The sequence below is a fragment of the Salmo salar genome, chromosome ssa06 (genome assembly GCF_905237065.1).
Source record: "Salmo salar chromosome ssa06, Ssal_v3.1, whole genome shotgun sequence".
NCBI lineage: Eukaryota > Metazoa > Chordata > Actinopteri > Salmoniformes > Salmonidae > Salmo > Salmo salar.
Genome location: NC_059447.1, coordinates 37,150,518 through 37,294,696, shown reverse-complemented (window position 1 = coordinate 37,294,696; position 144,179 = coordinate 37,150,518). Strand labels below are relative to the sequence as shown.

General features: G+C 44.3%; 5 protein-coding genes and 2 long non-coding RNA genes across 18 annotated transcripts; 2 read left to right on the top strand and 5 right to left on the bottom strand.

Moving 5' to 3' along the window:
- Nucleotides 1-3,441: 3,441 nt before the first annotated feature.
- icam3 (intercellular adhesion molecule 3) lies at nt 3,442-10,579 on the bottom strand. Its single transcript, XM_014203941.2, has 8 exons — nt 10,128-10,579; nt 9,315-9,590; nt 8,889-9,218; nt 8,433-8,783; nt 8,045-8,308; nt 7,618-7,947; nt 7,119-7,361; nt 3,442-6,370 (listed from the first exon to the last, which is right to left on the bottom strand). Exons 1-8 carry the CDS (start codon nt 10,189-10,191, stop codon nt 6,144-6,146), a joined length of 2,085 nt encoding a protein of 694 aa, XP_014059416.2. The 5' UTR covers nt 10,192-10,579; the 3' UTR covers nt 3,442-6,143.
- A 21,323-nt stretch (nt 10,580-31,902) lies between these two features.
- Nucleotides 31,903-37,839, bottom strand: LOC106607227 (uncharacterized). Its single transcript, XR_006770405.1, has 3 exons — nt 37,706-37,839; nt 34,628-34,723; nt 31,903-32,301 (listed from the first exon to the last, which is right to left on the bottom strand). It is a non-coding gene; the product is annotated as an uncharacterized lncRNA (long non-coding RNA).
- Nucleotides 37,840-56,685: 18,846 nt separating this feature from the next.
- Nucleotides 56,686-88,536, top strand: LOC106607212 (sphingosine 1-phosphate receptor 2). 9 transcript variants are annotated; one of them, XM_014203936.2, is made up of 4 exons: nt 56,686-57,384; nt 69,962-70,127; nt 75,474-75,517; nt 85,057-88,536. In XM_014203936.2, exon 4 carries the CDS (start codon nt 85,222-85,224, stop codon nt 86,341-86,343), a length of 1,122 nt encoding a protein of 373 aa, XP_014059411.1. In that variant the 5' UTR covers nt 56,686-57,384; nt 69,962-70,127; nt 75,474-75,517; nt 85,057-85,221; the 3' UTR covers nt 86,344-88,536. The 9 variants fall into 9 exon arrangements, with proteins under 9 accessions (XP_014059411.1, XP_045576436.1, XP_014059412.1 ...); XM_045720480.1 differs by having other exon boundaries at nt 75,474-75,538; XM_014203937.2 differs by lacking the exon at nt 69,962-70,127.
- Nucleotides 88,537-88,692: 156 nt separating this feature from the next.
- On the bottom strand, nt 88,693-97,762 carry LOC106607211 (uncharacterized). Of its 2 annotated transcripts, XR_006770227.1 has the most exons (3): nt 97,616-97,762; nt 89,269-89,382; nt 88,693-89,119 (listed from the first exon to the last, which is right to left on the bottom strand). It is a non-coding gene; the product is annotated as an uncharacterized lncRNA (long non-coding RNA). The 2 variants fall into 2 exon arrangements; XR_001329169.2 differs by having other exon boundaries at nt 88,693-89,382.
- Nucleotides 97,234-112,359, top strand: LOC106607210 (DNA (cytosine-5)-methyltransferase 1). 3 transcript variants are annotated; one of them, XM_045720479.1, is made up of 34 exons: nt 97,234-97,468; nt 98,221-98,263; nt 98,837-98,944; nt 99,082-99,331; nt 99,583-99,658; nt 99,746-99,845; nt 99,940-99,980; nt 100,076-100,139; nt 100,220-100,297; nt 100,508-100,617; nt 100,725-100,843; nt 100,993-101,085; nt 101,208-101,359; nt 101,574-101,761; nt 102,366-102,549; nt 105,469-105,566; nt 105,929-106,082; nt 106,248-106,363; nt 106,452-106,653; nt 106,811-106,947; nt 107,550-107,729; nt 108,162-108,386; nt 108,592-108,784; nt 108,910-109,000; nt 109,146-109,280; nt 109,441-109,723; nt 109,861-110,002; nt 110,148-110,314; nt 110,407-110,584; nt 110,860-111,055; nt 111,334-111,497; nt 111,693-111,809; nt 111,902-112,004; nt 112,140-112,359. In XM_045720479.1, exons 1-34 carry the CDS (start codon nt 97,422-97,424, stop codon nt 112,175-112,177), a joined length of 4,572 nt encoding a protein of 1,523 aa, XP_045576435.1. In that variant the 5' UTR covers nt 97,234-97,421; the 3' UTR covers nt 112,178-112,359. The 3 variants fall into 3 exon arrangements, with proteins under 3 accessions (XP_045576435.1, XP_014059408.2, XP_014059407.2); XM_014203933.2 differs by lacking the exons at nt 97,234-97,468; nt 98,221-98,263; nt 98,837-98,944; nt 99,082-99,331; nt 99,583-99,658 and adding an exon at nt 102,108-102,122 and having other exon boundaries at nt 100,076-100,130; nt 100,213-100,297; XM_014203932.2 differs by lacking the exons at nt 97,234-97,468; nt 98,221-98,263; nt 98,837-98,944; nt 99,082-99,331; nt 99,583-99,658 and having other exon boundaries at nt 100,076-100,130; nt 100,213-100,297.
- Nucleotides 112,360-112,843: 484 nt separating this feature from the next.
- On the bottom strand, nt 112,844-118,926 carry eif3g (eukaryotic translation initiation factor 3, subunit G). The gene is made up of 10 exons (XM_014203930.2): nt 118,815-118,926; nt 118,682-118,728; nt 118,220-118,308; nt 118,028-118,087; nt 114,451-114,555; nt 114,050-114,242; nt 113,826-113,945; nt 113,326-113,462; nt 113,083-113,189; nt 112,844-112,933 (listed from the first exon to the last, which is right to left on the bottom strand). The coding sequence occupies exons 1-10, from the start codon at nt 118,835-118,837 to the stop codon at nt 112,918-112,920; spliced, it is 897 nt and encodes a 298-aa protein (XP_014059405.1). The 5' UTR covers nt 118,838-118,926; the 3' UTR covers nt 112,844-112,917.
- Nucleotides 118,927-124,364: 5,438 nt separating this feature from the next.
- On the bottom strand, nt 124,365-126,203 carry p2ry11 (purinergic receptor P2Y11). Its single transcript, NM_001141051.1, is given in 2 exon segments — nt 124,365-125,532; nt 126,140-126,203. A coding segment is annotated over 1 exon segment (942 nt). The 5' UTR covers nt 125,442-125,532; nt 126,140-126,203; the 3' UTR covers nt 124,365-124,499.
- Between the last annotated feature and the right edge of the window lie 17,976 nt (nt 126,204-144,179).

Genomic DNA, 144,179 nt, shown 5'->3' with positions numbered 1-144,179 from the left:
CTGTGGTTTGTTGCTGTTATTACTTGGTGCACATCAGTTCTAGCGTGTGAATATTTTATAGAAAAAGGTTTGGAAATAGAACTCCATAATGACAATCTAAATAGCCTACCTACAATGGCTAGAAATTCAAATTCAATTCCATTTCCATTCAATTTCAATTTACGGTCTTTATTGGCATGGGAAACATATGTTAACATTGCCAAAGCAAGTGAAGTAGATAATAAACAAAAGTGAAATAAACAATACAAATTAACAGTAAACATTCCACTCACAGAAGTTCCAAAAGAATAAAGACATTTCAACTGTCATGTTATGTCTATATACAGTGTTGTAAAGATGTGCAAATAGTTAAAGTACAAAAGGGAAAATAAATAAACATAAATATGGGTTGTATTTACAATGGTGTTTGTTCTTCACTGGTTGCCCTTTTCCTGTGGCAACAGCTGTCCACTGAAGCACCCAGTCTCAACACACACACACACACACACACACACACACACACACACACACACACACACACACACACACACACACACACACACACACACACACACACAACCCTCTCTGGCCCTCTCCCTCCCTCACTCGCTCAGTAACAGCTGCCTCACTGCCTGATAGTCAGCAGGTCACAGTGAATTAGGCTACATTTTCACCCGCGACATCGTTTTCAAAGGAGCCCTATTGTACGAAAATCGCGGACATGGCAACCCTGAATCACCGCCCTCATGTTGGTGCTAGCAAGCCAGATACTGCTAAGTATCAACAGCCAATCCAGTAGGGGCTGGAAACCACGGTGAGCTTCGATTGGTCAATAGCAACGCGAATGTTCAATAGTTCAACTTTCCCAAAGACTATGGATATACAGACTTTCAACAATTTTGGTCCCGCCCTGTTCACGCTCCCTTGCCCATGCTCGCATTTCCCAATGGTCGCCTCGTCCACTTCTCTTCCTTCATTGAAAATTATGGACTTCCGTTGTTTAATCCATGACGTAGTTCCCAAAGCGCGCGTCGCAAAGGAACTGTTGTGCAAGATCGGAATGATAACCAGCAGTTTTGAAATCCTGTACATTCCTCATATGAGCAACGTACAATAAAAATAAATTTATGAAAATCACACACATCTTATGAGATAGATTCTTTGAAATTAGCAAATTAGTACGTGTTCAGGTCTCTTCTATAATTCATTAGGGCTAAGGCTATGATTGTTTTTCGAAACGAAAAGCCTATTTAAATATTTGATATCTTTTTCACAAGTTACATTTTAAATACTCAGAGCATCATAAATTGATCTGCAGGGGGCGCACAAAATTCAAAACAAATCCTGTAGTGTGTGGTATCCTTGGCCTATTGGGGCTAATAAAAAAAAGCCATAGGGTCCTAAAGTACATTTTGTGACCACAAATGTAGCACTAAACAAATATTTTTAAGTATAGAATTTACTACTGACAAGGACATTTTGACGTTTGTGTTAGATAAATCTATTTTTAGAGCAATCTTAACACATGATCAATTGTTTTTTCAGTCATTTTCACAATACAACCAGTGGCGATTTTATCATGTAAATCTTGGTGGGGCAACAACAACAAAAAATGTGGCATGCCAGCAAAGCCACTACACAACACAACACCAAACAATACATTAATTGCACTATAACTATAACAGTGACAAAAGGTGCCAACAAACTGTTAGGGCCTTCATAAAGCTGTCCCAACAGCAGAGTCCCAACAGCAGTCCCAACACCTTATCACTGCTACACCTGGCTATCAGCAGAGCCTTCTCTGGCAGCGAAACAGCTCATTCAGCCTCATTTACTGCCTTTTAAAAAAACATAGCTGATATGGCTGACTTGCTTAAACAAATGGGGTTTCTACTGTCAATTGAGATGTACAAACTATGGCATAAGGGGACGACAAGCGGATAAGAGGCAATCCGTAATTTCGATTAAGACATTAATGATTTCTTAGTGACAGTTTACATATCTCTCTGGCATCCTACATAATTTATGAAGCAGCATAAGACATTTTTGGACTCACAATGTTGTGATGTGCTTGAACAGGAAAGTGGCGCAGCGGTCCTTCATGGGCAAATTTTGTCATCAAAGAGAAAGATGCAATTCCAAGTTGAATGACCGTTCAAAAGGTATTCTCCCAGTTTGAGCTGTTTATTCCCGACTTCCCAGTTGCAATGCTTGCAGTTAGCCACTGTCACCGATTCCTTACAAACCACTCATTGTTGAATTTGCGATCTCCAAATTGTTGAGTAATGTTTATGTCGAATGGTCAATGAGCACTGGTACGTTTTATCTATATTTTCTATTCATATGACAAGGATTAAAAAGGATTTGCCAGTGGACTTGATTCATGATGATGACTACTAGCTAAAATTGTGAAAGTAAGATGTTAACATTATCAGTCCAGTCAAAGCTACTGTACATATAATGTGATTTGACATCATTTCTGTGGCCAATGACCTTGAGCCTTCTTGGAAGGGCACTTGTATAACTCAATGGCAGGACCCAAAGGGCTGAAATGTTGGATGTCTACCCTTACTAAGGACTAAAGCTTGGCGATTGCGTAAGGTCCCCATGAGTGACAGAACACTGAGCCAATCACAGCGCAATGCTCCTATTTTCCGCTGGCTGCCCCACCACCACAGAAAGCACTGAGCTAGGCTGAAACACCTGCATTTTGGAGCTGCCTTACTCAAGAAAGCAAAAAAGAGACTATGTTTGTATGTGGCTTTATTAATTAACTCAATTATATGTATTATTTTTTACATTGTTTGTAAACTGATATGTGACACGTATTAATGCCAAAATAACTGTCACGTCCTGGCCAGTATAAGGGTTAATTGTCATTGTAGTTTGGTCAGGACGTGGCAGAGGGTATTCGTTTTATGTGGTTCGGGGTGGTGTTTGTTGAAGGGGCATTTGATTTAAGTATTCCGGGGTGTTTGGGCACTGTTTGATATTCATGTATTCTATGTTTAGTCTAGTGAGTCTGTTTCTATGTTTGGTTAATTGGGGTTGGGACTCTCAGTTGAAGGCAGGTGTTGTCTATTTGCCTTTGATTGAGAGTCCCATATATTAGGGTGTGTTTGTCATTTGTGGGAGATTGTTCTGTGTTTAGCCTTGTGCCTTGCCAGACTGTTTTGTTGATCGTTCGTGCTTTTGTTATTTTGGTGTTCATTTTGAATTTATTAGAATGTCAAGATGAGCATACACATACCTGCTGCATTTTGGTCTCATCACTACGACAACTGTGACAATAACATGCAAAACAGGAAAGCCCCTCCCCCCAATTTATGTTAATAAATATATATATATATATATATATATATATATATATTTTTTTGTATTATTATTTTTTTGCTAAAAATGTGGGTCTCAAAAAAGCCCTACCTGCCCTGAATGGCGGGTCGCCACTGTATACAACAACAATTATCATAAAAAAACTCTATTTTAATGATAACTCAAAGCAATATTATACAAAAGATTTCTTAACACAGGAGTATTGACATGTGAAACTGTGAAACAAAAGAGAGGACTGTGAAACAAAAGATCTCCACAGAAGTTTGTGTACACTACATACAGTGGTGAAAGGGGATCAGGGGAGATACTTTATCTCCTAACAACCAGAGGACCAATATTGATAGAAAATCAATACTGACCATCCCTTTGTACAATAGTAATTGTTCTCTCCTTCCCTATAAGCCCCCCCCCCCCCCTTTGAAATCTATTCTCCAGGTACTCTATGGGCCCTTATAAATGTTGAGGCACTCATTTTTACAGACTTTAATAAATACAGTTCTATATTTTATATTACATACACAAAAGGTTTTGAGTTTACATGAAGTAGCCTAAAACATATGCATTTACATTGTAGTTACATAACTCATCGGCAAGTTTATTAGGTACACCCATCTAGTACCGGGTCAGACCCCTTTTGCCTCCAGAACAGCCTGAATTCTTCAGTACAGGGATTATAAAAGTCAGAAACGTTCCACAGGGATGTTTTTCCATGCTGAAGCGATGGCATCACACAGTTGCTGCAGATTGGACGGTGGTACATCACCGCTACCAGCCTGTAGCATTGACACCAGGCAGGATGGGTCGTGGGCACCCGTTTCTGAGATACTGGATCTTGTGTGCCACGCTCAAAGTCGTTTAGGTCACTCGTTTTGCCCATTCTAACATTCAATCCAACATGAATTGTGTGCTTTGATGCCTGTCTGCCTGCTTTATATAGCAAGCCACCGCCACGTGACTAACTGTCTGTAGGAGCGATCCATTGTACCTAATAAACTGACTAGTGAGTGTATATGGGCACCTTGTAATTAAAAAGTGTAACTACCATGTAATTACAATTACAAAAGTTTTAGGCCACTCAATGTGAAGTGGGACCTAAAAAGTATTGACATTACTCTTGAGCTCCAGGTTTTCTCTTGACTCCTGCATGTGATAATAATGGCTTGATTCAATCTGCTTACAGGAAGAGGCAACCACACACCAACTGCCCCTTCCACACATTCAGAACTCACATGCAGTCAGGCATTACAGTGATGCAGTTAAAACACTGAACACTCCAGATGCAGTGCTGGGTGAGTAGGAGCAGTGTAGAGTAGTAACAGAGTAGCGCTGACCCTCAAATGAGACATGAGCTCCCCTAAATGAGCTCCCCACTGGTTTAAACCTGTTCAGGTTCTTTCAATCGCATTCATTCTCCGCCTGTCTGATGTCTGTTTTGAGCTTTGCAATATTGTTTCAACTGAGCCCTCACATGAGCTTGGGACAGACAGCTGTAGTTGAATCCTGTATTTCAGCCCCTTTTCAGGTGTCCAGATTTTTATATATTTGTTTCTGTCAATTTGTCAGCAAGACGCATCAATTAATTCAGGCTACAAGAGTGTAGGCTTCCTGACAATCGCCGAACGTCATCACACTTTTTGGTGTTTTGTAACAGATGTCTCTTTCCCTTCATGAAATGGCGGGTGCACTGTTTGGAAGCTGGAATTATTTTGTGGACAAAAGTGCACAGGTAGCTTCATTTTTTAAGTGATTTGTTTGAGAATCAGATGAACGCATCATGACTGTTTGTGTTCATGCCACATTAAAAGGTAATAATGTTTACCATTACAATACATCTTTACTATTAGTCCTCAAAATTATTTTCAGGAAGTCGCGTAAAAAAAATGGAGACCCCCTTAATGTCACAATATAATTCGTAATCTGGGGAAATAATACTTTTCACATGAAGGCTACATTAATTGGTTTCAGTGATCATTGTGCTCACAACCTAAAGAGGTTGTGTGCATATACTGTAGCACAGGAGGTTGGTGGCACCTTAATTGGGGAGGACGGGCTCGTGGTAATGGCTGGAGTGGAATTAGTGGAATGGTATCAAATACATCAAACATTGTTTCCTTGTGTTTGATGCCATTCCATTCACTCCGTTCCAGCCATTATTATGAGCCGTCCTCCCCTCAGCAGCCTCCACTGTACTGCAGGTTTACACTCCAAGCTTCTTGTCACGAGCAAGACATCACATCCAGGCAAAGGGGACATTCTCACAATTTCAACCATGTGCTGCTCTTCAAGCAATTGTATAATGTGACAGCAATTACATTGTCATCAGACCAAACAAAAAAAAAAGACATTCAAAATGACATAACAATTCCCTTGTTGGTGCTTATGCAACACAAACCAGTTTTTTCAAAACCAGTCATATAAAACATTCATTTCAATTAAGCCAATTTCCAAAAAGGGATTTTACCTTGTCCATTTGCTGCCTCTTCTTGTCCTTCAGAGAAAACATCAGCTACACTTCGAATGTGTAGACTAGATCATATAGCTCACACTAAAAACAGGTTATTCTACCTCATCAGGTTCTTCAGTAGAAGGGGAAATAGAGGGACTGATCTGTACTTAAAATCTTAGTGCTAAAAAGGAAAGGGAGTGCATATGAAGCATAGGGAGGTTGGAGGAGAGTCAGGAGACACTCCCAACTATCACAATCCAGACCTGCGTCTGCCAGCTGAATGAGTTGTGACCAGCCCCTCAACCACTTGGTCTCTCACTTAGTCTCTCAGCGGGGAAACAGGGCTCTTCATTCAGAGTGGTCCATCCCAGTAAAACTCGTTCTCCTAGACGTAGATGTTTGGCTGAGACAGTTGAGTCATCGGGAGCGGAGTGTCCCGGCCGCCGTTCTGCGCCACGTTGCCATTGGGCGTGCTGCTGAGCTTGGCCTTCTTCAGGCTGTAGCGGCCCATCTTGTTGTTCTTGTAGTAGATGGAGTAGATGAAGACGAAGATGACCAAGATGACCACGACCATGAAGGCCACGAAGCCCGCTATGAGGGGCAGGTAGTCCTCTGTGACCAGAGAGACATAACAAACACCCATTAATCCATCACACTCTGTTAACGTTCTGGCGCCACCTCAGACTGAACCATATTCACCATCAAATAGAGAAGCATCAATACACTGATTTATCCTACTTCCTCCAACAGGAAAGAATAAGCACGTATCACTTAACATAATATTACATGATCCCACCAGTCAGAGTAGATCTACAACATACCGTAAGAGTGGGGACATTGCTCAACTTTACCCTTGAAATAGTCTTCTACAAGGCAACAGACAGTACTGAGCTAAACTGCCAAATATTCAACAACTTCACCCAAAACTCTTCAATGAATGATAGATGCTGCTCAGTTCTACCTAGCCTCACCAGGTGCCCTTCCCAAGGAGTTTGTTTCATGCCTGATCTTATATGTGCACAACAAAATACTGTCCCCTCATCATCTCCTCATGTTTTTCACATGTATCTGACTACAGAATGTGGCAGGAGGAGAGCAGTTCAGAAACCAGTAACTAAGAGGTATTGGATTGGTCAACGGGTAAAGGACATATGATAAAAACTGCATAGTTAAAAGTTAATATTAACATTTGTTCAGAGAACATGAATCAGTCAACCAAAGAATAGCAGACACAGAGAGAGGAGACCAGAGAGATGGGAGGAAGCAGACCAGCAAGAAGAAAACGTCCTGCAAGACTTTCATAAACAGTAAATAATGGGTTAATAAAGGGTTTAATACAGTTTAATAAAGGTCCCATTACCATTTAAAACCACCTCTACCACAATGAAGCTCGTCCCCACATCGTTGGTGGCGGTGCAGTTGTAGAACCCTTCCTCAAAGACAGTCAGGTTGCCTCCCGCCACACTGACAGGCTTCGATGGGTCATAGACCCACTGTATCCTGGGCTGTGGGTGACCCTCAGCCTCACACACTAACTCCTCAGGATAGCCCCTGAACACAGGTATCCTCACTGGCAGTCGAGATGCATTGATAAGTGGCTTATCTTAGAGAGAGAGAGGGAGGGAGGAAAAAGGCAGGTGGTGAAAATATGACAACACATTTCTCGAATGAATTACTGCAGTGAAGGAAACAAACACAATTGTAAGTTTGATTATTTTCTTCTAACGTTAAAAGGCAGTGGAGTGAGACTTCACCGTAGAACATTAGGCAATTATGGAAAGTGCTTCGAGACAATATATTAGCATACGTTATACAATGTTAGCGTGGTTTGTATATATGAACAGTTCTCAGCAACTCACAGTGCACAGTAATGCTGAGAGGTTCTGATGTTACTGTAGGATGGGGTTGTGGTCCCTCTGGTCCCAGGTCCAGTTCTGCTCTACATCTATACTGAGCTCCATCATCATGTCTACTGGGGCTGATCAACAGAGTAGCTGACACATCCACTGGTGTCTTACTGACGTTACTGTAAGTTAATTTATCTAAGGGTTCATTCCCTTTGTACCACTTCACAACCAGGTTCTGTTGAGGAGCCATGTTCTGGATGTCACACTGCAGCTGGTACTCTGTCCCCTCCAACATGGGACCAGAGTGTCTCAGAACAGAGATGGAGACGCTGTCTGGAGTCTCTGTGGAGAAGGTCAACAAGGTTAAAAAAAAAACTCAACCTGATATAGAGTTAAATAGAAACATACCTTTCACATTCACAAGGAGCAAAATACTCACTGTAGAGAATGACTGGAAGTACTTTTGAGGGTTGTTCGTCGTCAATGAGAGTCATGTAGCATATAGGTTCTATTGTCCAATCAGTAAGGTTATCCACAGTCCAGGTGACAATGTTGACATCTTGTTCAAAACCTGTACCTCCGAATGTGGCCTCCCAGCCCATCCCCTCATGGTCTGTGGATGATGTGCTGCAGTTAACTGAGACTGAGTCTCCATATCTCACCACCACTCTGGGAGGTTTGAGCTCAAGAGGAAAGGTAACTACTGTAAAAACATACAAGAATGAAGACATCAATGTGAAATCCACATCAAATATAAACTGTTCTGCCTTGTGAGATAAGTGAGGGTGAATTAAATAACGTGAGCAAAGACATGATCTGAAAAATACCTTTTGGCTTGGCTGTTGCTGGGAGGGTGGTCATAGTTCCTGGAGTTGAGGGTGCTGTGGAGAACATCGTTGGGTGTTGTTGTGGAGGTACATCTACTAGGACATGTATCTGCTTGGTGATGGAGCCCAGTCCATTTGTGACTGTGCAGTTGTAAGTTGCATTAGCTGTTACTCTGGAGATATAGAGAGTACGCAGGCGCCCCACAGTGGCCTCATTGGCATTTCCCTCTGCAGTGTTGTTGGTCCACCTCAGCTCAGGAGGAGGGTTCCCCTCAGCACTGCAGTCCAGAGACACATCACTGCCTGCACTCACCTCCACTGTGTCATTCCCTGGAAGGAACTCAGGAGCATCTAAGGAGAAAGGAGGTGCTTTTAGACCGTTTTAAACGTATACAGTTGTAGAACTTCCCTCCTGGTCAGGGGTACAGAGGCAAGATCGAGTATTGATAAACTCACAGTGCACAGTAATGCTGAGAGGTTCTGATGTTACTGTAGGATGGGGTTGTGGTCCCTCTGGTCCCAGGTCCAGTTCTGCTCTACATCTATACTGAGCTCCATCATCATGTCTACTGGGGCTGATCATCAGAGTATCAGACACATCCACTGGTGTCTTACTGACGTCACTGTAAGTTACATTATCTAAGGGTTCATTCCCTTTGTACCACTTCACAACCAGGTTCTGTTGAGGAGCCATGTTCTGGATGTCACACTGCAGCTGGTACTCTGTCCCCTCCACCATGGGACCAGAGTGTCTCAGAACAGAGATGGAGACGCTGTCTGGAGTCTCTGTGGAGGAGGTCAACAAGGTTAAAAAAAAACTCTACCTGATATACAGTTAAATAGAAACATACCTTTCACATTCACAAGGAGCAAAATACTCACTGTAGAGAATGACTGGAAGTACTTTTGAGGGTTGTTTGCCGTCAATGAGAGTCATGTAGCATATAGGTTCTATTGTCCAATCAGTAAGGTTATCCACAGTCCAGGTGACAATGCTGACATCTTGTTCAAAACCTGTACCTCCGAATGTGGCCTCCCAGCCCATCCCCTCATGGTCTGTGTATGATGTGCTGCAGTTAACTGAGACTGAGTCTCCATATCTCATCACCACTCTGGGAGGGTTGAGCTCAAGAGGAAAGGAGGCATGTGTAGGACCACCTACAGGTCAGACCACATGACAGAGACCATAATCAGCTAATTTGCATTCTCAAGCAGACATACTGTAGCTTTAAACAAAAATGATCCTATGTCTAGGCCTAGAATGCAGAATGGTAAACTATCAAGAGGTTAAAATTAGTTGCCTTTTTCAGAAGGCAGTTGCTAATCAGTAATTGAAATGTAGGAAATACATGTTATAACGTATTATATTGGACAAAGACATAACCATTAAGACACAACTAAAAAAAATAGACATTTTGTGTCATATGTCACATCATCTTCACTGCGAGCATACAGATTCTTTTCGCTACTACATTGCCCTCTCCTGGTTATTCCAAAACGTGTTATTGGTTTTAGTTTATCTCTCTGGCCACTATGAAATACGATCCAGTTATTGTGGATTTTAATGCGAACCAAGGCGGCTATTGTTCTTATCCCTCTTAACTGGAATGTGAAATATTTTTGCGTTATCTATGTTCCTATTCTGCTTGAAATTCGTAAGTCTTTCAATACCAAACATAACAAAACTAACTGTACCTGCCATCCAGAGGAGAAGTACGGGAAACCCAAGAAAAATCCGACTAAATATTATATCACACATTTGAAATTAAACTAATGTTTTATTCCCAGAAAGACGTAGAAAAATTGAGGTATTCCTTGTGATCAGTGGCTGATGTCCAAGTGTCCAGTCCCCACATGCACACTACAGCCCAACTCTTCAACAGGCGCAGCGGTCAGTTGTCTCACATTATATTTTGGCTCTGTATTGAATTACAAGAAAAGGACCGGGAAATAGTGAGAAGTCACGTGCTCTTTACTGGAAGACCCCTTCGAAAGATTTCAGCCATCAAGCGCAGGAAACCGATCAATATAAACTTTGGGAATTTCCATGGAACAGGACCCGGCACCTCGTTTGGACTGTAACATTCCGGAACCCATTTTCCATGATGCGGTAGCTCTCTTGGCATGAAAAATAATTTCCTCTGTAATTAAAAAATTATAAAAGCAATCAGAGTTCATTCAAGTTGCCTGCTCTGTATTTATCCTGCCCCCTAAAAAACGTAATGTTAAAACGTGCCTGATATTCTACAGTAAGAATTTATTCGAGTTGGGCCGGACCGGTTTATGGTTTGCGAAACATTGTAGCGTCTACAGACAGACGCGTGGCCATTGCTGTGGTCGGAGAGAGAAGCGCGCCTGTATCTCTCATATAACTAGATTTGACATTCACTTTGTGATCTCTCTCTGCACTGATAAATACGAGCCTCCAACTGTCATCTCTCCAGCGTTCTCTTAATCATTTATTTCACCGCTGATAAATTGAAATACATTTGCCAAAATAATAGAATTACTGTTGTCTGTTCAGAAAGAAATGAAACAATTCAGAAAACACCAGTAGTAGGCATATCATTTATCCAAAGAGGATCAATAGTTATTTTTATAGCCTAGTTGTGGATTGTGTGTAGCCCAATCACAAGACATGCCTATAGTCAGGGAACTAAAAAGATTGATGGAAAATGACAAGATAGTTACACGGAGTGGAATCCAAGAGCAGACTCAGACGAGGAGACTGGGATGAAGTGACCACGGTATTTATTGAAAAACGGGGAAGATGGTATGCAGGCCAGTGGAAACTCAGGTGGGTTGCAGGAAACCAGGTGCTGAGGCTGGAGCGAGAGGGGTTGGGACAGGGTAAGCAGGTCTGTAGGGGAATCCAAGGGAGTAGTAGAGTGGGGAATCCAGGACAGAGTAGCAGGATGACAAGACGTGGAACTGGAGACAAGGACCAGAGTCAGAGCGGCCAGTACTGTAGTGGAGAGGAAAACAGCGTCAGGAGAGGAAAACAGGCACAACAGGCTCTAACAGTAACAACCAGCGAGAAGCGTAGACTGACTGAGCAGAGATTACGATCTGGCAGCGTGGAAGTGGCAGGGCTGAGTATTTGTAGAGGTCTTGATTATGGAACAGATTGCAGCTGGTGGGGATCTGCTCTGACTCCAGCACACCTGTCTCCGCCCACACAATCACACACAGAGAGAGAGGGAGAGAGTACTGAGGGAGTGGCGGCAAGTCAAGGAGACACAGGATGAGCAGTAGAGGGCATGGCAGGAGCAGATGTAACAAAGACAGAGATTTAAATAGCAATATAATTTTTTGGCTGAAAGGCTATATGCCTAATCATCTCAGGTCACCAGCTCACAGATTGACACCCACTTACCAGAATTAGGCAATGTGATGCAGTGTTTGTGTTCTTCCATTTCAGACAACATTAACAGTTCCATCAAATTGACATAATAAGTAATTTGTCTTTTAATTTTATATTTTAGTCATTTAGCAAACGCTCTTATCCAGAGCAACTTACAGTAGTGAATGCATACATTTAATTTCATGCATTTGTATTTATTTTTTGTACTGGCCCCCCGTGGGAATCAAACCCACAACCCTGGCATTGCACACACCATGCTCTACCAACTGAGCCACAGGGAAGGCTATTTTGTTGTGTATATTATTTATTTCAGGGAAACAGTTGCTCAATTGATTGCATCTATTTAATTTCAGAATATTTATATTCATATTTTTATAATAATTTTTCATAGTGTTGACATTAGCACAGTAGGGCGGCATCTCTGTGCATTCTAGAATGACCTGTTATTTCCAGTTTCTCTCTACAGTTTCCTGTCTATTTATGAGACTGGTGGAAAGTACTAAATGTCTTGATCATGTGATGTCTGCTCTGGTAGAGTGGATGCAGAACTGAGTGGTTGTCACGCCCTGACCATAGAGAGCCTTTCTATTTCTCTATTTGGTCAGGTCAGGGTGTGATTTGGGTGGGCAATCTAGTTTTCTTATTTCTTTGTTTGGCCGGGTATGGTCCCCAATCAGAGGCAGCTGTCTATCGTTGTCTCTGATTGGGAATCATACTCAGGCAGCCCTTTTCCCATCTGTGATTGTGGGATCTTGTCTATGTGTAGTTGCCTGTGAGCACTACGATGCTTCATGTTTTGGTTTTTTGGTGCTTTATTGTTTTCTGTGTGTTTCACTTATCAAATAAAAGATGATGGAACCATACCACCCTCTGCCTTGGTCCGTTTCTACACACAAGCGTGACAGTGGTGAAGTGGTGATGATATAATAAGTCATCAGATGAGGGGGAGGTAGTGGGCGGTGGGATGGCTCCAACCACAAATAACATCTGTTGGCTTAGACTGATATTTAGTTAGAATAGAGATGTTGAGAACACAGAAATGCCTCACTATCTTATACACTATACAGGCTTTATAGCAACCCACAGGTGGACAAGTGCAGGTGGGAAGAAACTCAAGAGCTCCGTCCAATCAAAAGGCGGATCTGCTACTCGTCTGAATGGGACCGTCAGTCTAGTCACAGTAGCAGTCTGGACTAATACAATGGAATTATTTAGCTAAAGCTCTAGCCTTTTAGATTATTTTTTAGCCCTCCATTATCCATCAGCCCAGGTCTGGTCCGTGTTTATAAGATACGGTGATAAGTCATACCAGGGGATCAGAACAAGAGGAGTATTTACAAAATACCAGCTGCTGCTATTTCTAAGCAGACCTCTAGACTTGAGTTAGGGTCAGAGGCTGTTCTAACTAGTTGTCAGAGAAAGGGGAGGTGAAGGGAGAGGAGAGACAAAGTGATATACAGGGGAGGACTGGACTCCCCGTAAGAACAAACAGTGTGTTCTTGTTGCAAAAACAAGCATTGGAATTCCAGTCATGTCTCTGACACGCTCACTATTCGATAGTGCTCTCATACCGTAGCGCTCTCAAGACATTCTGAGTATGTGTTTTATGTCCTGCATCCACATGTAAAGTTTCTATTCAATGTCCAAAAACGCTATAGAAAGTTCATACACAGACACTCAATGTGTGTGTGTAAATGGATAGATCAAAGATGTTGTTATTGACCACCAGCCAAAAGGAAACTTTAATCTCCACTCAGGGGCTCCGTGTATCTAAGCAACAAGGACAAATACAAAGTAAATAGTTGCCAAATGGGACAGACATTTTCAGAACTGTAGCTGAGGAAACCAACACTCAACTTTCCTCTCGCTGCCCTTTGTCAGCCCTGTGTATGTTTTAATTCTTTACCACCAGAGATCCTGTAGCTCCCCTACTTAAAGCAGAGAGACCTGGAGGGAGTTGACACCTTGCATGTTGGGTTTCAGTTTCCTGTGGATAAAACATTTCACTTTCCTGTGGATCAAACATTTCACTTTCCTGTGGATCAAACATTTCACTTTCCTGTGGATCAAAGGTTCAGTTTCCTGTGGATCAAAGGTTCAGTTTGCACCTCAGTGTACTCAGATGTTTCAGAGAGCGACCTGTCAAACAAATGCAAATATACTAGAGGATTTGAAACACAGTAGCTGTTCATCCCACACATGACTTCCCCTTAAGATGACACTTTCATTCCTTTTTTTAGCAACTTTGACACCAGAACACGTGGCAACAGTGCAGCATTTGCAGGACAGTACATCCCTGCTGGCAACATAAGAAGAACAGAGAATGCACCAGACAAATGAACACACTACACAGAGGAACACAGTGCAGTGTGTTCCAGAAGGTAGAAATTGGGGAAAAGGAAAATGTTGGCACCCTCTTACACTGTTTCTGAAATGTAGAATGTGGCCCCTTGTCCCTTGTGTCCCTCTTACAGTGTATTCATCTATTCACCCTTCGGCAGGCCTCTCACATTCCATTTCTCTCTCCTCACTGTTTCATTGCTCTCTGTGCCCCTCAGTGTGTACGTGTGTGTGTGCGTGTGCGTGTGCGTACAGTCAGTGTGTGTCCCACTCCAAGGCCAGCCTCTGATAGCTTTGTAATGCCTTGATACTGGACACTGATGGCGTGACCTTGGTTTCTGTTGACAAACTAAAGACCACGTCAGCTTTGGTGACCAGACTGTATTTTCTCACACTTCTGAGTACAGCCAACAGTCTCGTTGTTAACACAGTTCAGTAAGCTGTTTGAAAGTGTGGAAGATAGCAAGTAAAAAATGGTTACATTTTGTGGAGCACATTAAAACAATCTGGTTGTTGTTCATTTAATTCCTGACGCAAACCTCTGAAATATGATTATGTAGAATACATGAGCTCAACAAATGCCCCTCTGTGTCTACACATTCTCCATGGGAATACTGGAATTTAGAAGCCATTTCCCATATCTTGCCAACTAGAATAAGGCCTGGTGAGTGGATGACTAAGTGGGTTGGGTACTCTCTGGGTAGGGGGTATTTTCCCAAAAAGTATTTAGAGCATTTCAAAGGGGGTTTCTAACTAAACACCCACAAGGATGAATCAGAGTATGTGAAACACATATTATTCTCAGAACACACACTCACAACCACGTCTGCACATGCTCTACGTTTAGTCCTGAGTTTTAGAAAGATAAAAAACAACCCTGACCTCTCAGCTGCCCCAGACTGGTCTCATAGACTAGACGTAACATAGTTAACGTCAAATCCAGGACACTGAAATGAGTATGATATGTAACGTTTGGTACGGTTACATAAGATTGTAGGTTACTTATGACAAAAACGAAAGGATGGTAGGTGGGCGTATAACGCGAACGTCTAGCAACTCAAAGGTTGTGCGTTCGAATCTCATCACGGAAAACTTTAGCTAATTAGCAACTTCGCATCAACTTACTACTTTTTAGCACGTTACCTAACCCTTCCCCTAACCCTAACCTTAACCCTTTAACCTAACTCCTAACCTTGACCCTAACCTTAAGCCCTAACCCGTCGAGCTAGCCAATGTTAGTGTTAGCTGTCTAGCCATCTAGCTAACATTGGATTGGAATTGGAATTCGTAACATATCATACATTTTGCAAATGTGTAACATATTGTACAAATTGCATTTCGTGCATATTCTATGAATTGCAATTCGTAACATATCAAACGAATTGTAACGTGTAACCTATCATACGAAATGGATTACATTTACATTTTAGTCATGATGGAAGGTCCACAAATGAATACTTACCATATGAAACATAACATAGCTTACTAAATGGAGTGTCTCGGATTTACATAGAGAATAATAGGAAATGCTCTGAGACCAGGTTGCTGAACGATGGCTGCCCAGAGGACTATAACTACTTCCATAATGATTCTTGCCTGAAGACTCAAACTGAATTATTCCGCTGCTCTATGTTTGCTACATATAGTACTACATACAGAATTTTAAAAACGCCGCATTGCCCACCTGTGTTACGACTCTGGCTCAACCCATTGGTTTCTGGAACCAATCAGAACGGTTAGAATGTGATAGCATTCTAGAAATGATTGGGGAGGAACTCAGATCCAGACTAATAACAGAGAAGAAACTAACGTCTGTGGGCGTATCATTTGACTGGAGCAAGGAGTTTGGGTAGCCAGGCAATAATGATTAATGCTGACAACAGAACTGCAGTCTTGATCATCTGCAATGGTGTGATCGATATCAGCTATTCCTAGCTCAAATCAGTCACATACATGAACGTCCTGTAGGCCTACATGATTCACATGGCCATATTCTTAATCAAAGTTAACATGATTGCCATGAACATTTAAAAAAATGATTTTGTTCAAAAAAAAGTTAACCTGTAAATGTCATTTGACATTGGTATGTCCTAGGGAGAGCACAAACGGCTGTTTTGGGCTTCTCTGACAGATTCGTCTTGGTAATAGTGAGGGGAGGCTGACATGAACCTGACATACCCCCAACCTGAGTCTTATGGACTAGACAGGTTTGTCTGCTCCAATAAGGCATTTTATTTTCATTGACCAGTTAAATTGTGAAGTTTGGAAATAAACTTTTTTTTTTATTGATTTGTAAATATTGTTATTTACAAAATACAATTGCACATCCGAACCACCATCCTCTTCTGTAAATAAAAGTCAACTTCTGCACCGAATTCTGTCTGACTCCTGAAACTCTTCTGCTCTTACGCTACAAGGTCCCTATTTTACAATTGATGTAAACGTTTTCTCCTGGTCAATCTTTCTCTATCACACGCCCCTCAGTGCTCATGTAAGTTAACAAACTTTCCTGGCCAAAACCAGTCACTTGTTTTCCCTGATTGGGTCCAATCTGGACTACGTAGTGTATGTGCTCTGAGGGAAGGTATACTCTAATTCCATACGAACTGTTCTGGGAAGGATTCAACTATCCAGATGTTGCCGTTCTTTGTTTGCCAATCATCATGAGGAGTAATTCAGGGAAAAATCACTCACAGAGAGCACAATGTTAGCCAGCACAATGTTTGAGTATTATAAATTAAAGATTGTTTGGCTGCGTTAACACAGGCAGACCAATTCTGTTTTTTTTCCCACTAGTGGGTCTTTTGAGCAATCAGATCAGCTCTTTTGACAGTAATCAGAATTGGGCTGCCTGTGTAAATGCAGCCATAGAGCATAAACTTGGTTCTGTCTGAACTTTTAAGAATACTCGTATCACATGCTGATAACTAGATGTGTTTTTTATCATACAGTATACTAGAGTCATACTCCAGAAGGGTTTAGCCATTACTCCCCATATCCACTGTAAATGTGGGGGGCCGTGGTTGTTAATTGCTCAATCATAGACTTCCCAGTCAGGATACTTAGAAGTCGTTATCAACGTTACTTCCACTTTTCCAGTCATCTCAAAAGAAAAACCATTCAACATATTAAGAAACAGTGTACAGCAAATAGATGGGTGGGGAACTTTCTACACTCTAATGGACAATAGTTGAGGTACTTAAGGAAATACAAGCAAAAGAACTGTCAGGAACCAGATAACAGACAGGAAATGTCTACTTTACAAGGATATTGTAAGGACAGGGAAGATAGGAGCCATGGAGCACGAAGAGTCTCCTCCAACCAGAGTCAAATCAGGAGTAGGGGCAAGAGCAGCAGAAATAGTCTAGTGATATTGATGACACTGACGGAGGATACAGCTCTCTTCCTGCTCTTATTTGTATCAGGGTCACTTAAGCCAAATTGCTCTGGATAAGAGCGTCTAAAAAATCTTTTTTTAAAGTAGTCAACAGGATACAGAATTTGAATGAAATCCAAATACCTCTTCTATTAAGGTTAGGGTTAGATCTTCGACATCAACATCAAACATGTTGTTATATACATATGTAACAGATGTCATCACACTTCATAACTCTCTTGCATTGTGTTTAAAAAAGGCCTGTCCAGCCAGCAATCCCAGTTGATTGAGGCAACTCAGGTGTGCAGCAACAACAGTATGTTGATGGCTGTAGATTCGTGATTTGCCACTTGCATGTCAATATCAGACTGGGTATTTTGTAATCAAACGTCATAACAATAACAAAAATAGTACAAAATACAATAAATGTAAGTACCTCACGATAGACACAAGGAAGCACATTAGATGTGCAGGACAACAGTATGTTGATGGCTGTAGATTTGTGATTTGTCTGTTAGCATGGAAATAACTGTGAATTAGCAGGGAGCTAATGCGACCATTACAATTAGAGCATGCTAGCTAACTTGCTCTTACAGCAACAACATACAAAAGCACATCCAAGGAAGCCCCCAACATTTAACAGGTACCGTACACACAAAATGCTTTATTTCAGAATGTGACCAACCGCTTGCATGTCAATATCAGACTGGGAAAAAATTGAAGTTTGTGATCTCCCCCTTCCTTATTTCACTCTGTCATGCAGGTTAGTATTGTGGATTAACTATGTTGTTGATCCATCCTCAGTTTTCTCCTATCACAGCCATTAAACTCCGTAACTGTTTTAAAATCACCATTGACCTGATGGTGAAATCCTTGTGCGGTTTCGCTCCTCTCCGGCAACTGAGTTAGGAAGAACGCCTGTATCTTTGTAGTGACGATTAACCTGTACCCCTCAGTACCGGTACCCCCTGTATATAGCCTCGTTATTGTTATGTACATTTATTGTGTTACCTATTGATTGATTCGATTTTTATTTAGTAAATATTTTATTAACTCTATTTCTTGAAACATGGTGAAGCCCCAAAATTGCCCTCCCTGGAGGCCTGTGTTTCAGACATAAAGAGGTGGATGGCTGCAAACTTTCTACTTTTAAACTCGGACAAAACAGAGATGCTTGTTCTAGGTCCCAAGAAACAAAGAGATCTTCTGTTTAATCTGACAATTAATCTGGATGGTTGTACAGTCGTCTCAAATAAAACTGTGAAGGACCTCGGCGTTACTCTGGACCCTGATCTCTCTTTTGAAGAACATATCAAGACTGTTTCAAGGACAGCTTTTTTCCATCTACGTAACATTGCAAAAATCAGAAACTTTCTGTCCAAAAATGACGCAGAAAAATTAATCCATGCTTTTGTTACTTCTAGGCTGGACTACTGCAATGCTCTACTTTCCGGCTACCCGGATAAAGCACTAAATAAACTTCAGTTAGTGCTAAATACGGCTGCTAGAATCCTGACTAGAACCAAAAAATTTGATCATATTACTCCAGTGCTAGCCTCCCTACACTGGCTTCCTGTTAAGGCAAGGGCTGATTTCAAGGTTTTACTGCTAACCTACAAAGCATTACATGGGCTTGCTCCTACCTATCTTTCCGATTTGGTCCTGCCGTACATACCTACACGTACGCTACGGTCACAAGACGCAGGCCTCCTAATTGTCCCTAGAATTTCTAAGCAAACGGCTGGAGGTAGGGCTTTCTCCTATAGAGCTCCATTTTTATGGAATGGTCTGCCTACCAATGTGAGAGACGCAGACTCAGTCTCAACCTTTAAGTCTTTACTGAAGACTTATCTCTTCAGTAGGTCCTATGATTAAGTATAGTCTGGCCCAGGAGTGTGAAGGTGAACGGAAAGGCTGGAGCAACGAACCGCCCTTGCTGTCTCTGCCTTGCCGGTTCCCCTCTTTCCACTGGGATTCTCTGCCTCTAACCCTTTTACAGGGGCTGAGTCACTGGCTTACTGGTGTTCTTCCATGCCGTCCATGGGAGGGGTGCGTCACTTGAGTGGGTTGAGTCACTGACGTGGTCTTCCTGTCTGGGTTGGCGCCCCCCCCTTGGGTTGTGCCATGGTGGAGATCGTTGTGGGCTATACTCGGCCTTGTCTTAGGACGGTAAGTTGGTGGTTGGAGACATCCCTCTAGTGGTGTGGGGGCTGTGCTTTGGCAAAGTGGGTGGGGTTATATCCTGCCTGTTTGGCCCTGTCCGGGGGTATCATCGGATGGGGCCACAGTGTCTTCTGATCCCTCCTGTCTCAGCCTCCAGTATTTATGCTGCAGTAGTTTATGTGTCGGGGGGCTAGGGTCAGTCTGTTACATCTGGAGTATTTCTCTTGTCTTATCCGGTGTCCTGTGTGAATTTAAATATGCTCTCTCTAATTCTCTCTTTCTCTCTTTCTGTCTTTCTCTCGGAGGACCTGAGCCCTAGGACCATGCCTCAGGACTACCTGGTATGATGACTCCTTGCTGTCCCCAGTCCACCTGGCCGTGCTGCTGCTCCAGTTTCAACTGTTCTGCCTGCGGCTATGGAACCCTGACCTGTTCACCGGACGTGCTTGTTGCACCCTCGACAACTACTATGATTATTATTATTTGACCATGCTGGTCATTTATGAAAATTTTAACATCTTGACCATGTTCTGTTATAATATCCACCCTGCACAGCCAGAAGAGGACTGGCCACCCCTCATAGCCTGGTTCCTCTCTAGGTTTCTTCCTAGGTTTTTGGCCTTTCTAGGGAGTTTTTCCTAGGGAGTTTTTCCTAGCCACCGTGCTTCTTTCAGATGCATTGCTTGCTGTTTGGGGTTTTAGGCTGGGTTTCTGTACAGCACTTTGAGATATCAGCTGATGTACGAAGGGCTATATAAAAATAAATTTGATTTGATTTGATTTGATTTGAACTGCATTGTTGGTTAAGGGCTTGTAAGTAAGCATTTTACGGTAAGGTCTACACCTGTTGTATTCGGCGCATGTGACAAATAACATTTGACTGGGTGTATTGAAAAACCATCCTAAACGTAATTGATAACTTCGCCATGCTCAAAGGAATATTCAGTGTCTGCTTCTTTTTTTTTACACATCTATCACTAGGTGTCGTTCTTTGCAAGGCATTGGAAAACTACTCGACTGAGGGAACTTACAGATAACCATATGTGTAAATTCATGCTGTAACACAACAAACGTGGAAAAAGTCAAGGGGTGTGAATACTTTCTAAAAGCACTGTATAAGGTATGGTCTAATATAGAGTAACTGCATTTGTTGTCGAGAAAATAGAATTGGCTATTCTAAGCACTAAGGAGTAAATTAACATTGTTTTCAGAGGAAGTGAGTGATATATTCTTTCGTATGAGGAAGTGTGACCTGTTAGATTCAACAGAACTCTCTCATTGTCACGCCCTGGCCATAGAGAGGGTTTTATTCTCTATTTTGGTTAGGCCAGGGTGTGACTAGGGTGGGCATTCTATGTTCCTTTTTCTATGTTCTTTGTTTTCTATGTTTTGGCCGGGTATGGTTCTCAAATCAGAGACAGCTGTCTATCGTTGTCTCTGATTGGGAACCATACTTAGGTAGCCCTTTTTCCCACCTTGTGTTGTGGGAGGTTGACTTTGTTTAGGGCACATAGCCTTTAGCTTCACGGTATGTTGGATAGTGTTTATTGTTTTGTTCGGCGTCTTTTCAAATAAAAATAATATGTACGCTCACCACGCTGCACCTTGGTCCTCTCCTTCCAACCGTCGTGACACTCATGTTCTATGACAGTGGAATTTCTTTGAATTGCACTGAATTAAATACTACTCCCTGTCACTCAAACTCTAATTCTACATCCTGTGGGTTGTGGCTAATTTAATTCGAATTTCAATTTATATGTTGAATGGGAGTCAATTCCAAAATTCTGAATTGAGCCCCACCCTGAATCCTACATATCCTCCTGTATGTCCATCTTTCTGGATCCATCCTGAATGTGCCCCTTTCCCCTTCCTTTTTGTGTTTGTCTTTTGGTATGTTCAGTTAGTTTCTATATTGTCTGAGCCTGTTTCCCTCTTTCTCCTTCACCTTCACCATGTATGTGGTAAACCATTAAGGACCTGAGTTTCACAGGGAGAAAATATTTCTTAATGTTACACTTCAGCCCCTGTTCCCCAATTCAGATTAGGCTGCCCTGAATATGAACAGGGCCGGAATTATGGGTGAGAACTAGAGGGGCTGGCCCGCCCTACCGTACGTCCTTGTCGTCCAAATAAAATATTGAAATTTGACCGAGACACGCGCAGACAGAAAGACGCATCAATCTCAGATAAAGCATCCGAATGAGCAAAACAGCTCCCCTCTGTCGCGGTATGTGTAGACCATGTATCTGATGCTGTCTGGACAAAATTAGTATGGCACGACATCATTTTTCTGTCCAGACAGCATCAGATAGAGTCGAAGCGAGAGGGCTCACTCTCGCCAAAATCTTTGCTCAATAAGCACAATACATTTCTATGGGCATAATATGCAGACCTAAGCTTGTTGCCTGCATTCCCGCCTTTGGGAAAACGACTAGCATTGTTAGGGCGGAGACATGAGCATCTCGTCATTATATACAGATCTCTGGTTTCAGCCACTTGCAAATTAGAAAGGAAAATTGGCGGGTTCACGTTGCACTGTTTGGATACTGGCTTCCCCTAAAGTAAATTGATGTTTTGCCAACATTATATAATGACTCCTGTCTAAATAAAATAACTCAAATTACTTTACCTTTTCAGATGGGATTTTAAAGGGGTGTCCTGACTCTCTGTGGTCACTAAAGATCCCATGGCACTTATTGTAAGAGTAGGTGAGTTAACACCGGTGTCCTGGCTAAATTCCCAATATGGCCCTCATACAATCACTGCCACCTAATCATCCCCAGTTTCCTATTGGCTCATTCATCTCCCCTGTAACTATTCCCCAGGTCGTTGCTGTAAATGAGAATGTGTTCTTAGTCAATTTACTGAGTAAAATAAAAAAAAACAATTGTTAAAACTACATTTTGTCCTATGCCGAATTGTAGTTTAGAACACCTTTAATTTAACTGCTACAGAACTAAAGAAATATGGAACCCGATGAGAAGTATTGATTTTGATGTATGTTTAAATCCTTTCACAGTGTTTTTGATACTCACATGGATGAAAATCCTGAAGATCTATGGTGGACAATAATATGCATTGTGAGCAATAAGATTGGGAAGAGAAGATGTATTATGACTATAAAACTACTTTTTGTCACCTCAAACATTATTTTAAATAAATCAAAATGGAATTAAAAAGAAGAAAAAAGCTGGACTCCAAAAAACAAGTTGACGTACAAAAACCTCCTATTAAATATGTAGATCATGTTAAGTATGTAACGCCCTGGCCATAGAGAGGGTTTTTTTGTTCTCTATTTTGGTTCGGCCAGGGTGTTACATGGGTGGGCGTTCTGTGTTGGTTTGTTTCTTTGGTTTGGCCGTGTGTGGCTCTCAATCAGGAACAGCTGTAGATCATTGTTGCTGATTGAGAGTCGTACAGAGGCAGCCTGTTTTTCCTTTGGGGTTTGTGGGTGATTATTTTCTGTCTAGGTTTGTGTTAATCCTGACAGGACTGTTTGGCTGTCGTTTCTTTTCGTGTTTTGTTTGTAGTGTTCATTCGGTCATTAAAACCTTTTATGATGAACACATCCTCCGCTGCACCTTGGTCTCATTGCGACGACGGTCGTTACAAAGTAGCCTAATAATGAACGTATTGATGTGAAAAAAGATTTGTATTTATATTAATTAATCTGTTATGTTTGTAAAATGTGAGATCAAACTTCAATAAAGATTATTTGAAAAAAAAGCAAAGGCTAGTGCTCTTGTTTAGTTGAATATTAACTTTTCAATTTTTATCATTTAAATTACGTTTTTTATAATTAAACACATTATTATTGAAGTGAAACTCTTCCACGAAAATGTGCATATCAAAATAATCATACACATGTGTAACACGCTGGTAAAACCTGACAAGACAAGACGAACTGGCAACAGACAAACAGAGAACACAGGTATAAATACACTGGGGAAACAGGAGACAAAGGGCTGTGATACATAGGTTTAATTCTGGACACATGAAAAGTGGGATTTATATTGAGGGAAAGGGGCAACAGAAGACAAACAGCAGAGGGGCTAAGGACTTTAGAGATGGGTAAAGGACCAATAAAATGGGGGGAAAGTTTGCGGGACTCCACCCGGAGGGGCAGATCCCAAGTGGATAGCCATACCCCCTGCCCAAGACGGTAGCGGGGAGCAGGGGTCCGGTGGCGGTCCGTCTGTTGTCGGTACCTGGAGGTGGTCTTGAGAAGAGTGGCCCAGGTTCTCTTCCAGGTACGGTGACAGTGGAAGGTGTGCTGACCTCTGCTTCTTGCTCCAGGAAGAGTGGGCCTGATAACCTAGGGAACATTCAAAAGGCGTGAGGCCCATAGCAGAACAGGGAAGGGTGTCGCGAGCATATTCCAACCATACGAGTTGCTGGCTCCAGGTGGTGGGATTAGTGGAGACGAGGCAGCGAGGAGTCTTCTCCAGGTCCTGATTGGCTCTCTCTGACTGGCCATTGGACTGGTGATGAAAACCAGAGGACAGGCTGGGCGACAACCCAATAAGGGTGCAGAACAACTTCCAGAACGAGGACGAGAACTGGGGACAGCGGAAGACGTGCTGCACCATGAGCTGGGTCGTCTCCTTAGCTGAGGGCAACTTAGGAAGGGCAATAAATGGCCGGCTTTGGAAAACCGGTCCACCACCATAAGGATGGTGGTGTTGCCATCAGACGGCGGAAGGCCCGCGACGAAGTCCAAGGATATATGGGACCAGGGGCGGTGAGGGACAGGAAGTGGTTGAAGGAGGCCAGCCGGAGCTTGACGCTGAGTCTTGTTCTGCGCACACATAGTACAGGCGGCAACAAATGCAGAGACATCAGGAACTATGGTGTGCCACCAAAAACGTTGTCGGACAAAATCTGAGGTTCGACGGGATCCAGGATGATATTTGAGTCTCGGGAATATGCCAATTCTAGAACAGGAGCACGGGCAGAGTCCGGGACAAACATCTGGTTAGCTGCCCCCCCCCCCCCGAGGTCCGGCTGGGAAGACTGTGCCTTGCGGACCAGACTCTCAATTTTCCAGACAATAGCAGCCACTAGACAGGAAGTAGGGAGGATGCTCTCGGGGTACGAGGGTGTAGTAGTGGGGCTCTACAGGTGTGATAGTGCGTCAAGCTTCACATTCTTGGACCCCGTGCGGTAGGAAATAGTGAAATGGAAGCGAGAGAATAGCAGGTCCCATCTCGCCTGCCTGGAGTTGAGGCGCTTCGCGGTGCGGAGATATTCCAGGTTCTTTTGGTCCGTCCACACCAGAAATGGCTGTTCCGCCCATTCTAACAAGTGCCTCCATTCCTCCAAAGCCATCTTGACAATGAGTAATTCTCGATTTCCCACGTTGTAGTTCCTCTCGGCGGGGTTAAGGCGATGGGAAAGGAAGGCGCAGGGATGCAGCTTCTGGTCCTGGGCAGAGCGTTGGGACAGGACAGTCCCCACTCCGAAGTCTGAGGCGTCGACCTCCACCACGAACTGACGGGACAGGTACGGATGGATTAAGATGGGGGCGGTAGTGAATCACTGCTTGAGGTCAGGGAACACCCAGTCAGCTGCTGGAGACCATATAAGCGGCACCTTGGGAGAGGTGAGTGCAGAGAGGGGGGATGCAAGGGTGCTGTAACCCCGGATGAAATGACGATAGAAATTGGAAAACCCCAGGAAATGCTGCAGCTGCACTCTGGGTGTAGGTTGAGGCCAATTCATCACCGCTCTCACCTTGTCAGGGTCCATCTGAAGACTCCCTGCAGCAATGACGTATCCTAGGTAGGAGATGGTGGTGCGATGGAACTCACACTTCCTTCACGAACAGGTGGTTCTCCAGGAGACGCTGGAGGACATGTTGGACATGGAGGACGTGAATGAGCCTGTGCCGGTGGGGGAGGAAGAAGGACACGTAAACCCAGCAGTAAGAGAGTCCTCAATATACCCTTCCATCGCTTTGGTCTTCGGACCCGACAGGGAATAAAGCCGCGCCTGAGAAGGTTTAGTGCCTGGGAAAAGGTCGATGGCACAGTCATAGGGCCGATGCGGAGGAAGCGAGTCTTGCTGAAAGCCTCCCGGAAGTCCTGATATTCCGCAGGAACGGTGGAGAGGTTCGGGGCTTTTCTCCCAAGCCCACAGGAAGATGTCCCGGGACAGGCAGCGCCGACTTCAGGCATTGCACATGGAAAAATGGGCTCGAACCCAGGATAGAACCAGTAGCCCAGTCGATCAGAGGATTGTTCCTCTGGAGGCAGGAGAACCCCAAAACCACAGGTGCATGAGGGGATTCGATGGGAAGGAACTGCATACTCTCACTGTGATTGCCCGACACTCTCAGGTAATTGGAAAACGTAGTGTGGGTGACTCTGCCAATAGAGCGCCCATCCAACACTCTGACATCCATGGGAATGGAGAGGTGTTGTGTGGGAATTCCCAGCTCCGACACAAGGGTAGCGTCCATAAAACTCTTGTCGGTCACCCCACAACAGGGTAGCATGGAGAGGGGTACGAGCAATGGAGGACGGGAAACTCCCCGTACGGCTCACCAGCGTACTCATACCTACTTGATGAGCCTGGGTTTTTAATGGGCAGGTAACTAAGAAATGTCCCATAGGTCCACAATATAGACAGCTCTGGGTGTTAAGTCTGCGTTCGCGCTCAGCCGGAGACAATCTATCCCTGCCCAGTTGCATGGGCTCCGAAGGAGGTGAGTTGGCAGCCCTCTGTGATTCCAGAGAGAACTCGGGTGACATCGGGTTCACTTGAACATGTAGACTTCGGGGGTCTCCGGGATTCCTCGGAGGCGAGGTGGGAATCGAGGGCGAGCAAGGGTGACAGGGCTCAGATTCCCTCTCCCTCCTACGTTCTCGTAGCCTCCCATCAATCCGGATGGTCAAGGCTATGAGGGAGACAAGGTCCATGGGCAGCTCCCGGGCTGCGAGCCACAAACTCCTCCAGACTGAGGCAGACGGCGGACTGCTGCTCCCACATCGCCTTAGCCCAGGCGAGTGCCCTCCCGGACATCAGCATTATGAGGTCCGCTATCTTTGAGTGGTCCAAGGGGAACGAAGACGGATGCAGCTCAAAGATGAGGGAGCACTGGGAGAGAAAGGCCCGGCAGGTTCCAGAGTCTCCAGCGTAGCGCTCCGGAGGAGGTAAGCGGGGTTCTCGGGAAACTGGGGTAGGCTGGGAAGAAACGCCACTGGTGGCAGGGTTTCTGAGAGTCTGGGGGATTACAGGTGTGGCCCACTGCCTAGTAGGGAATCTGAGGTATTGCTCCAGCAATGTCTTGAATGCCTGGTCATCGCATTCTGCCAGGGTATGGAGTCCCTCCATAACTCCTCGTGTCATCCAATGGTGGCTCCTTGCTGGGAGACATCATTGTGGAGCTGGTCTGAGTCTGCTGGTTCAGTCATGGCTAGTTCGTACTATCACAACTCAGGATATGACCCAGATGCAGACACAGGAGGCGGATAGCCCAGTTCTCAGATTATTTATTGTAAAAACAGGGCAGGCAAAGGGCAGGCAAAGGGCAGGTTGAGGACAGGCAGGGGTTCATGATCAGGTCAGAGTCAGGCAGGTACAGGACGGCAGGCAGGCTCGGGGTCAGAGCAGGCAGAGGTTCGTAATCAGGTCAGAGTCAGGGAGGTACAGGATGGCAGGCAGGCTTGGGGTCAGGGCAGGCAGAATGGTCAGAACCGGGAAAACTAGGAAACAAGAAAAAGGAAGACTGGAAAACACGCTGGTAGACCTGACAAGACAAGATGAACTGGCAACAGACAAACAGAGAACACAGATATAAAAACACCAGGGATACATTGAGGAGACAGAGGAGACATTGAAAATTCTAGCCCTTCGGCTGCTGCCATAGAAGCGCCCATTCAAGAAGGCTCAAGGTCATTGGCCACAGATAAAATGATGTCAAATCATGTTATATGTACAGTAGCTTTGATTGGACTGATCATGTCAACATCATACTTCCACAATCTTAGCTAGCAGTCATCATCATGAATCAAGTCGACAATCTACTGGCAAATCCTTTTTTTAATCCTTGTCATATGAAGAGAAATAATGAAGAGAAATTATAGACAAAACATATCGGTGCTCATCGGCCGTTGGACATAAACATTACACAATCAAGTTTGGAAGGAATCAGTGACAGTGGCTGTGTGGTCCCAAATCTAGGATTAAGGGACTCTTTTCCAAATTTAAAATGAAAAACATTCAACATTGGCCATGCTGTCAAAGAAGCGTGATTTGTGCTGCGATCTAAACAACTGTTAACTTGGAGGACTGCTGTGCCACCTTCCTGTTCAAGTGAGCCGAGCACAACAATGTGAGTCCAAAAATGTATTGTATGCTGCTTCATAAATGATGTAACATGCCAGGGAGATATGTATACTGTAGCTAAGAAAGTAATACTAAGTGTATGTTGTGTAGTAAGATGTTTGTAGCCCATGTGCCTCACCCTAATAATTTGGTCTATTTACCCCTCTTAATTTTGCCTACTGTTCTGACTGTTCTACTGTAGCCTATAACCTGTTTTAGAGAAATGTAATCATTGAATATTGTAAGAGCTTTCATTGTCTGCTTATATGCCCCCTTTATTTATCTTACGGTTCTAACTTGGTGTACAGGGAGAGCACTGTAAGAATGACCCATGTTCTGAATTCTGTCGCTGTACATTTCAAAGGTGCTAAAGAAATAGTTATATTGACTAACATTACGTCCGTCCTAGCTCGCTCATTGTCTTAATCGAAATTACGGATTGCTGCTTATCCGCTTGTCGTCCCCATAGTTTGTACATCTCAATTGTCATTAGAAACCACATTTGTTTAAGCAAGTCAGCCATATCAGCTATGTTTTTTTAAAAGGCAGTAAATGAGGTTGAATGAACTGTTTCGCTGCCAGACAAGGCTCTGCTGATAGCCAGGTGTAGCAGTGTTAAGGTGTTGGGACTGCTGTTGGGATAGCTTTATGTAGGCCTTAACAGTTTGTGGACACCGTTTGTCACCGTTAGAGTGCAATTAATGTATTGTTTAGTGTTTTCCCCACCAAGATTTACATGCTAAAATCGCCTCTCATAACACCCATTAGCAAGCGCATGCACACAGGAAGTCCCGTGAAAAAAACAGGCCGGCCTATAGAAATCAAATTCCCTTCCAACTGATTCGTTCTGGAGCCAGCCCTGAATGTGAATACATGTCTGGCACATCAGCATGAGGTAAACATTGGCTTGATGAATCAGAGGCTCATTCACACTTTCCCCTTTTCTCTTTGCTTCTAGTCTTCCCCTCTATTATCTTATTATGTCCTCTCCCCCCCTCCTTTGTCCTTTACTCTCTATTATCTATCTGTTCTTTCCTACCAGTTATATTGAATCCTGGACTGGATCTCCAGCTTTACATGAGGAAGGGTTGGGGAGGGGGGTAGTGATGGCTGTTGAGGGACAGGATATTACAGTCCCCCCCCCCCATTCCCCTTCAGATTAATCACATGGTTTCAGGAAAGGGACCTCTCTCTCTCTGCTGAGTCATGGGAAAATGAACACTCCTGCATGAAGAATCTGCTCTCTCTTTCCCATGTAGGAGTTAGCCCTCATCCTTTCCTCCTCCCTCCTCTCCTCCTCACTGACAACAAGCAGATCCAGCCAGCACCTCCTGTGTGGTAGAGGAAGCGCTCCATCATAAACTGCAGCTGCTGCCTGACAGGCTGACTGGCTCTTATCATGTTATCATGTGACTGAATAAAGATAGACCCTGTAACTATGTGTGTGGGGGTGATATGTACGGCTGTGCCCAGAACAAAAATAGCCTGGGCTTTATCGCCCCCATCAAGCCAAGGCAACTTCTAACAGGAGTCAAACTGCCTGACATCATACTGTAGTCATCTGGGAATGGTTCTGTAGAAAGGTTGAATGGGAGGGTTCTGAATGATGGCAGCTCCAGCATGCAACTGTTGCTTGGAACTGATTAATTAAACACAGAAGTCTGATGTGTTATGTTTTATGAAAGTATGGACCTGGCTGTGCTGGGTGGTTTATGTTTAGTTTTTTTAGGGTGGGGGGGGTGGGGAGAGATTGTGGAGATTGTGGAGGAATTATAACAGATTGTGTAATGCGTTAGGGGATAATAAAGTGTAAATATTTTCAGTCAAGAGACCTTTCAATATCATCTGATGATGCTGCTCCTAGGAGAAATTCCAGCCCTGTTGCATGAAATAATATATGCTTACATTCACTACACTTCACTCACAGGCACACAAGCACCCAGGTGCACAAACAAGCACGCACACACCAGAGCCAGTGCCCGAATGAATCAGTTGGATGGGCATTAGATTTTTATAGGCGTCCCGTTTTTCTGTGTAATATACCCATAGCAACTCATTGGGTTTATTCAGGACAGATTTTGGTGAAGGGCTTCGCCTCGTCCTCTCTGCTGAAACTTGCGAGCAAAACAGCGCCCCTCTGTATTACTATATCTAGCCCATGTATCTGAGGCTGTCTGGCCAGAAAATGTATGACATGCCATGCTCATTTTGTCCAGACAGCATCAGATACATGGTCTACACATACGGAGACAGAGGGGCGCTGTTTCGCTAGCTCTGAAATGTTATCTGAGATTGATGCGTCTTTCTGTCGGCATGCATCACGGTCAAATAAATGATAATTATTTCAATATTTTATTTGGACGGGCAAGGGGGTATGGTAGGGTGGGCCAGGCCCCCTAGTGGCAGCCCACAACTCCAACCCTGGCACACACACTTGTACACGCAATGTACATATTGTACAGTATACTGCTGTAGACGAACAAATCAATAGTTCTCCTGGTTCAGAGTCATGTCCTCAGTCATTGTAGTAGTGTGTCTATAACCACTAGATGGCAGTCTCTTATCATATCAAAGACCACAGCTAACTAGAAGCTAAAAACCTTTGCCATTAGGGTGTTTATTTACCCTGGAGAATGATTCATGTTGTTTCTTATTTTCTGTCAGCAAGCTGTTCTACTACTTGAGAAAGGGGTGTGGTGGTGGGTATGGGGAAGAGGGAAGGTGGTTCTCACAGCTAACAGTCTCATGTATCTCATGGATTTGGAAAAACTCAACAGTGGTGACCACATGGGGATACAATTAGGTCAGAGCGCACGCAGACAGACACACACACACACACACACACACACACACACACACACACACACACACACACACACACACACACACACACACACACACACACACACACACACACACACACACACACACACACACACACTAACATGATGTTTCTGTTTCTCACATTCACCTTGCATTCATCACTATTAGCAGAGGAATAGGAGAATGAGAAGGAGTCTCTGTTGTGGTCATTAAGTTCTCCCTCTAACTGAAACCATTAGGTAATACACAATTCTTCTCCTTGTCATCAAACACTGCACTGATATAAACAAATATCTGAATAATGGTTCAACAGGACACAGGACAGGAAACATGATTGATAGGCACATTTCCTGTGACATATTTCACCTGAAAGAGAGATAGAGATGTAAACAGTTGTTAGAAAGCTGATGGACGGTTTGTACATATGGTGCTGCTGGGTGGTTTGTACATATGGTGCTGCTGGGTGGTTTGTACATATGGTGCTGCTGGGTGGTTTGTACATATGGTGCCGCTGGGTGGTTTGTACATATGGTGCTGCTGGGTGGTTTGAACATATGGTGCTGCTGGGTGGTTTGTACATATGGTGCCGCTGGGTGGTTTGTACATATGGTGCTGCTGGGTGGTTTGAACATATGGTGCTGCTGGGTGGTTTGTACATATGGTGCTGCTGGGTGGTTTGTACATATGGTGCTGCTGGGTGGTTTGTACATATGGTGCCGCTGGGTGGTTTGTACATATGGTGCTGCTGGGTGGTTTGTACATATGGTGCTGCTGGGTGGTTTGTACATATGGTGCCGCTGGGTGGTTTGTACATATGGTGCTGCTGGGTGGTTGAAGAGAAACAGCATTATCTTGCAAATGAAACCACCCCCTGTCAGAGTAAATGTAACCCCCCCCCCAAGTCCTAGAGATCAAGATCAATAGTATGAGCTGAAATGCAATCTACATTATGTCCAGACCAGAAACAACCTACATAATCACATTTTTGCTCTATGATAGATACTCAACAATAGTGTATTATTACAGTACATGACAACAGACTGTTTAGCAAGACCATTGGCTGTATTGTGGTAGGATTTAGACAGCATTATTGGCCCTTTCTCAGAGCTTTACAGATGGTATAACACAGTAATCCTCTGTTTGTGAGTACTTTAAACACGGAGCTTGGCTGTCTTGCTGTGGTTTAATTTTAGTCTGTTTCTTTTGGGCGGGCTCCAGCGTATGCTGCAGATGGACACATTCTCACAGAACAGCTCCTCGGTCTGGAGGCTGGAGTTTGTTCCCGCTCTCTGCTCTCAGCTCTCCACCCTCCGGCCGGTCTCGTCTGGTTTGTGGCCCCAGCCATGCTCATGCCCCCTGGAGCCGCTGGACCCGCTGGACTACCAAGATGTTGTGTTATCTAGTATCATGTCTCCGTGCCCCAGTTGTATACCGTCTTATTTCTGTGTCGTCACTTTTTCTCCACCTCAGTGTGCCTGAGACATACAGAGACATTTGTCATTTTTCCCATGTGTGTATATGCATGCATGTGTGCGTGTGTGTGTGTGTGTGTGTGTGTGTGTGTGTGTGTGTGTGTGTGTGTGTGTGTGTGTGTGTGTGTGTGTGTGTGTGTGTGTGTGTGTGTGCGTGTGTGCCACAGCCATCCTTGATTTCAGTTATGTACCATTCATATTCATATTTCCTCTTCCAACCACCCTAAGGTTGTCTAGCACAACAACATGAATAAAACACTCATTATAGTGGAGTCTGGCAGCCGAATGAGATGTCTCATCCTTGTTTTAAAGAAGGGGATTACAATTATAAACATGGGCTGGCAGGAGGGACTGGGGCTCTGGGGCTGGAGGGACTGGGGCTCTGGGACTGGGGGAACTGGGGCTGGGGGGACTGGGGCTCTGGGACTGGGGGAACTGGGGCTGGGGGACTGGGGCTCTGGGACTGGAGGGACTGGGGCTCTGGGACTGGAGGGTCTGGGGCTCTTGGGCAGGAGGGACTGGGGTGGGGGGAACTGGGGCTGGGGGACTGGGGCTCTGGGACTGGAGGGTCTGGGGCTCTGGGGCAGGAGGGACTGGGGCTGGGGGACTGGAGGGAATGGGGTGGGGGGAACTGGGGCTGGGGGGACTGGGGCTCTGGGACTGGAGGGACTGGGGCTCTGGGACTGGAGGGACTGGGGCTCTGGGACCGGAGTGTCTGGGGCTCTGGGGCAGGAGGGTCTGGGGCTCTGGGACTGGAGGGACTGGGGCTTTGGGGCAGGAGGGACTGGGACTGGAGAGACTGGGGCTCTGGGACTGGATCCCTTGTGGCCCATATGAGGTTTCATACTGAGGAGCAGAAAGAGCCTAATGATGGAGCTATTCACACTAACGATTACAGCATGTATCCCTGTATGACACACAGAGATCTAAGATGGAGGTTTAATCATACTGCTTTAATGATCCTCTCCCATTAGCAGGGTGTGGGGAGGGAGGGAGGTAAACCAAGCCAGCGTTTGAGATTACACTCACTGGCCATTGATTTTCTACAGTGGATAGATGTTCATCATTCAGACTGGGCGATACAGTATGATGAACGAATACAGAGGGAGCGAGGCACCTCGCTGAACAGCAGACCACCGACACCAGATACCCCACCATGGTTACAGCCAACAACCTAAGCCCATCATCCAGTGGCTGCAGACAGTTGGTAACCCAACATGAACATCACTAACCATCTGGAGGAAGGACAGCAGTGGACCTTTCACATCTGCTTTAGAGATTATCTGTGTACTGAAATACTGTCAGAATGTCTTTCAACTCCGTCCCAGCCATGTATTGTATGTAACCCTGCAGATCAGGGCGAAGAGACGACAGGTCAACAATTACTTTGTGAAAGGGAAAGGAGGGAAGAGAACTGTTTTAGCGGCTCAGTGGGAGCATGAAAGGGCTGCTGACCCCTTCCCCCTCTCAGAGACCTCCTGGGCACCATTAACGCCTTGAGAGGGGGGCATTTCCAAAGTTGGGTAAGGGTGGATAATATACAGCATCTGGAAAGCATTATGCTGTTACTGCCCAGGGGTGAGGCATAGGAAGAATAAGAGCAGGGAGAATGTGTGTGTGTGTGTGTGTGTGTGTGTGTGTGTGTGTGTGTGTGTGTGTGTGTGTGTGTGTGTGTGTGTGTGTGTGTGTGTGTGTGTGTGTGTGTGTGTGTGTGTGTGTGTGTGTGTGTGTGTGTGTGTGTGTGTGGTTTGGTTTTTGCTATCCTTGTGGGGACTGCTTTTTTAGGCTTAGGGTTAGGTTTAGAGTTAGGTTTAGTTTTAGGGTTAGGGTTAGGGTTAGGGTTAGGATTTTGGGGTTGGGTTAAAGTTAAGAGTTAGGGTGAGGGAAAATAGGATTTTGAATGGGAATCAATTGTTTTGTCCCCATAAGGATAGTAAAACGTGTGTGCGTGTGCATGCGTGTGTGTGTGTGTGTGTAGCCAATTGCATTTGTGGGTCAGAGAATGTATGAGCAATTTTCAAAAGACAGAGAGAGAGAGGGTGATGGAGAAGGCTGAGAAGGAGAAAGGGAGGGGAGATAAGGATCAAGGGACAGAGCGATAGTGTGTACATAGGCAGTGGGAATGTGTGAGTGTGTGACCTAACGCCATGCAGTTTGCTGTATGAGTCTTTGTTCCTGCTAGTCGTTTGAAGACTGGACCTTTTCACTGGGAGGCAGGATGTAGAGATCAGGAACCTTGGCAACAGAACAGTTCCATCTGGGCCTGGGCTAGAAACAAAATGGCTTTGTGTGAGTGTGTTAGAGAGAGACACCCTTATCCCATCCTCACCCCCAGCCGGCCCGGCTCAGCCTCAGACAGGGTACACGAGGTGTTCCCCCCTCATCAGTCGTCCCAGCAGCCCAGGCCCAGCCAGCTGCCCTGGGCCTGTGGAGAGGGAACAGAGTAGCTAATGGCTCACACACAGCACATGACCTTCACTGAGACACATGCAGGTCCCACTCCAATCATCAGCACACACTTATATCATCTAGAATTTCAGGGAGTCGGGGAAGCCAGCTGATTCAGAACAGATTGTGATACAACAGGTTACGTAGGGGTTACACGGGACAGGGAGGGACATGTGACGTAATACTCATAGTTCCTTTTATCCAAAGGAGCTATTGTGGGGATTTGGGGGTTGTCAGGAAGATATTCTAGGTTGGTGAAAGGTTCAACATTGTCAGATACGAATGAAGCAGGCCCCAGGGAGAAGTAGAGCATGCTGGGTATTGGAGTATACTGATCCATATCTCTCCCCATAGGTCATAAGACTGATCACAAAGCAAATACTCCCCTTGTCTCCACTCACAGAGCAATTTACTGTTCTAGGGCCATCTGGGATAAATGAAAAGAAGAGGGTTTCTCGGCCAACTCTGGAACTCGCTCCCCCATTTAGTGAGATTTTCCTGGCTGTGGAGCGTTCACACCCCCACCCCCTTGGAGTAATTTTTTAAGAGCTAGTCGAGCCTTCTCCATAACATGAGTACATGCTGTACTCATGTACTCATGTACTCATGGCCAAGTGCCCGCGGCACGCTAGAGACAATCGCTGGACGTTTAAGCTACCTCCCCCCTACCCCAGCACCCCAGCTCATTCCCCAGCCACCCTCCACTACCACCTCACAACCCCTATAGTACTCTAGTCCTCTACCTCTCTCTGTCCATCTCTCTCCTCCACTCCCTCACTCTCTGCCCCCCCCTGGCCTCACTCTCCACCCCCTCCCTCTCTTCCACATACTTATTTTCTCAACCCCCCTCTCTCTCCTCCACCCCCTCCCTCTCTCCTCTCCTCCCTGCCATCCATCGCTTGGGCTGTTATTGAGCATACATTTCACAGACACTCCCTTAGAGACCGGTGACCTCATCAATGGGCAGGAAGTCAGGGATTCGTGTTCCTCCTTTTGTGAAAGTAATCCCACACTCAATATTTTATTCAGGAGTGGAGTGGAGGAGTGGAGAGAGGTCTGGCGGAGGGAAGGAGGGGGTGTGGAGGCCCCTAACTCAGTTGATTCTCAGTAGTGCTCACTGCTCATGCCACATCATCATGATCACTTGACTATACGTATAGACTAGAGCTTTAACTGCATTAGAACCATGGGAGGCTGGTGAGGGGAGGACGGCTGATCATAGTGTCTGGAATGGAGTGAATGGAATGGTATCAAACACTTGTGTTCCATTCCATCCATTACTAAGAGCCTGTCCTCCCCAATGAAGGTGCCACCAGGAACCAAAAGGAACCAAAAGGCCCTCTGTGAAAAGCATTTCTAGATCCAGGTCCAAGTGGCTGAACTTTCACAACTGGTCTAGACTGGACTGCAATGTGGCAGTGGAACAATGTGGAAGAGGAAGGACTGAAACAGAAAAGCAACAGAAAAGAAAAGAGAAGAACAATTCGACATAGAGAAGTTGTAAATAAAGCACAAAATATCAAAAGGAATGGAGAACAGATCCGTCTGATTGGTTAGACACATGCTGCTGTAGGCTACTGTATCTTTCTGTGAAAACCCAAGTCAATATGTCGTAAAATCATGGAGACAGAGAGACAAACTGACTGGAAACTTTTGTCCCTGATGTGAGTCAATGAATTTGACTGACGGTTTATTGCTGCCAGGGTGCTATTGCTGTATTCTGATGACATCAAGGAAACGCCTAGGCAAGAGGCTGTAGCAGAGCTGATTCAACTCTACAGCTGCTTCTCCTCAGGCAGCAGCAACAGGAAGAGACCTGACCTGCTGCCTTCTACACAGAGGAGGTGTGGGGGCAGGCATCAGCTCTTTCTCTCAGGGGGCCCTACTGTGGACTAGGAAGATCACACACATACGTGCACACGCACATGGACATATATGCACGTGCACATGGGCACATATATACATGAATGCACACACACAAACACACACACACACACACACACACAGACACACACACACACACACACACACACACACACACACACACACACACACACACACACACACACACACACACACACACACACACACACACACACACACACCTTTAACAATGTGAGTATTTTTACAGCATTCTGGAAAGATCCTCGGTCTTCTGGCCAAGAAAACCATTCCCCATTTACAGAAACGCCTGTGAAAAGAAAGATCCTTCCAATCCATTCCAATTTCTAAGTGATTCTAAAGAAGGAATGGAAAGTACCTGACTCCCTTTTTTGACTTCATTGTTGTCGTTGAAGTGGCAGCAGTGGGTCCGCACCAGTGTGCACATTAGATCAGAGTAGAATAGATCATTCGTCACATTACATTTACACTACCAAACTCTTAGATTTGAATAAACACTGTCTGTAAAGGCTATGAAAGTAATTGGTTATTATGATTTTGGCTGTGATTTACATTAGTGAGAGTGTTCATTTTTTATGTAAAGTATCAATATATTCATTGCAATGGTTAGGCCTATTTAAATACACGGAGCACGCCAAACATTAGGAACACCCTCCTAATATTGAGTTGCACCCCCCCCATCCCCCATCAATAAGGGATCATAGCTTTCACCTGGATTCACCTGGTCAGTCTATGTCATGGAAGGAGTGTTCTTAATGTTTTGTACAGTCAGTGCATGTTACCTTATCATCAGGTCAAGCCCTACAAGACGACCTTCCCTTTTCAATTTCTCACAAGAAGTTTTATCTAAGAAGGAAGATAAGAGAGTGAAAAAGAAAGAGAGAGAGAAATGGAGCGGGAGAGAGAGAGAGCAGCGAGAAAGCCCATTTTTGATCAATGCCTACTGCCCACAGCAGATCGATTCAGCACTGGGGGGCAAAAGCATCAGGATTTTGAGGCTAAACTTTGCACGCACAGTCACTCACAAGAACAAAGTCAAACTGACTCATACACTCACCTATCATTTATACCACTTTCACAGACACACCTGCATTCCCTCCTTCCCTCAGTCTCCAGGACAGTCATCCCCAGTAAGTCTGTACATGTCTGTTACCGCCAGGTCTGGCTTTCCGCTGACAGCGCAGAAATACACACTGTTGCTCCAGAGGGGTGTGTTGGGGCCTGGCCACTCCCGGCCCGCACGACACAAAGACAGCAGCGCTGCCAGAAAGCAACACACAGCAGCTCCACAGAAAAGGAGAAAAACAGACAGAGCAGGCCAGGGAAAGAGGGGGACAGAGAGGAGAGGGGTGGGGGTGAATTTACGGAGGAGGCTGTGGAGTCTGAGCACTCTGCCTGCAGGGACATTGGTGGGTCTGTGCCCAGATGTGAGGGAGGGGATGGAGGGATGGAGGGATGGAGGGGATGGAGGGATGGAGGGATGGAGGGATGGAGGGAATGGAGGGATGGAGGGATGGAGGGATGGAGGGGATGGAGGGATGGAGGGATGGAGGGATGGATGGACACAGAAGTGACAGTAAGATCCAGTGTGTCTGAATCCCTGCCAATCACTCCAGTCATTCTCATGGTGCTGCTCTGCTGCCTCTACAACAAATCTGTTACGTTTCCAGGACATTTCATTCCCCACCCGCTGCTGATTCTGGCACACACCACCTTCTCACATATTATAGTGTTGGACACACACTCTTAGTAGACACCGCACATGCACATACACACACACACGCAAGCACATGCACGCACACACACAGCGAGTCAGTGGAACAGAAGGCAGCAGCAACACATACTCTGTCATCCTCTATCTTCCAGAGATATGCTAATTAGCAGTGACACAGTCGTCCAGTGATAAGGAAGTACTATAAAAACAGTGCCTCATGTCTTAGGAAGTGAATGTCATCCGTTACGCTCTCAACCAGCCCTTTCTGCATTGTACTCAATGTGGAGTCTCTCTCTCTCTCTCTCTCTCTCTCTCTCTCTCTCTCTCTCTCTCTCTCTCTCTCTCTCTCTCTCTCTCTCTCTCTCTCTCTCTCTCTCTCTCTCTCTCTCTCTCTCTCTCTATGCTGTGGTGAAACAGAACACTCAGATAAAATAACAGCTAGGAGACTGGTAGGACATTCACAGATAAACTATGAACGTACTCCTTAAACAATAAGAACATTCAGACCTGCATTCAGAGATGACGTGCACTCACTCACTGACACTCAGTCCAAGATGGTGCCTCGTCCACTGTTGGCCAAGTGGAGAGTCTGTGATTAGTACGTGTTTACCTCATTGGTTAGAAATCTAATGATGCAGTTACTGCCATAAGATTGTCCAATTAGCATAGCCCCTCACTGTCTAATTATATATCAAACCTTTATTTAACTAGGCAAGTCAGTAAAGAACAAATTCTTATTTATAATGATGGCCTACCCCGGCCAAACCCGGACAATGCTGGGCCAATTGTGCGCCACCCTATGGGACTCTCAATCACGGCCAGTTGTGATACAGCCTGGATTCGAACCAGGGTTTCTGTAGTGACGCCTCTAGCACTGAGATGCAGTGCCTTAGACCGCTGTGCGCATTATCTCACAAGCTGAAAGCTTTACCTCAAAACTAGGTCAAGGAAAAATAGCACATAAGATGAAGTGCTTGCCAAGGGCCAGAGTGACACTAAAGTGTTACAGGGATTAAATAATCATCAAGAGAAAAGGGGGTGAGGGAGGGAGGGAGGGAGCATATAACTGTGAGGAGAGGAGCAGGGTCAAGGGGGAGATTGGGAGCGGGAGATAAGCAAAGGTTGGTGGGCGTCTGGTGGCTCCAAGGTCACAGAGGTCAGCCAGAGCGGAGGAAAGGTGAAACGTCATGACTCATTGCTATGTGGGAAAGAAGGAGGGAGAGAGAGAGGAAATAGTTTCAGGTCTGTTTGGGATAATTGAAGTGCATCCCTCAGCTGTAGTTACTTGTGAAGTGTGGGAGTGTAGGGAGAGAGGGAGAAAGAGAGAGAGAGAGAGAGGGAGAGAGAGAAAGGAAGGAGAAAGGGAGAGAAAAAGAGAGAAAGAGAGGGAGGGAGGGAGGGGTTCAGTGCCTGGGCAGGTCTGGTTCCCATTAGACAAGAGGCCCAGAGGGTGGGTTTGTTTGTACAGGCAGAATGTCCCATAGGAGCAGGGGAGGCAGAGGAAGGCTGATGATGTCACTCCGCCCTATTGGGCCCCTACAGAGGGAATATCAACTGCTCTGGTTCACTTTTTCACCCTCTCACCCCTCCAATCCCCTCATCCCTCCATCCCACCCGTTTGGAAAGAATTGAAACAAACGGCTGACTTCTAAACTGTTTATGGATGTTCTCTGTTTGTGTGTTATTCACGAGAGCTGAGCTGAGAGGTCCTGTCATGACTCCTCTTCTCCTTGGCCCGGCCCAGAACGGAGGATCATCTGCTGCTGCCCTTTGACAGATGTGTCATTCACCTGTAAACGAACCAATCTAGCACTGCAGACGAATCAGCCTACTGCCTCACTGCGGCCTAATGGGCATGTGCAGACAGGTCTATCACTCACATGGCCAATGGGCTGGGTTGTATCAGAGCCAGTTACACACACACACACACACACACACACACACACACACACACAGACTCCCTTTACACATTATAATTACAGGCAATTAATTACTGATGTGACTTTCTATCATTTCATGAATCATAACAAATGCCTCTTATGCCACCCATTACATGTGTGGGTGCTATTATTGACAGCTGTTATATTGCATGCTATCCCCAGCTCATTCATTATCTCCGTTGACCACCATCTCCATAGTTTGTGTTATTTTAACCATGACAACAATGGTTTCCTTGGTGTTTGTGACCTAACTGTTTCTCACTTTTCCCTCCTGGTAGATGGCTGTTAGAGATAGCAACAGCCTCAGGCACAGAAGGATGAATTGAAGGCACCGCCGTTGATTGCGGCCTATAAAGGTGTAACAAGGAAACTATGACTAACACGCTGCAGCATTAATAGGTTAATAAGGCCTGTAGGGTCTGATTGGAGCATGACTCTGACTCAACTATGGTGCAACAGACAGACAGGACTAGAAACAGTTGAGGTTAGAGCAGAGACAGAAGAGGAAGCAAGACATCCCACTCCCTCAATTTTTCCGTTTCAATGTGAATCAGTGAACTAGGCAGACCAGACCCAGCTGCTATCGCATTGGTGTCTATGGGAAAGCCAACCCTTAAGATCCTGAGTGGCGCAGCAGTCTAAGGCACTGCATCTCAGTGCAAGAGGCGTCACTAGAGTCCCTTGTTCGAATCCAGGCTTTATCACATCCGGCTGTGTCACGTCCTGACCAGTTTAGGGATTATTTGCTATTGTAGTTTGGTCAGGGCGTGGCAGAGGGTATTTTGTTTATGTGTTTCGGGGTGGTGGTGTATGTAGTAGGGTGTTTGATTTATTATTTCCGGGTTTTGGTCTATGTTCTTTCTGGTTTGTTGTATTTCTATGTTTAGGTTGATGGGGGGTTGGACTCTCAATTGGAGGCAGGTGCTTTCTCGTTGCCTCTGATTGTAGAGTCCTATATATGGGTAATGGTTAGGTGTTGTGGGAGATTGTTTTGTTGTTCGTGCGTTCTTTGTTTGTTATTTTGGTGTTCTCTTTATTTAAAAATAAATAACAAGATGAGCATCCACATTCCTGCTGCGTTTTGGTCCTCTATTCCCGACGACAGCCGTTACAGGCTGTGATTGGGAGTCCCATAGGGTGGTGCATAATTGGCCCAGCGTCGTCTGGGTTTGGCCGGGGTAGGTTGTCATCGTAAATACGAATTTGTTCTTTACTGACTTGCCTAGTTAAATAAAGGTTAACTAAAAAAAAGTAGACCAGTACTGACCATTTTTTTCCACTTCCCCCAGTCTATCCCTATAGGGTAGATCTCTTTCTCAAAGATGGAACCCTACAGTTCAACTGTGTTATTTGAGCTAAGGGGTCAACAGTGCACATGATTAGGTAACTAGCATTTCCCTGGCTCAAGTAGTCAGCTGAAGACTGTAGAGGATAAGTGGACTGGTTTGTAACAGGCCAACTGATTACAATAGTTCAGACTGAACAGTATGCACATTGAGACAATGAATCAGCCACACCGTTGTTCTGTTGGCTGTGGATGCACATGTACGTAGAGGCAAACATGTGTAACCTTATACGTATACAGAGTCTCTTGAGTAACTGCATATGAGTTTGTTTGTGTGTGTGCGTGTTTGTGCATGCACCTGTGTGTGTGTGTGTGTGTGTTAGTGTACTAATAAAAAGGACCAGAGTGTGTTAGTGTACTAATAAAAAGGACCAGAGTGTATCTCTATTAGTGTACTGTTCTGCCCTTTGAACCAGTTTCTCAATGAGTCACACCAGTGGCCTAGTAAGTTATTGTCAGCACCAATGCCTCTTACGCAACAGAAAGAAGACAAACCCTCCAGTAAGTTACCAACACCCACGCAGACCCACAGCGTATTAGCATTATAAGCCTGTTGCTGTTATAGTTTCACCATGGAGTCGTAAAACTATCACAACCATCTCAACCAATCTGCTTCAATTTAACATGATCACTGATAGCCCTGGAAGAGGGGTTCGTGTGAGCCTTTATTTAAGCCAGCTTTCTTTTGTGTTAGCTAGCAGCGATGTTCGTCACTTTATGGAGCATTCTTCAGGACTTGCACAGTTGCCAAACTCTGACTTTCCAGATAAACACTGGATGTTTTCCAGCATTACAGCTCGGTCCATGGTCACAAAACACTTCCATACCACCACAGTTTGTTAGTCTCACACACGCACACGCACACACCTCCCGCTCATGGGGTAGTGTAGCAGGAATCTGAGGCTGAACAGGCTTGGTTCTAACAGGGATCTAATGTGGCCCCTGTCTCTCACATTTCCCATAGGCCACACCAAATTCCTAGCGAGGGAAGTTTCCATAATTCCTTGGAGGGACGACTGCTCTGCTCAGCCTGCCCTCCTCACAATGAACTCTGTCCCATGTGTCAACTACTCTTTTCATGAACAAACCAGTCTTCCTGGTGTGTGTGTGTTGCAGTGACTATTCTATCTGCTGCCCTAGATTAGCTTTGACTTTTGTTTGCCGTGGATTTAATGGCATGACTCACATCATACTACCCAGAGGGTCCAGCTGGCAGGCCCGGAGGCTGAAAGTGGGTTCACAAATGAAACTACTTCCAATCTTCATCATGTGGAAACCTCAGTCACAGTCTCAGTGTACGCCAGGCAGACAGCTCTGTTTGACACCGTGACTCCCATCATATTATTTAATAAGAAATCCAATATATGGCGGCACACTCCGCTCATCTGTCATCATCTACTTAAGCTGGAAAAGTGTCGGCTCGGTCTGGGCTTCAGCCGGGGAAAAAAATCGACGTATTAATGCAATATGTCCAGAGTCAGGTTTCCTCATCAATGTTCAGTATGATGGTGAGACGGCGAGGGTGTTAGTTTTGATTATAAACTGGGTGGTTCGAGCCCTGAATGCTGATTGTCTGACAGCAGTGGTATATCAGACCGTATATCACAGGTACGGCAAAACATTTATTTTTACTGCTGGTTGATGCTTATTCATAAAACCCTCCTAGGCCTCACTCCCCCCTATCTGAGATATCTACTGCAGCCCTCATCCTCCACATACAACACCCGTTCTGCCAGTCACATTCTGTTAAAGGTCCCCAAAGTACACACATCCCTGGGTCGCTCGTCTTTTCAGTTCGCTGCAGCTAGCGACTGGAACGAACTGCAACAAACACTCAAACTGGACAGTTTTATCTCTATCTCTTCATTCAAAGACTCAATATGGACACTCTTACTGACAGTTGTGGCTGCTTTGCGTGATGTATTGTTGTCTCTAGCTTCTTGCCCTTTGTGCTGTTGTCTGTGCCCAATAATGTTTGTACCATGTTTTGTGCTGCTACCATGTGTTGCTACCATGTTGTTGTTATGTTGTGCTTCTACCATGCTGTGTTGTCATGTGTTGCTGCCGTGCTATGTTGTTGTCTTAGGTCTCTCTTTATGTAGTGTTGTGTTGTCTATCTTGTCATGATGTGTGTTTTGTCCTATATTTATATTATATTTATTTGAATCCCAGGCCCCTGTCCCCACAGGAGGCCTTTTGGTAGACCGTCATATTTAAATAAAGGTTAAATAAATACAAAAAATGTCTTGACTATATTTCCTATTAATTTTGCAACTCATTTCATGTGTGTTTTCATGGAAAACAAGGATCTAAGTGACCCCAAACTTTTGAACGGTAGTGTATATAATTACGTTGGTAACCAGTTTATAAAAACAATAAGGCACCTCTGGGGTTTGTGATATATGGTAAATTTACCATGGCTAAGGGCTGTGTCCAGGCACTACACGTTGCGTCGTTGTAACGGCTGTCTTCGTCGTCAGACGAAACAGAGAAGTCATCGTCTGAGAAAGTGGACCAATATGCAGCGGAGTTAGTGTTCATCATTGAAGTTTAATTTACTAAAGAACACTACACAAAGCAAAACAAGAAAACCGACAGCCAAACAGTCCTGTCAGGTGCAAAACACTAAACAGAAACAATTACCCATAAAACCCCAATGGAAAAACAGGCACTTATGTGTGACTCCCAATCAGCAACAACCAACAACAGCTGTGCCTGATTGGAAGCCACACGGCCAAAATCAATGAAACAGATAACATAGAAAATGAACATAGAACGCCCACCCAATGTAACACCCTGGCCAAACCAAAATAAAGAACAAAAAACCCCTCTCTATGGCCAGGGCGTTACAGTCGTGCGTAAGAACAGCCCTTAGCCATGGTATATTGACCATATACCACACCTCCTCGGGCCTTATTGATTAAGTAGACCATGTGTGGGTGGAATCTTAGCTTTGAGTATTTAGAGCACACTGTGTAATAGGTGAGTGTTTACAGTTAACATTGTGTTTATACATTAGTGTCTATAGTGTATGTAATAAGGGTGCTGGCGTTCAATTTCCTATTCTTTTTGGGCTCCTAGTCTTCCAATCCTTTTCTTTGAATTGCCAAATGTGTTTGCCGTTTTGATTGGCTGTGGCCGACGTGTTATTTCAGTTTTGATTGGATGTGACCGGTGAGGTCATAATGTAATTACGACACAGCTGTATCAACATCACCAAACTCTGACAAAACCCTCCTTCCCCTCCTCCATCCATCCCCCTCATCCATCCTCCACTCTGGTCTCCCCTACCCTGGCCTGGCCTGTTCTGGTCTGCAGCCTTCCTGCTCCCTGCTCACTGTCTCAACACCCAGTTACCAGGTCATGGGAAGGAAAGAGGAGTGGAGGCAGCAGCTGCAGGAACCAGAAGGAGAATCAACACAACAGACCCAACCTGATGACGACTGTGGAGACAAGGTGGAGTGAGAGAGAGAGAGAGAGAGAGAGAGAGAGAGAGAGAGAGAGAGAGAGAGAGAGAGAGAGAGAAAGAAAGAGTGCAGGAGAGAGAGAGTGCAGAAGAGAAAGAGAGAGAGAGTGCCGGAGAGAGAGAGAGAGAAAGAGAGAGAGAGAGAGAGAGAGAGTACTGGAGAGAGAGTGCAGGAGAGAGAGAGGGGGGAGAGAGAGAGATTGCAGGAGAGAGAGAGAGAGAGAGGGAGACAGAGAGAGATGATCTCCCACCGTCCCATGCTATAAAAACCCCTGACCTTCGTGCAAAAAATAAACAGTGCCATTATTGACTATGAAAATAGCCACTATCTCATGTGAGAGCGAAAATGGGTGGCCATGAAACATTTACAATGCTGTGTGATGATTCCAATGTTGCACAATACGTTCCCTCCTTCCCTCCCTCCTGTGATTGCGTAAAGGAGTGAAATGAAAATGAGAGTCGGAAAAGATCATCACTTTTTTGGCCAACAGCAGCGGTGGTTTGTCAGGGTGACCGTTGTGGTGACCCTGGTGACCGTGAAGACAGAGGTCTGGGCGACTGGACCAGTGTTCAGTTCCTGTTTGCCAGCCCCTCATAAACATGGGAGAGGGAAGGGAAGTGACATGGAGAAGGGAAGAATGTGTAGAGTGTGTAGGAGATCAAAGCACCAGACCCCAGGGTGGTGTGTTGTGGTGAGCAGCAGGGGACCTACCGCTGCACAGTCAGTAAATCTCTGCTCAATTTCAAGTGTGTTTCAACTGTGATTTACAATAACAACACCACTCCCAGATCCCTGGTGGAGGCTAGCTAACACCATGGTCCCTTTCATGGCAAACTGCTGAGTGCCGAGACCTGCACATCAAAAGACCAATCTGCACTGAAAAGAAGGCAAAATTGTATTTTATATATCAACTGATCATGAACATGGATGGTACAACTGAAATAGCTGTGTCATGGACGGTCTCAGCTGGACAATTGGTGTCCTTTGTGGCCATTTTCTTGTCTAGGTGATTGTGAATGTCTGGTGCTGTGTCTGAGCTGTCTGTAGACTGCACTGCTCCAGGCTGTGTGGGTAGGGTGTCTGAGCTGTCTGTAGACTGCACTGCTCCAGGCTGTGTGGGTAGGGTGTCTGAGCTGTCTGTAGACTGCACTGCTCCAGGCTGTGTGGGTAGGGTGTCTGAGCTGTCTGTAGACTGCACTGCTCCAGGCTGTGTGGGTAGGGTGTCTGAGCTGTCTGTAGACCGCACTGCTCCAGGCTGTGTTGGTAGGGTGTCTGAGCTGTCTGTAGACTGCACTGCTCCAGGCTGTGTTGGTAGGGTGTCTGAGCTGTCTGTAGACTGCACTGCTCCAGGCTGTGTTGGTAGGGTGTCTGAGCTGTCTGTAGACTGCACTGCTTCAGGCTGTGTTGGTAGGGTGTCTGAGCTGTCTGTAGACTGCACTGCTCCAGGCTGTGTGGGTAGGGTGTGAGATCTAGACCCTCACTGTCTCCCTGTCATCTCCTCTCACAGCCTTTGTTATTTTACGATGCGCACATTCCACCACCCTGTCACTCTGTCTGTCACACAAGCAAACATAGACACACACTCACACACACACTCACAGATATCCCTTAGTCATCTTCACATTAGTTTTCCCTCTTAACTGAAGTACTCCTTTTAACCTACTGAGCTGAGCCGAGCTGTACTTCACTGGCCTGGTTACCATCCATCATAGTTGCTGGAACTGTGCTGGAGAGGACAAAGTGGAAAGAAAATATCCGAGCCAGCACAGTACGATTCAGGACGGCACAATAGTGTGAAAAGGACCAGGGTGTGAAGGGAAGTGCATGGGGGCCATAGAGGGGGTTTGTCTGGTCTGGGCAGCAGAGAGAGAGAGAGAGAGAGAGAGAGAGAGAGAGAGAGAGAGATTAAAGCTGTGCTCTTGTTATGGCCTGACCCTGATCCTTGTTATCTGATGACCCCAACATTGACCCCTGCAGTCAACCAGCCAATCCTGCCCGGAGAGAATAGAAGATAAGGAAGTGGAGACGTGTCGGGGCAAACACTCTTTTGTAAACACACTTATATAAACAAATCCTGCATGCAGTCATCCCTGTCACAAATACACGAAGTGAGAAAGACATGCACGCACACACACACACACACACACACACACACACACACACACACACACACACACACACACACACACACACACACACACACACACACACACACACACACTGATCCTCTGCTCTATCTCTCAGGTAAACAACCCGGCAGTGTGCGTGCAATCTTACCGAAAGCTTATTTTACCCTCTACTGACCCACTTCTTTCAACTCCTCTGCATCCATCCATCCATCCATCCATCCTTCCTCTATTTCCTTACCCTATTTTCACCTTTTTCACCCAACTCCCTCAGGTCCCCCATCCTCACACATCATTTACTATCCTCCAAAACACCACCCTCCACCCTCTCCTTCCCAAAATCTTCAGGGTAGCAACAGTCTGCATGAGTGCATTTGGGAGCCCAAGCGTTCCTTACTTCAGGGTGTCCTGCTGAGCTGTGCCAACGCTGTGAAACATCTGTGCTCCAATTTCTTTCTCTTTTATCTGAGTACGCATGTACAGTTGAAGTCGGAAGTTCACATACACTTAGGTTGGAGTAATTAAAACTCGTTTTTCAACCACTCCACACATTTCTTGTTAACAAACTATAGTTTTGGCAAGTCGGTCAGGACATCTACTTTGTGCATGACACAAGTCATTTTTCCAACAATTGTTTACAGACAGATTATTTTACTTATAATTCATTGTATCACAATTCCAGTGGGTCAGAAGTTTCCATACACTAAGTTGATTGTGCCTTTAAACAGCTTGGAAAATTGCAGAAAATGATGGCTTTAGAATCTTCTGATAGGCTAATTGACATAATTTGAGTCAATTGGAGGTGTACCTATGGAGGTATTTCATGGCCTACCTTCAAACTCAGTGCCTCTTTGCTTGACATCATGGGAAAATCAAAAGAAAGCAGCCAAGACCTCAGAAAAAAAATTGTAGACCTCCACAAGTCTGGCTCATCCTTGGGAGCAATTTCCAAACGCCTGAAGGTACCACGTTCCTCTGTACAAACAATAGTACGCAAGTATAAACACCATGGGACCACGCGGCCGTCATACCGCTCAGGAAGGAGACGCGTTCTGTCTCCTAGAGATGAACGTACTTTGGTGTGAAAAGTGCAAATCAATCCCAGAACAACAGCAAAGGACCTTGTGAAGATGCTGGAGGAAACAGGTACAAAAGTATCTATATCCACAGTAAAACGAGTCCTATATCGACATAACCTGAAAGGTCGCTCAGCAAGGAAGAAGCCACTGCTCCAAAACCACCATAAAAAAACTGACTACGGTTTGCAACTGCACATGGGGACAAAGATCGTACTTTTTGGTGAAATGTCCTCTGGTCTGATGAAACAAAAATAGAACTGTTTGGCCATAATGACCATCGTTATGTTTGGAGGAAAAATGGGGAGGCTTGCAAGCCGAAGAACACCATCCTAATCGTGAAACACGGAGGTGGCAGCATCATGTTGTGGGGGTGCTTTGCTGCAGGAGGGACTGGTGCACTTCACAAAATAGATGGCATCATGAGGTAGGAAAATTATGTGGATATATTGAAGCAACATCTCAAGACATCAGTCAGGAAGTTAAAGCTTGGTCGCAAATGGGTCTTCCAAATGGACAATGACCCCAAGCATACTTCCAAAGTTGTGGCAAAATGGCTTAAGGACAACAAAGTCAAGGTATTGGAGTGGCCATCACAAAGCCCTAACCTCAAAAAAAAAGAAAAAGTGTGTGCGAACAAGGAGGCATACTAACCTGACTCAGTTACACCAGCTCTGTCAGGAGGAATGGGCCAAAATTCACCCAACTTATTGTGGGAAGCTTGTGGAAGGCTACACAAAATGTTTGACCCAAGTTAAACAATTTAAAGGCAATGCTACCAAATACTAATTCAGTGTATGTAAACTTCTGACCCACTGGGAATGTGATGAAAGAAATAAAATCTGAAATAAATCATTCTCTCTACCATTATTCTGACATTTCACATTCTTAAAATAAAGTGGTGATCCTAACTGACCTAAGACAGGGCATTTTTACTTGGATTAAATGTCAGGAATTGTGAAAAACTGAGTTTAAATGTATTTGGCTAAGGTGTATGTAAACTTCCGACTTCAACTGTAGCTGTCTCTAAGACTGCCCATCCAGTTAGTAGGCTACATACTGCAGGTGAACCTATGGGTCCAGATGTTGCACAGCTGGAGCGGGAAAACATGCAAAACACTATTCAGTGACAATTTTACACATCAAACACACACACATACACACACCCATACGTGCACAAACACACACACACACACACACACACACGGGGGAGAGAAAGGCACACCGCCATAACCATTGATCTAAACCTGCGAGTATATTAAGCATTTGAACTCACACACAGGTCAAAGAATTATCTGGAAATGTCAGTGTTGGGTTTCTCCACCAATGACAAGGGGAGACACTGATGGCTGCCATGTGGTTTCAGATTTTGCCCTTGTCCTCTCTGATGCATTTTACATTTACATTTAAGTCATTGATGCTTCGGGAATATAATAGAGCCCATCCATGACTGTCACCTCTCACGCTTAACTGACTCCTAAACTCAGTCTGTTGTTCCTGTTTATCTGTGCTTGCTGCTCATGCCTGTTTTAGACTTGAGAAGTTGAGGAGGACGGGTGAAAATGACTGGGGAAATACATCTATTATTATTCCAGTTGTTAGGAATTATTTGTTTACATCTCGCACGTAAGTAACGCCCTGGACCAGAGCTGGCTAGTAGATAGCTGACAAGCTCATGTGTGCATAGCGGCACCCCAATTAAAAAATCACAAAGGCTTGCCTTTTGGTAGTTAATAACTCCAATGTGAAACATGCTTGCTATAGCATCCTTAGCTGGCCTTGAAAATGTTAATCAGTTCTTCATCAAAATCACCCGAATCGCACATGCCTACAGTATGAGAGTTTATTCAATCCTTTGATTGGATGGGAAAGATGTCAATTGCTACTGCAAGACATCTGATTGGTTATCTGTTCATTTGTCCTATGTGGTATGCCATACGTATAGGCTGTCTATTGACGTTGTTTATATATATATTTTTTAAACCGTGTGTTTCTAGAGGAGGACTAAAAATAGCCGTCCTCACATGATGGGGATGCTATTGAGATTAGACCATTTCAGAGCAGTGTTTTTAAACAGATATTTCTCATAGATGTATCTAAAAATGTTAAATGTTTCCAATGACCAGCCTCCTCCGCTATGTACATTTACTTGTGTTTCAGCCAGACACACACAGAGAAGGAGAATCTAAGCTGACTGACAAGAGTTGTATGACAGCACAAATGACAGGTCCTATTTTGGAAAACATTATCTCTGAGTTATCATGTTCATCGAGCCTAGTTTAATAATGAATGTGCGGAAGAGAATGTGTTTTCCTACTGGTACTTCAGCAAGGCTCTGTAAACACAGGTCCTAAGCTCCAGGAAGCCCCAAAACCCAAGCCCCCCAACCCCTACCTCGTGTCCCTCATCTCCCAATCCCTATGTCCATACCGTCCCTCACCATGGAGCTCTCTGGACCTCCCTGCCCTCCTCATTTCTTTCTCCACCCTGTCAGAGGGAGAGAGGTGATGGCAGAGTCACACACACTGAATGGAACATAATAGATATGGCCCAATAAACCAGTAGAGTAACCAACACACAGACCCACAACAACACATCCACACACTCACACATATGAATAAAGTGGAACATGGGAACAGTCTATTGAGTCCAGGGTATAATAATCGAGGTAACTCTATACTGTGAGAGATTCCTGGGCAGAAGGGGTGGAGCCCTTTAACATTGACTACACACTGAGATCCACTGCACCACGGAGACGTCTCACTCATACCCACAGAGAGCTCTGCTAGGAAAATAAATAGACAGATCATATAGATTCAGAGAGACTCCCCTCACACAGCCAGAGAAAACACAAAGACACACGGAGAAAACACTAACAAAGGACACACAGGAAGCAAACAGAAGATGGGTACAAGAAGGCCTGGTAGTTATAAAATATGTATAATAACAATGTGCCTGTAATGAAATCTGGTGTTATAAGTGGCTTCACATGGCTTCATGTACACATCATGTACATAACCAACAAAAGCACATACGGTTTCATTTGTGTGGGGGGAAACAAAGCGCCCTCCATGTGGTGTGGACAATGAGGTGAACCTCACCCCACAACGAAGAGATCAAATGTTTCTAACAACTACAAGTCTACTGTGTAGGTAAGAGAACACTAGGAGATCAGGTTAGAGATAAGAGGGGAAGGTAACACTTGAGGTATTTATAGAGGAGGGGGAGCAGGGGGACCTGTTTTACCACATAACCTGTGAACAACAGACAGACAGACAGAGACAGAGCGAGAGGGAGAGAGACATGTGGCATGACCAACACTTAAGCCACTAATGGGTGATTTGGAGAGAGGAGAAGACCAGCAGACGTCCAAGCTACAATGTTTACTCTGTCTGTTAAGGGGTATGGGGGGAACAAAAACACCCGGCAATGAAACACACACACACACACACACACCTCCTCTACAACCAGCAGCACACACAGCCTGCTGTCTTCATTTGTTTATTTAACCTTTATTTAACTAGGCAAGTCAGTTAACAACAAATTCTTATTTACAATGATGGCCTACCCTGGCCAAACCCTCCCCTAACACGGACGACGCTGGGCCAATTGTGTGCCGCGCTATGGGATTCCCGATCACGGCCGGTTGTGATACAGCCGGTATCAAACCCGGGTCTGTAGTGACGCCTCTAGCACTAGTGCCTTAGACTGCTGCGCCACTCGGTCCCATTGCTCCATTGATTGAATCACACAGCACCTCAGGATACTTACTGATGGTTAATGGCACAGGTTTAGTGATTTTTCAGAGTGGCTGGAAGCAGCTGTAGCTGAGGCCTCTGGCTGGGATGCCTGTTCATCTACAGTAACACTATTGATTTGAACATCCAGAACTCATATTGACAATTCTCAGAACATGCCCTATGCTGTATTCATAAAATAGGGTGCAGAATATGGTGCTGAACCACCACGGTCACATGCAAGCATGCAAAGCCCCTTCAGCTGTGTCCTGTTCTCTCATGTTCTGACTGTTTGCAGCACTACCCTAGTACCAAGATAGAACCAAAAATAGGAGTATTGTATGTAGTATAACTGCTTTGTGGTAAAGCATATTTGCGCTAGAAAAGTTACTGGTGAACCTAAACTAAAATGAGGCCATGAGCTAAGGCACAAATTACCCTGCACCCCTTCTGTATCAATCATCAGTTGAGAAATATGTCACTCTGGAGACTTACGGTGACAAAAGTGTTGCAGAACCAAAATCATTTCCACATCATTTGACCTGAATGTGAATACTCAGAGTATCATTATGCATGTCATTGTGACCATCAGGTCTCATTGTATCACAAGAACGGGTTACAGATGCACATGACTTAAGAAAAATTCACAGTGCTAAAAATATAAAGTCTAACTTTGGGTACTTTGAAGCATCTGTGGCGGAAAGAGGAAGGCTTTTGTCCTGGCTTTGTGGAGCTGCTCTCTGACTTCAGAAGAGGAAGTGATGTAAGAGATCCTTCCCCTGCATTTCTCTTTACATCTCTATTTCAAATCAAAACAAGGTAATATTAACAGGAATATACAGTGGATTTCACCCAGCAATCCTCATGCAGAATAGAACAGTAACAGAATATTTTCTTAGTATTGTCTCGCCTGCTCTTTGTGCAGACCAGTTTAACCCTAATTGACATTCCCATACACGATGTTGACAACATCCTTGCATCTGTAAACACCGTAGAAAATAGGTTAAATGTATACCATTTGGCCATGGAAATTCCCCTTTCACTGAAATAGAGCATGAGAACAGTTACGCTTGACTGCTGTGATGACTTCCCTAGTGAAGGCTGGCCAGCATCTAAAAGTAGAAACAAAGGAAATTCAGATCCTCAGATCCTCTAATACCACTCTGCCTTGTTGGGTCTGAGAGGAGGTATGGAGATGAGTTGAGGAGTCACAATATCTGCTCTTACTCAATGGGACATTTTGCTTGCTAGTTTTAAATATGCTAAATCCAATAATTAAGGCCTAATGAATTTATTTCAATTGACTGATTTCCTTATATAAACTGTAACTCAGTAAAATCGTTGGATGTTGCGTTTATATTTTTGTTCAGTATACAGTTGAAGTCGGAAGTTTACATACACCTTAGACAAATACATTTAAACTCAGTTTTCACAATTCCTGACATTTAATCCTAGTAAAAATGCCCTGTCTTAGGTCAGTTAGGATCACCACTTTATTTTAAGAATGTGAAATGTCAGAATAATAGTAGAGAGAACAATTTATTTCAGATTTTATTTATTTCATCACATTCCCAGTGGGTCAGAAGTTTACATACACTCAATTAGTATTTGGTAGCGTTGCCTTTAAATTGTTTAACTTGGGTCAAACGTTTCGCATAGCCTTCCACAAGCTTCCCACAATAAGTTGGGTGAATTTTGGCCCATTCCTCCGTACAGAGCTGGTGTAACTGAGTCAGGTTTGTAGGCCTCCTTGCTCGCACATGCTTTTTCAGTTCTGCCCACAAATGTTCTATAGGATTGAGGTCAGGGCTTTGTGATGGCCACTCCAACCAATACCTTGACTTTGTTGTCATTGTCCATTTGGAAGACCCATTTGCGACCAAGCTTTAAACTTCCTGACTGATGTCTTGAGATGTTGCTTCAATATATCCACATAATTTTCCTTCCTCATGATGCCATCTATTTTGTGAAGTGCACCAGTCCCTACTGCAGCAAAGCACCCCCACAACATGATGCTGCCACCATCGTGCTTTACGGTTGGAATGGTGTTCCTCGGCTTGCAAGCCTCCCCATTTTTCCTCCAAACATAATGATGGTCATTATGGCCAAACAGTTCTATTTTTGTTTCATCAGACCAGAGGACATTTCACCAAAAAGTACGATCTTTGTCCCCATGTGCAGTTGCAAACCGTAGTCAGTTTTTTTATGGTGGTTTTGGAGCAGTGGCTTCTTCCTTGCTGAGCGACCTTTCAGGTTATGTCGATATAGGACTCGTTTTACTGTGGATATAGATACTTTTGTACCTGTTTCCTCCAGCATCTTCACAAGGTTGATTTGCACTTTTCGCACCAAAGTACATTCGTCTCTAGGAGACAGAACGCGTCTCCTTCCTGAGTGGTATGATGGCTGCGTGGTCCCATGATGTTTATACTTGTGTACTATTGTTTGTATAGAGGAATGTGGTACCTTCAGGTGTTTGGAAATTGCTCCCAAGGATGAACCAAACTTGTGGAGGTCTACAATTTCTTTTCTGAGGTCTTGGCTGATTTCTTTTGATTTTCCCATGAGGTCAAGCAAAGAGGCACTGAGTTTGAAGGTAGGCCTTGAAATACATCCACAGGTACACCTCCAATTGACTCAAATTATGTCAATTAGCCTATCAGAAGCTTCTAAAGCCATGACATCATTTTCTGGAATTTTCCAAGCTGTTTAAAGGCACAGTCAACTTAGTGTGTATGTCAACTTCTGACCACTGTAATTGTGATACAATTACAGTGGGAATTATAAGTGAAATAATCTGTCTGTTAACAATTGTTGGAAAAATGACTTGCGTCATGCACAAAGTAGATGTCCTAACCGACTTGCCAAAACTATAGTTTGTTAACAAGAAATTTGTGGAGTGGTTGAAAAACGAGTTTGAATGACTCCAACCTAAGTTTATGTAAACTTCTCACTTCAACTGTATGTATTTTAATAACTTGCACATAAAATACCTTAAAATATGATGTGTTTTTCTGAGAGGTATTCAAAATACTTTCAAAAGTGATTTGTTTTTCTGAGACCTATATTTGAATATCAAAGGAAATAATTGCCTGTAGTTGATTTTCTACATCTGACTACTGTTGGACTACCTCGAGTATTTGAAAAGTTGGTATTTTCTAGTAACTACAAAATACAACTTTTTCTGCCACAGGTCTGCTTGCTAGACATTACAAGAAATGGTTTTGTTTCTCTGAATGTCTGTCTGTTTTTCGCTCTCTCTCACTCTCACATAACTACATAGGTCTAGAAACAAGTCAGGTAACCACAGACTGCGTCACAACAATCCATGTTCACTTACAAGAAAGACACTTTATATTTACATTTGTTTTGTCATTTAGCAGACATTCTTATCCAAAGTGACTTACAGGAGAAATTAGGGTTGAGCTTTGCTCAAGGGCACATCAACAGATGTTTCACCATGCAGGGGCCGTAATAACAGCTGCCAGATGTGGGGAGTCTCAAGAGCCCAGTCACATTCTCACAGACAATGGAATGCTTGTGAGTGGCCCCAACAGGAAGTAAGGTCAGGGCTCTTGACCACTCCCTTGAGCAAAGTGGGAGCTGCAAGGTTGGGGGTTCCTCTCTCCTCTGTGAGGCTCTGCAGTGCACTCTCTCTCAAATGTCTTGTCCCATCATAAACTCCCTGACAATGTGCAGTCAGTCCATAATGAGTGCTTGCTAGACATCCAGATTACTCACTGTCCATTCAAACTGCCAACGCTTAAGTGGATGACGTCATTGACATGGAGGTACGAAAAGTATTGGCATCTTAGAGGGTAGGTACGCCAACATGTTGAATAGCCTCTCTCAGTTTCCAGAGAAACAGAACGTTTCCTTTGCGTCTCTTTTTGATTTCTCCCAAATATACAGTGTGTTTCTATTCAAGATAATTTCACAATTTCCCCGCTTCTGAGAGAACTCCTCCCACGCAGCTGGTGGAGGAGGAGAGGTGGAAGGAAGAGGTAGGAAGGATGACTACAGTTGGTGGGTGGGGGGTTGCCCAATCACTGCTTGTCTCTCTTACTATGCAGCTCTATTCACTCTCAACTCACTCACCAACACAGGGGGAGAAAGCAGACAGTTTATGGACTTTATGTTTCATCTGTGTGCGTTTCATTTCCTAGTTTCATTTGCCACCAAGATGTGTGTTATGTGTCATGTGGTCTCTGGTCTGCCATATACAACACCATTACATTGATGTCACTCTTCATCACCATAGACTTCTGGCTTGATAATGACTGACAGAACATCCCCATACTTACCTCTGCCCTACCTTCATGACTGACAGCAGACCAAATGTCATGATGCATAGATTAAAAACAAAAACAAGAATGAGTCAACATGAACAACTGACTCAACGCTTATTTACATGTTTAGCTATGAGACATATCAAAGTGGAAATGCAAAAAAATGTAAAATCTAATTAAAAATAATGAATGGGAAACACTGACATTCTTCAGTATATTTATAGCCTGTATGCCAGAGACAGTATTTCTAGTACTGTAGTCAGTCGGAAGACTCCTCGGATCTCAGGCGTTTAGATTTGGAGAAGCACTGGACTCACGTTCATCCAGGGAGCGTGAGGGCTCCGGAAGTGAGGTGGTGGAAGATTAAAGACTAAAACATCTGGACTTCATTTGTACACTGGACAGAGAAAAACTCACAATGAAAATGCTATCTGTTATCCTGTAAGTCTAATTAGTGACTATGAATAAAGGTAGAGGGTTTTATCTGAATATTATAAGTGAAAACCATTAGCCGAAAAACGGGACTGGTCCTACTACTATTCTGTAGTAGGACGTTTCGACAGTTGGTTTGAGGAAATATGTGTGTGACCGGCGCGTAATGTGCGCGCGCCTCCCTGTTGTTCCATAGCCTGTGGAGCTGTTGTTCTCAGAGTTAGAGAAGGAACAACCACACGGACACTGGGAATAGAGCAACAAAGGAGAAAGTATGAGCCTAACGAAAAGTCTCAGGCATTGTCTTTAAAATATTTTGTATTGGGATTAATTCAGTCTTCGCAGTATTTCATTTTTTTGGAGGCAGAGTAGTTCCAGCTATGGATTTACCTATGACCAGACGAGCAACACTGTCCAGTCGTCATCGGAACTTTTGATTGTCATAATTTTACCCTCGACCCAGAAGAAGACAGCGCTCACAAATCAAGTGAACTTTTGAAAATGCATTTGATTTGGAGATAGGTAGCCACATGATACAACTTTGTCGACAACAACCACAACTACATCGGCCTACTTTGGTTTTGCTGCACCCGCCGACTTCGCACATGGGGTAAGTGGTTTCATGTGTAGATCTACCAGCCAAATTGTACAATTGTGGCGAGTGTACACTCTACACGTGCCGTCGTTGAAAAACAAAGAAACTATCAATCAATGAACAATGTGCAGCGAGTCTGCAACACACGAGGGAGGGCGGTTATGAACTTCGCCCACTTTGGGAAGATATAGTTTATTATTTTATATTAACCTACCCAAAGACCAATTGCACGGTATTTAGTGGCAACCACTGACGTCTAATCACACGGGATTGTTTAACTAACCTTAGTGATATTAGAATTGGGCAGCATGAATGATTACCAGGATGCAGTCAAACGTGTAGAGAGGTTATCTAATATATACAAAGTATATAACGTAAAAGGAAACCACACACAAATTCTAAGAGAAGCTTATGGGTGTCTTGGGTGATGCCTTGTTCAGTGTTCCTCAAGGTTGTAAACTATATGGTTAATCAAACAACCAGAAAATGATCCCTCAATAAATGTATTGTTTTTATTCTCCGAGAATAACAGATGTTTTGGAACGTTGTGTTTAATGAGGAACATGATCCATTAAATATTAACAAGCCACGGTGCCCGCTGCTGGCGGATTCACTGCTGCTCTATGTGTATTGTACTTTGTCGAGGGGGGTGTGCTGTGGTCCCCTGGCTTTAGCTTCGCAGGGGGCTCCTATACGTCTTGTAGTGGTTCGAAGACCCGCTGTTCCCCCCTCGGGTGTTGTCGAGGTCCGCTCATCCGTCACTGTAAAGGGCGCATTGTCCTGAAAGGATGTTTTAATAAAACAAAAGGTTCCATTAAACCATCTCACCGGAGTGGAGCTGCGTGGTGGGCATTCGCGGGATCCGGGTCCCCAGCGCCTGGTGGATTAAACCTGATTTCCATTCTAACATGTTTTCAAGTGTTCCAAAATCAATAAAGGCAAATATATATATTTTTAGCAACACTGTTCAGTTTTATCTTAAAAGAAAGATAAACTGTTCATAAATAGATTGTAAAAGCCCTGACCTACTTGCTGCACACTTTCACAAACCATTACATTAGGCTAACCTATCTGTACGTGTATTATATGCTGAGGTCTTAACTGACTACAAAATCAAATCAAAGTTTATTTGTCCCATGCTTTGTAAACTACAGGTGTAGTCTACGGGCCCTTTCCAACAATGAAGAGAGAAACATTTACAAATTATAGAAAAAAAATGATAACAAGGAAAAAATAGACAATGAGTAACAATAACTTGGCTATATACACTGGGTACCAGTACTGAGTCGAGGTGCAGGGGTACGAGGTCATTGAGCTGGATATGTATTATAGGTATGGATAAAGTTACTAGGCAACAGGATAGATAATAAACAGTAGCAGCAGCGTATGTGATGAGTCAAAAGAGCGTGCAAAAGGTTCAATGTAGATATTTGGTTAAATATTTAGCAGTCTTATGGCTTGGGCGTGAAAGCTGTTTTGTTTCCGGACCTGGTGCATCGGTACTGCTTGCCGGGCGGTAGCAGAGAGAACAGTCTATGACCTGGGTGGCTGGACTCTTCCTCTGACACGGCTTCACATTACAGTTCAGCGTGTTGAATATGTGGATTAAGATGTGTGGAACAAGATATGTCATAATTGTCTGGGTTGTATGGATTTAGGTGACTGTTGTGTGTTTATGACCCATTCTGCTCCTTGGACAAGATGAATGAAATAGTGTTTGTTAGGAGCACAGTTTTGGGTCACACTGACCATGAAAAGCATAACGCAACCTGCACGTTAATGCTCTTTGAAAGAATCGCATTATGCAAAAACACCTTGCACACCCACACAGAATGAGGGTGTCGGTAATCTATTCATGGGTAAGAGAAACACCGAGATAAGCTGATAAGGAGGAGGGACTAGTGTTTTATTACCCTGATAAAAACACCCATCCATCATTCTCTCTCTCTCAGCTCTCTCTCTCTCTCTCAGCTCTCTCTCTCTCAGCTCTCTCTCTCTCTCTCAGCTCTCTCTCTCTCAGCTCTCTCTCAGCTCTCTCTCAGCTCTCTCTCAGCTCTCTCTCAGCTCTCTCTCTCTCTCAGCTCTCTCTCTTTCTCTCAGCTCTCTCAGCTCGCGCTCTCTCAGCTCGCGCTCTCTCAGCTCTCTCAGCTCGCGCTCTCTCAGCTCTCTCAGCTCGCGCTCTCTCAGCTCTCTCAGCTCGCGCTCTCAGCTCGCTCTCTCTCAGCTCTCTCTATCTCTCAGCTCTCTCTTAGCTCTCGCTCTCTCTCAGCTCTCTCTTTCTCTCAGCGCTCTCAGCTCGCTCACTCTCAGCGCTCTCAGCTCGCTCTCTCTCAGCGCTCTCAGCTCGCTCTCTCTCAGCGCTCTCAGCTCGCTCTCTCTCAGCGCTCTCAGCTCGCTCTCTCTCAGCGCTCTCAGCTCGCTCTCTCTCAGCGCTCTCAGCTCGCTCTCTCTCAGCGCTCTCAGCTCGCTCTCTCTCAGCGCTCTCAGCTCGCTCTCTCTCAGCGCTCTCAGCTCGCTCTCTCTCAGCGCTCTCTCTCTCTCTCTCAGCGCTCTCTCTCTCTCTCTCAGCGCTCTCTCTCTCTCTCAGCGCTCTCTCTCTCTCTCTCTCAGCGCTCTCTCTCTCTCAGCGCTCTCTCTCTCTCTCTCAGCGCTCTCTCTCTCTCTCTCTCTCTCTCAGCTCTCTCTCTCTCTCAGCTCTCTCTCTCTCTCTCTCTCTCTCTCAGCTCTCTCTCTCTCTCTCTCAGCTCTCTCTCTCTCTCTCAGCTCTCTCTCTCAGCTCTCGCTCTCTCTCTCGCTCTCTCTCAGCTCGCTCTCTCTCGCTCTCTCTCGCTCTCGCTCTCTCTCTCTCGCTCTCTCTCGCTCTCCTCAGCTCAGCTCTCTCTCTCTCTCTCCTCAGCTCGCTCTCTCTCAGCTCTCTCTCTCTCGCTCTCTCTCGCTCTCTCTCTCCTCAGCTCAGCTCTCTCTCTTTCCTCAGCGCTCTCCTCAGCTCACTCTCTCTCAGCTCTCTCTCTCAGCTCTCTCTCTCTCTCTCTCTCTCTCTCAGATCACTCTCTTCAGTGTGCTGGTCATTAAGCCTCTCTAAAATGTTAAAAGCTCCTGATGGTTAAGCATGAGCTAATGTCAATGGCAACAGAGTGCTAAACTAACTGAATGCTCAGATGCACATGGGAGCCACTACAGACAAGAAGCACCAAATAAAGACAAGCAAACATTTCTCCATGATAACATCATTTGAGAGGGGTGATGGGTGGGAGAGGGACATACACAAAACACCTACTCCTTCCATGACATAGACTGACCAGGTGAATCCAGGTGAAAGCTACGATCCCTTATTGACGTCACTGGTTAAATCCACATAAATCAGTGTAGATGAAGGGGAGGAGACAGGTTAAAGAAGGATTTTTAAGCCTTGAGATAGTTGAGACATGGATTGTGCATGTGTGCCATTCAGAGGGTGAATGGGAAAGACACAAGATTGAAGTGCTTTTGAACAGGGTATGGTAGTAGGGGCCAGGCACACTGGTTTGTGTCGAGAACTACAACACTGCTGGGTTTTTCACGCTCAACAGTTTCCTGTGTGTATCAAGAATGGTCCACCACCCAAAGGACAACCAGCCAACTTGACACAACTGTGGGAAGCATTGGAGTCAACATGGGCCAGCATCCCTGTGGAATGCTTTGGACACCTTGTAGAGTCCATGCCCTGATGAACTGAGTCTGTTCTGAGGGTAAAGGGGGGAGGTGTTCTTAATGTTTGGTGTACTCTGTGTATGTAGGTGGAGAACAATATCCGGTGTGAGATGGGCATGTTGTGGGGGTGTGGATGGGACGCCTGTGCTACGGGGGGGAGGGGGGGCTGGCCGACAGGCTGGAGAGAGACACAACCTGATCCAGGCGACTGGCCGTCTGCTTTGGGATCATGTGACCTCACGGCTCATTACACTAGAACAAAACCCGCCACGCCGCCACTGACCTCTGCCAACCCTCTTCACACATGTTCACTTCACACACTCATCTCTGGCCCAAATGACAGAGTCCTGGAGTGCTGCTGTTAGCAGCTCCAACACACCAGCAGTCAACCATCCACACAGTGTAACCAGGCAGACATGACAGCAGCATCCACACAGTGTAACCAGGCAGACATGACAGCAGCATCCACACAGTGTAACCAGGCAGACATGACAGCAGCATCCACACAGTGTAACCAGGCAGACATGACAGCAGCATCCACACAGTGTGGAGGAAGACTGCGAGGAGCAGAAGCGCGTGAGAAATGCAAGTCAAATCAATGGACAAATAAATAAACCAATGTAGAAAGTAAACAGATGGATAAATAAATGGATGATAATTCAGCGGTGGGAACTGGATGTGTGGGATTATTTCTTGGCCAGGTCGGAAGCCGGGTCACATGGGGGGTTGAAGTCGGAGGGAGATGTGGGTGGGGTCGTCCCTAAAGGATGCTCATGTTTCAGCTCCAGTCCTGGGAGAGCGAGGCCGCTAATACGAAGCAGTGAGAAGACTATATCCTTAGGGACGCTGAAGGCTCTTGTTGTCTACTACACACAACCACTTTACTTTAGTCAGCCATTTCTAAAGGGGTACGAACATCAGAAAGATCAGAGAAGGGAACAACGTTCTGGCTTGAACAGGCAGGGTTAAAAGGAAACCGTCACGAGTCAATCCACTACTTACATTTTTAGTCAGTGCTGCAGCTCTTATCTGTATCACAATCAGTGTGTGTAATGGCTTTACAGGGGTGGATCCCCAAATTAAATGTATAAAGTGATCAAAACAAATGTAGTTAGTGCAATACATTTTCTAGATAAAAGGATAAGTAGCATTGTTTTTAAGTGTGTGCATGCTCTTCTCCTTCGGGAAAACATCAGCTGACTCAAAGGGGGTGTGGCGGGTATTTTAACACTTCTGCGCTACCTGCCGTGAGGATCAGTGGAGGCTGCTGATTGGAGGACGGCTCATAATAATGGCTGAAACAGAGCGAATGGAATGGCATCAAACACATGGAAACCATGTGTTCGATGTATTTGTGACCATACCCCTCCAGCCAATACTACAATTCCATCCTTCCCAATGAAGGTGCCACCAACCTCCTGTGGTGTGGATACTCTTGTGCATCCTCTGTTGAAGTTGGTAATCGAGGAGGGGAGCAGCCTCCTTCGTTCGCCTACTAACGAATTGACGCTCGACTACGTATCGGTTTTACCGGGTCACGGAGGAGAGAGGAAGGAGAAGTCAATGAGAGGACGGTCTTTTGCCCAAATGAGAATCTCCGCTAGCCTGAAAAACACTTTTCCTGGGTGTGGCAGCTGTAGCAAAATAAGTGCCTTCTGTTCACAGGCTGCAGAGGTACAAGCTGCAACAAACAGCTGACAACATGTAGCTTTCTGATACACAGCCAAGAACTGGGAGTGTCTCCGATCAGGAAGTATATGGCCTGCTCTGCTTTTTTCCCCCATTCCCAACATCTTTCACAGACACATGGAACTATATCAAAACAACATCTGTCTAACACAGACGTGCCCTCAGGAATACTTTTATAAATATTTAGTTGAGCAGATATTTGGAGGAGGGAAAACGTTTGGTGTATTTCAGGTCAGAATGATGTTTGAACTCCTTATCCAAATCCAACAGCTTTAAAAGGTCCTGTTACATCTCCCGTCTTCTCTAGTCACTTAACCATAAAAGTATCCATGGCTACGCACCCTAATACCCTCACCAACACACCAACATGCCTGACATATCATTAAAGGGATTTGGTTCAAATCATCCTGCACAGTTGTGATAAAGGCATGTCTATATCATACAGTATTTTTAACTTCACTGTGGACCACCCATATACTTAGAGAAGCTTTCTGGAAGCTTACTGCTTACTGAGACTTAGAACTCTGAAAGAAGGTCTGTTCCATTAACAACATATTGGAGATGCATCTCTGTGTGATTATGAGTAAAGATGGATGTGGCAGGCTGACAGACTGTATTGGCTGGCCTACTTCCTGACTGACACACTGAAATGGGATTTTAAGTGAACTGCACAAATTTAAAACGCACACCACGAGTAACTAAACTGGAGTGAGGTCATACAACAGTTCAGGATGCTTTATAGGAGTTGGCAGATCAATTGGAAATGGACGATGTTTGTCTCAACCAAACGTGACAACAGGTCAAATGTTGTAACTCTTGTGAGATCATCTCTCTGCTCCCGGTCAAAGTCAAGTAGCCGTTCTCTCACTGCCCTCGAAACCATACCCCCACAGCATGACAGAGTACTTTCAGACCTGCTCACAATATTATACCATACATACACACATGTATACACATACAACGGTTCCATCAAGGGACTTTTGGAGAGGTTGCAAGGCAGTGAAATAGTTGTAGCATGGCCCAAAATCCCCCAAACTCCCAAATCATTTCAGCTGTTATTGTTAAGGCCCGCTATGACTTCCGCAGAGTCAAACGAGCAAAAGGACAATATAGGAATTAGGTGGAATCATATTACACAGGCTCCGACGCCCGCCGCATGTGGCAGGGGCTACAGTCTATTACAAATTACAAAGGAAGACCCAACAGTGATCTGCCCAACGATGCCTCTCTACCAGATGAACTCAATGCATGTTATGCACGCTTTGACAACAACAACATTGACCCGGATGTGAGGGCTGTCACCGACCCAGAGGACTGGGTGATCTCACTCTCTGAGGCCGACGTGAGAAGGGTTTTTAATCAGGTCAACACCCTCAAGTCCGCGGGCCCTGACGGTATTCCAGGGTCCATTCTCAGAGCATGCGCAGAAGAGCTGGCAGGCATATTCACAGTAATTTTCAACCTCTCCTTGTCCCAGTCTGTAATTCCCCACATGTTTTAAGATGACCACAACCATCCCTGTTCCTAAGAACTCTAATGCTTCATACCACAATGATTACCGCCCTGTAGAGCTCACTTCTGGAATCATTTGAGAGGCTGGTTATGGCACACACTAACTCTACCATCCCAGCCATCCTAGACCCACTCCAATTGGCATCCTGCCCCAACAGATCCATAGATGACTCAATCTCAATTGCTCTCCACACTGCCCTCACCCCCCTACATAAGAGGAATACCTATGTGAGAATGCGGTTCATTGACTACAGCTCAGCGTTCAACACTATCATCCTCTACAAACTCGTCACCAAGCTTAGGACTCTGGGTCTGAACACCTCCCTCTGCAACTGGATCCTGGACTTTCTGATGGGCCTACCCCAGGTGGTGAGGGCAGGCAACATCACCTCCATCACGCTGACCCTTCACGCAGGGGCCCCACAGGGGTGTATGCTTAGCCCCCCCCCGGTTCAACCACGACTGTGCGGTCACGCATGACTCCAACACCATTATCAGTTCGCTGATGACACGATGGTGGTAGGTCTAATGACCGGTGATGATGAGTCAGCCTACAGGGAGGAGGTCAGTGACTTGACAGTGTGGTGCTTGAGCAACAACCTCTCCCTCAATGTCAGCAAGACCAAGGAGCTTATCGTGGACTACAGGAAACGGGGCGGGGTCGACCATGCCCCCATCCACATCGACAGGCCGGCAGTGGAGCAGGTAGACAGCTTTAAGTTCCTCGTTGTCCAAATCACTAAAGACTTAAAATGGTCCAAACGCACAGCCGTGAAGAAGGCGCAACATCGCCTTTGCCCCCTCAGGAGGTTGAAAATTTGGCATGGGCTCTCATCCTCAAAACGTTCTACAGGTGTACCGGTGAGAGCATATTGAATGGCTGCATCACCGCTTGGTATAGCAATAGCACCATCCTTGATCGCATGGCGCTACAGAGGGTTGTGCGGACAACCTAGTACATCACTGGGGCCGAGCTCCCTGCCATCCAGGACCTCTATATTAGGCAGTGTAAAAAGAAGGCCCGGAAAATCATCAAAGACCCCAACCACCGAAGCCATAGACAATTTTCTCAGCTGCCGCGCAGCTTCTATGCCAAAGCAATACGACTGATAAATAGCTAACAAAATAGCTACGTGGACCGAGTTTAACTTGTATCTTTATTTACCTTTTATTTCTGTATTTGCACTGTCTATGCACACTCACAGGGCCCTACACACTCACACCCACTGTCACTCCAACACACACATGAACACTCACTCTATCATTCGCTCACTCACACATAATATGCACATACATTATACTGACTCTACACACCTGCACACCCACTCACATACAAGCTGTTTATCTTATATCCTGTTAACTAGTCACCTTATTCCTATACATATCTCCCTCCATCACGCCAGTATCCCTGCACATATAAACAGACTTTTTAAATATTTGCTGTATATAGTATGCTTACTTACTTACTTTATTGTGTATTTCATATTTATTCTTCTTCTAGTAATAAATGATTGATTATTGCATTGTTGGGCTTTGAGTTAGCAAGAAAGGCATTTCACTGTACTTGTGCATGTGACTTGAAACTTAACCTCCTGGGTTGTTTCCGTACAGCTCACTCTGCCTCTGTATGTGGTCTGCTTTTACCATGTACTGTAACTGTATGTTACATGAGTACTTCAGTTCGTGTCCAGTCTCAGGGGGGATTGGCGCTCTTATGTCAGTGCTTCGGGAGGTCTCTGGATGTCCAAATACCCGTGTTGTTTTTCAGGAGACACATTGGCTAGCTCTTGTCAGTATTTTTAAGAAAATGTCATCCTGTCTGAAACTTTGTTGAATGTTTGCAAAGAGTGTTCTCTCACTAGGCAACCATGTATTTTTCTGACGTCAAAGCTCTGAATACAGGTCGGTGTTAATAAAATATGGAAGGCTTCAATGCAGCGTCTAAATAGAGGCTGAAAGCAATCAGAAGTGCGTTGTCCCCCTCTGTTCACCCCTATAGATGATATCATATTTTTTATACATTTCTCATCTCTTTCATTGGCACCATCCCCCTCCTCTATTGTGGCCTCCCAGCTCTCTGTCCTGTGACAGTCTGCTGTTATTGATGCATAGAAAGACCACAGGAACATCAGAGGAACAAGCATGCAGTTTGTATTGTCACAGTCACTGCTTGCACCCTCACCACCAATTTGTGTACACACACACACACACACACACACACAAACACAACTAATATTGCACACACATACAGAGATCCCTCAAAGCATTTGGAATCCGCTTCTATAGTGCTTCCGTTCATCAACATGATGCATACACACACATACAAGATCACATGCATGCTGATGCTGTGCGCGATCCCAAACCCTCATTACACACAGTATCCTAGCCAGGCAGTAGAACAGAACCGGAGTAGGGTTGGAGTCCAAGTCCTAGCATCAGGTCAGAATAGGAGCAGGGAGCCGGGACAAAGGAAATGTGAATGTGCATTCAAAGCCTATTCATTTAGGAGTACCTGACTGTGTTAAACAACAACACAGAGATGTGTGAGAATAGCAGCACTGCTGAAACCTGAAACTAGCACAGCTCATCCTCCCTTGAGCTCAGCTGTTATTTCCATATCTGACCCATAATGGAACACATTGTTCCAAACTAAAGGGTTCTGATCCAGACCAACCGGTTATGTTCAGGTCCAACAGCAGAACAGAGCTCCTTGCCCCCCCCCCCCCCACTGTTCTGAGCGAGCCAGGATGCTGGTTCAAGACTGACTTGTCCTGCTCCAACTCTACAGAGCCTTGCGCTCGCATGCATTTCAGTTTCAGAGCTGGATGGAGACAAGCAGACTTCCCTGCTGAGTGTAAATATTTCGAGCCTTGCCTCTGTGGTTTACCAGTAATGTGACTAGTGTGTACGTGTCTTATTGCCGTGAGAACATTAACATGCTGTTAGCTTTTCCCACCACACTTCCTTTGTGACACTAACCACGTTTCCATACAGTTTTTATGCAAGTAAGTTCATACTGTATAAAAATAAATCACGACAGCTATGATGGAAACAAAGTGGAGGTACAACTCTTTTAAATGCAGACAGATCATTTGTTCCTTTTGACATGGTGGGATCTTTTTGTGTCTGTAAAATGTATTATGCGGTGGAAACACCTTTTTTATGCGCAAATATTGATATAATAACCTTCATATCAAAGTAAACTCTTGAGTCACGCAATGATATGGTGTGTGTGTGTGGTCCTCCCATTACGACTCGGGAAACCATTTCGTTTATTAGGCTACAGATGGAATAAGTTATGGTGAACTTCACAGGGCGGTGAAAGTGCAAGGTGAGCTTGATGCTCCTTTCCAATAAATATCGAGGGTCTTGTTCTGGTGACATGATCGATGATAGATGCTTGACTGCCGTTTGACAAATACAAATATTCTCGCTCTTATCCATAATCTCATGATGTAGGCCACCCAACCCTCACTGTATCTGTGAGATGTTGGCTAGAGTGCACGGACCAAGACTAGAGTAGGGACATTTGCTATTTAACTAAACATTTTACGTGACAAAACTATCGGTTCAGTTGAAAAATGTAACGGAAACCCATTGAACTTTTTTTTTAGAATGTTTTTTTGCTTGTACCAAATACAAATGTCATCGCACTGATTTTTATCCGCAGCAAGTCCATTTGGTTGAAACGCGCTACTGGTCTGAAAATTCACATGTTTTCTTTATGCTGACGTTCGACTGTTCGCATGAAAATCTGTCGCCAATTGGATGGAAGCCTAGTTACTGTGATCTCTTGAGCAACGTAGAACTGCTCAGGTTGTTGCGAACTGCTCATGGGAAATGAGTGTTGGTAAGATGTGGGGTTAAGACAGCTCGGGGTGTCCAACTGAAACCGTTTCTGCATGGTGTTGCTGATGAGACTCATGAACAGCCTCACACCAGAGAGTGGTTCCTTTAAATAGAATATGGAGTAATGAGGCCTTAATACGGAGCTATAAGAACATGTCCGCTCCAGATGTGTTCGAAATCAGTCCTTCCTGATGGGGTTTTAATCACCTCTTCGTGCTCCTGTGCTTTGATCTCTGTGGTAAGGGTAAAGTATACCAGAGGAGGAGGAACATGGACAGAGGGAAATGTGGTCCCTTTAAATCAGGACGCCGGATGAAAGAGAAATATGCAGAATTGTGCGACGTAAGAATATGAATAATTTTGGCAGTGTGCCCCGTGGGACAGGGGTTGACCAGAATGGTCTGAGGGTGAATGTATTACAGTAATTGCCTCAAAGGCGCCATCCCCTCTGATGCCTTGCCCCTCCCGTCGGGTAGATTGGGGGGGCTGTCGATCATGTGGGTTACCAATCGCTGCCGGGGGGCTCCGCTGCACGATGACCCTCTTCACTGAGAGAGAGAGAGAGAGAGAGACTCAGTGAAAGTAAACATTGCTTCATGACCGAACTGTGCAGACAGAAATTAGACCCCCAAAAGAGGCTGTGCTCAAACTGTCATCTGCTGATGAGGGGAAGGTTAATCCCTAATTACAAGATTACCCATCATTCAGTGTTTAAAAAAAATAAAATAAAAATACACTTCCTAAATAATCTGCCAGCTTCAGCAAGATTTTAACAAGCATCCCAGAATGATGAAATCCCCACACCATACGACAAAGGGGGAGAGGAAGACACATTCTGTCTTTGAAGCTAAAAAACGTGTGCTTTTCCGGGGAAGTAGTCAGCATCTCTGCAAATTTTAGAATTCTGTAACAAAAAAACAGAAGTGGATGTCTAGTCACAGTATGTAACAACATGTATTTCTGCATCAGTATTAATTATGCCTATCTGACTCTGTACTACTATAGCTACGCAGTAATGTAAATATTCATTCAATGATCATTACTGGACTAATATTTCACTATAACTAATCTAAACAATACATCTCAGTGAAGAGCCAGAGGAATGTGAATGTGTATGTCTGGGTCATGGTTTGGCAAGTTTACACAAAGCAAGCAGCAATGACATTTTTCCAGCATGTTTTTTTTAATCTTTCTCCGAATGTGCATAAAGTTCCCCTGTGGAATTCCTCTTAAAGCTTAAAACTGAGATATTGCAGGCTTCCATCTCATATCTCTGGTCCGTCAGGCCTCTCTACAATACAAGTCACAGAGCGACACAGAAACAGCCTCTCTTCCTCTCACACCGCCCCCCGCCCCCCCAAAACCACCCCCTCTTTCTCCCCTCTGTTTTTTCTTCCATTTAGCTGCCTGCTGGTCATATGAACAGTGCAAGTCTCTCAACGACAGAGCCTCTTCTCTCTTGAGCCTGAGTTTCACTCCCCCACAATGTCAGCCCACGCTGTAGCCAGCTCCACGAAGCCCAGTGCTACAGAACTGTATGTCAAAGGTCAAATCACAGACAGACCAAGTGATTCACTCTCACTCTACTGTCAAAGTCCAGAGACTGCTCGTGGAGATTTCGCCATAGCCATTTCCTTTGTTTAGGAAATTGAGCTCTAAACAGTTGTGAATATCAGTGTCAAAGTGGTATGCATATAGATAAGATTATACTGGTGTGTCTGTGTGAGGGATGGTATTGTTCTTTTGCCATTTTGAAGGTGTCTGTGTGTATCTCTGTGTCTGGTCCGCTAGCACACGTGTGTCGTTTCAGTGTTGCTATTTGTGTTTTTTTTTCTCTTGGTGTGGGTTTCAGCCCTGGCTGCATGGCTGAGTGCCTGTCAACACTGAGCCATCTAGAGGAGATCACACCAGACAGGAAGAAGTCCAGGGGAGAACCACTGCAATCGCTCTCTCACTCACAGATCATCACTGATACCACCAACCTACTGCATGACTGTTGCCCTGAAGACTTACCCTGGGTAAGATAAGGGTTAGGGTTAAAGCTAGGGTTAGTAGTTAGTTAGTTTGTCTGTAGAGCATCTACAGATAGACTATCCAAATAGTGTTTCTGCCCCCTCTGCCCCTGGTCCTGCTGGTTCTGTGAACTTGAATGCTCTGACTCTGCTTCTGCCTTGCTCTGGGAACTGACTGAGGGCGATCAATGCTGCAGTGATGGCTGTGAAATCACTTCATGTCATGGATAGAGCCCTGGGGCTCAGGGATGTGGAGAGAGAGAGAGAGACAGAGACACACTGCTACCGCCTGCTATCAACAGCAAATTCAGTCCCACTACAGCCTGACTGTGAAGCTAAACTCAGTGTGTGGCTAACTGGCTGGCTGGGGCTGTGGAGGGCTTGTCCTTCCCTGGCCGTTTCCACTATGTAATGACTTGTAGCTATAGAAGAGAGTGTAGCGGGTGTCTGTGTGTGAAGCAGGATGAGCTGTGACTGAGGTACAGTAGAGACCGGGGGTGGGGGTTCCTTCATCTGATCTGGAAAGGGCGATATGCAAGTGTTACTGATCGTCTGTAGAGCATCTACAGATTTGTATGCAAATAGTTTGTATGCATATGAATGCCAATGATTTTGGAATGAGATGTTCGACGAGCAGGTGTCCACATACTTTTGGCCATGTAGTGTACATGATCGAAGTTTGTTAGTTGGTATTCAACAGTCATAAAATGTGCCTTATTTACTTTTGAAGAACAACTAAAATATGTGACTTTGTCAGCTTTATAGAGATGACATAATGACTTACAGTGAAATAATGTAGTCATCAAATAGGCCTAAAACAAATTGTAATATACACAACAACTGAAATATTGGAATAAAGTAATGTGAATAAGCAGTAATGGGCAGTCACTACCATCATTGGACTTTTGTTAGTTTTATTTTTTGTTACAGCATTCAACCCACATAATGCATAGTGCATTTAATGTTGTTGTTTTTTAACTGTGATTTATTTTTTAATTATCTAACTGAAAATAAACCGACCTCAGCGTAGCTCTCACTTATCCAATCGAACGTTTGTCTGTCTGACAGGAAGAGGTTTTGAGTGAGTTGTTTTAAGTCTCTGCGGCTGTAGGCTTTGTGTTTTATCGATCCATACCATAGTGTGTTTATGTGTGCATCTATTATAGATCTATAATGGGTTCAACAGAAACCACATCATGGCAATACTTGCTGTAGATACTCTATGTAGGATGTACAGTAGCTTTCAAATGTTGTTAGGTTACAGCTAAAATTGACCTAAAAAAAATTAAAAAAAAGTTTTTCCCTCATCAGTCTACATACAATACCCAAATGTCAAAGAAAAAACAGGTTTTTAGACATTTTTGCTAATTGATTAAAAATCAGAAATCACAAATAAGTATTCAGACCCTTTACTCAGTACTTTGTTGAAGCACCCTTGGCAGCGATTACAGCCTCGAGTCTTCTTGGGTATGACGCTTGGCACACCTGTATTTGGGGAGTTTCTCCCATTCTTCTCTGCAGATCCTCTCAAGCGCTGTCAGGTTGGATGGGGAGCATCGCTGCACAGCTATTTTCAGGTCTCTCCAGAGATGTTTGATCGGGTTCAGGTACGGACTCTGGCTGGTTCACTCAAGGACATTCAGAGACTTGTCCCGAAGCCACTCCTGCGTTGTCTTATCTGTGTGCTTAGAGTCGTTGTCCTGTTGGAAGGTGAACCGTCGCCCCAGTCTGAGGTCCTGAGCCCACTGGAGCAGGTTTTCAAGGAGCTCTCTGTGCTTTGCCTCGATCCTGATTAGTCTCACAGTGCCTGCTGCTGAAAAACATCCCCACAGCATGATGCCACCACCACCATGCCGTAGGGATGGTGCCAGGTTTCCACCAAACGTAACGCTTGGCATTCAGGCCAAATAGTTTAATCTTGGTTTCATCAGATCAGAGAATCTTGTTTCTCATGGTCTGAGAGTCTTTATATGCCTTTTGGCAAACTCCAAGCGGGCTGACATGTGAGGAGTGGCTTCCATCTGGTTACTCTACCATAAAGGCCTGAATTAGTGGAGTGCTGCAGAGATGATTATCCATCTCTGCAGTGCCTCGACACAATCCTGTCTCGTAGCTCTACGGACAATTCCTTCGACCTCATGGCTTGGTTTTTTTCTCTGACATGCCTTTCCAAATCATGTCCAATCAGTTGAATTTACCACAGGTGGACTCCAATCAAGTTGTAGAAACATCTCAAGGATGATCAATGGAAACAGGATGCACCTGAGCTCAATTTCGAGTCTCATAGCAAAGGGTCTGAATACTTATGTAAATCAGGTATTTCTGTTTTTGCTGAGGAATTGTTTTTATTTAGTCCATTTTAGAATAAGGCTGTAACGTGACAAAATGTGGAAAAAGTCAAGGAGTCTGAATACTTTCCGAATGCACTGTATGTTGTACGTCTTTTATCTTGTATGTTTACAAGCCCCATTGCTTCTTGACTTTATACACTGCGTTGTTTCACAGTCCTGCTGAGATATAAATCTCTCTTCCTTCCTGCACCGACATCTTTAATGCTCCATCTCACTGCATTTGTGTTGATACCGCAGAGACACTGTTGGCACTTGGCGTCAAGGGTGAGAACCTGTGGTCAGGGACCGGTGTGGGGGAGGAGGCGTTAAGGGGAGGGAGTGCAGAATGGAACAATCCTCCTGACAGCTAGCAGAGCTCTCAACGAGTATGCTCACAACACCATTAGACGGTCCAAAAATGGAACCCAACAAGGCAGCCAATCACAGCAGAGAGAGGTCCTACCCAGCGTGGGACTATGATGATAACCCATAACCCTCTGGCTGCTCTAAAAGCCTGAGAGAGATTAGCTAGGAGGAGGAGAGAAATTACTCTACCACAGAGGTAAGATTGCATCTGTCTGGTGCTTTGATGCTAATACAACAGCTTTAATGTGATAGAGGGGTAGTGTGAAGTAGAGGTCATCTCAGATCTGGAAATTTAGATCCAAATCAAATTGGATTTGTGAAATTCACATCTGACATTTTTTTGCAAAATCAATACCCCCTCTGATTCGGATCCGAGGTGGACCAGATGTGACCCGAAATATGTCAGAGAATCGGATCCAAATTGGGTCAGGTCTGTATCCGACCCAAATGGATCCGAAAGAATAAAAAAATGCAGCTGTATTACTGCGCATGCAAGCAGAATGTCTTTGACTTCACAGGCAGTGAACGTTAACACTCAGCGTGCCGGAATTCCATAACTACTAGAAAGGCCATGACCGTCATTCTGACCATTTGATATTTCAATTGTTTAAATATTCCATAATAAAGAATTAATTGCTAAATGAATGCATTTATTATGTTAAAATATGTCATAAGAAACATCAGGACACCAAATGCAACAGTCAGAAAATGTATTTCTTGATCCAGAAGCGCTTAGACTGTAAATACTAATAACAGATGATAGTGTATTTTCTGACTGGAAGACAAGTTGCCTGCCCACCAGGCCCGTCCAAACTAAACCTAAACTTTATTGAAACTACACCTATAATAATTATTATTATTAACGCAACACAGCAAGATGCATTTGGCAGCATGGGGATGGGTATTTTCATGAACAAAGAAACAAGGAGCTTACCAAATAGCACTTCTTCCATATCATCTTACAGAGGTCCATTCTGTGTTTTTAGTTTTGGGTTTTTACATCTAGCCTACAGGAACATAAACTAATGAAAAATGTTATGTTCTTTCAAATATTTACGTTTTGTATTCTGTTACTGAACACCTTCATAAACACAACTAAATGACATTGGCACGAAGGGGGGTTCTATGAGGCCAGGCTTTTCTAGTTAAATGGATTTATTAGACTGGTGGCTATTGGTGCTCCTCAAGGCCTGGCTAGTCTACTGTTAAATATGATATGGTCATTTTGACCGTCATGGTGCTTTTAGGATGAGATGCTCAAAGTTTTTGTCTTTTATGACATTTGTCTGAGAGTACTGCTAGACTGTAAAATACAAATATGTTTTGGAAGAGTCAGGTGTAAGGTTTATATTGAAATTACAAAACTGAAAACAGTCAGGTTTCCGGCCTTGGGAGTTCTAGTGTTAATGTTTCACATGCATTTTCTCTTGTAGGCCGATCTAAAATAATTTGAGTTGTGCTCTACACACTACAGCCTAGTATTTTCATAAATGACATCCCTAATTAAAAATGTCTACACAAGAAGGGAATGGGTTTGTGTCAAAAACGCACTATAGGCGCGTCCCCTCTCCAGAATACACTCTCTGTTTCCCGTTAATTTGTGCGCATTCATTGTTTCATTATGTGACTTGGGTAATGTATTAATGCTCGAGTGCCAAATCAACGCGTGTTTCTATTTGTCTTTATTACATCTTTTTGATATTTGAGTCTTATTTTTGTATATATTTTTATGTTTATATAGTTTTAAATGTTATTATTTATTTGTGTTGTTCCAAATGTCCGAATAAAAATGACAGTTAGTGCAGAATAGTTGTTGTTTTTCTTTCTAAAGGGGGGGTTCGCCCTGGGAGCCATACAAGCTAGAACCGCCACTGGCTGATCCCATGAAATAGGCTACCTGAACACTTCTCCGTTGTGCAAATGCAGCTGTGTCTGTTCCAAGCTCATTGGCGCAGGAAACGGTGAAACGGTGAGGGCCCAGTTAAAACAAGTTAGTCAACATGTGTCGGCATCCATGTGGAACGCTTTCGACACCTTGTAGTCCATGACCCGACGAAATGAGGAAGTTCTGGGGACAAAGGGGGGTGCAACTCAATATTAGTGTTCCTAATGTTTTGAACACTCAGGGTACTGTATATGTATGTACGTCTCCGTGTGTCCATGTGACTGAGTGCAGTTATACAAGACGATGTTGTGTCTGAGGTATCTCAAACACTGATGTCTAGGTTGACTGGTTTCCCCTGCAGCAGGAGAAAGTGGAGCTGGGTAGCTGTGAGTGCTGCAGTGACAGCAGGTGGGTAATGGAACAGCTATTTGGGAGGGGGGCAGCAGGCACACAGACACACTGCTAATTGGGGCTTATCAGGTGTTGCTGGGAAAGGGAAAACACCACCTGGGGCTTTTGTGAGAGCAGGGAGCTATCAGTTGGTCACATGACCACAGTGCGGGGGGGGGGGGCTTTGTCTCAGTGTGGTGTTAGGAACCGGATAATTTTGTCCACCAGCCGGCTCTCTGTCGAACCGTCTGGTTTTACAGCGCCTCAGAACGGGTCTTGAAACAAGCACTGGTTTTAATTGGCTGATCAGTAATAATTGGCTGATCTCTCTCTCTCTCTCTCTCTCTCTCTGTCCATCATCATCATTTGGCTAACCCTTAGAACCTCCCCCCTACATTGTGGACTTCAAAGTGCAAGCAACACCGGTGAGTTTGGAAAATCTGAAAGTACGCATCTTAGAAATAGTTTTCACATTTAAAATGTATATGCCTGAACTCAGAATCAATTGGGCTTCCCAAAAATTATATGGTTAATGAGAGAGAACATTTATTTTTCTAAGTCCCATCTACTACAACCCCCTTTCAAGTCCCACTTTGTTGCACAGTGTTACCAGGCTGTATGTACCAGTCGAGCCAGAGGATAAGGTTTCAGAAGATCTTTACTATTTAGCCTCCTGAATATTCAGCATGGTTCATTTGAATATCGTAATAAATACACATTGCTTGATAAACTTGGAGCAGCTTTGATTATGTAAAACAGATTATCTGGTTGTTTTTAGTTCTGATCATTTGTGGATGTAAAACAACCTTGGTGTTGGAGACAAACAAGATGGGCTACATGGTGACAAACTAAACTCAGCAAAAAAAGAAACGTCCTCACTGTCAACTGCGTATATTTTCAGCAAACTTAACGTGTAAATATTTGTATGAACACAAGATTCAACAACTGAGACATACACTGAACAAGTTCCACAGACATGGAATAATGTGTCCCTGAACAAAGGGGGGGGGAGGATCAAAATCAAAAGTAACAGTCAGTATCTGGTGTGGCAACCAGCTGCATTAAGTACTGCAGTGCATCTCCTCCTCATGGACTGCACCAGATTTGCCAGTTCTTGCTGTGAGATGTTACCCCACTCTCCCACCAAGGCACCTGAAAGTTTCCGGACATTTCTGGGGGGAATGGCCCTAGCCCTCACCCTCTGATCCAACAGGTCCAAGACGTGCTCAATGGGATTGAGATCCAGGCTCTTCGCTGGCCATGGCAGAACACTAGCATTCCTGTCTTGCAGGAAATCATGCACAGAACAAGCAGTATGGCTGGTGGCATTGTCATGCTGGAGGATCATGTCAGGATGAGCCTGCAGGAAGGGTACCACATGAGGGAGGAGGATGTCTTCCCTGTAACGCACAGCATTGAGATTGCCTGCAATGACAACAAGCTCAGTCCGATGATGCTGTGACACACCTCCCCAGACCATGACGGACCCTCCACCTCCAAATCGATCCCGCTCCAGAGTATAGGCCTTGGTGTAATGCTCATTCCTTCAACAATAAACGCGAATCCGACCATCACCCCTGGTAGGCAACTGACAAAGTCAGTGAAGAGCACTTTTTGCCAGTCCTGTCTGATCCAGCGACGGTGGGTTTATGCCCATAGGCGACGTTGTTGCCGGTGATGTCTGGTGAGGACCTGCCTTACAACAGGCCTACAAGCCCTCAGTCCAGCCTCTCTCAGCCGATTGCGGACAGTCTGAGCACTGATGGAGGGATTGTGCGTTCCTAGTGTAACTCGGGAAGTTGTTGTTGCCATCCTGTACCTGTCCCGCAGGTGTGATGTTTGGATGTACCAATCCTGTGCAGTTGTTACACGTGGTCTGCCACTGCGAGGACAATCAGCTGTCCGTCTTGTCTCCCTGTAGCGCTGTCTTAGGCGTCTCACAGTACGGACATTGCAATTTATTGCCCTAGCCACATCTGCAGTCCTCATGCCTCCTTGCAGCATGCCCAAGGCACGTTCACACAGATGAGCAGCGACCCTGGGCATCTTCCTTTTGGTGTTTTTCAGTAGAAAGGCCTCTTTAGTGTCATACCCTTTTGTAACTGTGGCCTTAATTGCCTAAGCTGTTAGTGTGTTAACGACCGTTCCACAGGTGCATGTTCATTAATTGTTTATGGTTCATTGAGTAATTCTCAAAATGGCGCCGGAAGAAATGGTAGCAGTTTTACGGGTGCCCAACCAATTGTGCTATTATGTGTTTTTTCGCGTTATTTGTAACTTACTTTGTACATAATGTTTCTGCCACCATATCTTATGGAAAAAAAGAGCTTCTAGATAGCGATCACTCGCCTCAGATTAGACAAAGATTTTTTTCTAAAACAAGCAGGACGCACAGGACATTCTCCAAGCACCCGACAGGGCCGCTATCCCCGCTATTTGCAAGAGGAAGCGATGCAGGTACAGAGGACAAAGAGCCGGATGCCTCGTGAGGACCCGCAGAAGGCGAGGGGGAAAGCTGCCGTTATCGTCAATACTACTCGCCAACATGCAATCATTGGACAATAAATTAGACGAGGTACGATTACGAATATCCTACCAACTGGACATCAAAAACTGTAATATCCTATGTTTCACGGAATCGTGGCTGAATGACGCATGGATATTCAGCTAGCGGGATATACGCTGCACCGGCAAGATAGAACAGTACACTCCGGTAAGGGGAGGGGTCTATGCATATTTGTAAACAGCTGGTGCACGAAATCTAAGGAAGTCTCTAGATTTTGCACGCCTGAAGTAGAGTATATTGTGATAAATTGCAGGCCACACTACTTGCCTAGAGAGTTTTCCGCTATACTTTTCGTGGCTGTTCATTTACCACCACAGACAGATGATGGCACTAAGACCGCATTCAGTCAGCTGTATAAGGAAATAAGCAAACGGGAAACCACTCACCCAGAGGCGGCACTCCTAGTGGCCAGAGACTTTACTGCAGGGAAACTGAAATCAGTTCTACCAAATGTTAAATGTGCAACCAGAGGGAAAAAAATTCTAGATCACCTGTACTCCACACACAGAGACGCGTACAAAGCTCTCCCTCGCCCTCCATTTGGTAAATCCGACTAAAACTCTATCCTCCTGATTCCTGCTTACAAGCTAAAATTAAAGCAGGAAGCACCAGTGACTCGGTCTATAAAAAACTACAGGACTGTTTTGCTATCACAGACTGGAACATGTTCCGGGATTCTTCCGATGGCATTGAGGAGTACACCACATCAGTCACTGGCTTTAACAATAAGTGTATCGAGGACGTCGTCCCCACAGTCACTGTACGTCTATACCCCCAACCAGAAGCCATGGATTACAGGCAACATTCGCTCTGAGCTAAAGGGTAGAGCTGCCGCTTTCAAGGTGCGGGACTCTAACCCGCGAGCTTACAAGAAATCCTGCTATGCCCTGCGACGAACCATAAAACAGGCAAAGCGTCAATACAGGGATAAGATTGAATCATACTACACCGGCTCCGACGCTCATCTTATGTGGCAAGGCTTGCAAACTATTACAGACTACAAAGGGAAGCACAGCCGCGAGCTGCCCAGTGACACGAGCCTACCAGACGAGCTAAATCACTTCTATGCTCGCTTCGAGGCAAGCAACACTGAGGCATGCATGAGAGCATCAGCTGTTCCGGACAACTGTGTGATCACGCTCTCCATAGCTGACGTGAGTAAGACCTTTAAACAGGTCAACATACACAAGGCTGCGGGGCCAGACGGATTACCAGGACGTGTGCTCCAGACATGTGCTGACTAACTGGCAGGTGTCTTCACTGACATTTTCAACATGTCCCTAATTGAGTCTGTAATACCAACATGTTTCAAGCAGACCACCATAGTCCCTGTGCCCAAGAACACAAAGGCAACCTGCCTAAATGACTACAGACCCTTAGCACTCACGTCCGTAGCCATGAAGTGCTTTGAAAGGCTGTTAATGGCTCACATCAACACCATTATCCCAGAAACCCTAAACCCACTCCAATTTGCATACCGCCCAAACAGATCCACAGATGATGCAATCTCTATTGCACTCCACACTGCCCTTTCCCACCTGGACAAAAGGAACACTTATGTGAGAATGCTATTCATTCACTGCAGCTCAGCGCTCAACACCATAGTACCCTCAAAGCTCATCACTAAGCTAAGCATCCTGGGACTAAACACCTCCCTCTGTAACTGGATCCTGGATTTCCTGACGGGCCGCCCCCAGGTGGTGAGGGTAGCTAGCAATACATCTGCCATGCTGATCCTCAACACTGGAGCTCCCCAGGGGTGTGTGCTCAGTCCCCTCCTGTACTCCCTGTTCACTCACGACTGCATGGCCAGGCATGACTCCAACACCATCATTAAGTTTGCAGACGACACAACAGTGGTAGGCCTGATCACCGACAACGACGAGACAGCCTATAGGTAGGAGGTCAGAGACCTGGCCGGGTGGTGCCAGAATAACAACCTATCCCTCAACATAACCAAGACTAAGGAGATGATTGTGGACTACAGGAAAAGGAGGACCGAGCACGCCCCCATTCTCATCGACGGGGCTGTAGTGGAGCAGGTTGAGAGCTTCAAGTTCCTTGGTGTCCACATCAACAACAAACTAGAATGGTCCAAACACACCAAGACAGTTGTGAAGAGGGCACGACAAAGCCTATTCCCCCTCAGGAAACTAAAAAGATTTGGCATGGGTCCTGTGATCCTCAAAAGGTTCTACAGCTGCAACATCGAGAGCATCCTGACTGGTTGCATCACTGCCTGGTATGGCAATTGCTCGGCCTCTGACCGCAAGGCACTACAGAGGGTAGTGCGTACGGCCCAGTACATCACTGGGGCTAAGCTGCCTGCCATCCAGGACCTCTACACCAGGCAGTGTCAGAGGAAGGCCCTAAAAATTGTCAAAGATCCCAGCCACCCCAGTCATAGACTGTTCTCTCTACTACCGCATGGCAAGCGGTACCAGAGTGCCAAGTCTAGGACAAAAAGGCTTCTCAACAGTTTTTAACCCCAAGCCATAAGACTCCTGAACCCCTATTTTTAAGCTGCTGCTACTCTCTGTTTATCATGTATGCATAGTCACTTTAATTATACATTCATGTACATACTACCTCAATTGGGCCGACCAACCAGTGCTCCCGCACATTGGCTAACCGGGCTATCTGCATTGTGTCCCACCCGCCAACCCCTCTTTTACGCTACCTCTACTCTCTGTTCATCATATATGCATAGTCACTTTAACCATATCTATATGTACATACTACCTCAATCAGCCTGACTAACCGATGTCTGTATGTAGCCTCGCAACTTCTATAGCCTCGCTACTGTTATTTTTCACTTTCTTTTTACTGTTGTTTTATTTCTTTACTTACCTATTGTTCACCTAATACCTTTTTTGCACTATTGGTTAGAGCCTGTAAGTAAGCATTTCACTGCAAGGTCTACACCTTTTGTATTCGGTGCACGTGACAAATAAACTTGGATTTGATTTGAAGCATGGGAAACAGTGTTTAAACCCTTTACAATGAAGATCTGTGAAGTTATTTGGATTTTTACGAATTATCTTTGAAAGACAGGGTCCTGAAAAAGGGACGTTTCTTTTTTTGCTGAGTTTACATAGCTTTGATAATGACCCTATATCTAGGCTATGCAGCATGAGCATACACGTTTCGTGATGCGTCTTCGGCTCCTCTCTTGATGCAAATGTGCTCCCTAAAGTGTTTTTTGATTTCCTGTATCTCTGACACCTGAGAAATGTATGTCTGGTGCTTGTCTTCCTGTCTCTCGCTGCTGCCTTTTATCTCTTATTTCCTCTCACTCTCTTTCCATCCATCCATCCATCCATCCATCCATCTCTCTCTCTCTCTTTTTACACACTCACAATGGCGACACCATTCTCCAGCCTGTACTGTTTGACCAAGACCCCTGGTCCTGCAGTAGACCATTGAACACTAATGTGGGTTAGAGTAGGGCCTTCAGCCATGGAAATACAGAAACCTGAGGCTTTAGGTTCTTGCACCAGAGTAAAACCTGCCAGTGGAGCCACATGAATCTCTCATAGCACACAGACCTGTTCTCTCATTGGATCTAGGCCTACCTCTGTGTAATCGATCATCTCAGTCACTCTCATCACGTCCTGTTGTTGAAGGAAGGAATCGTGGCAGGTGTGTTTTAGTCTTGGTGCTGCGCATGTGTTTATCTGTTATGGCTACAGCAGCTGGGATATGACAGTGATGTGTGATGTATGAGGGGTCAACACAGTGCACAGCTTTGTCTCGTGCCGTATGAGGTTCGGGACTACAGAGCAGTGGAGCAGGAAGTCTGCTGCTCTCATGTCCTGTCTGTCAGCTAGTTGCCGTGGAGACGTCTGGGCCTGTGTGGCACAGGGCAGGGCAGATCAAGTGCGAGACAACAGCACTGCAAGTAAACCAGCCCATCAGGTTTCACACGCTGTCAAATCCCCTGATCACAGAGATGTCATGTGGCACGCCAAGGTCTCCACGGTGACGCACAGTCTGACGGGACCTTGAGCTGCTGTCTACGAGCAAATTCGGAAAACAGTCGGGTAACTCTCCTTTACAAATCTGACTGAAGAGAACTAACTGAAAGATGAGCTGAGAGGAAGGAAAAAGCTGCTTCCAAAACATCACATCATCTCCTCTTGCTCTGTTCAATCTCAGCAGTTTTTAGAGAGCTGGTTTATATTGACTCCTCCAATAACAACATCATTACCGTCTGCAGTAGTAATGTAACCTGATGTAATTACACTGGTGCGGCTGGCAGAGCCACTCAGCCTCAAGCCCTGATTTCTCTCTACTTATGGACACAGGAAACCGGGGGACGGGCGGAGACCTGATGCTGTGATTCTGGAAAGGAAATAGGAATATATTAATTGAATTGAATCAACTGTATTGTTCCACAGAGGGGACATTGGATTTGACCCCAGCATAAAATGGGCATACATCAGCACACATCCAACGGCTAATACAGTTGCAGTAGCCCTATTGGGAGTAGTCTGACCAGGGAGGGAGTGACTCCAGCATGGCTTGGTGTGGCTGTGTTATTCAGGCTGAAAGGCAGAGCTCCTCCACACTGAAGGAGACTATTGTTCTTTTGTTCCTGCTTGAGGAAACAGCAGAGCATGCTGGTTATTATTGGTAGCCAAGAGCAGCTTTGTGTGTGTTCAACCTATGTGTGTGTGCGCAGCTGGACTCGTGTGCTGCTCTCCTCAGCTCTCTGTGTGTTGAGTATATACTCTTAGGTGTGTGTGTGTTTTGTGAAAGTGTGTATAGGGCTATGTTCAGTACATTTCATTCCTGTGTACGGTGCATGGACTGGCACATGACGTTGAAGCCTTCCATGACGGCTTATATGTGGGGGTCTGTGTGTGCTGGTATCAGTGTGTGAGTGCATGAGGTTTTTGTGTGCGTCACAGCGATGTCTCAGATTCCTGCCTTTGTGTCCAGATGCCATTCCACATGGGCACGCCGCTCATTCCACTCTCCCCAGCCCAGCCCCGCTCTCCACCCTCACTGAGGTTTGTCACAGCCCAGTAGACAGGACGACAGTTAGACTACCTAGCTAGCTACCCAAACCAGCAGTAAAACCATTTAGAATAGAGAAATGAAGCAGGCAGCAGCAGTTCAGGCTGTAGAGAGGAGGCGTGCAGTGAAAGCATCAGGATCAGGTTACTATGAGCTGTTCTCCAGAGGCATCTCGTTACCGTCGACGTATTTAAGAGAACAGCTCAGATTCTAATCAGCTTTCCAGAAACTCTTTACTGCTGGACAGCTTTTATTTTTGTTTTAACAGACCCTCCTTTTGCTTTCACCACTGTTTTGACTTCTGACTACTGATTCCAATCTTTCTTTATGGACAAGTGTGTTATTTGCATGCATTTGTGTCAAGAGAATTTTGAATCCCAATGATAATAACTAACAATCAATAAGCTTTGACCAATCCCCGAGGTTTGTAAGACCCTGGGTTTAATAATAATTAGTCAAAGACTCAGCTTCTGCAAAAGGTCTGTACAGTTTATTCACGAGAACGTTCTGAAGTCCATAATACAAAGACATCCATTTTATAACTCACTCTCTATTTACGCACATACATCCACACAAACAGTAGATATCCTACGCACATACATACATACACACAAACAGTAGGTGGGTTGTATCCCTCCCCAGAGTTCTCACCACTGTTTATCACTACCCAGCGCTGTCAGTTCCATTCCCCCGAGATTATAGGAACCTTGAAAATGACTCCCTGTCCTATCATAAGTTTCTCAGAGTTCTAGCCAGGTCGGGTCAAACACAGTTGAATTGTTATTGGTATTTTCTTGGACACACACACACACATTTCTATCCCTCACCTGTCTCTACCAAACCTTATTGTACTTATGTTTAGTACTTTAATCATTCATTATACATGCTATATAAACTAATAATCACTAATAGTTACGTTTCAGGGTGGAATATTTTAATCATTACCTTTAAACATGTAATTCCCTTATCAATTTGTTTGAAAGTAATTATTTAAACTGTACCATTCAAATGAACGGCTTAATTTGAATTCATTATTGAATGTAAATGTTTAAGGATAGAGTGGATCTGAAAACCAGTAACACACATCTGCTAATTAAAATGTTATGACCCAACTGTGGCTTTTACAACTATCTTAACCAATGACCATGGGAATAGAGTTTTCATTTCACTTTAGATTGGTTAATCATATACTTCCCACAAGTCTGGAAAGTCCCCATCTTTCTGTTGTTTACTTATTGGTAGGGTTGTGAAATGCCCTCCACGGTTTGGGGGACTTCACATTGAGGCCTGCCCCTGGCCCTAGTCTGGCTGATCCACGATCTATGCTGCTATGCTGGAGTTAGAGGGAGTTCAATGGAGTTAAATGTTTCTCAGTCCGACAACAATGGTGTGACGGAGCAGAGTGTTGACAGCAAAGTGCTTAGAAATGGTGAGAGGAATCCTCGGTAGACGGACAGACCTGGCTGCTGTCTGTTCTAGCCTGATGGACCATTAGGTTCTGAGGCTACAGTCTACAGGTGATCTCTGTCTAGGCTACTGTTCTGGAAGAAAAATATCTGTTTCCTATGTGTCCTCGTACTGATTTCCCTAGGAATTACAGTTCCAGATTGGTCAAAGAGTGTAACTCTTCATGGTAGGTTATTATGATGACGTAAACCTTGCCCTTGAGTCTCTCAAAGCTCAACACTAATACACTATCTCCTTACTGCCATTCCAATCCTGTTGCACAGACAAAAGCAGCAACTGTCTGCCTGTGTGGGTGTTTAGCTGGAGATGTAGCAAAGGGACAAAGTACACAGTGTATTTGCAGGATTTGCACATGTGGTCACACACTGTCCTTTCTGTGTAATGCTCAGGGGAGAGTTGTGCCTAAAGGCAGACGCCAGATCTGTCCAGATTGGATCTATTTTTGAACCCTAAGAAATGTCTGATCACCCCAGGTCCACAGGCCAAAGCAGGCCCTATGGCAGTAAGAATCAGTCACACACACATCACACACACAACTGCTCTGATTTGTGTCTTAAGCAAGTCTGACCTTAATAAACTATTTCACTGTAACACAGACCAACTCATTACTTTGTCTCCCCTAGATGAGTCGACACTTGAATCAACCTTTTTCCCCCTTTAAAATGTCTATTTTAAGGGATATTTAAAAAATAAATAATTCTACTTTATATTCATCATCTCCAGCACCACCCCAACGTCAACATATGCGGAAATTATGCTTTTCTATGTTTTGTAGTAAAAAAGGTGTTTCCAATGATATCATCAACCAATTAGTAGGCATTGCCTTCTCATAATTGGTTAAAATCACACGATGCACACTATTATATGCCCTGTTGGAAATCCTGACCATGTCTCTCTGTTTCTCTGCAGGTGACCCAACCAGGCTTCCTGGGCAACTGAGACGTGATTCTGGGACGGGCACAGTCCCTCCCCTCAGCCTGCCTGCCCTGCGTCATCCCCGTCTCCCAGACGTCTCCTCTTGAGAGAATGACCATCGGCCCAGACCAGCTCTACCGTCACCATACCAGTGTGTGAATGACTCTTTGCCGAAAAGCCACCGTGCTCTGCCACCCCGTTGTTGCAATGAAGAGCAAGTATTCCCAGTACTATAACCAGACCCTGATCCATGCCTACTATGTGTTTGCCAAGGACATGACCTGGGAGGAGCTGGAGGAGCGCACCAACGGGAAGGCCCATCTCAGCTCCCTCAACATCGTCTTCGTCATCATCTGCAGCATCATCATTCTGGAGAACTTGCTGCTGCTCATTGCCGTGTTCCGCAACAAGAAGTTCCACACCGCCATGTTCTTCTTCATCGGGAACCTAGCCTTCTCCGACCTGCTGGCCGGCTCAGCCTACATCGCCAACATCTTCCTATCAGGGCCAAGGACCTTTGAGTTGGTGCCGGTGCAGTGGTTCATCCGGGAGGGCACAGCCTTTATAGCGCTGGCCGCCTCCGTCTTCAGCCTGCTGGCCATCGCCATCGAGCGCTACATCGCCATCACCAAGGTCAGGGTGTACGGTTCTAACAGGACGTGTCGTATGTTCCTGCTGATCGGGACGTGCTGGGTCACCTCCATCCTCCTGGGGGGCCTGCCCATCATCGGCTGGAACTGCATCAACAACCTGCCTGAGTGCTCGGCCTTGCTGCCCCTCTATTCCAAGAAGTACATCCTGTTCGTGGTCACCATCTTCAGCATCATCCTGCTCTCTATCGGCATCCTTTACGTGCGCATCTACCTGATCGTGCGCTCTAGCCACCAGGAGGCCACCAACTCTCCGGCCTACGCCCTGCTGAAGACGGTCACCATTGTGCTGGGCGTCTTCATCGTGTGCTGGCTGCCCGCCTTCACCGTCCTCCTCCTGGACACCTCCTGCCGCAGGCTGGACTGCCCCGTCCTCTCCAAGGCAGACATCTTCTTCGGCATCGCCACGCTCAACTCGGCACTCAACCCGCTGATCTACACGCTACGCAGTAAGGACATGAGAAAAGAGTTCCTGCGCGTGCTGTGCTGCTGGGGACTGCTGACCAGCGGGCGCCCCACCGACCGATGCCTGGTGCCCCTCAAGAGCTCCAGCTCTATGGAGCACTGCACCAACAAACACGAACACCAGACCACGCCCATCATGCAGGCAGAGTGCACCACCTGTGTCTGACCCGATGCAATAATCACACAGTGTGTGTTTCTGAATGTGTGCGCGTGTCTGTTAGACTGGGTGTGTGAGAGGGATAGTGTGTGTGATGGGGCTGTGTGCAGGTGAAGAGACTTAAAGAGGAAAGCACACCTGTGAACCCCCCATCCCCACTCCAGACCTGCCACACAGACGACCGTCTGTCTGTTTGTCTGGAGAGATGTCACAACATCGTTGACTCTCATTACAATCATACCTGTGTGAATTCACAATCAGCATTCAACCGATTCGCCACAAGAGCGTGATAACACAATCATCCTCGAGTGAATTCACTATTATTCAATGAATTCACAATCATAGCTGAGCCTTTTCTTTTTTTTTAAACAATGTTTTAAACATTTTCTTAGGGACTTTCACAGAGTGGAGTCACAATCTTTGTTGAGGGAGTCTTGATTATAACGATACATGAATTCATGTTCTGCATGTTTTACATGTATGCAGACTCTTATGGAAAGCCAAATCCACAGACACCATATACATAATACATAATCGTGATGCTGAGTTGTTGGAGTGTTTTACTGCGCCCTGATAATGGAAAGCTTTCACATATTGCACTTTGTAGACATGTGATTGTTTATGGCTGTCACCCTCTTGAAAGGTTAAACCACAGAAGTTTCCCTGAGTGAATTATATATGTATGGATTCATACAGTACTCATCATATAGAGAGACGTGAGGCACCCAGGCAGTGACTTGTCCTCACTCAGTACTGCACTCCATGCAGGCCAAAACCCTTACAATTACCCCTCTAAACCAGGGCTATATATCCTCATATATTAACATGCATAGATCCCTTTGATTAACTGCAAAAACAAAAGTACTCTGCTTACGTATATTGCATGACATTCTAACTCCTTTGTAAGAACTAATGTGTATTGGTGTACTCCAGTAAGTTCAGCTTGTTCATTAACTCTCTCTCTCTCTCTCTCTCTCTCTCTCTCTCTCTCTCTCTCTCTCTCTCTCTCTCTCTCTCTCTCTCTCTCTCTGCAAATCTGTCCCTCTCGCGCTACTGTTGTCTTTTGTAACTAACGTTTCCTAAGAGGAAGGCCCAATCAGACAACGCATTTCCTGAAGTGAGTTGGCACTGATAAATTTCACTCAATGACAGCTGCCCAGAAGCCCATACCCAACAGGACTGTTGTCTTAACGATGTTGTAGCAACGCAGTGGCAGTGTGCTTTCTGTTATTATTGGGCCTTGCTCCAGGGGAATGGGCCTGAATGTAAGTATGAAGTGTTTGGAGCGAGACCGCTCTATTTTTGACAGTATTATTGATCATTGAGGTGCAGAGAGTGGGATTAAACAGGGTAGGTCAATCTCACTGTGAAGTCTTAAAAACAGACCACAACAAATAACAGGAATATCACCACCAAGCCAGTCCAGGTAGAATGGTTGAAAAATAGTACAGTGTCCTGTTCAACACTGGAAGACATGGGATTAGTCCAGAGTAGACACGTCTCATCTTCCCTAATCCCAATTATCCCTCTCCCCCTCCATAAAGGAGAGAAGATCCAGTTTAACGGGGAGCACAGGTCTCCATTCCCTTCACACGAGAGGTCGTCCTCTTTATTGTCTTAGGTGCCTAAATAAACTCTACTTCGTCTAACGACAGGAAGTCCTGTGTTTCAAAAAGCGGTTCCTGTTGTTCAGGAAGAACCTCATCTGCCTTTGTACAGACACACACTCACTCTCACTTGGCCACGCTTCTGGTCCTCATCATGCAGGTTTTTGCAGCCTGCTAGTTAGACAGCGAGCCCTAGCCTGGAATCCAAACTGATATGCTCTGTTTCACAATAAACTGAGAATATAAATGTAGATTCCAGGCTAGGCCAGACCAGTAGGAATAGTGAAAGCACTTTGGCAGATTCCATATTGCCTGACTGCCTGCTCTCTCCCGGGGTTTCTTAAAAGACAGCGCAAACATACCTATCACTTCATTCATGTGTTGCCTAACCCTGTATGATTTGTATAAATATATGAATGACTATGTATGTAAGTATGTACAGTATGTATGTAAGAACTGTGTTCATGTATGGAATGTCTTGTGTGTCCAGTAGCATGATGCCTGTGTCAAACCGGTACATCTTAAACACTAATAGTGGTACATAATTGTTTTTTTAAATGCATTCCTTTTTATAAAATAAATGAAATCTAAAGAATCCAATGTGTTTTGTGTGTGTGTTTTTAAACAAAGTGAATGTGTGCACACAAGTTCATATTTGTTCATGTATTGTATGTGGAAAAACATGTCCTGATACGTTTCACTTTCCAGGCCTATTGCCATCTTTCAAAATCACACATGGCTGCACGAGGTGTAATCGAAAACTGATATTTAATCCAAACAAGCTTTAACAAAGTCTAAAAAATACTTGTTTCAACATGAAAAAGCTCTGTTCAAATGTTGCCATTAAACTGTCCCCATTTAACCTTGGCCTTCACATCTAACAGCATGGTTTTAACTGCTTCCAGACCATGTGGGGCGGGAGAGGTCAGGGGGGAGAGAAAACAAATGGGGTGTGGCAGGCAGTTTTGAGAAATTGTCATTAAAGAAAAGAGAGTGGCTGTTTCTCTGGGAGCTCCATGAAGACGGGAGACAGCCTTTTGAGGGACAGGTTCCTGGCTGGCCTTGGGCCACAGCCCGGGAGAGGCTGACGGAGTCTGGCCTGGTTGCTGTCAGAAGTCCTGGATTCCTGGGTGGGAACATTGGCTAAATCAGCCCCAGGAGGCTGCGGTGCGCCATGGCTAGAAGGGATGCAGCTTTTGTCAAATTAATTTAATTTAATTTTCGTAGCAGGCTAGAACTTATGCAGCAGGTTAGTATAATTAACGTAGCAGGTTATGAGACTTAGGTTAAGGTTAGGAAAAGGGTTTTGTAAAATGCAAACATTTACTTTTGAAGTTAATATGACAAAAGATGGATCCCTTTTAGCCATGACCTTGCGCTGCTGGGAACGTGGCCAAGAATTTCCAGCGATCAGCAGCAAGATATGACAGAGTCCAGAAACCTGTAGGTGAAGAACACAAAAGGCATAAAGGGTTACGTTGTGTGCATAAAGCTCAACTGAAACAGCTGCATATGCTTAAAAAGACATGAACACACTCATGCCAGGCACACCCACAAACAGGCATCCACATTAGGGAAAACAAGACTGCACACTTGCGAGTTTAAAACATACAGTCACTTGGAGTCAGCTGCACATTCCTGTATAGATATATCACAGCAAAAAAAACACACACAAAGGAGCTCATATGCTCTCAGCCTCGAGAAATTCACTGCACAACCGTAATGAACTAGTGCCACCTTGTGGTGAAACAGACTTTAATTTTACGTGTACATTTCACTTTCATTCACTGCACTAATTTCTGTCATATGTTGGGTATGTGTATGAATTATTATTTTTATTTTTTTATTAATGGATACTTTGTATTTCAACACATTCATTATTAACTTTAGTTTTCGGTTGCATAATGCAAATAATATAGATCTATGTATATCTATTCGTTCCATTTGTCCTACCCAAAATAAATATGAAGAGATGCTGGCTTATGTTATGTGCTCAATGGTTCTGTGATGATTTTAATTACATTTTACTGCACACACTTGCAATTATTTAGGTTTGTTTTTCGACAATAGACAATGTTGCTATTGTGTACTGGTCGTTCCACGAAATGAGTCCCTTTTGAGTGCCTTTGATATTTTAAGTAGAAATTGTGCACCAATATTACATTTTAAAAGCCTGTTATATTAAACGAAGTACCCTTTAATATAGAACACGTTTTTTTTATCAATAAAGACACTATGTTCCAGAAGTGTGGACTCGAGTCACAAATATGATGACTGCAACTCGACTTTGACACCAATGACTCGTGACTTGAGCCTTGTGACTCGACCTGACTTCATACCCTCCCCAAGCCCAAATATACAAAAATTATGCAGCGCATCAACTCTTCATTTAACGGATTAGTTTGAATCGGACAGCAGCCAATCAAATTGTGCGTGGCAGTGTAGAGGAACATCGGCGGGTGAATTCAGATGGAGCCCTTGGAATGATGATACCCAAAAGTATTATTTTCGGATATAAAGACGACGCTGTATCAACAAAAAACGGATTGCAACTTGCAAAACATGCGGGGGAAAAATTACAGACGGAGGCGCAACAATTTCCAACTTTGTTCGACATTTGAAGTTGCACCAAAGAACGGTAAGTCGTGGCTAATATAGCCGACAGCTATCCATCACACGAGGTTGTGTGTCTATGAGTGTGTAACTTGTTTCTTTTTGCTGGCTTGTGATGTCTGGAGCCTGTATTGCTATGTGCGCTCCTCACTGCTTGCCTAGATTAGATTTGCAGATCGACTCGCCACGCCACCACGCTGTTTGGTGCTGGAAAAGATCAAATGAGCACATTTGTGGCAGAGTGCCTCCTAGAATGGTTGTGTACTCTTCATATCCTGCTGATTACGGCGAGTGCTTGAACCTCTGATGGTGTTTATGCTTCACACAAATCCCACCATCCCCCTCTCTGCTGTCCTCCGCAGTTTTGAGCTTTCTCCATTGATAATGAATGAAATACGGCGGCTTATTTCATCTGAGGCACCGCATTCAGATAGAAATGCGTATTCTAAAATAGATGAAATAGTTTTTCCCCCCTCATCAATCTACACAAAATACCCCATTATGACAAAGCAAAAACAGGTTAAGAATTTTTTGCAAATTAAAAAAAATTATTAAACTGAAATGACATTTACATAAGAATTCAGACCCTTTACTCAGTACTTTGAAGCCCCTTTGGCAGCGTTTACAGTCTTGAGTCTTCTTGGCACACCTGTATTTTGGAAGTTTCTCTCATTCTTCTCTGCAGATCCTCTCAAACTCTGTCAGGTTGGATGGGGAGTGTTGCTCCAGGTCTCTTCAGAGATGTTCGATCGGGTTCAAGTCCGGGCTCTGGCTGGGACACTCACGGACATTCAGAGACTTGTCCCGTAGCCACTCTGCGTTGTCTTGGCTGTGTGCTTTGGGTAATGTCCTGTTGGAAGGTTATCCTTCACCCCAGTCTGAAGTCCTCGGCGCTATGGAGCAGGTTTTCATCAAGGATCTCTCTGTACTTTGTGCTGTTCATCTTTCCCTCGATCCTGACTAGTCTCCCAGTCCCTACTGCTGAGCAACATCTCTACGGCATAATGCTGCCACCACCATGCTTCACCATAGGGAGGGTGCCAGGTTTCCTCCAGATGTGACTCTTGGCATTCAGGCCCAATAGTTAAATCTTGGTTTCATCAGACCAGAGGATCTGGTTTCTCATGGTCGGGGAGTCTTTAGGTACCTTTTGGCAAACTCCAAGCAGGATTTCATGTGCCTTTTACTGAGGAGTGGCTTCCATCTGGCCACTCTACCACAAAGGCCTGATTGGTGGAGTGCTGCAGAGATGGTTGTCCCTCTGGAATTTTCTCCCATCTCCACAGAGACACTCTAGAGCTCTGTCAGAGTGACCATAGGGTTCTTGGTCACCTCCCTGACCAAGGCCCTTCCCCCGATTGCTCAGTTTGTCCGGACACCCAGCTCTAGGAAGAGTCTTGGTCATTCCAAATTTCTTCCATTTAAGAACAATGAAGGCCACTGTGTTCTTGGGACCTTCAATTCTGCAGAAATGTTTTGGTACCCTTCCCCAGATCTGTGCCTCAACACAATCCTGTCTCTGAGCTCTACGGACAATTCCTTCGACTTCATGGCTTGGTTTTTGCTCTGACATGCACTGTCAACTGTGGGACCTTATATAGACAGGTGTGCCTTTCCAAATCATGTCCAATCAATTGAATTTACCACAGGTGGCCTCCAAGCAAGTTGTAGAAACATCTCAATGATGATCAATGGAAACAGCATGCACCTGAACTTAATTTCGAGTCTCATAGCAAATGGTCTGAATACTTATGTAAATCATGTTTTTTTCCCCCTCTTTTTAAAAATAAATTTGCAAAAATGTCTAAACCTGTTTTGGCTTTGTCATTGTGGGGCAGTGTGTGTAGATTGATTCGATTTTTTTTTTTTGTGTATTTTTTCATACATTTTAGAATAAGGCTGTAACGTAACAAAATGTGGAAAAAGTCAAAGGGTCTGAATACTTTCCGAATGCACTGTATTCAACTTCTCAGATGCATTCAGATTCAGTTTTCTAAATTCAGATTCAAAACCAGAGATATCATCCTGGGCCCTCATTTATCAGTGTTGCGTGCAAACAGAAATGTTCGTAAACCATGCGTGCGATCATTTCTAAGCAAAGTGTGGGATTTATCCATTTGTACTGATACTTGAGAATGTGTGTAAATTTAAGCAAACCTCTGACCATGCGTACCCACAGCACCTTGTGGTAGAAAAGTCAAACTGCTAATGAAATACCATCCACCAAATGGAGAACAGATTAACATACTGGACCAAATCATAAACTATGAAGAAAAAGATAATACATGAATAGTTTATTGATGTATTTATTTTTATAGACACTTCAGCTACAAATAGTTTTCTCAGGGTGCTATGAAATTCATAAACATGAAACCATTTAAGCCTAATTGAATAATAAAGTCAATTAGAAAGAGAGTGGAATGTAAGGTTGGAGGCAACTTAGTTAAACCAGTTAAATAATATAAAAGGCAACACTGAGGCGTTGTGACTTGTCCAAAATGGCAAATCTTGCATTGGAAGATCTGGCATAAGCTGCATTACGCAGGGAGCGTGTTTCCAATGAGCGTGCAGATTTTTTTGCTGAGAGTGACGCTTGGCTTGTATCTCTGCAACCAACACTCTCTAGTATTAGAAAGGGAGACGAAACGCACCAATGCCATCCAGGTGCACACACAAGTCCTCTCCACCCTGGGATTTTTGGCCACTGGAACATTCCAACGGGAGATTGCGGATCGGTCTGGCATTTCACAACCACGCATGAGCCGAATATTGCCTGCAGTCCTTCATGGCATTATTTCATTGACCCCACAATGCATCGTTTCCGTACACTGCTGTGCAACAGGCCAGAGTGAAAAAGGATTTCCATACCATAGTTGGATTTCCCAATGTCATTGGAGCAATTGACTGCACCCACATCGCAATGAAAGCACCATCATTGAACGAATTCAACTTCGTCAACAGAAAAAGTTTCCATTCTGTCAATGTGCAGGTCATCTGTGATTCACATTTGGCTTCGTTGAATGTAGTGGCCAAATGGCCAGGTGGGAAACATGATTCATTCATTGCGCAGAACAGTTCAGTCAGCCTTAACCTCCAAGAAGGAGCCGTTGAGGATGGATGGCTTATTGGTAAGTGACTTATGTTTTATTTGCCATGTTAGACCTCTACTGGGAAACTGAATGTTGTGTTCATAACTGCAGGAGACCGGGGCTACCCATTAAAAACATGGCTGATGACTCCCCTCACAAACCCCTCAAACCAACAAGAGGCAAGGTACAACCAAGTCCACGCACGCACAAGAACAACAGTGGAGTGATTGTTTGACACAATCAACAAATTCTTTCAATGATTGATTTCTCTCTCAGGCCGTTGCGTACATCCTCCAGCTGCTGTTTGAGTCCAATAATTGATGTGTTGATCTCTTGTTGTTTCAGTACTGCATCACAGGCTGACTACATTGCTCGCGTCGCGTGCGTGAAGCAAAATCAATTTAGAAATCTATATTATTCAATTAATTGCACCCACAGTGCTCGCGCGCCAACGAGTGTCTGCTTTGCCAAGTGCTAAAATAGAAGTCAGTTCTATTTGTGACGCAGATCGCTCTGCAAATCCTGCCTCTCCCATCTCCTCATTGGTTTATAGAAGCAGGTACCCACGTGCCAACTCCTCATTGGTTATACCCACGCGGGGGACTGAAAGACGAACGAGGTCAGTGGTGGTAATGCACCTAATTTCTGAAAGTTGCCAATCGCAATATAAAGTCAAGAGAAGAAAAAGCCTAGGAGAGATGACTAGAAACGATTCGGTTGACCGTTTTATGTGTGGATTAATTGTCAGAGTAGAGGACTTTGTGCATTTCAGGTAAAATAACAACTCAATGTTTATATCGCAGGACAAATTAACTAGCAACAGCAAGCTAGCTAAATAGGACAAATTAGCTAGCAAGTGCATGTTAGCTAGCTAAATTGCCATAAAGGTTTAATGCTTTTCGTAATGTAATTGGTTCAGAGTTTGTTTTGATATTTTAACATGCATTTGGTGTGGGGGGACAAAATACATTTATTCATGATGGCGCACGCGCGCAGCCGGTTTGGGTTCCGTGTGAGGTCTCTCCAATTATGCTGCCAATGCGCTGGTCCATAGCAGACAGTGAAGAGTCACTCTGCCCTCCTCCTGTTGCACTTATCCCTTTTTTGGATCATAATATTTTTTGGGCATATGTTTTTAAATCAAACCATTTCTTTTAAATTTCATTAACTGTCAGATGAGGCAGAATTTACCACAGCACTAACCTGCTCCCAAGCAATATTTATTTTCTTATTTGTCAAGCCATTGCTGAGTGCTCCAAAAAGTATAGCTTGTTTTGCTTCCACTTTGGTGATCAAAGGTTCTATTTCTGCGTCCGAAAAAGTGTTTTTCTTTGATTTCTCCATGTTGGCGAACAGAAATTAGTGACATTTCTTGCAGCTTTAAAGGGAAGGTTTGTGACCATAAATGGTCATTTAGGGTGGTTCTTTATGTAAATGAGACTTCACATGTAAATGAGACTTCACATGCACTAGCACAGTGTTTTAGACCGTGTCTAATTTATCAAGGCAAAATACTTACAGGTGTGTGTAAATCAAGCGTACGAGCAATTGATAAATACCAAACTTTTTGTACTTCCGAACTTTAAACATTTTTTCGTACAGTTAATTTAGAAGCTTTTCTATGCAACATCGATAAATGAGGGCCCCGGTACTTTAAGCGGTACTTGATAACCAAGCAGGGTGCAGTCCTTTTGAACTTCCTGAATTTATCCATATAGAGTACCACAGTGTGAGTCATAATACCCATTAAAAACCTAACAGTCAAAACGGGAAAATGGTTCTAATCTTTTTTCCACTGTTCATTTTCCCCACAGGGGATTTTAGAAACACTTAAAATAATGGCTGTGTTTTGTGTAGGCTTACCCTGGTGTGACGTTTTGATAACTGTAAATCTCCATAGGACAAGGTGACTTTTATCAATATATTTACCTGTATTTAATCCCCCAAAATGAAATACTAATGAACTACAAATGCCACGATGATCTGGATGATACTGCCTAATCGAGGCAAAGCTAAGAATCTCTAGATTAACTACCATGTAGTAATGAATAAATTGGCAAAATGTCTTTTAAATTGACAATTCTGTCTTGTGCAAGTTTTAAATTGATATAATACCCGTTAGCAAAGGTGTCAGCTAGAGATGATGTGCAGGAGCTTGCAGGGATTTGTAGTCTTGCATGATGTCTACTTTGATGCTAATTAGCATTTTCTAATCTGAGAGTAAATAGAGACGAATATATTGAGAAAAGTCACCTTCTCTGAGAGATTTAAATGGTTATCAAAATGTCACGCCAGGGTAAACCTACAAAAAACACAGCCCTTATTTTGAAGTGTTTCTAAAATCCCCTGTGGAAAAACAATTGGAACCGTTTGACTGCTAGGTTTTATGGGTATTATGACACTTCCAATGTGGGTCTCTATAGGCTTTAGCTAAGTGTGCTAACACAGTCTTTAATCTGTCCTCCTCTACCTTTCCTGGCTGGCAAAGTAGCAGCGCTTGACTTGGGCAGGAGCTCACCAGAGCTGAGTACCAGCATTTCAAATGTTCTACTGCTTGAGCTCATGTTACTTTCAGAAAAGATTAGCTCAAAAGTATTGTGGAGCTTCTGGACCTAAATATAAACAGTACCTGCACCCAAATTGAGTACCGGCACCTATTTCAGACCAAGTCAAGCACCAGGATGTTGTCTCTGGTTTTCAATCTGAATTTATAGAACTGAATTTGAAATTTGAATGCATCTGAGAAGTTTAATATATGAATTTATATCAACTTGAAATGAGTTTGTAAACCAGGTACACAGACAGTGAATGCAATATCTACAACATTGAAACTGAATATATAAATATTTAATTTGAATATTCAATTGAATTGTAAAACTGAATGCAATATTCATTCAATTCAGTTTGAAACCATTAAATAAGTTCAATTTCTGAATAAAATTTCTGCGTTACAAAAACGGGATGCCGTTTCTGTTGCCACTGAAATTACCCATAAATAAACAAACCACACCCCCGCCATCGCCACGTGTGCGTTTGCCAAGTTGCCCCATGTCCACCAGATGCATATGCGTTTTGAAAATATTGATACAGAACGTACCACCACCTAGTGCGGCATCCCTAACGTAGCGTTCGTACTGCTCTCCTTTGACATTGAATGACTTCAATGTCAAAGAGTTTGCGGCATCTCGTGGACATGAGGCGTTAGTTGTACAGCAGGTCACCATAAAAAATACATTTATAAAGCCAGCTATGTCTCTCTGATAAGTAAAAAAAAATATCAACCATTATCACTAGCAATCCGATTGCATTTGTATCTTTCCTCGATTTCCCTCGAAAAAAATCATGTGCATTGTGGTGAACGAAGTTTCGTAGTAGGCAAATCAATGGGGGTGTCAACAATTTACAATATTCCATAGAGAGGTGAAAACATACTATGAAACAAACAGCCAATGCTAATGTATTATTTAATTGTACTATCAATGTAAAAGTTGTTCAAAACTTTAATCGATACATGTATTAATGAAATTTGATCCCATATTCTCCATGCGTTTCACCTATACATCAACGTAATGGTAAAGCCCAAAATGCCCGGGTTTCCGCGCGAAAAGACGGCCCGCGCGCCTGAACTGCATAGAGCTAGCCTACAACAGATGCCACACACATTGTTTTTCAGAGAGCTCTGATTTTAGCACATCGTTTTAACGATTCTTTGTTGTCTTTTCTTGTTTTTTTTATCTAAACGAGTTTTATATTTTAGTCTATCACGCTCACACTTGAAATGCCAGCCAATACATCCTTGTCTCTGCCAGTGGATGTCAGGAAAAGGTAACGTTACAAGCTAGCTAGCGCAAATGTAATGTTGTAGTGCTGTCATGTTCGGCTAGCTAGCTTGCAGCGCACTGCATTCAGTTCACCCTTTGTCCTGTCAAATAAACACACATGCATGGCATGGGGTAGTATTCTTATTCTCACCGCATCACACGATCCACCATTCCATGTACAATACTGCGAATTAATTTTGTCACGCTGAAATGTCTCGGCTAACTGGATAGCTAGCTAGCATCTTCCACGGTTTTCCTATGCCATGTCTAGCTATTTAACTGTACCAAAGATGCGTTGTGCTTGGGAATAGATTTGGCGCCAAATGATACATTTTGGCTCATGTCAGCTGTTGCCTCGCTTCAATATTGGTTTCATGCATGTTTTTATTTCCCAGTTGGCTAACTAATGTTAACGTTCGCGTTATCGCTCTAATTGTTAGCTTGCTAGTTATCATCGACTATTTGTGAAATGTTAGCAACTCAAAACGGATAGCGATCTACATGGTCTGTTTACAGCATGATAACATTAGACTAGCTGGCTTCTTGTTCGATGCTTGGTACAGTAGCTAGGATAGGAATTCAAAATCAAGTCGGGTTCACATTCAAGTGTCCAGCTAATTAGCTAGATAGCGTTAACATTTAGCGTCAGCGACCTGTCAACAAGTTGTGCCATGCTAATATGTTGGATTTGACTATGTTCATGTTTAGGTCATTGTAGCAAGTGGGTAACACTTTTTTTTGTTTGTTTGTTTACAGGCTGGCGGTGTTGGAAAAAGATGAAGATGGGATCTCAGATGAGGTGAGTGACCTGAACTACCAAGTTTGACATTTGGTTTCGGGTTGCTACAGACTTATTTACGTGTTTCTGTTATTTCATCGTTGACTAATGTCCAGAAAGCCGATCATGACCATCCTTTGTGAAGTTGTATTAGTCGTATGTACAAGATACACATGGTATACATCGTCCAACGAAATGCTTACTTGCCTATTCCTTCTCGACAATAAGAAATAATACAAGCGAAAGTAAATGGCTCAGACTAGAATAAACATTTGAGCATAAGTATAATACAAGAATGCACGATCTGCAGTCTAATATTTACACCTGTTTTGGGGATTGGGGGGCAGATGTTTACATTGTGCATTATTTAGTGTGTGGATGAGTGCGTGTGTGTGTGTGTGGAGAGCTACTTAGTGTTCAGCATTCTCATGGCTTGTAGCTACAAACTGTCTCAGAGCCTGTTGGTATAAGACCTCATGCTTGATTGTCTTCCTCACAGTAGGTGAGTGAAGAGCTTGTGGCTAAGCACTTAAAATAACTTGGATGGGTAGCACCTTCCAAAGCATGTCTTAAACCAGTTTATTTAACTCATAGGACCGTGTCAAAGAAAAGGTCAAGTTGGTGCAGGACTTCCTGCATGCGGATGCCCAGGACCAGCTCAGCAGCCTGAAAGCCAAGATGAAGAGTTCAGAGATCTCAATGGTGAGTTGTGGCTGTATCCTGTCAATCTAACGAATCCACTCACTCCATAGAAATAGTATCTTTGGGTTTGTCCAAAATGGCACCTTATTTCCTATATAGTGCAGTGCTTTTGACCAGGGCCTACATGTTCCCCTCAGGATGGCTACCTCTCTAAGGTGAAGGCCCTATTGGGACGTGAGCTGTGTGTGGAGAATGGCTCACACGGTGATGTTGTGGAACAGAACTGCAAGAATGGCAAAACAAATGGCTCTGCAGCAAATGGTGACTATCACAAGGAAGAGGATGAAGAGGGAATCATGGACACCAAAGAGGCTGATGTCATGAAGTCTCCTTCTGCCCCCAAAGGAAAGGGACGACGGAAGAGCAAGTCAGACTCTGAGCCCAAGAGTGAGTAGGAGTGGCTGGGGACATCAATTTCTCCCTGGATTAATCTATACAGTATCCCTTTTCTGTTATGTCTCGTGCTCTGAAAGATTTATGTCCATCTAATTGTTTGACCAAGCAACTTGTAAAACCCCAAACACATCTTATAGAACTGTACATTTTGGGAAATGACCATGTGTTGAGGCACATGGATGCATGTGCAATCAATTCCAAATCCTTAAACAATAAAACATTGTTTCTTTACTTTTGTCCAGAATCTCCTGGTTCCAGGGTCACAAGAAACTCTGTCTCCGGGAAACAACCGACCATCTTATCAATGTTCTCCAACGTGTCAGTAGGAACTCATCTGTTTCCCTTAACCTTTCAGGGTCTTATGCATTCTGCTCATGAATAAACTTTCCCCTTGCTCCCTTGCAGTCAGAAGCGCAAGTCTGATGAGGTGAATGGAGAGGTTACGAATGGAGAGGTTACAAATAGAGAAGTGGAAGAGAAAGTAGAGCGGGACACAGAGGAAGAGGTGAGGTGATCTTATTGTGTGCCACCTGTCACTCAGACCATGTGATTTACTCTTATTAATCAATGCACCTCCTAATCAGGCCTTTCTGTTGTAGACACAAAAAGAGAAGCGTTTTAAAGTGGAGCCAGACAATAAGTAAGACCTTTCACCTTTTAACCCCCCCCCCCCCCATTCAATTGGCCACACCCTTCCTCCAATTTGCATTGACTGTCTCCATCCTCTCTTCTCAGGCCAGTTGCAGAGGATGCCACTAGTGAGAAAATGAAGGCAGTGCCTGCAGCTAAGGTGAGGCCCATTCCTGCACTCAAGCTGTTATATAATTTCGGAGCAGAGTTGCAATGTCATTGTCGCTGCTCATCTGTTTCAGACTCCACCCCCCTAAATGTCCAGACTGCAGGCAGTATCTGGATGACTCGGACCTCAAGTTATTTCAGGGAGATCCTGATAATGCGGTGAGAAACTCGAGGCTGTTATACTAAAGAAAATGTGATACGGTGCCATTTTAACATGTCATTAGTGCCAACTGGATATTTGTTGAATGATGACTTGCACTAAATAGGATTTTATAGAGTAAAACAATATGGATCTATTCTAGTTGTCATGATTTCATTGATTGACTGGTAGAACAATGACTTTTCTTGATTATGTTTGTATACTTACAGCTGGATGAGCCAGAAATGTTAACAGATGAGCGCCTCTCTCTGTTTGACTCAAACGAAGACGGCTTTGAGAACTACGAAGAACTACCCCAGCACAAGATTACCAACTTCTGGTGAGTGGTCCCTTCATGCTGTCCCTTCAAAATTCTATACAGCATCAGCCTTTTAGTGCATGTTTTTTGCTGTCACCTTGGTAAAAGTGAACTGTTCTTTGTTGCAGTGTTTATGACAAGCGTGGCCACCTGTGTCCATTTGACTCTGGGCTCATTGAGAAGAATGTTGAGTTGTACTTCAGCTGTGCAGTCAAGCCCATCTATGATGACAACCCCTGCATGGATGGTATGGCCCTGACCTTTTTCACACTAACAATGTTTATATACTTGTTTTCCTCCAACCATAGTTGATTTACAATCTTTACTAAACCATTTTATGTAAGATATACTTGAGTGGTGTACCTATGGCTAACTACTGTACTGCTATTTTTCTAGGTGGGGTTCCTGCCAAAAAGCTTGGTCCCATCAACGCCTGGTGGATCACTGGTTTTGACGGAGGAGAGAAAGCCTTAATTGGATTCACTACAGGTAATCTCAAGATCTTCCTTTAGGTTTTAAGTGGATTGAACGTTAAAACATTAGCCTAATTCCTATACTCATGATGTATATGACTCTGACCTCTAACCCATGACCTCTTTCCCCATCTCCAGCCTTTGCTGACTACATCCTGATGGATCCCAGGGAGGAGTACGCCCCCATCTTCGCCGTGATGCAGGAGAAGATCTACATGAGCAAGATGGTGGTGGAGTTCCTGCAGAAGAACCCTGACGTCAGCTATGAGGACCTCCTCAACAAGATCGAGGTAAAATACTAAGATTGTTTGGTGTAGACGCTTGACCAGGGTCGTGTTCATTAGTGCAAAAATGTTTCAGTGTTGCAACTACAGTTTATTATTGGATAAGTGCAGGTAGTTCTTTTTCTGTTTGGTGCCTAATGAACATGGCCCAAATCTTCACACATGGCAACATTAGCTTCAGCACTGACTTGACTCGCCAGCTCTCCTCTTTGCCCCTAAGACCACAGTGCCTCCTGCTGGGCTGAACTTCAACCGCTTCACAGAGGACACGCTGCTGCGCCACGCCCAGTTCGTGGTGGAGCAGGTGGAGAGCTACGACGAGGCCGGGGACTCTGACGAGCAGCCCATCATCGTCACCCCCTGCATGAGGGACCTGATCAAGCTGGCTGGGGTCACCCTGGGAAAGAGGTAATGATAGGACCTGGTATTGTCTGATGTTGCAGCAGACTTGCTGTTTATAAGCACCCCCCCCCCTTCCCTGTAGTGCTGTCTGCTTCTCACTAGGCTGTGTGGATGGAAGAGAATCCTAACTCTTATCATGAAGTTAAAATGGCAGACTGTCTGTCGGTCAAGAGCTGGATTGCAGATGCACTTCAGTCTAATTGGCTGTGGTTCATTTTATGTTGAAACCGTAAAGTTAAATGTCCAGCCTTGATTTGTGTTGGGGACAATAAGGGGGTTATGTTTGTCTCCCTGCTGTCTGTTCCCTCTGATCCCTGGTGTTTAACACTCCTCTTGACATTCCCTAATGCAGCATGCTGTTGTACTGGTAGGTATTCTACAGCCCTTCGGTCTGAAAATATCCTTGGCTTGTTTGGTGTGCATTGCAACAAATGTGTTGTCATAGAGCAATTTGGTGAACTGTAAAGCTCATCCAAATTTGTGCTGTTTGTCATTAAAAAAAATTGCATGGCTGCTTTGGCTGTTGAGAGCTTGAACACAGCATTACAACATTTATAATAATTGATTGCATTAGCACAACACCCAACCACCTGCTTCTTTCCCTTCATAGGAGAGCTGCTAGAAGACAGGCCATCCGCCATCCCACCAAGATTGAGAAGGACAGCAAAGGAGGGCCCACTAGAGCGACTACCACCAAGCTGGTCTACAAGATCTTTGATACTTTCTTCTCTGACCAGATTGATCAGAATGAGAAGGATGGAGGAACCAAACGCCAGCGCTGCGGTGTCTGTGAGGTAACTTACTAAGTGCCAATCTGAATGAGGTTGAGCCAAGACTTTGAGGAGCCTTATTTAATTGCACTTTGAATAAGTGTTTTAGTTGATTAATTTGACAATTTAAATATAAAAAAAAAAAACAAGCACACAACTTAAAAGCCATACATGCACATTAATACAATTATTTGAGGATAACACACAAAGTCTGGGACTTATTTCCATTGTGGTCCTCTTGAGACAAGATGGCTAGACAAGATCTAACACAGTATGACAGTGAAATAATAAAACATAAAAGAAGAACATCTATCTCATCATTCCAGTTACATCATAGGGGTTATTCATATGGGCACAGAGGACATCAAACATATTTTTAAAGTGTTCCAGAGAGGACGTTGTTTTTATAGGCAGAGGCAACTCATTCCATTCTGAGGCTCCAGTATACAAGAAAGTACCTTTCCCAGCATTACTGCTGAACCTCTATAAGCACACATCAGCAACACCTGATCTGGTGCTGTGATTGTGTGCATCCCTAACACGAGGAAAGTAATCACTTAGATATCTGGGCGCAGGACCATAAACACTCCTGTAAGTGCAAACCTTCTGCCAAGCGAACTAGCTAAACCCTTGTGCAACTAATTGGTCTCCTGTTCATAATTGAAGCATTTATTTAACTAGGCAAGTCGGTTAAGAACAAATTATTTACAATGATGGCCTACCAAAAACCTCCTACGGGGGCTGGGATTAAAAATAAATTACATAAAAATATAGGACAAAACGCACATCACAACAAGAGACAACACTACATAAAGACAACACAGCATGGCAGCAACACATGGTAGCAGCACAAAGCATGGCACAGACAATAGCACAAAGGGCAAGAAGCTAGAGACAACAATGCATCACGCAAAGCAGCCACAACTGTCAGTAAGAGTGTCCATATTGAGTTTTTGAATGAAGAGATTGAGAACTGTCCAGTTTGAGTGTTTGTTGCAGCTCGTTCCAGTCGCTAGCTGCAGCGAACTGAAAAGAGGAGCGACCCAGGGATGTGTGTACTTTGGGGACCTTTAACCTGTTGAGGACAGACGTTCCGCCAGCGGAACCCCTAGCCAACAGCCAATGGCATCGCACGGCGCGAAATACAAAACCAACTAAAATACCACAATTAAATTTTCTCAAACAATCAACTGTTTTACACCATTTTAAAGATAACTCTCGTTAATCTAACCACATTGTCCGATTTCAAAAAGGCTTTACAGCGAAAGCAAAACATTAGATTGTGTCAGAGTACCCTGCCAAAAATAATCACACAGCCATTTTCAAAGCAAGCATATGTCACAAAAACCCAAACCACAGCTAAATGCAGCACTAACCTTTGATCTTCATCAGATGACACTCCTAGGACATTATGTTATACAATACATGCATGTTTTGTTCAATCAAGTTTATATTTATATCAACAACCAGCTTTTTACATTAGCATGTGATGTTCAGAACTAGCATACCCTCCGAAAACTTCCGGTGAATTTACTAAATTACTCATGATAAACGTTGACAAAATACATAACAATTATTTAAAGAATTATAGATACAGAACTCCTTTATGCAATCGCTATGTCCGATTTTAAACTAGCTTTTCGGCGAAAGCACATTTTGCAATATTCTGAGTACATAGCTCGGCCATAAAGGCTAGCTATTCAGACCCGCCAACGTCGGGCAGCCTAAACTCAGAATTACTATTAGAAAAATTGGATTACCTTTGCTGTTCTTCGTCAGAATGCACTCCCAGGACTTCTACTTCAACAACAAATGTTGTTTTGGTTCCAAATAATCCATAGTTATATCCAAATACCTCCGTTTTGTTTGTGCGTTCAGGTCACTATCCGAAGGGTAACGCACGAGCACATTTCGTGACCAAAAATTTCAAAATATTCCATTACCGTACTTAGAAGCATGTCAAACGCTGTTTAAAATCCATTTTTATGCTATTTTTCTCGTAAAATAGCGATAATATTCCAACTGGGCAACGTTGTATTCATTCAAAGAGAAAGAAAAAAATGGCGAGTTCTCGTGACCGCGCATCTCCAGTCTCACTGTCCCCAGGCTGACCACTTACAAACTCTGCTCCTATACTTTGCCCAGAGACAGCAGACACCCCATTCCACTTTTTGGCAGCTTTAGAGAGCCAATGGAAGCCTTAGAAAGTGTCACGTAACAGCACAGATGCTGTAATTTTGATAGAGATGCAACAGAAGGACAACAAATTGTCAGACAGGGCACTTCCTGCATGGAATCTTCTCAGGTTTTGGCCTGCCATATGAATTCTGTTATACTCAGACACCATTCAAACAGTTTTAGAAACTTTAAAGTGTTTTCTATCCAAATCTACTAATTATATGCATATTCTAGTTTCTGGGCAGGAGTAGTAACCAGATTAAATCGGGTACGTTTTTTATCCGGCCGTGAAAATTCTGCTCCCTATCCCAAAGAAGTTAACAGAATGTGACTGGCAGAATGGGTGTTGTATGTGGAGGATGAGGGCTGCAGTAGGTATCTCAGATGGGGGGGAGTGAGGCCTAAGAGGGTTTTATAAACAAATATCAACCAGTGGGTCTTGCGACTGGTATACCGAGATGACCAGTTTACAGAAGAGTATAGAGTTCCGTGATGAGTCCTATAAGGAGCATTGGTGGCAAATCTGATGGCCAAATGGTAAAGAACATCTAGCTGCTCGAGCACCCTTACCTGCCAATCTGTAAATTACAATTCTGTATTCTAGCATGGGTAGGATAGTCATCTGAAACAGGGTTAGTTTAGCAGCTGGGGTGAAAGGAGTGACTACGATAGAGGAAACCAAGTCTAGATATAACTTTAGCCTGCAGCTTTGATATGAAATGCCTTAGTTTAAAACACTCCATGTTCTCATTCTTCTGTCTCCAGGTTTGTCTAGTTCCAGACTGTGGCAAGTGTTCAGCCTGCAAGGACATGATCAAGTTTGGGGGTAGTGGTCGCAGCAAGCAGGCTTGCCAGAAGAGGAGGTAAGTTAGCTGATTTTTCGTGCCCCTTAGTTGCCTAGATAAATGGTTCCTGCCATGGCTGTTTCTGAACTCATAACATTTTGTTCCAGAACACTGTTCCTTCCCATGAGCTCATTCTGGAAAAACGCTAAACAGTTCTGAGACTGTTAAAACAAACTCCACTCTCTTTTATAAAAATAAAAAAACTGCCACTAAGTGTGAACTGGGCCATGGGGTGGAACTGGGGATGGGGCTACGCTAGCCAGCTAATGAACATCTTCAGAGCCCTTTATTTCAAATTGGGCGCTTATGTTGTAGGTGTGGTGGCTTGAACTCATTGGCTAATGTGATCTGCTCCCTTGTCAATGTAATTTCCCCACCAGATGCCCCAATCTGGCAGTAAAGGAGGCTGAGGATGATGAGAACATAGAGGAGGAAGAGTTGTTGCCTGTAAAGGCCCCTTCAAAGAAGGTGTCCAAGGCCAAGACTAAGAAGCAGAGCAATGGCAAGCTGACCTGGGTTGGAGACTCTATTAAAGTATGTACTCCTTAGTGTTGTAGGAAGTTCTTAACCTCAAACTGATCAAAATATCCCTTAGTACACCAGACTTGTAATATCAAAAATGTTTATGTAATTTGACTGACTTGCTGCAATGCAAACAGCTCTTGGATAAAGGTTTTCTCCTCTCCCTCCTATGTTCAGACTGAGGGGAAGAAGCAGTACTACATGAAGGCGTGTATGGACAACGAGGTGCTGGAGGTGGGAGACTGTGTTTCTGTCAGCTCTGATGACCCATCAATCCTGCTCTACCTGGCCAGGTAGGTTCTATAGCAGTTTAAGAATCTTGACTTAGCCTTTTCTATTGGTTTCTGTATGGCTCAGGTGTTGACTGTCTTGGGTCTCCAGGATCACATCCCTGTGGGAGGATAACAATGGGAAGTGGTTCCATGCCCACTGGTTCTGCCGCGGTACAGATACTGTACTGGGGGAGTCCTCTGACCCTCTGGAGCTGTTCCTGGTCGAGGACTGTGAAGACATGCAGCTGAGCTACGTGGAAGGCAAGGTCAACGTCATGTACAAGGCCCCCTCAGACAGCTGGTTCATGGAGGTAAGAATTCATTGGCTTTAAGCAGAGTTGCTAGCCTGGTCCCAGATCTGTGCGTGCTGTCTTTCCAACTCCTACAGTCATTGTCATGCCAATTGTCTATACCGCTACTACTCCATGCACCTCATCACTGATGTATTTCGTACCACTGTGTTTTCAGGGTGGCATGGTAGAGGACATCAAGGTGATTGACGATGACAATGGGAAGAATTTCTTCTACCAGCTGTGGTATGAAGGAGACTGTGCCCGCTTTGAGACCCCACCTACCTTCACACCCCAAGACGACTGCAAGTACAAGTGAGTCAAAATTGACATTTAAAGCACTGATAGGGCTGTCAAGTACTTACATTTGGAGCTCTGAAAATCTAGTAATGGAACACCTTGAAAAGCTGACATTTTCTCAGTGTGGTTCTTGAAAAGTCCTTTTGAAATTTGTTGTAACCAAGGTTTTTTAATGAGCTCTAATGCTCCAATGATTTCATTTCTGCTAAGTTTGTGGTAGACTTTCATTTCTTTCCTGCAGTTTCAATTGACTGGTGTTGTGATAAAACCATGTTTGGTTATTGTGACATCAGATGTTGTCTTGAACTTGGCTTGCCATACAAAGGGACATTTTGGGTGGTTTTGTTGTTGTTTGAGAAACATGATACAATACCCTACATCTCAAATGGCAAAATGTTGAATTCCAATGCATAGTGCCTTGGGAAAGGCTTGTCAAGTGGTAATGCTGTTTTTCTTCTATACTGCAATTCAATACAAATGGAGGTCTTCAAATTACAATTCAGTGCTTGAAAGACCTTGAATCTTACTTTGCAATGTCTATGATCCTTTTAAGTGTTTGACATTTGATAGGAGGATTAATAAGTTGGTCTTGGGTTACCGTGTCCCCTGTATTTCAGCTTCTGTGCCAGCTGTAGTAGGGCTGAGGAGAGGGAAGAACAGGAGACTCCTCGGGTGTTTGAACCCATAAAGGACGAGGACCACGACTCCAAGGCCTTATATGCTCTGGCCTGCCTGAAGGGAGAGCAGTTCAGGGTGGGAGACAGCTGCTACCTGCCCCCTGATGCATACAACTTCAGGTGAGTGGAACATCCAGGAATACTGACGCTTATACATGGCATTGTTGAATACTTGTTTCTGATTGGTAAGCTAGGTTTGGTCTGCTAAACTAGCAAGTCTGTTTGTTTAGTCAATGTAGTGATCTCGTAAACTTGCTGTCTACTTCAGTGGATGTTGAAAACATTTCTTGTGGCAAATGTGTTCAATTATAGCCTTGGTATAAAAGGCATAAATAACTCTGGACTCTATGCATTCTCTAGAAAATAATGCAACTCCATGGCATTTTAGTTTGTCTCCGCTAACACATCGTGGACACCTTCCACGTTCATGATTTTCATAGGATGCAAAGCCCCTCGTTGATTCTCTTACATCAGTGGTATTCAAAGTTGGGGTTGCGGGGTAATTGTGGTAATTGTAACTCCCCTTATCATAACATTTTCTTGTGTGCTCAGTGTGAAGGCAGCCAGTCCAGTGAAGCGTCCTCACAGGAAGGAGGACGTGGATGAGGAGTTGTACCCAGAGTACTACAGGAAGCATTCGGACTACATCAAGGGCTCCAACCTGGATGCCCCTGAGCCCTTCAGAGTGGGACGCATCAAGGAGATCTTCTGCCACAGACGCAGCAACGGGAAGGTTGATGTGTCTGAAGTCAAACTGCGCTTGTACAAGTTCTACAGGTGAGCACCCAAGTCAAATGTCATGGTAGAACTTGAAAAGAAGGACCCCTTGGATCCATGCCAAATTTAGTAACTTTTGTACAATGAGAATTTTGGCCTAAAATGCAGCTCTTCACTGTAGGTTAGGTAAACTGGTGCCAATATATGCTTGTCTGTAATTTTGTCTTCTGTGGTTTTACTGTACTCTTAATGTTCACCCTCTCAGGCCTGAGAACACTCACAAGGGGGCGAAGGCAGGTTACCACACAGACATTAACCAGCTGTACTGGAGTGACGAGGAAGTGACAGTCAACATGTCGGAGGTGCTGGGCCGGTGTCGTGTGGAGTACGGAGAGGACCTGAATGAGACCGTTCAGGATTTCTCCTCAGGCGGACCTGACCGATTCTACTTCCTTGAGGTGAGGCTGGACTAGATGAGAAGCAATTGAGCAACTTCCCATATTAATCTTGCATGCTATGTAGCTGAGATGCTCATTCGAGGAAGTTTGCTCGAGGGTAATATCGGTCTCCTTCTCACCCAAAGGCTTATAATGCCAAGTCCAAGAGCTTTGAGGACCCACCCAACCATGCCCGCTCTGCTGTGAACAAGGGCAAGGGGAAAGGGAAGGGCAAAGGTAACTACTCTCCTCTGTGGTACTTATTATCAGTCATGTAGTTCTCTCCTTTTGAAATGTCCTCTTGCCTATTAGAGGTTTAGGCTTGTCATGAGGCTTCTCTGAATACTGTTGTAACTGTGGCTCCAAACCACCTGCCCTCCAGGTAAAGGCAAAGGGAAGTCGTCTTCTGCTCAGGAGCCTCCAGACCAGGAGCCTCAGGACCCCAAGGTGCCCAAGCTGCGTACCCTGGACGTGTTCTCTGGCTGCGGTGGGCTCTCTGAAGGCTTCCACCAAGCTGGTTAGTAGTTTCTTCACTTCTACAGCTTGGGAAATGTCTAAGGTGTGTGTGTGACCACAAGGGAACTTTTTAATATACAGGTAGAATTTCTTACAAGAGTAAGTTAAGTGTTTGTCAGGCCACATAGTGACTGCAATTTGTTGTTGCGCCTACCTGTCAGGTATCGCTGAGACTCTGTGGGCCATCGAGATGTGGGACCCAGCAGCCCAGGCCTTCAGACTAAACAACCCAGGCACCACAGTGTTTACAGAGGACTGCAATGTGCTGCTAAAGCTGGTGATGTCTGGAGAGAAGACCAACTCCCTGGGCCAGCGGCTGCCCCAGAAGGGAGATGTGGAGATGCTGTGTGGAGGCCCTCCCTGTCAAGGCTTCAGCGGCATGAACCGTTTCAACTCCAGAACCTACTCCAAGTTCAAAAACTCTCTGGTGGTGTCTTATCTCAGGTCAGTTAAACAGATTTGCACGTTTCCATATAAACATATGTATGAGTATATTATTGATCTGTCCAAGTACAGAAGCTCCAGTCTAAGTGGTTGCTGTGTAGTTATATACTTTTCCCCTAATGTGTATTCTCTTATAGTTACTGCGACTACTACAGACCCAAGTTCTTCCTGCTTGAGAACGTGAGGAACTTTGTCTCCTTCAAAAGCTCCATGGTCCTGAAACTGACTCTCCGCTGTCTTGTCCGCATGGGCTATCAGTGCACATTCGGAGTCCTTCAGGTGAGTTATTAGTGAACTTAAGCTGGCATGTTTCTTTCTGATTGATGAATCCAATAGTCTGCCGTATTACGCAATGTTTTTAGTTATTGTGAAAGTCAATCATGGGATATGCTTAAGCCTGACCTCTGCTGTCCACTCCTCCCAGGCTGGGCAGTACGGCGTGGCTCAGACGCGGCGCAGGGCCATCATTCTGGCGGCTGCGCCTGGGGAGAAGCTTCCTCGCTACCCAGAGCCCCTGCACGTGTTCGCTCCCCGGGCATGCTCTCTCAACGTGGTGGTGGACGACAAGAAATATTTCAGCAACGTCACACGGTAACCAGCCACCGGTCAATGTAAAAGCGTGTGGTTGTATAGCTTGTGATGTAAAGGGTTGTCTAGTTTCTGACTGTTCCTTCCTGTTTCAGAGGTAATGGCGGTGTGTACAGGACCATCACAGTCAGGGACACCATGTCTGACCTGCCAGAGATCCGCAACGGCGCGTCTGCTCTGGAGATCTCCTACAACGGAGAGCCCCAGTCCTGGTTCCAGAGGCAGATCAGAGGCACACAGTACCAGCCCATCCTCAAAGACCACATCTGCAAGGTACAGCTGCTGCCTCATAGTTACAATCACCTGCTGGCTCAGCAGTAACTTGTTAGAACAGCCATAGGTGTTGCTCGGTCTTTGGAGTCTCTTGGCTGCCTCAGTGCAGCTTAGTGAAAAACTGTTTGGTTTTTACAGGAGCAGAGAGCACCACACTTGGGGAGCAGATTTGTCGTGCCTGTTATGCTTACGACCTTGGTTAAATGAGAACTGTCACGAGGATGGGTGGACAATAGCTTTCCCTGAAACCAACTAAGTCCCTCTTTGGTTCCCAGGACTTGAGTGCCCTTGTAGCAGCCCGTATGAGGCACATCCCCCTGGCACCTGGCTCTGACTGGAGGGACCTGCCCAACATGGAGGTCCGGCTGAGAGACGGGACCTCATCCAAGAAGCTCCGTTACACCCACCCAGACAAGAAGAATGGCCGCAGCAGCTCTGGAGCACTGAGGGGCGTTTGTACTTGTTCAGGAGGTACTCACTTTTATGGATATTTAGGCCATACAAATGTTGTTAAATGCTTAATGGATTTAATTTTTTCCCGTTTCAAATACAATAGCTACCTTCAACCCCTAGCAACCTAATCAGTTTAGCCTCTTGGCTAAAACAGTGAGTGGTTGGCATGTTCATAACTCTGACAAATAGTCTTAACCTGTTCATTTTTATAGCACTTTTTCAGGTCAGATGGCAAATCCAAGGGGTTGTTGTAATGCTGTCTGTAGACATGTTCTGATTGCTAATCTGTCCTCTAGGGGTGCCCTGTGACCCTGCTGACAGGCAGTTCAACACTCTGATCCCCTGGTGTTTGCCCCACACGGGGAACCGCCACAACCACTGGGCCGGCCTCTACGGCAGGCTGGAGTGGGACGGCTTCTTCAGCACCACCGTTACCAACCCTGAGCCCATGGGCAAGCAGGTAAGGTCTAATACTGTACCAGCTCTAGCAGAATTCATGAATGGCTAGGACCATTTCACCTCAGGACACAGCCATGTAATAACATGTACAGTGGTTGTAGTTTGTTGTAAATACTAGTTTACAGAAATGTATTGGGGTCCCTCTCCTGCAGAGCTGTAATGTTGGATGCTTTGGGTACTAAATGTCACGTTTCAGGGTCGTGTCCTGCATCCAGAGCAGCACAGAGTGGTCAGTGTGAGGGAGTGTGCGCGCTCTCAGGGCTTCCCTGATACCTACCGGTTCTTTGGAAACGTTCTAGACAAACACAGACAGGTACTGGACTTGGTCTCTCTGTTCTCCATCAGGAATTCAATCCCCTCCTAGAAAATGCCTTGGAGTGACACTTTGTTTTTGTGCCCCCCCAGGTTGGCAACGCTGTTCCTCCACCACTCTCCAGAGCCATTGGACTAGAGATCAAGAAGTGTGTCTTAGAGCGGATCAAGGAGAATGACAATACAAATGAGAAAGGTTAGGCCTGCTCAAAGTGCATCCTGTGGTAGTTACTGCTGCTCATTGGACATTTTGATGAATTACTGATAGTGGCTTTAATGTGGATGGGAAGAATGTCATCAGTATCCATACTATGTCATTTTCCTCCCTCAGAGAACCTCAAGCAGGAGAAGATGGAGGTGTCGGACTAGTGCCCGGCCCTATTCCAATCCCCTGAATTCCCGATATTTTTAAATGAGCTGGCCAGTCTGCAGTACCATTCCATGTTTATGATTTTCTAAATGTGATTTTAACTGTGTTTGGAAAGTGAAAATAAATTGTATGTACTTTTTATATGTTGTAATATTTCAAATAAAGCTCTTATTAAATGGCAGTTCCTTCTCCTTGTAACATTGTCTTGGCAGCAAAAATCTGCGCACCAGTACGATGGGACATAAGCATTCAATGGGAAAATTGGTGCGTCTGTAGCATGGTCCAGCCTTCCCTGTAGCTCAGTTGGTAGAGCATGGTGTTTGCAACGCCAGGGTTGTGGGTTCGATTCCCACGGGGGGCCAGCACAGGAAAAAAAAAAAAAGTATGCATTCACTACTGTAAGTCGCTCTGGATAAGAGCGTCTGCTAAATGACTAAAATGTAAAAAAATGTCCTCTTATGAACACAGCTTGACAAGTAGAGAAACTTGTGCTTTGACCTCTCAGGGATAGACTATTAGTGGTTTCCCCCAGTCATGCTCATATTTACAATATGAAGGCAGCAATTGCCTGACCTGCCATAACCCTCTGTTCTGCTTCTCTTCTCCCCCCCCCCAAATTGAGTCATTTGAAGTTCATGTCTGACCTACAAACAAGTGATACGCAGTCAGAATGACAAGTCTTTATTCAGAGCCACATTGTTCATGTAGTAAAATCTGGCATTCCTCCTGAAATGTCATCTCAGTTGTTTGATGGTCTGGGAGGGGAGAAAAGATGGTTGAATAAAATCAGCAAATGGATGCAATTTAGTGAAGCGTCTAGATTCTAAAACAGCCACTGATTAGGCTTTCAATGCATATGGAATCTATTAGTTCTCCATCTGACTAAGTTTAAAACAATACTCACTTGGCCCATTCCACATTGAGGATAAGATGATCGTATCCAAATCCTGACACTCCTGCGATGGCTCTGGCTGCATCCTCCCTGCGGTGGAAACTGATGAAGGCAAAGCCCTGAAGGACAAACAGGCCGTTAGAAGACAACCAGTTGAACTTGTGAAAGACCAGTAAATGTTCCCACAACTTTCAATTACTCTTTTTACCCTGCACAAGTTAATTATGTAACCATTTGAACTACTGCTGCTCTCACCTTGGACTGGCCTGTGTTTTTGTCCTTGGCCAGGTAGATCCTGGAGATGGAGCCAAACGGCCTGAAGAGCTCCTGCAGATCCGTCTCACGGGTGTCCTCAGACAGGTTGGTCACACGGATGGTGGCGTTGTCATCAGCTGTGGAAGGATAGACACACTTTGTTACGGTTTATGTTATCCCAGCCGTTTAGGCATCTTACCAAAATGCCTGGCTTTGTTGGAATTCCCCCAATGAAATCAAGAGGAAAAATGTTTTAAACTCTGGACTGTTCCATGCTGAACCGGGACCACGAGTGTTGTCCAGACATCAAGATACTTCTCAAACGAGACTATGGTGTTGAGGTCTGGTGACTAGTATGCCCCTTATTATGCAGGCTGCATCACATCCGGCCGATATTGAGCATCCAATAGGGCGTCGCCGTCATTGTAAATAAGAATTTGTTCTTAACTGATTTACCTAGTTAGATAGAAAACAGAGTGGAAGAGTCAAATCATACGTACATGCACCACGGCGATTGGGTTGCATGGACTCTCCTCTACGCGTGCTGCCGTCCCTCAGGCTGGGGGGCACATACTTCCCTGTTTTGCTCCCTGCAGCTGGTGCGGCAGGCTCAGGCTCATCTGAAACAAGGTTAAAAAAATATCCATCAGTGATGTCCATTAACCACAATCATGACTGTGTACATTTACAGCACAATATAAGCTATGGGCAATTATGACAATACCTCCTGCAGTCTTCGTCGGGTCTCCAGTGGACAGGCCCAGCTGCTCGGCCAGCTCCTTCTGCATGGGGCCCAGAGTGTCCTTGTAGGGGCAGCGGGTGGTCCAATGGTCTCCTTTACAGATTCGACAGGACACTATCTTCTGTCCCTTCAGCTTGTTCATGGGGTCCTCTTCCACATCTTGGGCATTCAGGTCCTGAGAGAAGGATTCAGGTTATTACATATCACTGATTTATACCAGAACTAAAAGGTGACAAACTAGGATCATATAACTACATCATATAAAAACAAATGAACTGGTGGATTGTTGCGACTTTAGATATGAAGAGGCAGTTACTTCCCAGGAGATCTCTGATGGCTCAAAGAGAACAATACTAGATCAGCTTCTCTCAGTGGCTCCTCACCTCTTTGCTAGAGATGAACACCATAAAGACATCATCACTGACTGTGGTATCAGCAACATTGGGACCTGGTGGGTCATACTCTGAGTTGCCAAACTTCTTCCAGTTCTGATTGGCGGGGATAGAAAAGCAATGTTAAGTCAAATCAAAATAACCTCACATTTTAACCCCTTACACTCATGGGAATTGGCCTATATGGATAGGGCTAAATTGAAATGTGAATAAGGATATGCATGACCATGGCAGCAACTGAAAGAGAACACTTTGGAGATTATGGGAAAATGATCAGACTAAAGGTGATGACAACAGTTCACCTGACACACGACTGAATCCAAACATTACACTTGATTTGTGCATTTTAAATTTACTGTACTTTTTGACACATTTGTTGACAACATTTTCTGGGTACATTCAGTAACAAAGAATGTGTGTGGAAAATTTGGGGTAGGTGCAACAAAAGAACAAAAAACATGGAGGGTTTGAGGACTAACTGGTGTTTTCAAGTAGCCACACCTCTCTAAAGTGTGAACAGTTCCTAAGCAATTTTAATGCACTTTTATGACTCAAAGAAGATTCTTCAACTATAAGGTGCATTTTTGACCTCTCCTATCTGTGCCGTTGAGGAACTAGAGGAAACACACTTGCAGTTATTTGGTTTGGAACACCGCCCTGCATCCCTGCCTTTACCCAATTACTGTTGGTGTTTACGCAATACAAAAACGGTCCATTATAAATCACAATCTGGGTCAGGTGGGAATCATTTGAAATCTTGTTCTATTGCCAACATAAAATATGATCTTAATGTTAGGCTTTCACAAGGCAATTCAGAAAAGCCGATCGTAATTTTGGTGTCATGAGTGCATTCAGATGCATATTCAGCGGCAAATCATCACAATAACAAACTCAGGTAAAGCTGTTAAGAAGCCTTTTGGACCTAGACTTGGTGCTCCGGTACCACTTACCGTGCGGCAGCAGAGAGAACAGTCTATGACTAGAGTGATTGGAGCCCTTGGCAATTTTTTGGGCGTGTCAGAGGAAGGCCCCAGAAATTGCCAATGGATCCAGCCACCCCAGTCATAGACTGTTCTGTCTGCTACCGCACGGCAAGTGGTACCGGAGCGCCAAGTCTAGGTCCAAGAGGCTTCTAAACAGCTTCTACCCCAAAGCCATAAGACTCCTGAACAGCTAATCAAATGGCTACCTGGACTATTTGCATTATCCCTACCCCACCCCTCATTTTTAAGCTGCTGCTACTTTGTTAATTATCTATGCATAGTCACTTTACCTCTACCTACATGTACATATTACCTCGACTAACCGGTATCCCTGTACATTGACTCTGTACCAGAACCCCCTGTATATAGCCTCGCTACTGTTATTTTATTGTTGCTCCTTAATTATTTGTTATATTTCATTTTTTCCCTTAAAACTGCATTTTTGGTTAAGGGCTTGTAAGTAAGCATTTCATTGTAAGGTCTACACCTGTTGTATTTGGTGCATGTGACAAATAAAATGTGATTTCTGTTCAGTATGGGGGGGTATAAGGCCATGTCATCTTGTAACTGTACATCAAACATAGTGATCATAGATGTTGACAGTGTATATTACATGAGTCTTAGGATATGTGAAGTGCCCATTTGGACCAATGTGCGTTTGGCTTGCTTGTATGACATCAATGGTATTTATTATAATCCTGAACGTCTCATCTTTCAAAACACAGAGCCTCGTAATTTACAGCATTTCCCTCACTCAGACAAAACAATTCTAAAGTTACCCAATTAGCGGGAATGATGGGAGCAACTTCTTGTCACACGCAGTACTCAAGTTCAGAACAGCGGTCAGTCAAAACCCATACAGAGCTGTGAGGAGACCTGAGCTCTGACGTCACGCATAGCATGTTATTGTTTATTTATTTATTTCACCTTTCTTTAACCAGGTAGGCAAGTTGAGAACAAGTTCTCATTTACAATTGTGACCTGGCCAAGATAAAGCAAAGCAGTTCAACAGCATACAAAAACACAGAGTTACACATGGAGTAAAACAACATACAATCAATGATACAGTAGACAAAAATAAGACTATATACAATGTGAGCAAATGAGGTGAGATAAGGGAGGTAAAGGCAAAAAAGGCCATGGTGGCAAAGTAAATAAAGTATAGCAAGTAAAACACTGGAATGGTAGATTTATAATTTAAAGAAAGTTCAAAGTTAAAATATAAATAATATGGTGCAAAGGAGCAAAATAATAAATAAAATAAATAAATACAGTAGGGGAAGCGGTAGTAGTTTGGGCTAAATTATAGATGGGCTATGTACAGGTGCAGTGATCTGGGAGCTGCTCTGATAGCTGGTGCTTAAAGCTAGTGAGGGAGATAAGTGTTTCCAGTTTCAGAGATTTTTGTAGTTCGTTCCAGTCATTGGCAGCAGAGAACTGGAAGGAGAGACGACCAAAGGAGGAGTAGGCTTTAGGGGTGACCAGAGAGATATACCTGCTGGAGCGCGTGCTACAGGTGGGTGCTGCTATGGTGACCAGTGAGCGGAGATATGGGGGGACCTGTAGATGACCTGGAGCCAATGTGTTTGGCGACGATTATGAAGCGAAGGCCAGCCAACGAGAACGTACAGGTCGCAGTGGTGGGTAGTATATGGGGCTTTGGTGACAAAACGGATGGCACTGTGATAACAAGCTGGATGCAGTCTAAGTAGGGTATTGGAGGCTATTTTGTAAATGACATCGCCAAAGTCGAGGATTGGTAGGATGGTCAGTTTTACGAGGGTATGTTTGGCAGCATGAGTGAAGGATGCTTTGTTGCGAAATAGGAAGCCAATTCTAGATTTAACTTTGGATTGGAGATGATTGATGTGAGTCTGGAAGGAGAGTTTACAGTCTAACCAGACACCTAGGTATTTGTAGTTGTCCACAAATTCTAAGTCAGAACCGTCCAGAGAAGTGATGCTGGACAGGCGGGCAGGTGCAGGCAGCGATCGGTTGAAGAGCATGCATTTAGTTTTACTTGTATTTAGGAGCAGTTGGAGACCACGGAAGGAGAGTTGTATGGCATTGAAGCTCGTCTGGAGGGTTGTTAACGCAGTGTCCAAAGAAGGGCCAGAAGTATACAGAATGGTGTCGTCTGCGTAGAGGTGGATCAGAGATTCACCAGCAGCAAGAGCGACATCATTGATGTATAACGAGAAAAGAGTTGGCCCAAGAATTTAACCCTGTGGCACCCCCATAGAGACTGCCAGAGGTCCGGACAGCAGGCCCTCCGATTTGACACACTGAACTCTATCAGAGAAGTAGTTGGTGAACCAGGCGACGCAATCGTTTGAGAAACCAAGGCTACTGAGTCTGCCGATGAGGATGTGGTGATTAACAGAGTCAAAAGCTTTGACCAGGTCAATGAATACGGCAGCACAGTATTGTTTCTTATCGAAATTGTACAGCCACTGCCTCCAAATCTGCCATTTCCCATCCATATACAGGTACGAGTGTAAAGGGTTAACGTACAATCCCATCAAACTCAATACTGAGGTGTTGCGCAACAAAGGTTGTGCTAAATTCCCAAAGAAAACACTGACCTTTCTCCTGGCAACAGCTTTGGAGGCCTTCCTAGTCTCAATCTTGAAGGTGCGAATAATCTAGAACACAAATGACAAATGTTCATTTCTTGGTTAGTTACATCTGATTCAGACATCAGGGGCAGTAGACTTTGTGGGAAGGAATCAAGAATCCCACTCTCCTATTTGGATGAGCATTAAAACAAAAAGTACCTTGAACTTCTTTCCATCCTCATCGATCTTGTATTCCGTGATGGTTTTGATATTTCCTTTGACGGTTTCTTTTGGAGGGGGTAGGGTACCTGGTGGTGGGGATGACAACACACAAATGAGGTCCTGATAGTTAACAATAATATCGATACTGACTATTAGTGGATTGTTAGCTGCCTACCACCAACTAAGGCAATTTAACTACAGCATGACGAGTATACTTTATTTTCCTGACAGACTAACGTTAGTTAACTAGCTACCAAGGTTACTTACTAGCTAGCCAACTAACGTTAACGGTGGGGTAGTCTTCTCCCCGACAAATCACAAAAATTGTCTTGCTGACTAGGAAGTGTGACAGAGAAACTAACGACTATAATGGAAGAAAAAAAATACACGTGGAAATCGCCTGGTTAAGCTAGAAAGTTAATGTCAATGCTAGCAAGCTAATGTTAGCCAGCTTCTTACCTTCGTCTCCCTCCTCTTCAACCTGATCGGCCCAACTGGGTTTGGAACTAGAAAGAAGGATTAACACACAGTATTTGAGAATTCAACAAAATTATATATACGATAATCATCATATTTGTATCGAAGAACTCACTCGTCGTATTCAATCGACGGCATTCTGTCAGTGCGCGCAGCGGCCAGAGAACAAGGAAAGATACACGAACGACACAAACTGAAAAGCTTACCAAATAGGATAGCTAGAGCGCCACCAACGGGTACGGAGGCTACTTAATGCAACTGAAACGATAGGGCACAACATCTTATTCGATGAGGTTTAACGGCGGTTGGCAACCAATTAATGTTGAATTACCGCCACCTACTAGACTGGAGTATAACTACCTTATACATTGCTTGAATTTCTTTTTAAATCAACAAATACCATACCATCTAAACCTACACTTCACAAAAAAAGTATATAATAATAATAAATAATATAAAAATAAACCATCACCCTGCTCCACTTTTTAAATATATTTAGTCCTACCTCAGGCCAACAGTCTGAAAGGATGAGACAACGCCACTTAACACACTGTAACTTCTGACGTCAAGTCTCGCACAACAACAAAAAAACCTCTCTGCAGCTGCCACCACAACCTCCATTTTCTGTTATTTACGTTACATCACTGCAGTTCAGTTGATAACCATTGCTATAATTGCTAAAAATACAATCTTACTGAAAAGTATATCACTTGTTGGCCTATCCCTCTGTACTGGTACAGATCTACTACTTATACCACTCCTCTCAGGATCCCTCCCCCTTGACCCATCTTCCTCTAATTCCTTCACTGCCTCAGCATATAACAACTACTCTAACCCTGGAAACCTCAACCTGCCTCTCTTGCACCGGACATTTCTGATCCCCAGCCCCATGGGCATCCCTACAATTAACACATACCACGACTTTCCCCAATGCTACAAAAATGTTTGTCTAATGCCCCATTCTGCACACGTCTCACACCTAGGAACCTCCCTCCTACACACTGGGGTCACATGCCCGTAAGCAGGGATCATCAACTAGATTCAGCCGTGGGCCAATTTTTTTCTTGAGCGGAAGGTCGGGGGGCCAGAACATAATTACAAATAATTTGTAGATTGCAAATTGAGCGCAAGATAGGGGTGGTAGCCCTAGATAGAAGATAGCCCTATTTGGTAAAAGACCAAGTCCATATTATGGCAAGAACAGCTAAAATAAGCAAAGAGAAATGACAGTCAGTCATTACTTTAATACATGAAGGTCAGTCAATCCGGAAAATGTCAAGAACTTTTAAACTGTCTTCAAGTGCAGTCGCAAAAAACCATCAAGCGCTATGATGAAACTGGCTCTCATGAGGACCGCCACAGGAAAGGAAGACCCAGAGTTACCTCTGCTGCAGAGGATAAGTTCATTAGAGTTACCAGCCTCAGAAATTGCAGCCCAAATAAATGCTTCACAGAGTTCAAGTAACAAACACATCTCAACATCAAGTGTTCAGAGGAGACTGCGTGAATCAGGCCTTCATGGTCGAATTGCTGCAAAGAAACCACTACTAAAGGACACCAACAATAAGAAGAGTCTTGCTTGGGCCAAGAAACATGAGCACTGAACAAGACCAGTGGAAATCTGTCCTTTGGTCTGATGAGTCCAAATTGGAGATTTTTGGTTCCAACCACCGTGTCTTTGTGAGACACAGAGTAGGGGAACAGATGAGCTCTGCATGTGTGGTTCCCACCATGAAGCATGGAGGTGTGAGGTGCTTTGCTGGTGACACTGTCAGTGATTTATTTAGAATTCAAGGCACACTTAACCAGCATGGCTACCACAGCATTCTGCAGCGATACGCCATCCCATCTAGTTTGCGCTTAGTGGGACTATACATTTTTTACATTTTAGTCATTTAGCAGACGCTCTTGTCCAGAGCGACTTACAGTAGTGAATGCATACATTTGATACATTTTTTTTTCTCCGTACTGGTCCCCCGTGGGAATCGAACCCACAACCCTGGCATTGCAAACACCATGCTCTACCAACCGAGCCACACGGGATCCTGAAAGTGATTTACTATCATTTGTTTTTCAACAGGACAATGACCCCATAAAAAGCGATTTGTATTCATAGAAAAAAGGTTTGTACCTGTAGAAAGCGATTTCTATAAATCGCTGGCAGCCTCTCGTTCGGCCATGTTGATGCCCGCCTTACAAGGCTGCAGAAATTATAGTACGTAACCACCATCGCTTTCTAGGGGTACTACAAATCGCTTTCTACACGTGAGAACTTTTTGTCTTTTTCTTGTTGTCAAAATATGGAGTTGCAGGTTTTCCATATCTGTCAACATTCTAATGCAATATATTGATTTACAAATACAAATCAAAAGGTGTTTGTTTGTGGATAATGAATTGCATTTGTGGATAGTGATTTACATTTGTGGATAGTGATTTACATTTGTGAAAAGTGATTTACATTTGTGGATTGGTGATTTACATTTGTGAAAAGTGATTTACATTTGCGGATAGTGATTTACATTTGTGAAAAGTGATTTACATTTGTGGATAGTGATTTACATTTGTGAAAAGTGATTTACATTTGTGGATAGTGATTTACATTTGTGGATTGCTGATTTACATTTGTGGATTGGTGATTTACATTTGTGAAAAGTGATTTACATTTGTGAAAAGTGATTTACATTTGTGATAAGTGATTTACATTTGTGAAAAGCGATTTACATTTGTGGATTGGTGATTTACATTTGTGGATTGGTACTTATTTGTACAGACCATGATACACGAATGAATGCAAAATGCATGCTGTGTGTTCACAATACATTTGGCATGATATTGATCCCGTACTGCTGAGTCAAGGAGACAGTGCAGCATGCGCGCACATTGTGACAACTTTTTACCAGTTGTAGGTAGGCTATTTAATATGTTTTCCATAAAACATATTAATGCACTAGAACTGATATAATGGCGACAAAGCATCGGAAAATGACTTGTGCTCTAGAGCTCTTTAGATAAATTCGCCCAGAGGTGGATTCAAGTAAACTGCATTCAAATGTCGACTTTTCCTATGGACAACCGTATCAAGAGAAGGGTTTTACTCATGCTCAGTTCTAGAGTAACCTAGAATGGCATAGAAATGAATAGCTTACTTCATGGCCAACATATGCAAATGTAACCAATCATTCTCCACATTTAATGTCAGTTTCATAGAAGACTGTTTCCCCATAAATTCCATTTCAAATTTCCAGTCGCACAGCGCTCTAGAGTCTAGACTCTATACCCTAGAGTCTCATAGAGTCTAGACTCTACACCCTAGAGTCTCATAGAGTCTAGACTCTAGAGCGCTGCGCGAGTGGAAATTTGAAATGGAACTTATGGGGAAAAAGTCCACTATGAAACTGACATTAAACTTGGAGAATTATAGGCTACATTTCAATATGTTGGCCATCAAGTAGGCTATTAATTTCTATGCCATTCTAGGCTACTGTAGTCTACCATTTGACACAGTACAATAAATATGTTGAAATTACGATATCACTGGAGTCATTGCAAATCAATTTGTGCCACTTGTGTAGCCTACCTGGAGCTGGCAAACGGATGTAATAAATATAACTACATGTTTTGTTGTAGCCTTGTGTTATTATGCAATTCTTAATGGCCATGTTTAGTTAATTAAATTGGAAGTTATCAATTGTGATCATTCTCCACATTTAATGTCAGTTTCATTGTGGACTTTTCCCTGAAATTAGATGTTGGCCTTTCAGGGGCTATAGGCTACCTGCATCTAGCTCAGCAAACAATGGCAAAGTTGAATTGCAACTTTAAACCCAGATTTTAGTCAGTAGCCTATGCCTATTGAAATAACAAGTCAATCTTGCAAATAGGCCATTTATAATTGTTTGTAGTCTTAACATCTGGCACATAAAGAAGGCACAATTGCCAGAAAATAGCCCAACATTTGTTTTTTGAAGTTGGTCCAAGTGTTTTTTGAACATATTGAGATCATCTGTCCAACTTTCATCACTCAAACTCTCCTGTCGGATATATCTATAGTTATGCACATGCACAAATAGGATTTATTTAAGAAAATAAGGCCAGAGGGTGGTGTGGTATATGCCCAATATACCATGGCTAAGGGCTGTTCTATTGCGCGCAGAGTGCTAGGACACAGCCCCCACGGATATCATAAGGTGAATGCACCAATTTGTAAGTCGCTCTGGATAAGAGTGTCTGCTAAATGACGTAAATGTAAATGTAATGGTAATTAGAGCAGTAAAGATAAATGTTTTGTCATACCCATGGTATACGGTCTGATATATACAGTTGAAGTCATACGTTTACATACACCTTAGCCAAATACATTTAAACTCAGTTTTTCACAATTCCTGACATTTAATCCAAGTAAAAATTCCCTGTTTTAGGTCAGTTAGGATCACCACTTTATTTTAAGAATGTGAAATGTCAGAATAATAGAGAGAATTATTTATTTCAGCTTTTATTTCTTTCATCACATTCCCAGTGGCTCAGAAGTTTACATACACAAGTTTACATAAACTCAATTAGTAACATTGCCTTTAAATTGTTTAACTTGGGTCAAACGTTTCAGATAGCCTTCCACAAGCTTCCCACAATAAGTTGGGTGAATTTTGGCCCATTCCTCCTGACAGAGCTGATGTAACTGAGTCAGGTTTGTAGGCCTCCTCGCTCGCACACGCTTTTTCAGTTCTGCCCACAAAACTTCTATAGGATTGAGGTCAGAGCTTTGTGATGGCTACTCCAATAGCTTGACTTCGGTGTCCTTAAGCCATTTTGCAACAATTTTGGAAGTATGCTTGGGTTCATTGTTCATAGGCTGCTGCGCCACTCGGGAGCCAATCAGCATTCAGGGCTCGAACCACCCAGTTTACAATTATAAACTTTACTAACAAAATGTTTGTTTGAGTTGTAAACTAATACGTGACAAATAAATGTCAAAATAACATGCAAAACGTGTAAATATATATATATATATTTTTTTTTACTAAACAGGTGGGGCTACCTGTCTGAATGACAGGTCGCCACTGAACCTCCGATACTTCGCCCTGATTCACTTCCATTTCTCCTCCTGTCTTCGATCCTGCCTACAGCTCACTTTGCTTACACTTTTTACCATTCTTCTTTTAACAAACCATCTCCCTTTTACCCGCCATTTTTAACCGACTCAAGCTCTCCCTATTTCTTCCTCTCTCTTAGACCTCTCCATTCCTCTTCCGTATTCCAAATATACATCTTCTTATGATAATACTGCAGTTCTCCTCACATACATCTTGTTCTTGCCCTCTCGAGGGATGACATTTATCCGGCTGTCACAATCTCCGTAACAATCAGCACGAACCCCTCGGGATGTAACGCTCAACAGTGCATGCACTTCTAAAGCAGCTGCATCGTCTTGATGTTCCTCCATTTCTAACTAGCGCGCTTTTCCATCCACCGTCTCCTAGGGCACAAAATGGCGGTTATAATAACTTTTTATCCTGTGCTTTTGGTGTTCATGTTTTTCTCCTGTTCTGTAAGCTTATCATGTGAAAACTGTGAGCAATGTAGGAATGTAGCTACATTTCAAATAGCTATTTTTAATGTGTTCAATTTCTATTATCCGATGCTGAAATAATGAATATAGAAGAGGGCATAGTTTAGACTTCATTGAAAAGAAACATGACCATTAAAAACATCTTACATCAGAACATTGGAAGGAAGTGCACACTTGCTTATCAGAAACACCATAAGTGCAAGCATCCAAAGAACAGAGAGAGCATCATTTTATTCATGTCTTATTCATTTCCATATCTGCTGAGCTCCTTCCACAGCAGGCCACTCTGATGTTATCAAACACAGCCATGTAGAGCAGTGGATGGATGCACATGTTCAGTGTAGCCAGGCCCTTGGACACTTGGTAGGCCTTGTACACCCAGTTGCAGACAGAGTCAGGTTTGTGAACCTTCTGGTAGAAATAGTAGCTCTGGAGGAGGTGATAAGGCACAAAGGAAATGGCATACAGCACAACCACCACAAACACCATCAGGGCCACCTTCCGTTTCTCCAGGGAGGTTATATTCACATTCCTCCACACCACCCTCAACACTGCGCAGTATGATGCAAATGTGACCAGGAAGGGAATAAAACACCCAACCACAGACAGAAAGACTTTGTAAAACAAGTGAGAGTATGCAACTGCATCACTGTTGGTGCAATAGGAGTAGGATACACAACAGGTTTTGTTGCTTCCGTCTGGACATGTGGAGGCAAACTTCAACACAGGAGTTGAGATGGCTGTCACAAAGATCCAGATGATGACACTGGCAGCCTTGACTTTGGCGGGGTTCACATGGTTCCGGCTGAAGAAGGGGTACACAATGGCCACATAGCGGTTCACACTGATACACATGATGAAGTAGATGCTGACATACAGGTTGCAGGTGAAGAGGAAGCGTTCTATCTTACAGACCGCGATCCCAAACTGCCAGTTCTTGTCCTGCCTGTAGTAGACTATGAGCAGGGGCAGGGTGAGGACATAGAGCAGGTCACTGATGGCCAGGTTACAGGACAGCACCACACCAGTGTGCCAGCTGTTCCTATCGCTGGTCACTAGGAGCCTCAGGGCAAACAGGTTACCAACCAACGCCACGCAGAACTCAACACCGTACATTGAAGGCAATAACTGCACTTGGAACTTGTCACCATAACAAGAAGAGTTGTGATCCATCATGTTTGTTGTGTATTGATTTCTGTGGGAGATTAGAAAATAGGAGGGGAAAAGGCTGTGCAAACTGGCTCCCAAAAGTGGTATTTATTAATCTCTGTGGAAGAAAAAGGATAAAGATATTCATTATATTCTGAAGTGGAGAACCATTCTTTTACGCAGTTCATCCTGATCCCCTAAGGGGAACTTTGCATTGTGCCAGCCAATACATGTCACAACAGTTCATAACATCAATCAGTATCATTCTGTCGCAATACATGTAATAAATTGATAGTATTAGTAGTGGTTTAAGATACCGTCAGAGCTGTTGTCTTATCAGAAATATACATCTGTGGTCAAAAATAAATATAAACACACTGCAGTTCTCCATACTAATGTTGTGCAATGGATAGCAAATAATAATCTAAAATACCATGGACCAAGGTGGTGTAAATCTTTAACCAACAGAATGTCTGTCCAAAACACCCCATGGAGCCATACACATGTTAAATATAATTTATCTTTAAGAAAAGCCACAAGACCGTTTCTGATGTTACTTCTCCAGTCTATTCAACAGACACAAAAACCTGAAGTATGCACCAGTATTCAAAAACAGGTGGTCAATTATAAACAGCCCACATTTACTACATTTTTGTCCTTACACTTTACAGATATTTAAATGTATAATGGCAATGAACTCCGAATAAAGCCAGACTAGTACTTACTCATTGACAGACAAGGCTACAGTTCCTGGGGTAGATGTTCAGAGAGACCAGTAGAACTTCCAATGATTGGCTAGTTGCATGTACAAAGACTTAAAGCAGTCACTTCCCTTTCTGCTCTTCCGCTACCCTCACAAATCAACCCCTTTGAAGGCATTTTCAAGAAGTGTGACCAACACTGCCTGCCCCTTGTTCTATTTGTAGCACAGTACAAAATGTCACAACTCAAGTCTCATGCTCACCAGCCTCGGCTCCAGTTAACCTCACACTTTGAGGTGAAAGCATGTGGCGGACTACATGAGTCCGACAGGTCGCTCCTACCAGGTGGCGTGGCGAGAATCTGTCTCCGCACCACGTGCTCTCACCACTGGTGTCCCCCAGGTCTCTGTTCTAGGCCCTCTCCTATTCTCGCTATACACCAAGTCACTTGGCTCTGTCATATCCTCACATGGTCTCTCATATCATTGCTATGCAGATGACACACAATTAATCTTCTCCTTTCCCCCTTCTGACAACCAGGTGGCGAATCGCATCTCTGCATGTCTGGCAGACATATCAGTGTGGATGACGGATCACCACCTCAAGCTGAACCTCGGCAAGACGGAGCTGCTCTTCCTCCCGGGGAAGGACTGCCCGTTCCATGATCTCGCCATCACGGTTGACAACTCCCTTGTGTCCTCCTCCCAGAGTGCTAAGAGCCTCGGCGTGACCCTGGACAACACCCTGTCGTTCTCCACTAACATCAAGGCGGTGACCCGATCCTGTAGGTTCATGCTCTACAAGGTCCTAAATCAGGCACTTGTCATCTCCCGTCTGGATTACTGCAACTCGTTGTTGGCTGGGCTCCCTGCCTGTGCCATTAAACCCCTACAACTCATCCAGAACGCCGCAGCCCGTCTGGTGTTCAACCTTCCCAAGTTCTCTCACGTCACCCCGCTCCTCCGCTCTCTCCACTGGCTTCCAGTCGAAGCTCGCATCCGCTACAAGACCATGGTGCTTGCCTACGGAGCTGAGGGAACGGCACCTCCGTACCTTCAGGCTCTGATCAGGCCCTACACCCAAACAAGGGCACTGCGTTCTTCCACCTCTGGCCTGCTCGCCTCCCTACCTCTGAGGAAGCACAGTTCCCGCTCAGCCCAGTCAAAACTGTTCGCTGCTCTGGCACCCCAATGGTGGAACAAGCTCCCTCATGACCCCAGGACAGCGGAGTCAATCACCACCTTCCGGAGACACCTGAAACCCCACCTCTTTAAGGAATACCTGGGATAGGATAAAGTAATCCTTCTAACCCCCCCTTAAAAGATTTAGATGCACTATTGTAAAGTGGTTGTTCCACTGGATATTATAAGGTGAATGCACCAATTTGTAAGTCGCTCTGGATAAGAGCGTCTGCTAAATGACTTAAATGTAAATGAGTCAGCCCCAAGAAAAAAAGGCTACACACAATTGAGCTGTACTTTGCACCCAGCAATTTATTTTCCAATGCTTATAACATTTATATAAACATGTTCGCAAGGTACAAAATGACATCGTTGCATTTCCATCCAGTCCTGCAGCTGACTTGTAGCAATAACAAAGTCCTATCATGAAGGAATACATTCCTGTTCATGTTGATCAGAAACTGCAGACCACAATAGTGAGTCAATACTGCCATCTGGTGTTCTACTAGGGTAGAGCACTCAGCGTGCATCAGTCCAGGCTTTCGAAGGGTTATGAAGCTCAGCTCTTCCCCTTCCTCTGTTTGAAGCCCCCCTTCGCCCCTCCCGGACCCTTCTTGAAACCACCAGGACGAGGTTTGCCCTTAAACTTAGAACCCCCATCACCCCCAAATTTCTTTCCCCCAAATGTACTGCCCCCCTCAAACTTCCCTCCAAATCTTTTATCCCTATCACCAAATTTCTTCCCTCCAAAACGTTTGCCCCCATCCCCAAATTTCTTTCCTCCAAACCTCTTGCCCCCCGGTGACATCTTTCCAAAAGATTTGCCCCCATCCCCAAATTTCTTTCCCTCTTTCCTGTCCCTGTCACCCCCCATTCGGTCTCTGGGTTTCCCTCCTGGACCAGACCTATGAGGTGGCTTGGAACCATATTTGTTTTCCCTGTCGGTGCCAGAGAACGGTTTCCTCTTCTTGAAGGGTCCTCCTGAGGGCCTTTCAGGTCTTTGCCTCCTCTTGGCTGCAGGGAACATATCTAGATGGGGGAGGGAGAAAAATAAATATAGAAGGTGCTTTTGTCTGTCAAAGTAGCATAGAAATATAGTACAACAAAACACAAACGATAGAAACTTGGTTCAGTATTGAAAGAGTACATACCTTCATCTGGTTCCTCCCCTACAGCCTGTCTGTAGTACTCTGCCTCGTCGTCAGATTCAACAACCGGAGGCCTGTTATCCTGGTTCCCAGGATCCTCCACTTCAGGGTCATGCTCTTCCTCCTCCTGGCGCTTCCTCTTGATGCCTGCCATGCTTCTTTTCCTGACATTACAGAAACAAACATCACTGTTCCACTCCAACTCAGGTGGAATGACTAGCAGTTACAATGTGCTTTAACACTCACTTGTTCTCCTCCCGTAACGCTTTCTTTTGAGCAACATCCTGCTCTTGTTTTTTCTTCCGTTCCTGCTTTTCTTTCATCTGCGCCTCTTTTCGGACCAGGATCTCCTGAAGCTCTTCCTCAGTCTTGGCGACTTCAGAAAAGACATTTGAGGGCCTGTATCAGCATTTTACCATGACCAATCAACAGAAACACCCATTCTCAGTGGATGTGTCAGTAAGCGTTTACTTTTTTGTTGTTGAAAAATCACAGGTAATCATAGTGGTCTTTTCATCATGTCCATCCCATAGACAGCTAAATCAACAGGAAGCTGACAGGTGTACTTACTGACTGCATGGTAGAGTATGTTCCCCTCTCCCATTCCCTCCTCGACCTTCACCAGCTGCATGGTGATGCGTGGGCCAATCTGAATAGAAAACCAACCGATGCTGTAAAAACCGACCAGAAACTGCTCACAATGTCTCATCAGTAGGATCAACTGCTGAAGGCACCATGGTGATAAACATCAGGATGTGTCAGTAAGCGTTTACTTTTGTGAAATATCACAGGTAATCATAGATATCTTTTCATCATGTACACCCCATGGACAGAAAATGACAAGACAAGCTGATGCTATAAACCTAGCATTTATAGTCACTGCCAACACAGGCGTAGACAATTCTATTGAAACACTGGTTACAATGTAATATCATTAAGATCAGCCACTAAGTCACCATGGTAATCACCTCAGTCAGTCTCACAGCGCTCTGTTGAGACGCCATGTTACCACGCCCGGAGTAGATCTGTGGCAGTTCCGTTATGTTGTGATCTCCATCTTGCTCTGCTTCACTTTCTGAAAGATTAGCCCCTCTGAAAGAAAGTTAGCAGGGTAAGAGAACACATAACAGCTGGCCAAATCAGAATTACTTTGTAGGTAGATCACGTCACAGCCAACATAGACAAGGTAGTATCACCCAAATAACATTATGAAACAGCTCAAATTCATCAAAGCAATATTGAGAACCCAAACACATGCAGATAGACCAGATAGATCAAGTACAACAGGAGATACTCTGCAGTCTGCTAGGACTACAACAGCCAGGGCTCTTACTTCATCAGCAGCTCACTGATGTCCTCAAACTTGCTCATGTTGGGGAACTTTTCCTGCATCAGCTTCTTCACCCCTCTACTCATGCCCACAGGGACTACTTTCAGGCTGCTGCAAAGGGGGACAGGGAGACGGACAAGGTTGAGAGTGGACTGAACCATTTAGTCAGCTACGGGGGGGATTCTGCATGATGGGCGCATCAGTGCGTTTACTTCGAATCTACATCACTAAACAGTCAATTCACAATCTGTCATCCTCTGAGCCCAAGCAGTCTTCCTATACAGCCACCTTGAATTAAAACGAGTGCACAAAACATCTTGTATACTTACTAATGACGAAATTCTATTTCTTGAGACACTGGATCGTAGTTCACCAAAACACATCTCTTTATGGCGTTGAGGGCTACCTACAAGAAGCAAATCTGTTAAAATGCATACTAACCTAATTCTCATCAATATAATAATAGAGGATAAAAGGATTGTGGGATATCAGAAAGCGTTTACTTTTGTGTGATCGTCACAGATAATCAGAAGACTATACTATCATCATATTTCACAAATCCTCAATCCAGCAAAAATCCAGGTACTGCTGCCTTTGACATACCTTGTGCACATTGATGGAAGGGAACATGTTTTGGAACATGGTGGCCATAAGTTTGACATGCATGCCCTCCGAGCCAAAGTTATTGAGGACCAGCAGTGCATGATGCGTGAACTGCTGTTCATGCATTCTGTGCCTCTTCAGTGACGAGACCACATCTTTAATAAGGGAGTACTGAAAATGAGAAAGAACATATTCAGGAAAAGCAATTGAAGGCCAAAACCCTATATTTGCTTGTTGCTAGTATTGGGGCTCATCAGTGCGTTTACTTTGAACATATATCACCGAACAGTCACGTCAAAATCTGTCATCCTTTGAGCCCATTTCTCCCAGTGAGTCATTTGGGTTTGTGTACTCACTTTGGTCACCCGGAAATGGAGCATAGGGCCTTTGGGCAGCCGAGCAAGCCTCTGGAAGGAGAAAAAAAATTCTCAAACACTCACTCATTTGCCATTAGGATCTGGTAAAACAGCACAACTGTAGATATTGATGCATCAGTGATAAAACATCTTAATCATGAATTCAGATATTCTCATAACTCATCATCTGCATCAGCAATTGGATAACTAAGGAGGTGGCTGACACAGCATCAATAGTGATAAATCATAAAGATATTCCCTTTGAAAGGCCAAGGATTTAGAGAGCAGCTGTAAAAATAGGGACTGTGTCTACTGTTAAAGCCCCTCATGGTACAGTAACACAACGCATTCATTACTCCGATTCTTTTGCAAAAATAAATTGTTTACTCCAAACATTAAAAAAAGTATCTTTACAGACAAGAAAAACAAGAGTTTCTAATGGACAAATTCAAGTATGTCCCTCCCTGTTTCGTTTGTTTCTTAAACTGTTTCAGAGATGAATACACCCCTGGTGTTTGCAGACTTATTTACCATGTTGACACTACTGGGCGTCTTGGTGAAGATCATGAAGTGTGTCACTCCCAGTGGTCCTGCAACAGCCACAAAGTCCTTCAGCACATTCTTCTTCCTCACCTGTCAATCACACGCAGGCAAGCCATCAAATGCAATCCATTATGAGCACAAGACGCACTTGTATGTATAGCCTTGGAGCAGTGCAAGATCACATAATTATGATTCGTGTCATAAATTCACAAAATATATTAAGTAACAAAATCTGGATTGCAGTAATTTCACTCTGATTCAAGTCAGTTATAAATACTAGTTTAGAGTTTCATGACATGAACAAACGGACCTTAAGGGATTCTGCAGTGAAGGGCTCCATGACCCGCCGCATGTCCTCAACGAGCTGACCGACATTCTTGCCGACTTGGCCACGGTGAAACACGAAGGAGTGAGGGACCGCACCGAACACCTCTTCCGCCACATGGTTCGCACTCAAACGTGACTTCTTCTGGTTTTTGGTCTGAAATTGAATTAACACGTTAGTTTTGCTGGCCAAGATACTTCGCCACGTTGCGAGCTAACGCCGGTACTGTAGCCGTTGTGGATGTAATCAGTTACAAATAGTTTAATCATTGTTCAGATATTCTAATAAAAACATCATTTTATCCACCTAGCTACACATCCACATGCCGATGAGACAATCTTCAATATGATTACCAGTAACGTTATATTCAATTTACAAAAATCTGAATCGTGTCAATAACTATAGCTAACGTTAGCCAACAACTACTTAAACGCTTACCTTGGACTTCCCCATACTGGCAGTTTAAGTTTGACAAAATACTAGTATAAAACGTCGCTGATGAACCTAGCTATGTGAATGTAAAAATCGAGCAAATTCCGCGATGCCTCTCCGTGACCTCCATTTTAATCAGATACTGCTTTTCAACCACGTGGATCTCACTGCGCCGGCGCGGTGTCACATCGAAAAACGTTCGTCTTATTCAAATGCCCAACCAAACTTTTGTTCTCACCTTCCAGCATGCGTATTTGGCAACCAACCTGGTGTTGCTAGAGGAATTTAAAGAACATTTGCAAGATGAAGTCTAAAGGTGAAACTTAATTTTAAGGGGTCCTTATTACAGTGTAATTACATGTAACAGGTATCGTAGTTAATTATAATAACTCAGTTACATTGTAATAACATGTAACTGGTGGTAATTGCAGTCTGTAATTACAGAGGTGTAACAACAAATGCTTGTTACCATGTTTGTTACAAAGGGGCAAGTTTCAACTAAATTCACCAATTTAGTGTTTAGTTTCTTCTCAGCGGCATCTGATTCAGTAATAACTGTCACAAGGTTGTACTGTCTTGTGGACAGATACACTGGGTGTCCGAGATTACAACGGTTGGAGGCTCAATAGGCTCTAATTACCAACCCGTCAATCTGCACCCTTCAAAATCTCCAAATCAAATTTGATTAGTCACATGCACATGTTTAGCAGATGTTATTGCGGGTGTAGTGAAATGCTTGTGTTTCTAGCTCCAACAGTGCTGTAATATCTAACAATACACACAAACCTAAAAGTAAAAGAATGGAATTAAGGAATATATAAATATTAGGACGAGCAATATCGGAGTGGCATAGACTAAAATACAGTAGAATAGAATACAGTATATACATATGAGATGAGTAAAGCAAAAATATGTAAACATTATTAAAGTGACTACAAGTGTTACATTATTAAAGTGACCAGTGATTTCAAGTCGATGTACAGTATATAGGGCAGCAGCCTCTAAGGTACAAGGTTACATAACCGGGTGGAAGCAACCTAGTGATGGCTATTTAACAGTCTGATGGCATTGAGATAGAAGCTGCTCCACTCAATGTTGTTGCTTGCACTTGCCCCCAAAGTGTACCATCTGGGTTAACTTGGTTGAGTTTATAAAAACATGTTATATATCATGGCTCAGGCTAAGACCCAGATGCAGACACAGGAGGCAGATAGTACGAGTATCAGAGTTTATTATAGTACAAGGGGCAGGCAAAAAGGTAGGTCAAGGCAGACAAAGAGTCATAATCCAAATCAGAGTCAGGCAGGTACAGGACGGCAGGTTCAGGACGGCAGGCAGGATCAGGACAGGCAGAAAGGGCAGAACTGGGAAGACTAGGGAAACCAAAAACTAGAGCACAGGAATATGCGGGTAGGATTTGACGGGACAAGACAAACTGGCAACAGACAAACAGAAAACGCAGGTATAAATACACAGAAGATAATAGGGACAAATGGGAGACACCTGGTGGGGGGTGGAGACAAGCACAAGATAGGTGAAACCTCACTGACTGGGTGTCATCCCAGATTATAATACAAAAATAATGTATAATTAATGTTTACGCTACCCATTATGAAAACCTGAATCTCCTTGCCATCCAAGTAAGAAGATAAACCCACAAGTAGACCACAGAATAACACAATGCAGTTACTAGGTGTTAGACAGGATTTATCTAGTTGAAATGAAGTGTATCTTTAGAAGTGGTGTAAAGTACTTAAGTAAAAATACTTTCAAGTACTACTTAAGTTGTTTTTGGTGGTATCTGTACTTTACTTTACTATTAGATTTTTTAAGACTTTTACTTTTACTTCACTACATTCCTAAAGAAATAATGTACTTTTGACCCCATACATTTTCCCTGACACTCAAAAATACTCATTACATTTTGAATGCTTAGCAGGACAGAAAATGGTCCAATTCACACACTTGTAAAGGGAACATCCCTGGCTATCCCTACTGCCTCTGATCAGGCGGACTCACTAAACACAAATGCTTCATTTGTAACGATGTCTGAGTGTTGGAGTGTGTCACGACACCTACGGAAGGTGGCGCCCCTCCTCGCCCGGGCGGCGCTCGGCGGTCGTCGTCGCCGGCCTACTAGCTGCCATCGATTTATGTTTCACGTTCTGTTAGTTAGGCCTAGGTTAGTTGCGCACCTGTTTTGTGTTAGTTGTTAGTGGGGAAGGGTATTTAGGCTAGCTAGTTAGGTTTGTTGTTTGTGTGGGATTGTTCGTTTTGTCAGGGTGTGTTTTGTTATGAGGTTCTGTATTTTAACCTTTAGGAGTAACTCTATTCGTTTTGGGCTGCGTCCCTGGTTACGTTCTTTTAAGGGTGGATCGTTTCTTTCTGCACACCTTGCACTCCATACCTTTGCATATTTTCCGTGTGGATATTTTATTAAATTAATTCACGGAATCATTCTGTCTCCTGCGCCTGACTCTCCTGAATCCACAAGCCACCCGTTGTGACAGAATCCCGCACCAACATGGAGTCAGCAGGAACTTCAACACCAGCCCCGTCCATAGAGGAGCGGATTGATCAACACTCCACCCTCCTCCACCGTCTGGGTACTGCCATGGACCAGGTGCTGGCACGCCTAGAGAGTAGGGACCGAAGCGCTTCCGGCCCCACTAACCAGCCGGTCCAACAGCCGGCACCTCAACCAGCATCTCCAGCAGCCAGTGCCAGTGCCAGCGGGGTTAAACTCTCCCCTCCCAGGGAGTATGATGGCACGGCCGCTGGGTGTAAGGGGTCCTTACTCCAGCTGGAGTTGTACCTAGCGACCGTCCGTCCTCCTCCCTCGGAGGAGGAGAGGGTCAGCGTCCTCGTCTCGTGTCTCACGGGTAGAGCCCTGGTATGGGCCAACGCCGTCTGGGACAGTCCGGACTCAGCCAGGGACAGCTACCCGGAGTTCACCCGTCGCTTCCGGGCAGTGTTCGGTCATCCCCCGGAGGGGAGAGCGGCGGGGGAGCGGCTGTTCCACCTGAGACAGGAGATGAGGAGCGTGCATGACTTTGCTCTGGAGTTTCGGACCCTGGCTGCTGGAGCGGGGTGGAATGAGAGGGCCCTTATAGATCACTACAGGTGTAGTTTGAGGGAGGACGTCCGCCGGGAGTTAGCAAGTAAGGACACTACTATCTCTCTGGACCAGCTGATTGACTTGTCGATCCGTTTGGACAATCTGCTGGCGGCCCGCGGGCGTCCGAACCGGGCCCTGCTCATTCCACCTCCTAGCCCTCCTGCTCCCATGCCTATGGAAATAGGGGGGGCTGCCGCCAGGAAGGTCGGAGGGGGGGTCTCTCCTGTACCGCCTGTGGTCGCAGAGGACACACTGTGGACCGGTGCTGGAGGAACTTACCCGGGAGTCTAGATGGCAGGCAGAGCACTTATTTGACACCTCAGGTGAGTCAGCACCAGCCTCACCCAGATCCCTCTGTCAGTCACATGTATGCATTAGTGTCCTTTCCCACTTTTTCCCCTCACTCCCGGCTTAAGGCACTAGTCGATTCAGGCGCGGCCGGGAGTTTTATGGACCGTGGGGTCGCAACTAAGTTAGGGATTCCCTTGGTTCAGCTGGGCCAACCCTTCCCCGTGCACGCCTTAGATAGTCGACCACTAGGGTCTGGTCAGGGAGGTTACCGTGCCTCTGGTAATGGTAATGCAGGGGGTCATGAGGAGAGTATCAGTCTCTTCCTCATTGATTCCCCGGCGTTTCCGGTGGTACTAGGGATCCCCTGGTAAGCCACTCACAGCCCCAAGATTTCGTGGAGACAGAGGGCTCTTAAGGGGTGGTCAAGGGAGTGCTTGGGCAGATGCATAGGGGTTTCCGTCGGTGCGACTACGGTGGAGAGTCCAGACCAAGTCTCTACCGTGCACATTCCCTCAGAGTATACCGATTTGGCTATCGCCTTCAGTAAAACGAAGGCGACCCAATTACCACCTCATCGACGAGGGGACTGTGCGATAGATCTCCAGGTAGGCGCTGCACTTCCCCATAGTCACGTGTATCCCTTGTCTCAGGAGGAGACGGTGGCTATGGAAACATACGTCACTGAGTCCTTGAGGCAGGGATACATTCAGCCATCTAACTCACCCGTCTCCTCGAGCTTCTTCTTTGTGAAGAAGAAGGGGGGGGGGTCTACGCCCATGCATTGACTATAGAGGTCTAAATGCCATCACGGTGGGTTTCAGTTACCCGCTACCTCTCATCGCTTCAGCGATAGAGTCATTTCACGGGGCGCACTTCTTCACGAAGTTAGATCTCAGGAGTGCATACAATCTGGTGCGTGTCTGGGCGGGAGACGAGTGGAAAACAGCATTTAGTACCACATCTGGCCATTATGAGTACCTCGTCATGCCGTATGGGTTAAAGAATGCTCCCGCAGTCTTTCAATCCTTTGTGAACGATGTTCTCCGGGACCTGCTTGGTCAGGGTGTGGTGGTGTTTTGCATATTACCTTTGCCTTTGCATATTTTCCGTGTGGATATTTTATTAAATTCATTCTGTCTCCTGCGCCTGACTCTCCTGAATCCACAAGCCACCCGTTGTGACAGAGTGTCCCTGGCTATCCGTAAATTAAAAAAACAGAAAATGGTGCTGTGTGGTCTGCTTAATATAAGGAATTTGAAATTATTTATACTTTTACTTTTGATACTTAAGTATATTTGAGCAATTACATTTACTCTTGATACTTAAGTATATTTAAAACCAAATACTTCTAGACTTTTACTCAAGTAGTCAGGGGCGAAAATCTGATATCAACTTTGGAGGGGACAATTACATTACATTTTCTCAAGAGCAATTCCTGAGGGGGACACCAAAAGTAGTGCTGTAACACATAGCCTACATTGTAATATGGTAAATGTATATTGAGGAACCAAAGAAATAAGGTGTTTGCCGTACTCCTAACTACCCAAAACTACACAACTAATCACAACAGCAATACCATTGCCTTTAACAAATCTTAGTTCAGTCACCAGTTTAAGTTGAGAGTGGGGGTATCCATGGCATTTTCCAATTATGTTCCTATTTTACAAGTCAAAAAAATGGAGAACCTTTCATAATGTTGCCAAACAAAGACTCAACAAACTTACCTGAGACTCCCTGTCTCTGCCAGTCTGTCCCTGCATATCTGTCCCCAACTCTGCTGTCTGTGTGCCATCTGTTGCCTGCTCTGCCTAATGACATCATTGTGAAACATTTCCATTAGAATTTCATTTCTTTCTTATGAACATTTTATCAACTAGTCTTTGAGATATTAGGCTACTAGGGTTCTTACTTTGCGTTTTGGTGTACTGAAAAATACTCTGATGTCCGTCTTTTATTTTTCTGCCATTTTTCTACCTGGCTGGCTGGCTGGCTACACACACACACACAGTGTGTAGGTTATTTACAGTAGGAGATGGGCTTCTATCATCTTATCTTTTATCATTCTATTTGGGCTTCGATCTAAAAGGTACCTAGCAAATGTGAAACGGATTAAAATGACAAGAGTTGACAGCTGTATGAGTTCACCATTTACACAACATATGCTGCAACCTTTTGTAATTTTAATAGTTTGTTTCATATTGGCTGGCTTCCAACAATAGCTGAATTTGCAAAGCTAGCGAGCACCAATTCCGTTTCAGTGGTGTTTGCTATAATCTTTGCTACCCGGGTTAAATAAAGGTGAAATAAAATAAATAAATAAAAGTTCCCTTGCGACAATTTAGCTTTTGCAAGGAGACCATTAAATATATTTAAGACAATGGTAGAAGAGAGTGTAGTTCCTTTCAGTTTGGACTTCAGTTTATCGCTAACCTTATCGCAGGGACTTTGAAGCACTAACTTACATCATCTGCATGCTGATCTTGGAATAAATTGACGATAGCAAAGATTCCATCTTTGACGAGACCACATAAATGGAATAGGTACTAGCCAGCTTAATAGCTAATATTTGCTCGCTAGCTCTGCATATTCAGCTGGTGTGTGTGCGCGATTGACTGGATTAACCTCTCTTCAGTTACGTTCATTGAGTGCCTTTCAGACAGTAGATACGACCCCTCTGTTACCTTGCCAACTAAGGAACTGGCAGTGGATCAAAACATTGTGAGGCAAAGGGTGGGGGGGGTCGCAATCTTTTGAAACTTAAAAACGCGCTATTAAGTGTCTATAATCAGCACAATTGCTTTCATTGCGTATTATTAATATTATTTAAATTACATAGTTATGTTTCAGTGATATATTGGGGGGGACAAATCATATTTTTCCAAGGATGGGGGGGTCGTGTCCCCCCGTCCCCCCCGGGATTTCCGCCCCTGTAAGTAGTATTTTACTGGCTGACTTTCACTTTTACTTGAGTCATTTTCTATTAAGGTATCTTTACTTTTTCTCAAGTATAACAATTGGGTACTTTTTCCACCACTGATCTTGAGGGGTACTTACTTGTAATTAATGTGTACTTATATAGTACGTTACCCATCCTGACAACCTGGCACTAATTTTAAAGCTTCTGGAAGCACCTTCCAAGTGAAAAAATGAACACACTATTACTCCACATGTAATATCTGTGTCAGTGTTATGTAATTACTAGGTGTTACCCAGGATTTAGCCAGTTAAAATTAAGTGTATCTTGAGGTGTACTTACTTTTAATTATGGTGTGCCTACAAAGTACGTTACCCATTCTGACAATCTAATCGTTATCCAAGTGGGACAATAAACACACTAATACACCACATAGTATATATCTGTGATATCTGCATAAGTACAAGGTCGTTGCTATTTGTTACACAGGATTGAGCTATTTAAAGTGATGTGTAACTTTATAGTTACCTATGAGCAATTTCGATATTACGTATTACTCATTACCAAGTGGAAATACCTACAAACAAAAGATGAGCTTCTACTTTAGTCAACTTTATTGCAACATGTAAAAAGACCTTACATTTCTTACAAAATAATAAGGATTTCTATTGTTAGATTCATAATTTGATGAATTATATTAAACAAAGATATAGGCCTACTTAATAACATAAAAATAACTATTCTAGTGGTTACTCAAATCAAATTGTATTGTCGCATACACATACACTATACACTACCATTCAAAGTTTGGGGTCACTTAGAAATGTCCTTGTTTTTTAAAGAAAAGCAATTTTTTTTGGCCATTACAATAACATCAAATTGATCAGAAATACAGTGTAGACATTGTTAATGTTGTAAATGACTACTGTAGCTGGGAATGGCAGATTTTTTTATGGAATATCTACATAGGCGTACAGAGGCCCACAGAGGCCCATTATCAGCAACCATCACTCCTGTGTTCCAATGGCACGTTGTGTTAGCTTCATTAAATGGTACCCGCAAAACACCAGTCTCAACGTCAACAGTGAAGAGGCGACTCCGGGATACTGTCCTTCTAGGCAGAGTTGCAAAGAAAAAGCCATATCTCAGACTGGCCAATGAAAATAAAAGATTAAGATGGGCAAAAGAACACAGACACTGGACAGAGGAACTCTGCCTAGAAGGCCAGCATCCCGGAGTCGCCTCTTCACTGTTGACGATGAGACTGCTGTTTTGCGGGTACTATTTAATGAAGCTGCCAGTTGAGGACTTGTGAGGCGCCTGTTTCTCAAACTAGACACTCTAATGTACTTGTCCTCTTGCTCAGTTGTGCACCGGGGCCTCCCACTCCTCTTTCTATTCTGGTTAGAGCCAGTTTGCGCTGTTCTGTGAAGGGAGTAGTACACAGCGTTGTACGAGATCTTCAGTTTCTTGGCAATTTCTCGCATGGAATAGCCTTCATTTCTCAGAACAACAATAGACTGACGAGTTTCAGAAGAAAGTTCTTTGTTTTTGGCCATTTTGAGCCTGTAATCAAACCCACAAATACTGATACTCCAGATACTCAACTAGTCTAAAGAAGGACAGTTTTATTGCTTCTTTAATAAGCACAACAGTTTTCAGCTGTGCCAACATAATTGCAAAAGGGTTTTCTAATGATCAATTAGCCTTTTAAAATGATAAACTTGGATTAGCTAACACAACGTGCCATTGGAACACAGGAGTGATGGTTGCTGATAATGGGCCTATGTACGCCTATGTAGATATTCCATAAAAATCTGCCGTTTCCAGCTACAATAGTAATTTACAACATTAACAATGTCTACACTGTATTTCTGATCAATTTGCTGTTATTTTAATGGACCAAAAATTAGCTTTTCTTTCAAAAACAAAGACATTTCTAAGTGACCCCAAACTTTTGAATGGTAGTGTATATACAAAAGTATGTGGACACCCCTTCAAATTAGTGGATGTGGCTATTTCAGCCACAGCCATTGCTGACAGGTGTATAAAATCAAGCACACAGACATGCAATCTCCATAGACAAACATTGACAGTAGAATGGACTTACTGAAGATATCAGTGACTTTCAATGTGGCACCGTCATAGGATGCCATTGTCCCAACAAGTCAGTTTGTAAAATTTCTGCCCTGCTCGAGCTGCCCCGGTCAACTGTAAGTGCTGTTATTGTGAAGTGGAAACATCTAGGAGCCACAACGGCTCAGCCACGAAGTGGTAGGCCACACAAGCTCACAGAATGGGACCACCAAGTGCTGAAGTGCCTATCGTGTTAAAATTGTCTCTCCTCGGTCGCAACACTCGCTACCAGTGGCAAAAAAAGTACCACATTTTCATACTTCACTAAAAGTAAAGTTACGTTAATAGAAAATTACTCAAGTAAAAGTGAGTCACCCAGTAAAATACTACTTGAGTAAAAGTCTAAAACTATTCAGTTTTAAATATACACTGCTCAAAAAAATAAAGGGAACACTTAAAGAACACATCCTAGATCTGAATGAAAGAAATAATCTTATTAAATACTTTTTTCTTTACATAGTTGAATGTGCTGACAACAAAATCACACAAAAATAATCAATGGAAATCCAATTTATCAACCCATGGAGGCCTGGATTTGGAGTCACACTCAAAATTAAAGTGGAAAACCACACTACAGGCTGATCCAACTTTGATGTAATGTCCTTAAAACAAGTCAAAATGAGGCTCAGTAGTGTGTGTGGCCTCCACGTGCCTGTATGACCTCCCTACAACGCCTGGGCATGCTCCTGATGAGGTGGCGGATGGTCTCCTGAGGGATCTCCTCCCAGACCTGGACTAAAGCATCCACCAACTCCTGGACAGTCTGTGGTGAAACGTGGCGTTGGTGGATGGAGCGAGACATGATGACCCAGATGTGCTCAATTGGATTCAGGTCTGGGGAACGGGCGGGCCAGTCCATAGCATCAATGCCTTCCTCTTGCAGGAACTGCTGACACACTCCAGCCACATGAGGTCTAGCATTGTCTTTCATTAGGAGGAACCCAGGGCCAACCGCACCAGCATATGGTCTCACAAGGGGTCTGAGGATCTCCTCTCGGTACCTAATGGCAGTCAGGCTACCTCTGGCGAGCACATGGAGGGCTGTGCGGCCCCCCAAAGAAATGCCACCCTACACCATGACTGACCCACCGCCAAACCGGTCATGCTGGTGGATGTTGCAGGCAGCAGAACGTTCTCCACGGCGTCTCCAGACTCTGTCACGTCTGTCACATGTGCTCAGTGTGAACCTGCTTTCATCTGTGAAGAGCACAGGGCGCCAGTGGCGAATTTGCCAATCTTGGTGTTCTCTGGCAAATGCCAAACGTCCTGCACGGTGTTGGGCTGTAAGCACAACCCCACCTGTGGACGTCGGGCCCTCATACCACCCTCATGGAGTCTGTTTCTGACCGTTTGAGCAGACACATGCACATTTGTGGCCTGCTGGAGGTCATTTTGCAGGGCTCTGGAAGTGCTCCTCCTGCTCCTCCTTGCACAAAGGCGGAGGTAGCGGTCCTGCTACTGGGTTGTTGCCCTCCTACGGCCTCCTCCACGTCTCCTGATGTACTGCCCTGTCTCCTGGTAGCGCCTCCATGCTCTGGACCCTACGCTGACAGACACAGCAAACCTTCTTGCCACAGCTCGCATTGATGTGCCATCCTGGATGAGCTGCACTACCTGAGCCACTTGTGTGGGTTGTAGACTCCGTCTCATGCTACCACTAGAGTGAAAGCACCGCCAGCATTCAAAAGTGACCAAAACATCAGCCAGGAAGCATAGGAACTGAGAAGTGGTCTGTGGTTACTACCTGCAGAACCACTCCTTTATTGGGGGTGTCTTGCTTGTTGCCTATAATTTCCACCTGTTGTCTATTCCATTTGCACAACAGCATGTGAAATTTATTGTCAATCAGTGTTGCTTCCTAAGTGGACAGTTTGATTTCACAGAAGTGTGATTGACTTGGAGTTACATTGTGTTGTTTAAGTGTTCCCTTTATTTTTTTGAGCAGTGTAGTTAAGTATCAACTTTCAAATTCCTTATATTAAGCAAACAAGATTTTTTGTTTTTTGTATTTACAGATAGCCTCGGGCACACTCCAGCACTCAGACATAATTTACAAATGAACCATTTGTGTTTAGTGAGTCTGCCAGATCAGATGCAGTAGGGATGACCAGGGATTTTCTCTTGATAAGTGTGTGAATTGGACCAGTTTCCTGTCCAGCTAAGCATTCGAAATGGAAATGGAAAGGAAAGGGGTAACAAGTACTTTTGGGTGTCAGGGAAAATGTATGGAGTCAAAAGTACATTATTTTCTTTAGGAATGTACTGAAGTAAAAGTAAAAGTTGTCCAAAATCCAAATAGTAATGTGCTTCCATGGCCGAGCAGCTGCACACAAGCCTAAAATAACCATGCGCAATGCAGAGCATCGGCTGGAGTGGTGTAAAGCTCGCCACCATTGGACTCTGGAGCAGTGGAATCGCGTTCTCTGGAGTGATGAATCACACTTCACCATCTGGCAGTCCGACGGATGAATCTGGGTTTGGCGGATGGCAGGAGAACGCTACCTGCCCCAATGCATAGTGCCAACAGTAAAGTTAGATGGAGGAGGCATAATGGTCCGGGGCTGTTTTTCATGGTTCGGGCTAGGCCCCTTAGTTCCAGTGAAGGGAAATCTTAACGCTACAGCATAAAATTACATTCTAGATGATTCTGTGCTTCCAACTTTGTGGAAACATTTTGGGGAAGGCCCTTTCCTGTTTCAGCATGACAATGCCCCTGTGCACAAAGCGAGGTCCACACAGAAATGTTTTGTAGAGATCGGTGTGGAAGAACTTGACTGGCCTGCACAGAGCCCTGACCTCAACTCCATCAAACACCTTTGGGAGGTGTGGTCAGTGCCTGACCTCACTAATGCTCATGGCTGAATGGAAGCAAGTCCCCACAGCAATGTTCCAACATCTAGTGGAAAGCCTTCCCAGAATAGTGGAGGCTGTTATTGCAGCAAAGTGGGGACCAACTCCATATTAATAACCATGATTTTGGAATGAGATGTTCAACGAGCACATACTTTTGGTCATGTAGTGTATTTAGCAGTTGTTATTGTGGGTGTAGCAAAATGCTTGTGTTCCTAGCTCCAACAGTGCAGTAATATCAAACAATACACACAAATCAAAAAAGTGATGCAAAAAAAGCATACTTCCAAAGTTGTGGCAAAATGGCTTAACGACAACAAAGTCAAGGTATTGGAGTGGCCATCACAAAGCCCTGACCGCAATCCCATAGAAAATTTGTGGGCAGAACTGAAAAAGTATGTGCGAGCAAGGAATCCTACAAACCTGACTCAGTTACACCAGTTCTGTCCGGAGGAATGGGCCAAAATTCACCCAACTTATTGTGGGAAGCTTGTGGAAGGCTACCCGAAACGTTTGACCCAAGTTAAACAATTTAAAGGTAATGCTACCAAATACTAATTGAGTGTATGTAAACTTCTGACCCACTGGGAATGTGATTAAAGAAATAAAAGATTAAATAAATAAATCTCTCTACTATTATTCTGACATTTCACATTCTTAAAATAAAGTGGTGATCCTAACTGACCTAACACAGGGAATTTTTACTAGGATTAAATGTCAAGGAATTGTGAAAACTGAGTTTAATTCTACAGTCGTGGCCAAAAGTTTTGAGAATCACACAAATATACATTTTCACAAAGTCTGCTGCCTCAGTTTGTCATGTCCTGACCAGCAAAG

What these genes read in the sequence shown, in the direction of transcription:
- icam3 (XM_014203941.2), bottom strand. Translation starts at nt 10,191, where the DNA reads ATGTGTGATATAATATTTAGTCGGATTTTTCTTGGGTTTCCCGTACTT. An exon ending in ACTTCCAGTCATTCTCTACA is followed by an intron (nt 9,219 to 9,314) that starts GTGAGTATTTTG and finishes CCTCCTCCACAG; the next exon opens with AGACTCCAGACAGCGTCTCC. An exon ending in GGTAGAGGTGGTTTTAAATG is followed by an intron (nt 6,371 to 7,118) that starts GTAATGGGACCT and finishes CTCTGGTCACAG; the next exon opens with AGGACTACCTGCCCCTCATA.
- LOC106607212 (XM_014203937.2), top strand. Translation starts at nt 85,222, where the DNA reads ATGACTCTTTGCCGAAAAGCCACCGTGCTCTGCCACCCCGTTGTTGCA.
- LOC106607210 (XM_045720479.1), top strand. Translation starts at nt 97,422, where the DNA reads ATGCCAGCCAATACATCCTTGTCTCTGCCAGTGGATGTCAGGAAAAG. An exon ending in CACAAGATTACCAACTTCTG is followed by an intron (nt 100,618 to 100,724) that starts GTGAGTGGTCCC and finishes TCTTTGTTGCAG; the next exon opens with TGTTTATGACAAGCGTGGCC. An exon ending in CCTGATGCATACAACTTCAG is followed by an intron (nt 107,730 to 108,161) that starts GTGAGTGGAACA and finishes TTGTGTGCTCAG; the next exon opens with TGTGAAGGCAGCCAGTCCAG.
- eif3g (XM_014203930.2), bottom strand. Translation starts at nt 118,837, where the DNA reads ATGCCGTCGATTGAATACGACGA. An exon ending in AAGCTGTTGCCAGGAGAAAG is followed by an intron (nt 114,556 to 118,027) that starts GTCAGTGTTTTC and finishes CCCGCCAATCAG; the next exon opens with AACTGGAAGAAGTTTGGCAA. An exon ending in ACCCAATCGCCGTGGTGCAT is followed by an intron (nt 113,463 to 113,825) that starts GTACGTATGATT and finishes ATCCTTCCACAG; the next exon opens with CTGATGACAACGCCACCATC.